Genomic DNA, 107,310 nt, shown 5'->3' with positions numbered 1-107,310 from the left:
GCTGGGCAAACAGGAAATGAAATTCAAAAGTTTGCGAGGCTTTTCCTGTCTACCTGGCCAGTGCATCCGAGTTCAGATCGCTTTCCAGAGTGGTCACAATGGTTCACTGTGGGATATAGCCCAGAGGCCAATACCTTCGATTTGCGGCCACACTAACCCTAATCTGATATGGTAATACCAATTTCAGTGCTACTCCTCTCGTTGGGGAGGAGTACAGAAACCGGTTTAAAGAGCCCTTTATATCGCTATAAAGGGCCTCGTTGTGTGGACGGGTGCAGCGTTAAATCGGTTTAACGCTGCTAAAATCGGTTTAAACGCATAGTGTAGACCAGGCCTTAATTGTACATGGTAGAGACTGTATGTCAGAATTATGGCTGGGACATTTACACTGCTTAGAGGCTTCTGCACTTTATAGGCTGAGTGCTGCAAGGTGGTGAATGCTCCAGCCCCCATACAGTGAACCATTTAACCACTTGAAGCATCTGCCCCAAAAACAGGTATAACCCATTGTGGAATGTGTCAGTCCACAGAGGATGTGAATTGTTGCGCTTACCAGCTCTGGAACCCGGGCTCTTTAGCTCAATCTGTAGCCCTGGTTCAATCCCCAGTGTCAGACAAGATGTTGGACATCACACAGGTGCAAAAAAATTGAATGCAAAATTGTGTCTGCAAAATTGGAGGCTGTGTTTCAAAATCAGGCCCATGGAATGCAGAATTTTCGGAATCTGTATTTTGGCTAGCGAGAGCATAAGGCTAGACCTTCTTTGAAGAGTATCTCTTCCAGCACCATGAATAGGGTGACCAGATGTCCCAATTTTATAGGGACAATCCCAATATTCAGGGCTTCGTCTTTTATAGGCACCTATTGCCTCCCCCACCCCGTCCTGATTTTTCACATTTGCTAGCTGGTCACCCTAACCATGAATAATCTGACTGGGATGCATGCAAACCTCATAAATGGATGAATTCTGTCTCCTGATTTGTATGTTCCTTGTCAGAGAGTGTCCTCTGTGTGAATTTCAATTGATGGAGGAGCTGGGATGGGGACAGACCACTTCTGCTCCAGGTACAGATTATCTGGTGGATGCTGTACATAAAACCTGCTTGAATGTGATCCTCAGCTTTCTCACTGTGTAAATGGCTGGGACAGCTACAGAGCGCTTCTGTCCCACTTTAAGCCCTATTTTGAGGTCTAATGTAGAATTTAGATAGAGTAGAAGTCTTGGGCTTGCCCTCTGCCCAGGGATCGATTTCACCCTATATTTGATCTCTCCCGGCCTGCCTGTGAGAGATGCTGAACACCTGCAGCTCTCATCGACTTCAGCTGGAGTTGTGGGTGCTTAGCATCTCTCAAGGTCAGGCCATGAGTGTTCAGACACACAACCTATTGGCTACCCTTCCCTGTTCACCCCATCAGGTTCTTCTAGTTGATCCTACAGTGCAGTCACTGGGTGAAATCCATCGTTGTCAATGGCAAAGGGTTTTGGAAAAGATTGAAATCTTCATGCTTTCGAGCTTAAACCAGCATCTAACTTTTGGGGGTCAGAGCAAACTTTCTATAGGGTAGGTAATCCCATAATTCCCCACTACAGGGTTTCTTGCACTTTCCTGAGGCAGTAGTGGTCACTCTGAGCCAGGATATTGCTTTAGATGAAGGACTGATCTGCTCTATTATGTCTCTGTACTCTTTATGCCCCCTCAACTGTTAGCCCAACTGAGTTAACTGGTTCCCATCAGTTTGGTTTGCAAATGTTGATTTAGGTCAAAGAGAATTTTTTCTTGGCTCCCTTTAAGGGAGTGCTTGCCAAGTGTGTGGTTTATTGAATGCAAATGTTAGTCAACAGTTACATTATCCAATGGCAGCTCTTTTTTCGCCGTGTTAAATGGTTAGGCAGAAACAAGTGTAAATATTATGTCAGCATTAGACACTATTTAATCCTGATAGATATGTTGGCAGTGGAGCCTTACTCTAATTGACAGATGTTAAATGATGTCTTCTGTTTCTAGTAGTACCACAAACAGGAGTTCTGCATTGTTAAGGCTGATTATAAGTCCATGTCTCCAAGTTTGGGTGGGATTTTCTTTTATGTATTATTCAAGAGGAAATTTATCACAGCAAGAGTTTGCTTTGTCATTCCTACTGTTGTCATTAATGCTTTAACACTGGATTATGTGGATATCAAAACATTACAGCCCTTTTTTCTGTGTGTCCTTGTGCTTTGTGTTAAAGTATCAGCCGGCAGCCTTACTGTCCCCTGTAGAAAAGCACGTGAGGGATTCAAGAGAAAAGAGTTGCAGAGGAGGAAAAATTATAAAGAACTCGAACATTCATTGTCTAGGCAGGAGTCAACAAACTCTTAATGGTAGGAATTGCAAAATAATCTGTGGGTTCCCTGCCTAATTAAATTGGGATGTTAGTACTGCAAGTTGCCTCTCTGGATGTGAACGTGATCACAGTGGGTGAGATGTTACCTCGGTTCCCAGAAACAGCTTTTGGAGAAAGTACTGCTGCCAGGTGTGTGCGTACGTGCTCCTTGGAAAGCTTGCAAAAATCCAGCACCCGGGACAGGTAATACTGATACTACTTGACAAGTACAATCCTTTTATCTCAGAATCCCAAAGCTCTTGTGTGCCCATTTTACAGATGAGGAAACTTGAGGCATAGGGAGGCAAAGCCACCAAATGAGTCAATGGCAAAGTAAGGAATAGATCCAGGTATTTTTAAAGGTACTTAGATGTCTACCAATGCAGACAGGTATCTAGTGAAACTTAGGAAAGTGCCTACACCCACTTAGCATCTGTCCGCATCATTAGCAGAGGTGGCTCCAGGCACCAGCACGCCAAGCGCATACCTGGGGCGGCAAGCCGGGGGGGCGCTCTGCCGGTTGCCACGAGGGCAGAAGGCAGGTTGCCTTCGGTGGCATGCCTACAGAGGGTCCGCTGGTCCCGCGGCTTCGGCGGATCTCCCCCAGGCATGCTGCCAAATCCGAAGGACCGGTGACCTCCCGCAGGCAAGCCGTCGAAGGCAGCCTGCCTGCCGTGCTTGGGGCAGCAAAATACCTAGAGCCGCCCCTGATCATTAGGTGCTTAAATACCTTTAAAAATCTAGCTCCCTGGACCCCTAATCTTATGCTCAAATCACTAGATAACCCCACCTCTCTTGTCAACTGCACATACGCAAAGCAAGTCCATCTAATACGTGTGGTGGATTTGAGGTTTGCAAAAGAAATTTCTCAGACAAGAGGGGCAGATAGGATAGATCTTGTGTAAGGGATTAATAATAGGCTGAGGAGCCTTTCACCTGTAGGCCACTGGTTTTAATGCATCCCAGGGCAATGGAGACCAGAAGGTGTTACCAGCTGGTGTCAAGTGGTAGCTTGTGTGAAATGAATTGTGGTCTCCATCTGTTCAATTGCAAGATCAACATTGCAATGGTGCCTGGTCTCTTTGGTGCTTTCAGCACTGGGGCTGAAGACTGAAATGAGCGTTGAGAAAAAGCGGCCCTCTCAGCCCTAGAGGGTGGTCCCCTTTGATCAAATTCTGCCATCTTGGTGGCTGGTTTGATAGCTTAGGTGAAAATGAGAGTGGTGATTTCGGTCCAGTTCTATTACCTGGTCAGAAAAACCATTGCCACAAGAAGCCACAGAGGGATGTCTCACTTAAACTTGGTGCATAACACCTGATCATAAAGTAATTTAAAGATTTTTTTTTTTTTTAGGGGGCCCTATAAGGCCAAATTCTATAAGGGGGCCCTATAAGGCCTTCAGCTGCACCCCTCCATAAATCCATTGAAGGCAAGGACAATAGTCTCTCAACTTACCCCAGTGCAACTGAGAGCAGAATTTGCCCCATTGTACCTGTTCCATGGATACAGGATTTCAGTCTCCAAGGCTATACTTTGTGCGCCTTTCACAACCAATTAAAATCACCGCTTTGAAAAGTATCAGAGGGGTACCCGTGTTAGTCTGGATCTGTAAAAGCAGCAAAGAGTCCTGTGGCACCTTATAGACAAACAGACGTATTAGAGCATGAGCTTTCGTGGGCGAATACCTACTTTGTCGGATGCATGCACAGGACTCTTTGCTGCTTTGAAAAAGTACCTCCCAGGTAACCTAGCAGGGCCATGGATGGCTTCTAAGGAGCAGGTGTGTGTGCTACCCTCCTGGCTTTATGGTTATTTTTCCTTACAGAGATTTAAATCCACTAAGTTAACAAATAAACAATAAGAAATAATGAATTTAAAAAATAACATTTTGAGGGAAGATTCATACCTCAGTTCAGCTTTGTCTGCACAAACTCCGACAAGTTATTCTAGAGATGCTTCTGCTCTTGGTTACGCTGGTGTAAATCACGACTGTGTTCCAGAGAAATCAGCTGAGTTACACCAGTGTAAAATTGACATCTGCTCAGAGCCAAATCCCATAAGCCTGATTCTTTGCTGTCTGGCACCTTTTGCTGCTGTTTACACTTGCACTACAAAATCAGAATGGTAGCAGTTTATACGTACTTTGCACTGGTGTAAATGAGGATGTGAAGTGCAGGTCCATGGAGAAACACTACCATGTGGTGTGAACAGACTATTCTTTTTTTTTTTTTTTTTAAATCCAAATGTTGAAACAAATTGTCCCAAATTCACTTTAGGTGTCCAATTACTCCATTGACTTTAATGCATGAAAGTGGCCTGTTTTTGCTTTCTTGTCAGCTTGGAAATAGTGGAAGATGGATGGAGAAAGCGACTCATCTGAAAGAAACACTTTCTGCCTAGTTATGGGATTTATGATAGAGGTTCCTGTGTGCTTTTGCTATTTTTTTTTGTATTTTTTTTTTTCTGTTTTGACGCACTGCTGATTGGTGTGTGCAAAATACCCGACTAAAAAAGCTGAAAAGCACAGGACTTGTATCTGAGCTTCAAGGGTGAAATTCACTCCTGTACAGAGAGCCAGCACAAAGCCTCTCTTAAGCCTTCAAAGTAAGGCCTATGTGGGACATCAGTGGTGAGTAGCCGTGGCTCTGGCCCCCTAGTTGGATGAATTTCATCCAAAGGCCCAAACCTTCAAACACGCACATACTTTAACTTTTAAACATTTAAGTGGACCCTTTGAGTTCGTGCAACTACTCTCCTGCACAAAGGTGAACACGTCCATAAATGTTTGTCAGATGGGGGCCTACGAGTGTAAAAAATAAAGAGCTGTGTCTCCATCTGGGAAGCAGGATGAGTGGGTTGGGAATAGTTTACAGGGTTAAGCCAAATTGAAAATATTTGGAGGCCTCTGCACATACTCAATTGATGGGATTATGGAAAAATGTGAAACCATAATAAGTTTTAGCTTGAATAAGCACCTTACTGTATAAACTGTTGGTTGCTAGAGAGGCATCCATTTGCTGCTATCAGGTGAATGACATCAGCTTTCATGTAAGTCTGGAGTAGTAAATGTGCGGGGGGGGGATTGTTCTCCTTCCTGCAAGGTGCGGTGGCTCCTGAGTAAATGAGAATTGAGGCTGTTCAGCACATGTCAGGATGTGCCATTCCTGGCTGGATTGGACCTGGTGCCCTTTTAACAGTAGGGTGGTAAGAAATGTTGGTAGCATTCAGTGTTAGCCTACTCTTAATAGTGATGGGGGGGAGATCTGATACCTGCAAAACTGCTGCACCAGCTGCTTCTGACCATTGATTGTGTGCCGCTCACATTAGGCCTGATCCTGCACTAGTGACACATGCGAGTAATCTATAGTTCTGGCGGCAGCCCTGTTGACTGCAGTGGGACTTCTCACATATGAAAGTACTACTCATAGGAGTAAGGTACTGGAGGAATAAGGGCTAAATTATGGCTTTGCGAGCTGGAGTCATGTTTCTGGAAATAGGACACAGACGCACCATGCGAGTGAAGGTATTATACCTATGAAAGGCAGAATGAAGGATGCTTAGGTGGAGCTGTGCCTCTGTGGCATCTTAAAATGCAGCATGAGCTCTCTTGCAGCCTGATCCAAATCCCGCTGGGCTCTGAGGATAGACTGTGGAGCCTTTAAACGCTATTAGTAGTGCATAAGGGGCTGGCCCCCAGCCATGACCCTTAACCCATTAGATCCACTCCTGGTTCAGAGTGTTGAGTCATGCTGGCCAGTTGCCTTCCTCCCTTGCATTCCTGGCATGTGAGCGAGCCCCATTGCTACTCCCTATAATAGTGCACTAGGGGAGGGAGTAAGGGATCCCAAGTTTGCACTCATGCCCTGGCCTGGTGCGTTTTGCCTGGCTGTAGCCAGATTCTGACCCCAAATACATGAACCTGAAACACACACAAAGGAGATTTTAAAAAACAACCCCCCAAACCAGAAACCCCACAAAGGTCCATTTCTAATACAGGCCTTTAACTTTTTATTCCAAAGTACAATGCACACACATTGGAAAAATAGTATCAAAATATATATACAAAAATAACAACTGTTTGCACTGGACTGATTTCATAAAAATACAAAGAGTGGGCAGTTCAGAGAGAGTTTTGTTATAGGTTACAACTGAAGAGCTGGGACACGTGAAATATCCAAGTGGATATTCAGTTACCATGACGACTAAAGAACAGTGGATAAAATCCATTGTTGCCCTGCAGATGGGGCCCAATTCCCTACTGCCCTATGATTTACACCTGGGGAAAATGGGTGAGCCACTCTCTATGGTGCATAGTCTTATACTTTATCCCCTTTGAGGGCCAGGGTGTCTGGGGCTGGCCAGCCCTGTTCAGTTATCAGACCCAGCTGGGAAGGGGGAAGGTGATCCTTATGAAAAGGCTGAGAAAACTGCTGAGGAGAGCTGTTGTGGGCCCTGAAGGGAAGGGTGAGTCCTTCTTTCCCCCTAGAGAGGGAAGGGGAAAGTCTATGGGAGTTACAGCACAGGATGGGCAGAGGAACTGCTTTTGGTTTTGATATTTTGCCTATATTTTACCTGCAGGGGAGAGACTTGAGTGTGGCAGTGGGTCCTTCCTGAGGAGGTCAGGAAATCAAAACTAAGTGAAGGGAAACTGAGGCAGCAGAGAGCTTGAAGCCAGAGCAGGTAGGTGACACTACTACATTTACACTGGTGTGACTCAGAAGTAAGTTCATGGAGATCAGTGGAGTTAGACCAATATAAATGAGATAAGAATCTGACCGTATCATTCTGATTAGGCAACATTTTATACCCACTTCGCACTGATTTAAATGACCACACAAGATGCAGGGCAACAGAGAATGAGGAGCTTTGCACCAGTGAAAAATAGGCATGTAAAGCTACCAGATCAGCATGGTAAGTGTTTTGCACCCATTTTGCACTGGTGTCAATGATGGCACAGGTGCAAGTCATGCCCACTTGGGCCCAAATGTGCCTGTGGATTTCTGCATTCGGTGCTTGCTCCCGCAGTTATTTCTCCTTTGAGTAATCCTATCCCATTGATGTTAGTGGGGCTCCTCAAGTGAGTCAGGACCCCAGGATAGGGCCTTAAGGAATCTTTTGTTCAAAGTACTGTATGATCACTTCTTTTGGAAAGTGGATAAGCAGCGTGCTTGAGTTTGAAACATATTGTAACAGCGCAGAGATGACCTTCTACTCTTAATGCTGACTGAGAGAAAGGACTGAATCCTTTCAGAATGAATAGGTTCTAAATAAAGAACAAGCTGGAAGAAAAAGGTTATCTGGAGATACTAGAAGTTACATTCCGACTAGTTAGAAAACAGGCAGTTATCCTTTCATGTATTTCCAGTAATTTACACAGTGGCAGTGACCATAAATTTGTGGCATTGGTGAATTGTTCACCTTAATGGGTTTGATTCTGTAAACTATTCCTCCCGTAAGTAATCCTGGCTTACAATAGGAGTCTCCTGGCCTTCTGCAGGTCTCCTGGCTTGAGTAAGGATACTTGTGAGTGTGCTGTTTGCAGATCTATTGTGTTGGGGGGAGGAGGGAGACAAAGATCAATTTTCAAAGATATTTTCATGAAAAATAAGATTTCTAAAAATTTCCCAAACCTGAAGACGAGCTCTGTGTAATTTTGAAAGCTTGTCTCTTTCCCCAGTAGAAGCTGGTCTAATAAAGTATATTACTTCATTTCCCCGCACCCTTTGTCTCTGAAAAGAAATGTTTACAATTCCCAGGCCAGTAGCAATCACTCCAAGGATATGCAGCCCTAACTGCCTTGAGGAGAAGGGAGGGAAATTAGGCCTTTGGCTTTTTGTGGTTTGGGGGGGGGGGGGTTAATTCTCTTTAGGAGGTGCTCAGATACTGCACTGAGGGGCATCATTATAAAGAACTGGATAGATTTAAAAAAACCCACATATGCTCAGAGGGCATAAATTGCCATAGCTCTAATAACATCAATAGAACTATGGTTATTTGTACTAGCTGAGAAATTGGTCCACTGAAATGATAAATGGTCTAACATAATTCCCTGAAATGATAAATGATCTAACATAATCTCCCCCCCCCCATTTTTATTTCATTTCTATTTTAAAACATTTCTTTTCTCCACAGTAGATGTTGCCTCAAACTTTATGTACAGGCAGGCATTTCTTTTGCTCCTAAAAACCATCACTGCTACTTTGAACAGACTGAGGTGAAAATATTGCTATTCACTAACCACCAGGCATAAAAGCTTTATCCCATGTTTCCCTTGTGTACTGCAAAGTGCTGAATTTTCTCACTTCCCACTATAGAAGATAGGATCAGCAGGTGCTCTACACCATGCAGCATCAAGTTAGTACAGTATGTATCAAATGGAAGCAGGAATCACCTCTGTTAGTCTGTTCAAATGGTGAGTGTGATTAACAACAATAACATCATTTAACTCTGTGATCATAAGAACATTTTACAGCAATACTGAGCCAGTGAGCCTCTTCTAAAGCACTAGGCTGCTTTGTCTCATCTAATTTTACAAACAGAATTGCTTCCCTTTAAACTGTTAGGAAGGTTGAAAACTTAAAATTATTCTATTAAATAGCCTATGTGTTAATGTTCAAACAGCATCAGTGCAGTGCTATGCAAGACAGATCTGTTGTGATACTGACTTTCTTGCTATCATCTGGTTTGTTATGTGCTGCTAAGTTAGTGGTGGTATGCATTGGTATGTAGGCTGTAGAACTTGACTAGCTGTAAATTGGCACAGTTCCTTCAGAATCAGATAATTGATTTTATACCCGCCGAGGATCCTGCCCACAGTATTTATTGCATATGGTAACAACTCTGTTGTTGCCTAGTATTTCATGTTTGTTACTATGCAGCGCATCATGGCTACACATCACTTCATGACACAGCAAAGAGAGAACTGCACACTTTCTACTTCAAACCAAAGGTCTTTACCACTTAAGCTAAAGGAGACTCTCCTTTAATGAGCAGCATAGGTGCTATGACACAGTTATGCAGTTCTGATTCTAGCCGTAAAGAGCAGTGGTGCACATATTTAAATGGGGTTTGTCATGTTGGCTGACATTCTAATATATCAGTCTTTTCACCCTAGGACCACATAGCTCTTAGTTTCCATTTAATGAAAAAAAAAAAATGCAGACTCCATGTTTTTTCCATTCAGTACTCCACCTATGTTCTGTTTTGAGAAGACCAGGTATTTAAATATTAAATCTACTATGCAGTGTCACAGTTAGTGGCCTAGATGAACACGCTGAGATAATTGCTGTGCAAAACCATCATCATTACTAAGTTTTTACACACTGATCATGTGTAGGGCTAAAGTTTTTTCCGAAGCACCAAAGTCCCACTTTGAAAAGAGACTTAAACACATGGGTGCCTAAAGCCTTGGCTAGACTGGCGCTCTACAGCGCTGCAACTTTCTCGCTCAGGAATGCGAAAAAACACCCCCCTGGGCACAGCAAGTTACAGTGCTGTAAAGCGCCAGTGTAAACAGTGCTCCCAGCACTGTAAGCTAATTCCTTTGGGGAGGTGGAGTACCTGCAGTGCTGGGAGAGAGCTGGCACCACAACCACACTCACTTCAAAGCGCTGCCGCAGGAGCGCTCCTACAGCAGCGCTTTGGAGTTTTGAGTGTAGCCAAGCCCTAAGTCACATTGACTTTCAGTGAGAAAGAGGCATCCACTATAGCGCATAGAGCACTGGACTGTAACTCAGGGACCTGGGTTCTGTTCCTGGCTCTGCCGCTGGGTGGCCTTGGACAAGTCACTTCATTGCTCTGTACCTCAGTTTCCCCATCGGCAGAATGGAGATTGTAATCTTTTCTAAAGCACTGTAAGATCTACCAGTGGAAAGTGCTATACAAAAAGAACATGGCATTTATTATCCCAGACTTGTAGCAGCGTCGAGAACCTTGCAAGTCCCCTGGAAGGGAAAAGGACATGCAGGGTGCTCAGCCCCACTGAAAATATGGTCAGAAGTGCTTCCCCCCCCCCCCCATTATTAGAAAAAGCAAAAAAACAGTAAAAATAAAAAGAGCTGCTCTTTGGAAAAGCTGAAGTCTTTAGCTGTAGTTACCACAAAGAGGGACTCCAGCCATTCAAGTAGTACAGGTATGGGTAGTATTGGTAGCTGTTATACACAGAAATCAGAGAGGCCCGGGAGACATCATCTTCTTTAAGGACTGGGAAAACTGAGTTCTGATCAAGTCCACTGAGTTCTGAGGCTAATTGCTTCCTTTTGGTTTTGTACCTTCTGTTCTGGAACCAGATTTTCACCTGGGTTTCAGTGAGCTTCAGGTTCTTCGCCAGGTGGGCTCGCTCCGGGGCAGACAGATACTTCTGATGACTGAACTTCCTTTCTAACTCGATGACCTGAGTATGGGAGAAGGCTGCCCGTGAGCGCTTTTGCTGCTTCGGGGTCCTTTGGTTGCTCGGTGAGGATTTCAGAGGGTTTTCACAGTCTGATAGGTTGGTCTCCGTATATGCTTCTGGGGGAAGGAAGAGGGGAGTTAGACACCAGAAAGGAAACAGAACAGCTTGTTCTCAGGCGTTTGCCTTGCCGAGAGCACACAATTCCATTGTCATCCTGGAGACATTTTTACATGTTCACGTGAGCTTAAAAATTCAAAAAGCTTTTGTATATAATTCTCCCCTGCCCCTGAATTTTGATAGTGTTCACGCTGGGCCAGATTTTTAAAGGTATTTAGGCACCTCACTCCCATTGATTTAAGTGGAAGTTAGACACCCAAATACTCTTAAAAATGTTCCTCTGTTGTGAAAAGGCCTTTTTCTTCTGTACTCACAACGAGTGTCACCATTATGGGGTCCTGACTGGGGCTCCTAGGCATTACTGTAATACAAATAAAGTGTTGCTAACTTTTGGGGTTTTATTGTGAGTCTTTCAATGGTTGGTGTTTTTCTTAAAGCCCTAGATTCTGGAGTCCTGTGATTTATGCGAGACTCTCAGCTTTCACTTTATGAAAGTCAGTTTCTACCCTCATGTTGCAGAGAAAAGTTTGGAAATGCAAAGTCAGTGCACCCCAAAGGCTCAGATGGCAACTATATAGCAAATTAAAAAACAAAACAAGTCCTCACCATCCTCATAATATAGGGTTTGGTTTGTTTTTAAGGCACATCTCCTGAGTTTTGAATGCTTAGGGATGGCAGTCCTAGTAATTTGTAATGATTGGCCAACATTTTCAAAGATGGATGCCCAGGTGTATGTCAGGGCACCCATAAAAGTGGGTCTGGTTTTCACAGATGCTGAGCACCTGCTACTGTCATTGAAATCAGGCCAGGAGACGGACAGATATAGCCTTTAAAAAAAAAAAAAAAAAAACCTTATTCAAGTGGATCAGTATAAAATCAGGGGCTCAGTTCTCTTCCCACACACATTCCACTTCCTTCCATAGAGGTACTGCTACTTTCCACTGCTTTAATTGGCAGCAGGATCAGTCCCTTAGCACCTAAGGCACTCAAGTCTGAGAATTTGGGCTCTTGACTCAGTCCTACCCCATCCCTGTGAATGGCAAAGCTTCCAGTTCACGTCAATGGGAACAGGATCTGGATCCCTACACAAGTTACCAGTCAAGTGGAAGTTTTACTGCTAGAAGGCTGAACTTCTGATATATCCAAGGTAACAAGATCAGAAGTGTCTCCTTGATGCTGCTCTTTTCTGCTGTGGCATTGCTGAGCAAGTTTAGCAAGATAAAGAGGATATCTGCCACGTGAAAGACACACTAGTACATGCTGGTTTTAATGTGACAGGAGAGCAGAGTGAAGGAATTAGGGCACTGTTGATGGCCATCACAGCTCAGAGGTAGCAACCAGACATATCGCCTTCATCTTATTTTCAGAAGAATCATTCTGTCACTTCAGCCCTGATGATCCAGACAGGTGCTGAGCACCCACAGATCTGATCAAAGACAGTGGGAGCTGGGAGTGCTCTGCAGTTTTCAGGATCAAGCTCTCCATAACTAAAACCCCCAGTCTGAAAGATTTCTTAAAGAGACAGAGTTGGGTTAAAAATAAGAACAGTGTCCTCCTTTTGTGGTGCTAAATGACCCCTACGCTTACTAAAACTGAAAGAACCTTAAAAACAAATGAACTTGTCACTCTCTATGCAGTTTGTTGCTTTTATTTTTTTTAATTATTATTTCATTCAGCATGGACAATGGAAATAGGCCAGTTTCCCATGTTGAAATGCTTGGGATGGAAACAATAGGCCATTCCTCATCAGCAGAGCTAAACTGATTTGTACCAGAAGTCAGTGGAGTTGTGCAGATTTACACCAGCTGAGGATCTGGCTCAATTTAAGGGATTTTTTTAAAGTAAATTTCCAAGGGAATCTCACCCCCACATCCCCCCACTTGAAAAAAAAAACATTGAAACATTTCTCTTGATCTTTGGTTTTGTGAAAACTTCTTTGAACGTCAGGGTCAATTTCACCTGGAAAGATCCCTTTTAACATGAAAGTGATTGATTAAAGTCTTTTATTAATATTATAGTAGTTCCTGACTATCCCAATCAAGATTGGGACCGGACTGTGGTAGGTGCTGTACAGACATAAAATAGATCAATCCCTTCCCCAAAGAGCTTACATGTGTTTGATCCCCCTTCTTGTATATAAAAAACAGGATGGAGAGAGACTTGAGCATTCCCTGGAGCGTGAAGTGGTTTCCACTGCTTCCTCAACACCAACAATTTTCAAAAATTTGTAGCAGCTTCTCTTTCTTACCCCCTCCCACAATCATGCAGGTGCATGATAGAGAAACTTGTTGATATTTAAATGTCACCATTCTTTAAAGGAAGCCCCAAGTGATTTGCAACATATTGTATTTTGCTGCCCCAACCTAGAAATACACGGGTCCCAGAAACTCACCACCTTAAAAATGACTCAGCAGCAGGTGCATTAACAATAAGATGCCCTTTAAAGCACACATTTTTTTAATTCTGTGGAGCCCCCAACCATGGGCCAGGACCCCCTTGTGGTAGGTGCTGGACAGACACAGAACCAAAAGCCAGTCCCTGTCACAAAGAGCTTCTACTCAACAAATGGGATTTTAAAACCCTGTGTTAGATTAAAGTAATCAGTGATAGTGAATGCAGCAAATTTACCAGGCCAGAGTAAAAAGAAAGGAAGCTTCCAGGAGCTCTTTAAACATGCAGCTGTGGCACTAAGGGGGGGCGGGGGATCTTGTTTCTGGCTGCTTGATTAGAGGAGGGTCTTTCTGGGCTCTCCTACGGACTCATACGGGGTCATATGCCTTTCAAAAAATGCTCAGGGACAAATTTGCAACCCCCACTTCTTGAGGTGCCTAAATAGGACCTGAGCTCCGCGGGGCGGGGCGAGGAAATAAGTCTGTGCAGACAGTGGCTATTTCTATTGCTTTTCCCTTGCAGAGATCTCACTTATGCGCCGCTTCCGCCTGATTTGGAGGTGCCCCCGACCCCGGTACCCTAGGAACAGAGCGCTTGGGTTTCAGTTGAGTGCTCAAAGGCAGAGGAGCTGCTCCTGGTTGAGGCTGCAGGGTCTCTGCTGACTGGGAAGGGGACCCATGATTTATAGCAGTGCAAGAGGGGCGCCACGTGCGTGGGGAAAGTCTTGCAGAGCCAGGCGCGCGTGGGGACAGGGGCTGAGCAGCTGCTTACCTGCGGCTGGCTCTCCGGGCTGCTCCGGGGGCGGCAGGGGGACCCCTTTAGGGAGAGGTTTCCCAGCTGACTCCCGGGGAGCGGAGCTTGCACCGTCCAGCGCAGGCTCCGGGCTAGAGGCACCGCAGCATCCCCGGCTCTTCCTCCCTTTCCCCGCAGCCCCGCGGTCGGCACCGTCCCGCAGAATGTCTTGGATGAGGAAGGACGTGAGCGGCTTGGAGGAGTGGGGCAGCGAGCCCTGGGGAAGGCTTCTCCCCGCTGGGTGCTGCTGCGGGGCCCAGGGGTGGCTCTTGCCTTCGGGGGGCTCTGTGCTGCCCTCTCCCTCCTGCCTTCCTGGAAGGGGTGCCCGGGAGCTCATCTCCCTCCCCGCAAGTCCACCAGGGAGAAGCCCACAGGCACTTTCACTTTGCAACACTCCCTGCTTTGCATTTATAAGCCAGCCAGCCAAGCCTCCTGGGTCTGATTGGAGCCCGGGGCAGCAGTGAACGCCCTTGGAGAGCTTCCTAGGCTCCCACAGCTCCTGAGCAGTGAGATTCCTCCTTGGTATGTTCTCCGTGCCAAGGGAAGCTGCTATGCTTTGCTGCTCCTGGCATGCTGTGTCCATGGGGACTTGCAAAGTCTGTCTGTCTCTGTGTGTGTGTGTCTCTCTCTCTCGAAATCATAAGGATATATTTCCTGCCCATCACCTTGGTATAGAAGAGCCTTCCACCTTCCAGTCAATAGCAAATATCAGCAGAGTAGCCCGTCTTAGTTTGTATCCACAAAAACAACCAGAAGTCCACTAGCACCATAAAGATGAACAGATTTATTTCGACATAAGCTTTTGTGGGTAAAAAACCTGCATTTGAAGAAGTGGGGTTTTTTACCCACAAAAGCTTATGCCCAAATAAATCTGTTCATCTTTAAGGGGCCACTGTACTCCTCGTTGTTTTAATCAATAGCAAAGTCCCTAGTGGACTCTGTGTAATCTCTGGCATCTCTCCCTCTGCTTGGGAGGAGGGTTTTTAGGGCAGGCCTGCATGTCAGTGTTAGGGGTAGAAGGTGGTGTTTGGTTGTATGGTGAAAAGTAATTCACATTGTTTATAATACTTATTTATAGTAGTTTTGATATTAAAGATATTTAGGCCTTTTTTTTATAGATGTTTTAATAATGATGCTATTTTTCTGTGGGCCGTGTTAACATGATAGAATCTTTTGGATCAGAAATAAAACTGAGATCCTGATTCACTGTGGTTATTAAACAGCTCCTGGCCCTGTTTTTTAAGGAGCGGGTCTGAGCTCAGGTGCTCAGGTTATGAAGATGGTGGCAGAACTGGGGTAGGATCCATGAGCGTTTGCACATAGTCACATACTTGTGGTGCGGGGATGGTAGGGACTCTTACATCAAGTCATAGCCCCTTAACTCTGACAGTAACCATTTTTTATGCTTGCAGGAATACCTGGAGATAGACATGTAAGGCAGCCAGTAGTGGTCAGAATGGGGAAAAGAGCTGTATCTTCCTTTTCTCAGTGAGAAGCCGCTCCTGCTGTTCTCCTGGGATACTGTATCCCTTTGTGTACTTGCAAGCCCTCATTAGAGCTTCTGTTATTTTAAGATGCAAATATGCGACCCCTTCTCTCTCTTTTCAGTTTGGTGTTTGCTCGCAATTAGTTTTTGGCCATCACATGGTTTGACCCCAAATACAGGGAGGAGTTGAGTATTGTGGGGAGCTAATCTGTAGTTAAATTAACAGAATCAAATTAATCCCCCCTGTAACATCCTTAACTTCACTGGAGTTAGCCCAGTGTTCAGGCCCATTCAGTCCTGGTAAGTAGCAAAAGTTACAGGAATATTTATGTAAAACCATCATAGATGATGGAGTAAAATTCTGTTTTGGTTTCTGTTGACTTCCATGGGAAGCACTTCTTTGAGAACAAAATTTGCCCTAAGGTCTAGATAGGTCTAGATCCTCAGCTGGCAGGAGTGGATTTATCATTAAACAAACCATGCGGTGGCACGGGGTCCCCAGCAACCCCTTCCGCCCCCCCCAAAAAAATGCAGGACAAATATCTGACAACCTGCCCCCGAGTCCCAGCCAGCAGTGCAGTAGACTCAGGCAGGCTGCTTGCATGCCGTGGCCGGTGGCCCCACACTGCTCCCAGTAGTGACTGGCTGCTGGCACGTCTCTGTGCCCCCCTAGTGGGGAGGTGCGAGCCGGCTCCTCATGCTGCCCCTGCCCCTGGCAGCACATGAAGACCCACTGCCCCTCTCCCCCCAAGGAGTGCACAGACAAGTGCCAGCAGCAGGGCTAAGGCGGCTCCCTGTTCGCTCTGCCTCCTTCCATGCTGCTTTGCTCCTGGAAATGGCTGGCATGTGTCTGCAGTCCCTGGGAGGGAGGTGTGTCTCCATGTGCTGCCCTCACCCCAACTGCCAACTCTGCAGCTCCCATTGGCTGGGAACTGTGGCCAATGGGAGGTGTAGGGGCAGAGCCTGTGGGCAGTGGTGCACAGAACCCCTGCCCCATAGTTCCCCCTGCCTAGAAGCCACTGCCAGAGGGGTGTGTGTGCCGGTCACTTTGGGAAAGTAAGTGCTGCAAAGTAAGTGCTGCTCCCATCCTGCACCCCAACCTCCTGCCCTACTCCAAGCCTGCACCCAGTACCCAAACTTCCTCCCGGAGCCTGCCCCTAACACCCCGCCCCACAGCCCAATCAAGGTGCCTCCCTTTATTTTCATTTGCTTCCCGTTACTTATAATTATAGGAGGAGGATGAAGAGGGAAAAAAAAAAAAAAGAAAAATGGTGGTGAGGGTGGGGGGGGAGAAGAGAGAGTGTGTGTTTGTTTGTTCTTGGGTGGGTCCTGGGGTGGGGGGAATGAAGCTACACACAAGGGTTCCGCTAACTCTAAATCTGCCACTGTCAGTTGGTGTAAATCAGTATTGTTCCATTGGCTTCAGTGGAATGATGCTGATTTACATAAGCTGAGGAAATGGCACTGAATGTTTAGTCTGATATATTAGGGACCACCTGCAAATACCACTGTTCCCTTTCCCCACCGTAAGCATGACATTCACACTGACTTCTCCTTCCAGCCCTCTACCCTTATCCACCCCCAAATCCAAAAACAAAGCCCCTACCCCAGGGAAAGCATATACTCTAAAAAGTAAAAGGTACCCTGAAATCCTCAAGGGACTTCACTTGCTATTGACTTTTACATGGAAGGCACTCAGATACTGCACCGATGGGAGGCAGTATAAAGCCCTTATAGACAGATAATGATCCGGCTTTTAACTTTTATTCTGTTCAACTTCTCTAAACTGTTTACACTGGGGTTTTTTTTAACTGCAGTCTGTTTTGTAACAGGAATTGTGTCCTTGGAGAGCTTCAGTAGCTCCAATAATAACTCAGTCTCATTATCCTCTTATTGCCCAAGAAAAGCAATTTGGAAAGATTTATGAAGCAATTGGAGCCGAACAGTATTATTCCAACAGTGCCCCTGCGCCAGGCTCTCTAACCCCTGGTCTCTTGCTTCTGGAGAGCAGATTAGGATCTGTTGCTTGCTGCCCAAAAGTTTAGAATGCATTCAAACTGGGTGGCCTGCAAGTGACTTCCTACCCAATCTGTTCAACAGCTTAGCCAGAAGTCCTCACCTGTAACACACATTGGGAATGTTTGCTTATAGCCGAGGGAGGTGACCTTCTCACACTCTGCCAGTGAGAGGGGGGAGCGAACGCTGTGGCTGGCCCGGGCACCTTGAGATTTCCCACCTCTTCCCCTGCAAATATTGCAAATTTAGTTTAGTATTTTGTGGGTGAAGCAAGGTGGGGTTACTCGTCGTTACTATGGGTCTGATTTTCCTTACTCAGACATCTGTAGGTCAGGCATAGCTGCATGGAAGTCAGGGGAGTCGCAAGATCAAATTGTTGTAAGAGGAGATTAAGGCATCATATAAATATAAACCCAGGGCCTGGCAAAGCATTTCCCTGGAATTCTCAGACCTGATTCTGATCTGTGAGTTTGCAACCATGTGAGTGCACCATCCTTGTAATTACATCCCTTTAAATGTATATTGAAGCAGCTTTTGTGGATAGACAAGTCCTACACAATGTAAATCAGGAGTGCTGAAGTCAGTGGAGATACATGGAGTAAAAAAAACCAAACCGTGCAAATGCAAACAAAATCGGGCTTATTGGGTAAAATTTTCTAAATTGCCTACATGAAAGTCAACAGGAATTAGGCTCCTAACTCACTTGGAAGCTTTTAAGAATTAGACCCAGAGTGTTTTTAAGACTAAGCTGTGTGACAGTGTAACTGATCGCTTATGCCTTTGATCTGAAGTAATAGCTTTACTGTTACTGCTATGTCACAGTACACCACTTCCATAGTGCTTGATCTGCCAGGTCCTTGGATAAGTCTGTTGGGCTGTTGCCCGTGTGTGTGTGGTGGGTACTTGTGAGTGAATGGAAAGCAAAGTGTTAGGTGTGGTCTTCTGCACTGAGCAGCAGTGAGCCTCAGTTCCCTCTGTTTTTAATGCATGAGAGACTGGTGCTCAGTTACTACAGTGGCGAAGGCCATACAAGTGCCTAGGGATGTTGGAGTACAGGGTTACAATGGAGCAGGCTGTGGCGGAAGAATGGGATTGTCTGACAAACAGGGGCATGACCCTATTTGTCATCTTACTATTTCTCTCCCTCTTCAGCCTCCTGCTGTTGGGCAGCAGTGACTTAGTGGGTGTGGGCACAGTGCTCTTGTTGTAGAAATGGGTGTCCTGCTCACCTTAAGCTTGTATATGCAGCGCTCCTCACCTGTGCTGCACAGGACTAATCTTGTAGGGCTTACACCCGCCCCCTCCAGTGTAATGCAAATAATAACCAATCGACTAATTAGTCATAAGTGAACCCTGAATAATAGAACAGCCATTGTCAGCTGTGTCTGCTTCTGCCAAGGCTGAATCAGCCCCAAGTATATATGCACACAGACCAAATTCTGCTCACTGCAGGCTTATTGATTTTAATGGGACTGTTTGGTCCCTATGCCTATCATTTTAATAGAACCAAACATTAAAAACATAGTGCAAGGTTCATCCTTGCTGTAAATCCACTAACGTCCATGGTAGCCAGGTTTCCAGATTCCCAATCCAGTTCCTAATCACTGGACTACACTGCTCCCCAACTCACTCCTTGTAGTTGCAGGGCTATAATAATTCAACTCTATCCAAGCATAGGCATGATTATAATATGGTGCTTTGCTAGGTTTCACCCCAGGACCAACCTTTACCAGCCCTCAGTGGTTACAAGTGTAAAAGAAAACTTTGAATGCCAGGGAGTTCAGCACAAACTACAGAGGAGCAACAGAAACAGCAGGATTTCATGAGATTCTCTCTTCTCATTTTGGCTGTGGGAGTGCCCCTGTGTGGACACTTGGTGTATTGTGCTACATTCTAGCACTGGTGGAAATCTTCACGTGTGTGTGTGTGTGTGTGTGATGTCTGGCTGGCTTTTCAGATGTCTTAATACATGATTTGTGGTTTAGACCAGGTTTTTGAAGGGGAATGGAAAACAAGATAGATTTAAAGGGAAGGGAAATGTAATGCTCTCCCAAATTGCAAGTCATTCTACAGAACAGTGCAGCATTTGGCTGTGGGCTGAGTATATTTTAAATAAGCCAAGAATTCTAAAAGGGGGGTGGGGTGCTTTTGAATGAATTGTTGCCAGCAGACACCAATATTGTAAAGAGGCTGACCCTGCAGGCATCAAGCTCACAAAACTCTCCTGGCTTGTGTATGTGTCTGTCCATCATAAGGGATTTGCATTGTGCAGAGAGTGTGATCCTGCAGAGGCTTTGTCAAGGTTCCTTCCCCACTCTGAACTTTAAGGTACAAATGTGGAGACCTGCATGGACACTTCTAAGCTTAATTACTAGCTTAGATCTGGTAACTCTGCCACCATCCAGAAATTTCAGTGTCTGGAGCACTTCCTGTCCCCTCAAAACTCTCCCCTCCCTGGGTGGCCTTGAGGGACTTCACCAATTCCCTGGTGAACACAGATCGAAACCCCTTGGATCTTAAAACAAGGAGAAATTAACCATCCCGCCTCCTTTCCCCCCTCAATCCCTGGTGAGTCCAGAGCCAATCCCCTTGGATCTTAAAACAAGGAAAAATCAATCAGGTTCTTAAAAAGAAAGCTTTTAATTAAAGAAGAAAGGTAAAAATCATCTCTGTAAAATCAGGATGGAAAATACTTTACAGGGTAATCAAATTCGTATAGCCCAGAGGAACCCCCTCTAGCCTTAGATTCAAAGTTACAGCAAACAGAGGTAAAATCCTCTCAGCAAAAAAGGACATTTACAAGTTGAGAAAACAAAACTAATCCGCCTTGCCTGGCTGTTACTTACAATTTTGAAACATGAAAGACTGATTCAGAAAGGTTTGGAGAGCCTGGATGTACGTTTGGTCCCTCTTAGTCCCAAGAGCGAACAACAACAAAAACAAAGAGCACAAACAAAGACTTCCCTCCACCAAGATTTGAAAGTATCTTGTCTCCTTATTGGTCCTTTGGTCAGGTGTCAGCCAGGTTCACTGAGCTTCTTAACCCTTTACAGGTAAAAGAGGCATTAACCCTTAACTACCTGTTTATGACAGCTTTATATAGTTGATTCTATTTTGCATTGCTCCTGTGAGTAAGGCTCGCATGGTAATACCTGTAGTTTTGCTACAGGCTCTAAAATAAGCTCAGCCTGGCATTGTTTGTGATTGATTGACAGTTGACAGCAGATGATGTCTGCCTTCCCTAGGCATTGCCAAAAGCCTTCAAAATGCCTGTCTGTCTCTCTTCCCCCCAACACACACCTATGTGTTCTCCCTCCTCCCCCCACCCCAAGAGAGACTAGGTGGATGTTGCATTGGGATTTCAGTAAAGTTAATGGAGTGGCCCCACCTCCTTCAAGCTGCGCATGCCTGTCAATGCATTTTACTCTACTAAAGCACTTTCAGCCATCTGGGATGGATGCATCACAGAAGAAGCGTTGAGTGCCCAATCCTGCAACCTTGACTCATCCAGGTAGCCCTACTTACTCCATGCCCCTAGCCCACTGCTCAGGTGAAACTCTTATCATGTCTCAAGTTCCATTATTTCCCATAAGGGTTTGCCCAGTGCATCTTCCTGCAGGTCATTTGTGAATATCCCTATATATTATTTATTCTCTGGGTATTTTGCCACTTGGTTAGTTTTACTTCCTCCTCCACAGCTAAAAACCTGTTTAGCAGTCTTCAAGGTGGGGCAAGGAATTATAGGTGGAATTCATAAAGGTATTCAGGCACTTAATTCCGATTAAAATAATACCTTTTGAAATCAATGGGAGTTAGGTGCCTAAATACCTTGGTGAATCCCACCTTAACAGTTAGCGGAGCCTAGGGCAGCTGGCCTGTCTCTCAGCTCAGGAAGGAGTGACAACAAACCCAATGTATTTTAAGCCCCTTCCTTCGGGGCACAGTTTTATTCTTCGCACGAATTTCCACAAACAAAGCAGGCTGCCAGGACCCAGAGGCCTTTCCCCTTGCATCTCTTCCCACTGGTCCAAGGCTTGCCAGACAGGAGCTAACTTTCTTGCAGCTCTTTCCAACTCTACTTTCTCAGCCTTTTGTAGAGAACACCTGACCCTTTCCCTGGAGGGTATCCTAATCAAACAGAGCTGGCTGGTCTCCGACTGCCTGGGAGACAGGCAGACCATCCTGTTACTCCTCCTTACTGCAGTTTCTGTTGCACAGATCCAATAAAGTATTTCCTCTCCTAACTTCCACTGGAGTTAGGAGCCTACATACCTTTGAGGATCTGGGGCTCAGTGTCTTGAGAGAGCATTTTGGCGAGAGAGTGACCCCTAGAGATTGAATGCAAGAACCTGGAATTGGTACTTATGTCTCAGCTCTCGCTGTGTTGGTCCCAGTCACACGAACCTGGGTGACAAAGGTCAACACCGCACCACATGACAGAGGTCAACATCCGCTGATTCCAGTGGCTACTGTTACAGTTGTTAGCATGTCATGGCTGTTTGGTGGTCTCTGTGAAATAAGTTTGGTAGGTTTCAGTTTTGTTTTGTAGATCAACAGAGGGCTTCTTTCATTCCCCAGGGCTGCTAATCAATCACCTATCACCAGTGCTAAATTCACAGCACATTAAAAAAGTAAATAAACTGTTGTAGCTTAGTGGCCTAAGAAGCAGAGTGACCAGACAGCAAGTGTGAAAAATCAGGACGAGGGTGGGGGTAATAGGAGCCTGCATAAGACAAAGCCCAGAATATCAGGACTGTCCTTATAAAATTGGGACATCTGTCACCCTACCTAAGAAGAGGCACAACAGTCAAAGCCCAAAGAACCAATCACACTTGAATGACAGGGTGGAAAAATCATATTTTTAATTGTAAGAAGAATCCAAAATAGCAAACGCAAACAAGCATCAGCAAGCAATGGTACTGTCAGAGATGCACTTGATGCCTGGGTAGAATGCTGGTAGGGGTACCAGAAATGTAGAGCCAGTTCGGATTAGAGAATGCAATTCAAGAGCTTGCAGTTTTTTCTAGAGATGCAGGAAGACTTTAAAGGAAAAAGGAGCAATTGCTCTTTCATACTGTTTCATTCAGTTGAAACAACAACAGAGGAGCATCAGTGAAGCTGTATGAAAAGGGCTACATCCCCAGCTGGTATAAATTGGTGTAGTGCCGTTGACTGGAATCAGTGCTGATTTACACCAGCTGAGGATCTGGCCCAGTATCACGAATCCATGGCACAGCAGCAGTGACCAAACACAACACAGAATGTAAATGTGGGCTGTGACCCACTATTGATTTTTCTTCAAACCTACCCATTGAGATATTTCTCTGAGGGCTTCTCCACAAAAACAGGTAGTTCCCAGGAAACTGGGGTGTTAATCTACTCCGCACTAGCAGTCACACACTAAGTGCCTGTGTGGACCATGGTGCCACACACTAACCCTTCCCTAGCGTGCTTTCATCTACCCAGCTTTGAAATTAGCAGTTCCCTAGTGCGCTTTGAACGACCCTAATGTGCAGCAGCAGGGTCCATGCTGGTGCAGGGTAGAATTCACCTCAGCTTGTCATTAGCTTTATTTGTGTAGACAAGCCCTTAAGTACTTATACGAGCCTGTCCTATCCAAGTGACTCTAAATCTTTAATGTCTTTATCCTCACTACACTGCTGGGAGATAGCAAAGTGTTATCATCCTCTCAGTTTATGGATGGCGAAATGGTGGCACACGTAGGTTAAGTGTCTTGCCCAAAGTCACCTAGGACATCTTTGGCAGAGCATAGGACTCCCAAGTCCTAGGCTATAGCTCGAACCACCGAACTGTTCTCCCCTTTAAAAATCAGAACAAAAGATTATTTATGTTGACTCTATTTATTATATTAATATGAATAATAAGATAGCTAGAGTGACAGTAGCAAGGATAAAACCATAGAAGGGTTAACTCTTCTGCTTCTGGGTATACTAAATATCTGAGATTAAGAAGAAACTTCCCCTGTAGAATTAATAACTGCCCATTATAGGAGTTTTACACCTTAGCTATGAAGTACCTTGTACTGTTTGCTATAAGACACAGAACACAGGACTGCATGGAACAGTGGTTTGATCTGGCATGGTAATTCCTGTGTGTGTGTGTGTGTGTGTGTGTGTGTGTGTAAAATACTCTTGCATATTATCTATGGATATCAGGAAAAGAAATCGATATAATATATGACTAGTTCAGTATCGCCAACCCTGAGCACTCAAAAATCATGGTATTTTTAAAAGAATACATTCTGGATGATGTTTTACTTGCCTTTTGGTTTTTGAGCTTTTGGGATTCATGTTTTCAGACTTTTCTCTGCATTAGCAATTTATATTTTTAAATGAAAGCTAAGCCTCTCCTGCAGTGATCTGACTCTTGGAGCTGAGACATTAAGAAAAACCCCAAGTATTGCAAAACATGTGATTAAAACTATAAGAGTTGGCAATGCTGTTGGTTGCATTGATCATGTTTTGCCTAGCGTTCCTAAATGCCAGGAGCCTGTCACTTCTCCGGATTTTGCTAGGGCTGGAGCGGAGACCCAACGCAGATGTGATCTCAAAGGTCCCAGAATGAGCTTGGATTGAATGGGGGAAGAGTCAGCATGTCTGCAGCTTTACTGATTTATCTACCTGGCCTACATGGCACCTCAAGCCCTGGGACAGGCAGGAAAGTGAACCGCACTATCTCTTGGGGGGGATTATTTTGTTTGGATGTCAATTACATCCCATTTGGGAAGTGAACAAACACTAAAGAGTGATGGGGTTGAGCAGGAGTGGAGATAAAAGCCTAATTGCCTCCTGAAAGAGTCTCTCCAGCAAATACTTCAAGGATAAGTTGTCAAGAAGGGGGCTGAAAGGGAGGTAGCAGCGTCGGGTGGAGAGAGAGTTCTCACTGAGGGAGATGAACCAGCAGGGGGTGAGCTTGAGGGGACCTGTTGTCTACCCTTATAGGGATGTGGCATGAGGAGTTGCAAGGGGGTTGTGAGGATAATTTAGGGGGTTCTTCATAACCTGAGTGAGAGTTCTGGGGGCAGATGGTTCCCTTGGATAGACATTTTCAGTCTAATTTTTCATAGGATGCTGAGCACCAGCAACTCCAATTGAGTTAATTAGGACCGTGGGTACAAAGGTCCTCTGAAAACCCACCCACTTAGGGCCAGATTCTCAAGACGCATCTGCACTAGAGCTGGTGGGAAACTGTTTTCCCATCCTGGGAAAATATTTGAGATTTTTGAAAAATGTTCCTGTTCCAGCTTGGGGGACGCAGTCGAAATCTTGAATTTGTTTTTACAAACTGACAAATGAGACATTTTTAGTCAATGGAAGCATTTTGTTTCCATCATTTCTAAACATTTCATTTCACATTTGACCATTTTAAACTTCTTTTTTTTACACTGTAATTAGCTCAAAGTTCAAAATAAAAAGTCATTTTGATCTGGAAAACTGGAATTTTTTTATATGAAAATGTCAGAATGGGATTTGTTGACAATTTCAAATATTTTTTTCCCCAAAAAAAGTTTTTGAATTGAGACATTTATCAAAACTGACCCTTTCTTGTGAACAATTTCAGTGAATCAACATGTTTTGATGAGAAAACAGTTTGCCAAAGAAATCCCAACCAGCTCTACTCAGCACTTGGAGTGCTGACCCTTTTGAAAATCAGTCCCTCAGTGGAGTGCTGAGCAGTTGAAAAACTGGCCTGAAGTAAATGAACTGTGATATTGCTTTCTGTCTGTCTTTGGAAAAATAAAATAAAATAAAATAAAGAGGTTTCCAATCAATAAAGAGAGAGTTCACAAACTGCAAATCCAGGACTCTATACAAAATAAGATTTTTTGTTTCTTTTTTTTTTTTTTCTCTTTCCGTTTCCTTGGTCAGTTTAATAATCCCCTCTACTCACAATCACACACAATCATCTTGTAAACACAAGTAAAACTGCACAACCACACATTATCTCACTCATCCAGTTACAACTGTACAATCAAGTATGCTTTTGTTTTTATGCTTTTGTTTTTCTACAGTTAAATTTGTACTGCAGGTAGATCTTTTTAAGCCAGAAACTTATACAGATAGCATTTAAATTAGGAAGTATACTATTAGTTAACTTTCCTTTAACAGCTTTGCTTTGAAAACACAGAGGCTAGTCGTAACAAAAATCCTTAATTGTGTTTTTGTCTTAATATCCTCTGCTTTTCATTAGAAAATTACAAAAAAAATTTTGAAAATATTCATTCAAATAAAAAATATATATTTTGTATTCACTATCCAATAATCCCACTATTTTAGGGTAACAGATTTTACTAGCAATAATATTTTTGGAAACAGTAAATGTTAAATAAGCATTAGAAAATGTTCATGGAATGTAAATTTTAAACTCACAAAAGGGGAGCACTGGAAATCTGAATCCAAGTAACTCATCCAGTTAGGGAAGAGAAACAATACCAAGCAACCTAGTGTCCAATGAAAACTAATCGACAGAGCTCAAATTCCAAATGCTCCTAATTATCTGTTCATGAAGGATCTCTAGATCTAAAATTATTTAGAAAAACATATAGCAAATAATTTCAAATAACAAATATATCTGAGGAAGTTGGAAACTGAGTGTGAACAGCCTGTGAACAGGAAAAGAAGGGACCGTTTGTCTAATAAATATTTGCTATTTAATTATATTCACTCAACACTGAACTGAAACATTGTGTCCTTTCAATTAAGACTTTAATTGGGCTTTAGAACCAGGCAAGAGCTTAATTTGTAATGAGAAGTGCTGGGGCTCAAGCATTTTTATTTTATTTTTTACTTCATAACTGGTGCAGCAAGCCCAGGGGTGCTGGGTCAATGAACTGCCAGGTCTAGAGTTGCCCGGGCTCAGCCCTGGCAAGCCCTGGCATATATTAAGCACTGGATCAGGCACTAAGGATGGAGTTCTCTCCTGCCTTTGTGAATCTGAGTAAAGGGGCAGGAGTTCTCCATGGGTGAGTTGGAACAGCATCCAGGCTGTGAAATCCATTAATTTATTATTTTAATTATTTATGATCTTAGCATCTCCATCGCTCTGGGTGCTGTATGCACACATAGGAAGTCTCTGAACTGCTGCAGCGTTCTAGATTTCTGTCTGACCTCAGGTGGGAGGGATTTGCATGAGGGTTACATAGTCCAGCATTCGCTGGCCATGCACCATCCAGCTTCCTCTCCCTCCGACCGCCGACTGCCCTACTACTTCCAATGACTCCCCCGTGCAGCACACTTCCAGTGCGTACTGGGATTTCACAGCCCCTTTGTGGTGTGGGCTCTCCCCTTCTGTGCAGCAGAAATAGGCTCCAAATGGGTTTGGATGATTTAGATTTCATGATAAAATCTATTTGGACAGCTATGGCCCTGCTGCTACATAACATTACCATCAATTATCTGTATTACAGCAACACCTATGGTCCCGCTTGTGGTTGGGATCTCTATTGTAATAGGCACTACAATTTAATGATATTCTAAGGAAAATAGCACCGATTTGTTTCAAAGCAAGATTATATCAGCTCCATGGTGCTGTTCAGAAGCTGTTTTCAGGATGAAGAGATTGAGGCAGACCCAAAAATAATTTGGTATCACGTTTTGAAATCTCAGATTTTGAGGGAAAATAAAATGAGCCCAATTCTCTCATGTACACCAGTTTTACTATAGAATGACACTATTGTAAATGAAACCAGAGTTTAGCCCAGAGGGTAGAGTTTCTCATACACCTGTTTCTCACCATCCCTGGTAAGGGAACCCAGCAAGAATAAAACAGCTCACCCAAGTTATGGTGGTTGAGTCAGAGGATCTGGGTTTCTTTCATGGCATGTTGGTGACGTGCAGTGAAAGGTATATCTCACACCTGGTTTTCAAGTGCTGTCTTGTGCCCTAGGCTATGTCAGGCCACAACATGCAATGCTTTCCTTGGAAACTAACCTCTCAGTGATAGCAAATATGCTGTGCCAGAGGGCCTGGCAGAGAAGTTGCATGGTGTTACCTGACATATTTGGGATATATGCTATTCTTGGTAGCTACTGTCTATATCTAGGTAGTTATGTGGTCCCATCACTGTAATAGCTCAGTGTAATGTCTGGGATAATACATTGTGGGATAATCTTGTCTGTTTAGGACCATGTCTCTCAACACACACATGCTTCAGATAATTAATTTTCCAGTTAAAAGATGATCTTTGATTCTGCATTTGAAAGCTAGAAGGCATCTCTGAACGGCCTAGCTCTTGGATGAAGATTGGCTATGGGTCAGATCTCAGTGGGGCTACTCACATAAGTAAGGTGAGCAGAATTGGCCTCAAATTCATATTGAACACAGGCTGTATTGGCCATCTCTCGCTCTCGCTCTCTGTCTACTGGGGAACTCCCATTGATGTTAATGGCACCTGTGTGTAGACTAACACACCTTGCTTGTGATAGAAAAATGAATGGGTAAAATTATGCTCTGCAAAAAAAAAAAAAATTAGAAGTATGACAACTTCCTGTGTGAAATATTTTTTCCTTTATGAGAGTATCACCTTCCTCTGGACTTTAATTCCTCCTATTGCCACTCCAGTGTAGAGAAATACTAATCCTTTTACACAGTGTTTCTTTAATAATATAATAAATTTCAGTAAAACCATGTCGTTATTTAGTCATTGAAAAACATTTCTACAATAACAACCCAAATGATCAGTGTAGTTATTCACAACATATGTAATGCCCCTGAAAATGCCAGCACAGAAGTGATTCTTGGAAACAGTGTTCAGCTCTTCCAGATTTAATACTTAGGTAGTTCTTGTAACCTGCAAAGCACTTTATATATATATTGAGCCACATCCTTAGCTGTGTAAATCACCATCTCTCCATTGAAATCAATATAATTAAGCTGTTGGACACCAGCAGAAGATCTGACCCAGCAACTAATTAATTAACCCTCACAACTTTCCTGTGAAATAAAATAAACTTATTTTAGGTATGGGGAAGGGCAGCAGAGAGGTTAAAGAATGTGCCCAGGGTTGAAGAGAGAGTCAGTGTCTGAGATCAGAGCTCAGGAATTCCTGGCTTACAGAACTATGCTCAGGCCATTACTATGACCTTTCTCTCTCTTTCTGATAACTTGAGCATTTATTTCCAATTGCTGTGCTGAATCAGATTTCGTAGTAACTGCACATGTTTGGGTGGAGCAAGGGACAGGACAGTTTTTTTTAAGTGTGAACAATGTAATTGAAAAAAATGTGGTGGTTTTAATTTTTTTAATTGAAAAACATACACAAATGAAAAATGTGCACTAGGCAGGAATGAAGATAGGTATATCCGAACTTCATCGCAAAGGATAAACATTTTTTTAAAGGAATTAAATAACATGGTCAGTTGAAAACAAATGTGCAGAAATGTGTACAACCAGCACTTTCAAATTTGTCTTTAGGAAGGACACTAGGTTGGTTGGACTCGGATGATCACTACTGTTCTTGCATTCTGGAGAAGCAAATACCTTGGGGGTAGGGGTAGGAGGTAAAAGACAGAGGAGGGGCTGTATTTAAAAACACCCATGTTAAATAAATAAAGTGATCCATATCTTAGTCCCCAGGGATCAGCGCCTGAAAGCGCCAGAGCCCCCTTTTTTCTAACACAGCGTCTTTTAAAAGACAGTCTCCATGGGGCTGGACCGGGGCTTCTGATCCCCCTCCTGCCCTTGAGATGTTCAGCATCATCCAGGTGGTCAGTTTCAAGGGAGACATTTACCAAGCCCTGATCCCTGCTTGCAGAGTGGCTTGCAAGTGACCCTGCTGGGTCTGAGCAGCGCTGGAGACACTGAAGCTCATGTTCATGATGTGACTGGCTGGGGTGGTACTCGCGGGCCCCCCCGAGTAACTACCGCTGTAGTTTGCTCTGTATGGGCTATTGCTGTAACCGCTGTAGTAGGTGTTATAGGAGTAAGGGCTGAGCGTGACATTATAAGGGGCAGTGTAACCCTGTGAGCCCCCAAGGCACGGCTTGCCATCTCTGACTAGCACAGGGACCGCTACCCTCCTGGGAGGAAGGGGATGGGCCGAGAACTCCAGCGATTTATCTTGTCTTTGTCTCTTGCACTTGTATCTCCTGTTCTGGAACCAGATCTTGACTTGCGTGGGAGTGAGTTTCAGCAGGCTGGCGAGATGCTCCCGTTCCGGAGCCGAGAGGTACTTCTGCTGTTTAAACCGCCTTTCCAGCTCGAAAACTTGAGCTTGGGAAAACAAAACCCTGGGTTTCCGCCTCTGCCTTTGCTTGGGACGTTCGCACGGGTCGTCTTTCTTCTCCCGGGGCTCGAAACAGTCCGCGGCCAGAGATTTTCCTGCGAAACCCAAAGCAAAGGGAGACATTTTCAGCTCTGCCCCCAGAAGGGTTAGACATGTTTGGAGTGTTTTCCGGCCCTGGGTCAAAGAACTAATGCCGGGCTCCTGTGAAATTAGATTCATGATCGTTAAGCCTTTCGAAAAACGGGCTGAATTTCAAGTGAACGTCTTTGGGGGAAAAAAATCATCCCATGTTTCTGCCAAACAATGAAATTTCGATTCTCTTCATTGAATAAACAAAATTAGTTCGTCTTTCATCTACCAGCGCTGATCATTTCTGTCTGCCCTAACGTGATTATAATCAATAGGCCCGATCCAAAACTCATTAAATCAATGGGTTCCTTTCCATTGACTTAACAGACTTTGCATCAGATCTATGAAGGCTGGTGAGCTGTCATTAATTATTACTGTATCATTTATGTACATTCATTGGACCAAACCTCTCTCCAATTGAATTGCATAAATACTCCCGTCTATTCCACTGAGATTGATGGGTGAGGAAAGCAAAACAGGACCTGAACCACTGAAAATATCCCATGTGAACGATTCAGAGCAAATAAGCGTAGCCCAGTGTATACCTTGGTGTCTTTTATTACCTGAATATTTGTGCGTGTGTGTGTAGGCTATTTTTGTTTTAAATTTGACGCAAGAAACATGAAGCAATCTTCCAGTGAAGGAGGAAACACTATCAACTCCAGGAGACAATGCACATCAAAGCTTTGTTTTAATACGAAGATAGATCCTCTTCGCTTTAGAATCCTACTCACTGGGCGGCACCTGTTCCATTCCAGTTTGGTGTATTCACAGATCTCCCATGGACCCTGTGAGTACTCCCGGTGCTCCATTCCACATACCCACCCCGCCTCTCTTCCTAGTCATTTCCATATCTAGACGTCCGATCTTGCAAGCTCCTACTCACAGGCGTCACCTTTCTCCAGGGAGCAGACCTCTTGGCTTGAACGGGGACCATATGATTGATATGCACCAGTGTGGCAGAATCAGCCGCCACTTTACCTCATGTTTCCCACCAATGGGTTCTAATTTTCAGTGCAGTGTGCTGGTGGTTTCTGTCGCGAGATGTGCGCATGAAGCAGCGTAGGACACCAGACGTTTCGCAAGGAATAGGGATCCCATATAAATAACCCCTATGTGTATTCTTTTTCCTTTGCTCGTCCATACTTTGGTTCAGAGCGTCCCATGTTGTCTGAACTTCCCGCTTCTCCCTCCACCCCATTACACTTTAAAAGAAAACCGTTGTAGGTGATTCGAAAAAGAAAAACACGAGATGAACCTTATTGATTTGCTTGCTTAGATACTAATGCCGTTTGGGTGTTAGGAAAACGACCGGCGTTCCTATTCATTTGCGCTATAAAGTAGGAAGTTTTGGACTATGTTATGCAGAACAAAGATCTGATCAATGTGTATTGAAAATGCTGGCAGTTCGACTACGGCTTCCTAAACCTGCGTATAAAATACACTTGTTTGTTAACGAAGCACTGAGAATGATTCAGTAACAACAACAAAAAGATCAGTTTAGACTAAAATTTCGACCACGTCAAATCAATATTTAGCAGGTTACAACTATTCTCGCTATTCTAGTGTGATTTATGCTGCTAATGCGATCCTGCATGAAGGGGATTTATTTTAGGTTTCATTATTTAAAAATCATCTCATGGCATTGAAAATAACCACGTAGTGGGCTGTAATATTTTGAATTATTGTTTTTAATTACAATTGTGCACGTGTTAAATGACCGTCCAGTCATTTTTCATGTAATTGAGAATGTTGGAATGTTTCTGTTTTTAAAAGAATATTGTGTGTGTACATATTCAAACGCTTTGTATATGTGGTATACACCCATTCAAACGCTTTATATTTTATATATTAAAATAGTGTTAATGCATGTACACAATATATTATAGTGTTTGAATATATGAACACACGTACAGATTTTTTTCTCTATGTATTTAGTGAAATAATAAAACTGCTTCATATTTTAAATTATTTTCAGCTTATAACAATATTTTCCTTAGACGCTTAATAGGGCTAACTAGGAGTTGGAAGCTTGAACTATTAAATGCAAAGTTATATTATTTTTATTTCCATAAGAAGTATTTTTTTTTCAAATCAAAATACAGGTCATCCCCCCCCCCTCCCCAGTTTGACACTTCAGTGGTTACATTTGCCATTTTATAAAATTCCCCGTGCTGATGATTTAACTTTATGGACTTGTTACTTTGTGGCTGGTTTTATTTTTGAAACTTTTGGAGTAAAAAGTCATCAAAGAAAAAGCCACCTTCACAAAACATCAGTTGGAGGAAAAAATAAATGTTGAATGTTGGCCATTATTGTTTTAAAATTTTAAAACCCTTATATATTACTTAAATACCAGCTTTGTTCGTGCAGTCAAACGGGATCTAATTTGAAACGCAGTGTTTTTTGTTTTGTTTTTCACAAAAGAGACAATATTTTTACAACTTTCACGGTAGTAATTTTGTAACTGTATTCCCTGCCGGTGCGAAGTACCCGATTTCTTTTCTATTTATATGTATCCAAATGCTTTCCTATATTATGTGTGAAGTATACTTTGTGAAAGTATACGGTTGTGAAAATACCTTTACTGTATACATACCAGTGGCTTTTTCTTTCATTGTTTTACTTGTATCTCTTGTTTACTATAAGAACTTTTAAAACAATATAAGTGAATCTGAAGAGACTAGAATCCAGTTACATTTTGTTGATAAGTGATACAGAAGAATTTGAACAATTAAATTTGCATAAGGTTCTGTTAATATTTATCAACACCTGCATCACGTTATATATGTCTCACAAAGATATTTAATATGTATATTACAAATTCAAAATTGCAACCTCTCTGGCTACTCAAAAGTTTCATCCTGCCATTATATAAAATCCCAAATGAAATCACGTGGTATCTTAAGGTAAACAAATTATTGCATTGCAAGGGTCTTGTAGCCCAGATTTTTTCTCGCTCAGCGTTCCTTAACGATTTTTAATACAGATTTCTTGCGATGCACTAATATATGGCTTGATGATAATGAACCTGTGCAATCCCCTTGCCCCAGATTCTGTTATTAACCAATACTAAAATCCTATAGATAGCCTCATTTCGCTGGGAGAATATCTTGGAGAGGTAATTTTACTATGAAGTTCAATTCCAAACCTATGCACCTCTTTATGGGCTTAAGAATGGCCATACTAGGTCAGACCAGTGGTCCATCTAGCCTCATATCCTGCCTTCTGACAGTGGCCAATGCCTTCAGAGGGAATGAACAGAACAGGTGAATTATCCAGTGATCAACTCCTAGCTTATGGCAGTCAGAGGTTTGGGGACACCTAGATGGGGCTGCCTCCCCAATCATCTAGGCTAATAGCCGTGCACGGACCTATCCTCCATGAACTTCATCATTGATCCAAAGCCACTGAAGCCAATAGAAAGATTCCCATTGACGTCCATTGGTTTTGGATTAGTCCCCAAGTTTACAAGCTGGTGGTATCGCCCTCCCCTCCCATTGTTAACTTACTTAGGTCCATCTCTTCTTCTTCACCGGAGCTCCTCATGAGCTCATACTCCTCCTCACGCCTCCTGCAATTTCTGCCTTGATCGACTTCCATCTGGAAGGGAAGGGCCTCAGAATTGTAGGCAGCCTCTTGTTTCTTGTGCAGACAAGCAGGGGGTGGCTGCAGGGCCGGAGGCTCTTGCAGATCCTGGGGGAGGAATCCCCGAGGGTCCCCTCTCTGAGCGCTCTGCTGCTCCAGCTTTAAGATGTCTTTGACCGAGAAAGGGGTGGAAGTGATAGGACAGGGCAGCATCCTGCTCGGACTCCTGGGGGAAATGGAGAGGGAAAAATGTTGGAGCCCCTCCACGGTGTCCAATTCTGGGCCCCCTGAGATGGTGCGGGGGGGGAACGAATCCCCTGAGAGGAGCAAAATCAGGGCTCCCCGGACTGGAGGGTTGTGTGTCCTAGGACCCTAGTTCTTTAGCTCGCTGGGCTGCTTCTGACGTGCTCCCACGGGCTTAGGGTTACCTTGGAATTGTGAATGGGAAGGCTTCCTCCTAAAGGCCCATTGGTTCCTCCGGAGCCACGTGACTACCCTCTGCCTCTTATTTACCTCTTGACTGATACTGCAGAGTAAGGTATCACCCAGAGATCAATAAATATACATCGATATGGGGAGGAGGGAACGGGACATCCTGGCAGAGATAAACTGGAATGATTTCAGCCTTTCGTTTTCTGAACTCTTCCTTTGGGTGAATAGTTGATGGTGAGAGTGGGAACAGCAGTTGTTTTAGTTTTAGGAGATTAAAAAAAACCCACTGCAGGTGATATTCCTCGCTTTGTAGAGCACTGGTGGCCCAGGTTATATATTTCTAATAGACGCAGAGAGGGCACATTAAAAAACCATCCCCCTGCATACAGATGAAGACTATAAAATGTAATCTAACTGTTTAGCAGCAGGATTACTGATGAGTATATATTGTAATTAGTACAGCATGATGGTTAGGATTCATGATACGACCATGTGCTTCTGCCTAAAACAGCTGTGAAGCGAGCAATTGCATTATGCGTCCTACCTGCTACTTTACTAATTACAATATTACAAAGCATCGGTAATACTAGGCACTTACATAGACTTCCGTATTCTCAGTAGAGTTCTCCAATTATATGCAAGGCTGCATGGGTGAATATGTACATGCATTTATATCCATGTATACATGTAAGGGTGCACATAGGGATAGAATACATTAAAAAGTATGTAAAGATCGATGGAAGCAAGTGGCAAATATATTTGGAGAAAATATACTTACTGGGGAAAGGGGGAAAATGTTGGATTAGGGAAGTTAGTTAAATTTTTAGAGCAAATTTCTGATACCCTTGCGTGTGCAAGACTATGGAATCAATGTCAGTTACACATAGCCAGAGATTGATACGTTTCCAAACAGAACTGATTACATTGTAATGTGTTACCTACTTGTGATCTGATATTTAATACAATAGCTTCTGTTACCCAAATTTCCCGTGTTCAGCAGTAGCCATAACAATTAAAACAACAACTTGAAAAAGAAATTATTTCAGTATTTTAAAAAGAAAATGCCATAATCAGTACCTCCAAGGGGGGAGAAGAACAAAACCTACCAGAGTTTCGTGGCATTCTTTGCTTTGGTTGGTTGTATGTCAGTTTCAGACGTTTCTGCTATTGATAGTTTTCAGGGTGGATATTATTGTAGATCTCTGCTTAGAGATGCAAGAATGGAGTTTCTGGGAAATAAACAACCCGAAGCTTCATTACTTCTGAGAAAAGCCCATAAAATCACGGTATAAAAACGAGCTTCTTTTCTATATTTGACCCAGTTTGATCTGAATCTGCGGTCATTGACCAGAGGTCTGGGGGGAGACACTTTTTGAGCCTGGGGCAAAAATGTCAGAATTGAAATTTTAATTTTTCCTTTAAAAAAAATCTTCCAAAATGATTTATAAGTTAACTATTAAATTTACACTCGGAACAGTACACGTTGCTTAAATTGCCTTTTAAGTAATTCCTTGTTCAGAAAACAGGTAACATGTAGACGACCAAAGAAGGAGAGAGTAATAAACCTAAGATCTATAGGTAGATTATATAATACAGAAGTAGATCATAGAATATATTACAGAGATAGATGACGTGGGTAGATATGAACAAAATCTCTGAGATTTTTTATTTTTAATCATTATAATAGAGGACGTTTGCAAACTAGTGGCCTAACCTTGTATTCCTTGCGCAGACTAAACCGTCATTAATTTTAATGAGCGTTTGGGGTCCTTCCTTTAGGATGCAGAATCTTGCCCAATTCTGGGTTTTCAAAGGCAATAGTCTAAACCCTTTCTGGACAGCATTCCCTTCAATCATTTAGCAGCACGATTAGAGAGGCAGGATTCTAACTTCCGTCCCCTCCTCTCTGGGGTTTTGTTAGCTTTCCTGACTCGCTTGTATGTTTCAGCTTCCCTGGGTGTTTGTTTTGCTTATCAAACAGCTCTTGAGCACTGACAAGTTTGGACTAAAGAGCAAAGGAGCCAAAGCATCCCCGCCCCACTTTGTATTTCCAAAACAGGGGAAGAAATAGAAAAGATTTGCTTAAGCTGCAATAAAATAAATCTAATCGATTTTAGCCTCCATTAAGATCACATTAGCGAGTGGATTTGGGAGATAAGGGCTGATAAGGTGCAGGATTGGGGTATGGAGACCACCCTAGCTCTTGGAGAAAGCTCTGTGCCTCTGGCCTGGGAAGAGGTTTGGCTGGAGAAAGAAAAACATCTTCCATCAAGGCTCGAACTCCCCGATGAGAATGCAGTATCCTAACTCCTGTACTCTGTGCAAACTGTGGTTTAATTACTATCGGGAGCCCTGGGACGTTCTCTAGATCATGGATGTGCCGCGAGCACAACTATGGCAGAGTAGACTGAGCAGAGAGTCAGGTTTCTACTCCCAACTGCCTGTGTTCCTCAGTGTCCCCATCTGTAAAATGGGCATACTGATTCTTGCTCTCTTTTATAAATGACCGTTGGGATCTTGGACAGTGGTGTTACTCTGTTGCAAAATTCCAAGTGACACATTTCCTGCCATCATTCTTCCGACGAGTGTTAATTTGCTGATATTCTCTTTCCCACCATATTTCCGGCTAGTGTTATGGTCAATTTGTGTACATATATGTATATATTTTTAATATCAGCTATCTAGACTCTTTATGGTTTTGCCTGTATCTGACATTTTCTGCTATGCTGTTAGAATGGAGAGCATCTTACTAGCTGTTTCTCTTGTTGCCTTAAATAAAAACCTGTAAAAAAATCCCTTATCCTTAGAGGAATAATTAATAGAAATAGAATATCTGTCTCTCTAGATTTATTATAAGATTGCCCATCACCATGGTATTTGAGTACTGACCATGAAAATTACATGCAAAATCTCTTACTTCCAGCCAGGCTGACAAGAACAAGCTTAAAATTCTTGGGCCTGATTCTGCACTGCATTATGGTAGTGTAAATCAGGAGTAACTCTAATGAAACCAAAAGACTCATCTAGTGAAAAAGTGACGTGAGAAGGAATCAGACCTATTGTTTATTTGCTTCCTTCTAGGGTTTGCAAAGATTAACTTTGCAAAATTCTGTGAAGAGGAATTGTTATGTAAGCGCTAAAGGTGTCTATATTCCGGCAGGTGTACACACATACTTTCTCTCTGTCTGACAGTCATATCGTGTAACTCTGACATGAATATCCTTTTGCACAAGTCATCTCATTCACTTCAGTTGCATGAGGACACATTACTCATTTTGGTAAAGGCTGCAGGATTGGTCCCTCATACACACTGAGGCACAGGATCAGATTTTCAAAAGCACCTTGGATGCTGAGCTGATTTGAAAATCTGGCCAAAGGTATTGCAGTGGGAGCTGGAGGATGCTGAGATGTTTTTCTAAAACTGGCTCTTGATTAAGTGTCTAAATGAGAGCCGAGCTCTGCGGAAAATGTGGCCACTTCTCTGAGCATTTGAAAATCTGGCTCCCAGAGCCCAACCACCCCTCCTTTCTCCTACCAGCAATGCCACTGAAGTCCATGGCGCTACTCCACTGAATAAGGCAAGCAAGTAGAGCTCTGTGCTGCTCAATTCACTCAGGCAAAACTCTCAGGGACTGCATCCTAGGTCCAGAGATTCAAGTGCTAGCGTCATTCAGGCAGCTATTAAACCCTTATCTCTGACCCCTCCTCCCCAGCCCAATTTCCCTCCTGTTTTTTCACAAATCTATTTCAGAAAAGAGTAAAATGGCACGTTCTTTTCGTAGCTAGGAATCTTGCCTGCCCAGGTGAAATTACGCAAATTATTTCAGCCTGTTCTTAAATGTAGTTAGGAAGATTAAGGTCCCCGGTTGATATTTGCAACGTAAACTGCCTTATTCAGATTCTGTAGGCTTTTTACAACAAGAAGTTATAGATCAAATTAAGTTAACTGCTGAGCTGTGAGGGTAATATTCAGATAAACTCTCATCTTAAAGTCTGATACCAGACTTCTTATCTGTGTTGTACTTTGCCATTGCTACACTGAAGCTGAACATCCATTTCAATTAAAATTCCAGGCTAGCTTCAGAAGGCTGGTGTCTGCTGATAGCACTGACAGAACAGAGCTAGTTTTGGCCTTGGTTGGGCGGATATCTCTCCACACCACAAAAATAGCCAAATTGGACTATTAGAGAAGGCTAAATAAATAAACCACCCAAATACAGGCAAGGAAGTGAGGGCCTGAAACAGGAGAGAAAATAAATACAGTGGAAAAAGGAGAGAGCTTATAAATCCACAGATAGGTGCTTGTGGCTGTTTTTTAATACATTAATTTCTTTGTGACAGCAAATATATTTTGTAGTAGTGTATATATTAAAATATATTTATGCCCACATTGTTATGGGACATACCTGGCATGGATCAGCATTATATTATGGCATTATTTTTCAGGGATACATATAACAATGGTGACTGAAGGATGTGTGTAAATAGAATAACATTGTTTGAAATTGATTCAATGGCTTTGATCAGAAGATCTCAAAGTGCATCACAAAGGCACTTCCTCCAACACACTGTGAGTTAAATAAATGTTATATCCACTTCAGTAAATTAAGAGAGTAAGTCTAGGGAAGATTAAGAGCCTGATCCAAAGCCTAATGAAGTCAATAGAACTGAGTGACTTGCACAAGAAAATACTGTGATTCATAAGCAAAGGTGGGAATAGGACCCAAGCCTCTTGTCTATCAGGTTCCTCTCTCTCTAATTAGGGGAATCCAGAGTTTTACCCACCTTCCTAATACATGTGATTTCTCTATCATAGACTTCATACATGTATATCCGGGGACATGAAATCCAAACAGCAATAATAATCCCTCTGGGTTAGTTCTTTTCCAGAAGATGATACCCAAGATCAAAAGAACATATTGTATTAGTTAGTGCCCAACCTGTCAGTTTTCTAGTTTCTCTTCCCATTGTCATGAATTAAGTGCATACATATTGTATCTGTATATTATAATAATTTTTCGTACATTTTGGGCCTGATCTTGCTCCCACTGCAACCAATAAGAGTAGGATGTCAATTTTAAGGTCTCATCAAACATGCTGGACACTTCCTGTGTGTGTGTTGGAAATCACAGCAGAGACAAGGAGAGTTCATGAATTCTTCCTCAGCATTTTTGCATGTGAAAGGCAAATCAATTTTAATCCTTTAATTCAGTCACTTACCAGATCCCAAGATATTTTTTCTCTCTTGGGGAAAAATATTGTTTACCATGTTTATGTAGCTCACTTAAATTGTATGTTTTCAGAGAATATTGTAACTCACTTGAAAATGCTGGAAAATCCTGGATCTTGTTCCCTATTTCTGTACTCTGCAGTACTGGATCTCCACCATTCCAGGTTACTGTGCCCATTTCAGGAGTGTGATTTGTCTTGGGTACCCCCCAAGCTTCATCTCACTTAAAAACTACTTCCTTACAAAATCAGACATAAAAACACAAAAACATAAAAACACAGATACCGTATAATTATAAAAGAAATCAATTCAAATATAAATATTGTACTTTCATTTCATTGTATGGTATATAGAACAGTATAAACAAGTCATTGTATGAATTTTTAGTTTGTATCGACTTTGCTAGTGCTTTTTATGTAGCCTGTGGTAAAACTAAGCAAATATCTAGATGAGTTGATGTAACCCTTGGAAGATCGCTGAGTACCCCCAGGGGTACGTATACCCCTGGTTGAGAACCACTGCACTACAGAATGTGTATTTACATGTACATTGTAAAGCAAGGCTATCAACAATGCTTGATATATGTACCTATTTTCCATCGGGCTATATTCTATTCACAAAACTGTGGTCTCTATACAGCACAGTGTTGAAGCATGTCCCATTGGCTTGCATGGGACTACTCACCTGCTTAACTGCATTGTGCTAAATTGGGACCTGTCCATCCTGTGAGAATCCTCAGTTCCCACTGAATGAAAAACCAAAACCAACCAGAGCAACTCCAAATCCGTATGAATTCTTTTGCGGGGTGTTCATCACATCTCTCCTGCTGAGACTAACTAGAAATTCAGGCCTGTGTTTCCAGGTAGGATGGAGGCATACAGACCAATCTCACCTCCTAGGCAACTGGGGCCTGACCCTAAAGCCCACTGAAATCTTACTACTTACCACTACAAATTGGAAACTGGGGGGAATAGTGGTGGATGGGGGTGGAAGAAGAAATTACTCTCCCAGGTTCTCCTAACAGAGTACTGTGGTCTACATACATAAAGAGTGTAGAAACACCTGCCTGGTGGGCAGAATAAGCTGGGGACTCTTCCAGTCACTTAAGCAGTGCAATATACTATCTGCAAGAGATTAAAATTCCTGTGCCCTGCTAATTGATTACAATGTTAAAAGGCTGAAAAAAAAAAACTTGTTTGATTCACCTGCACACACGACTGGACTCTGACACCACTATGATTCCACTTACATTATGTTCTTGAATTTGCGACCCGGCATAAGACAATATTTTGCACTTTTGAAATCTCAGTATTTTGATGCGTTAAACCGCTCCACACCCATTTTCAGCCAGAGGAAATAGACAAGACTTTAGACACATATCAGAGGTCAAAAAAGCAGTTTGATTTCTATCCCAAGACTTATTCTGCATCCTCTTTCAGAGGCGCAGCAGACTTAAAATATTGTCCAATTAATACCAGAAAACGCAGCAATTTCAGGAACCATGTGACTCAATTTAAATAAGCTTTTCAGACACCAGCTGCAAAATTCTTCTTGAATATTTATTGGGGCCCGATCCTGTATTCTCCATGTCTGCAAGTTTCTTATCGAAGGCAGTTTTTGGTGGAGAAGGAATGCAGGATCGGGCCTTTATGATGTTTAATCAAAGGAATAAGGTTTTGACAACATTTGTTTCTGCTCCGATTGAAATCACTCGGTGCTTCGTTCACATTTGCAAAGGGTTGCTACTTTATTTCACTTCGTGTTTTTGTTCTAACGTGCCTGAGTTAAAATCCACGGGGTTTGCATGTAACCATGTTTTGGGATTCGTGTGACACCCGAATAGGACAGGAATGAGAATTTATTCTAAACTGGTATCTGACAGTTAACGCCCTAAAGACAAAGCCTTCTGAATACTCCTTAGATCGTACATTTTTCCTGAGTCTGGAAATAACTTACCACCGATCTATTAAATTTTGGCTCAGGAACAGAAAGGAGATTTCTACGTTTCGGTGTCAATTAAGGGCTGTTTAGCCGTTTGCTATTGGGGTATTTCCTTTAAATACTCAGTATTTTATTTTGATCTTTAACTATATGCGTCTGGGGAGAGAAGAAATCGAAAAGTTGCAAAATCAACAACTCTAGTTCAAAGTATCAGAGGGGTAGCCCTGTTAGTATCCACAGAAACAAGGAGTCCGGTGGCACCTTAAAGACTAACAGGTTTATTTGGGCATAAGCTTTCCTGGGTAAAAAATAAAAACCGCTTCTTCAGATGCATGGAGACTCTAGTTGAAAATCTCTTTTCAAGGTTGTTTTTTTTTAAACATTGGTTCTCTAACAGGAGACGGACTTTTTGATTGGAATGCAGAAATGATATTGACAATATCGTGAGGATAAAATCACCGTACTGGTGATCATAAGAGACGTGAACAGAAAAGTTGGCACAACACTTTCTGCTTGGCAAGGAGGCAAACGTGAAATCATTCGGGTGAAATGCACTTGTAGAAAAGATAAAGAGTATACCAATGTTAATGGATGATCACTATGTTTTTCTTAACGGCTGAATTAGAAAGGCTTGTGAGGGTTAGAGAGTCTTCAGAAATGTTTGTATTCTTTTTCAAATACTCTGGGGAATACCGATCTTCCTTCATTATTGTTAACATTTCAACTTTCCAGGCAAGTACAGCAAATGAGTGTAGACAAATCCAAACAGTGTTTAAAACCGTGGTTTGGAACCAGTAAAGGTGAGGGGAAGTCTCCAGTGGTTTAAAACACAACCCATCTACTTCTGGTCTGAAAAGATCTGCTCTGTTTCGTGCCAAATAGTTACACCTGACTCTGTAGCAATGACTACTAATACTGATGATACCACCTGCGTGCATTGCCGTAGTTAATCTATAATCTGCAAATTACGGGCCAAAACGTTGGATTGTTCTTGCCGGATTTGCTCCTCCTTTCTGGGAGTTGGCGTTGTGAATCAGTTTGGAGGGGGAAGTGTTTTCAGAAGCGACGTGATTTAGTGAACAAACACACACACAAAATCACCCCGAAGTTCAATGTGCTGGGGTTGAAAGAGGATTAGAAACAGCGCATTGGGGGATACATATTCTAAAGGATTATTTTAAGGCTTTCTTAGCCAGGTAGGAAGGGAGGTAACGTTTTAAGAAAGGAAATAATAGACAATTAAGACGTCATCCAAAACAATGGAGTGCTAAGAAAGTGTCACAAAATTAATAACTGTGGTAACTTGTTCTTTCTTTAAAATAGTGCTAGGCATGAAATACCTTATCTCCTGTTAGATACCCCCCTGTGTGTATCTATGAACTTCTATTGCCCTCTTGCGAAAAATTTTTTTTTTTGCTACTTCTCTGTGCAATTCAGGAATCCTCCTACCTCCCTATTATAAGGTAGATTTTTAAAGCAGAGCTTCCCCTCCCTTGCCCACTTGAGGCTGGTTTATGCCCCTCGCTTCCCCATTGAGCGCCGGCGCAGCCAATCCCCGGACTAATTAAGTGGGAGTGCAGGCGAGAGGCGATGCCTCTCCGCGATAGATTCATTGTCATGTCTAAATGGCCTGTTTGTGACTCCGGCACCAAAACGCCAACAGCAAACAGACAGTAACATTACACCTTGGCTTGTTGATGGCAGGAGGCAGCCGGCGCCAAGGTAAAATGCTTGGCTGAGATTGAGACGAGCAGGAAGGAATTGGGGGTAAGTAGCTTTATCCGCCCCCGTAATGACGCCTGCTCGGGAGATTAATGTGGAGACGCTGATTTGACTCAATGGGCTTTCAGTCGCAAAGGGTCCTGGGCAGAGAGGAGTTGGAGGGGGGAAATACATGGAGTGCCCCAGCACTCAGGATTTTGTTATTAAAATGGAGGAGGAGAAAGAGTGGATTAGGGGATCTAGGAGATCCCCTTCTCCTGTTTATCCAATCAGATTCCTCCTCTTGGTGGAGCAAACCTTACCCATCGGTTTCCATCTATTATCCTGTCATCTTCTCACTCCCTTGACTGATCTGTTTATGCCTGGAGTTAATAATTAGCCTTTAGACTGGTAGCCTTTTGGGGCAGGGACTGGCTCTGTTCTCTATAAGTGCTTATACTGCTCTGTTGTCACCATAGTATCTGTGAATTCAGCCAAAAGGGGCTCAGTCTATTGAAGCCTCTTCCTGCACCCACAATAGACATAATATCAATAAGTTCTCTTTAGCCAAAGCACCACAGATTTTTGAATGCCCAACTCCGACACGCCTGGGGGTTGGTATTCCAAAGAGGTTCTGCAAGCTCACAACTCCCACCAATCTCCTGGGGGTGTTCGTCACCCATTGAAAAATCCTTTCACCAGAATTTTCATAAAAGGCTCAGAACTCACAACTGGAGTCAACCCAGGCATCTAAATAAACTGCCAGAATTAGACATCTAAATAAACTGCCAGAATTTCAAAGCGCTCATGGCATTGCATTCTCGCTGGGCACTAAGCTCCTCTGAAAATCTGACCAAAAGAACCATGGTGGGAGCTGCTCTGTGTGCGCTGAGATTTCTGAAAATTGGCTCCTTATTTTGTGCCTAAAGCTGGAAGAATTTCAATGAGATTGGCTCCTCTGAAAGTTCCTGCCTACATCAGAGCTGCTTTCAGACAACCTGGCTCAAATTGGGTGCCTGAAATTTGGGGCAACTAGATCCAGTGGCCACTTTTGAAAATTTGTCCCTGGTTCATTGCTACTAACCCATCACTGGGGCATCTGAACGCCTGCAGTGTCCCAACAATCCCTTTCTGGATTTACAGCTTGGTGAGTGACAGAAACTCATTGGGGGCCCTAAACCGGAATATCCCCCCCCAACCACTTAATAAAAAGCGAGTAGAGCGTGAGGTCCTTGGGGCCCTAAGCAATTGCTTAATCTGCTTATGCTTAATGCCAGTTTAGGGGTGATATAGACACACGTGACCATGCTTAGGACCTCTTCTTATTGGAGTCCATGGTAAAACTCCTATGGACTTCTCTGCCACCTTGCCCTGACATTTTTCTAGCTTCGTCAAATACATTACCTCCCATTAAGCATATTTATTTATTTAATAAATGCCCTTATTCAGGACATGAAAAATCATGGAAGAATTTGTTAAAAGCACCCGCCAAATGAGTTCTGTAATGGCACTTGCATGCCAATAGTGATAGAGGAGGTAATACAGGAGATCAGGGTAGATGATCTAATGGCTGCTCTGGCATTAAAGTCCATGGAGCTATGAATATGCAATTTCAATTGCACTGAATATTCTAATCAGCTCTAATTTTGAGTCTATGGTGCATGCTCTCTTGTATTGACATACTTCCAGGCAGGGCCGGTGCAACCATTTAGGCGAACTAGGCGGTTGCCTAGGGCGCCAAGATTTGGGGGTGCCAAAAAGCGGCGCCCCCCCCCAAATTTTTTAAATGGTTGCAGCGGCCACTGCGTAGTCTGAGCTGCCGGCGGCAGCAGCTGTCTGCAGTCAGCGCGGCAGCCACGACAGCTCACGGCGCCCCGGGTCAGGAAGCCACCACAGCGCCTGGCAACCCAGGGCGTCCCCCGGGTCAGGAGCCGCCACGTCGGTCCGCAGCCCGGGTGCGCCGGTTCCCGGGGTCAGGGAGCCGCGGCTCCGGTGGACCTGCCACGGCAGCTCCGCCGGAGCCACGAGACCCGCGCAGGGGGCGGCGAAATGTCCCAGTGCCTAGAGCGTCAGAAATCCTAGCACCGGCCCTGCTTCCAGGACCATTATATATTAGCATGCAGTATTGTAACGGTATTGGTCCCAGGATATTAGAGACACAAGGTGGGTCCTGTTTTTATAGGACCAGATTCCGCTGGTGAACGAGAGAAACTTTTGAGTCTCTGCAGAGCTGCTCTACTTCAGTTCCTTGTCTCTCTCATCAACTGAAGTTGGTCCAATAAAATATATTGCCTCACCAACCTTCTATCTCTATTATATATTAATGTTGACACTGTACTTGGCCCTATGTACAATTGGGATGTTCTACTTACCATGTTTCAGAATACAAGCCAATGGGACAATCCATGAAATTGAAAGGTGGCAAATTTAAATCTGGTAAAAGGAAATACCTTTTGGCAATGGGTTCCACAGGCCAAATGTGCATTGTGCAGAAAAACTATCATTCTGTCCAAGAACTTAGTGGGGCATACTGCCCCTGTCCCCACCAGTGATCCTCCAGCCCTCATTCCCCTTTCAATCCCTGCCACTTATCACCCTTTACTCTGCAAAAGTACTCCCCCGTACCATGCATTTGTTATGCCTTGACTCTGGTCCCACAATTATTTGTAACCACAGAAAATTCAATTTCATGGCAAGAAACCACAGAGGATTTAATGGTCTAGGGAAGGAGAAGCCTGAGAACCACTTGCCTCAGTTTATATTAGTAATGATCACAAATCATTCATCTCTTTCTGACCAGCAAGTTAATTCTGTTATAATTATCTAGGGATATTACCTTCATTCTTAACTAGATTAGATGAAGTCAGGAAAAAGCCACTACTGAACCCTGGAGCCTATTTAAATCAGGGTGTCTCTCTGACAATATTGTACCCAGATCTCTATAAAAGTATCCAGTTTCTCACAGCTAGAGCTATAACTGCATCATGCTGATGAGCAATCAGAGCAGGGGCCTGCTCCCTTTGGAAATATGACTCTCCTTGCCAGGGAATGCGTGATGTGACTGAGCCAACTAAGTCAGCTGTGTTCTTCCCAAAGGGATTCTGGGTTTATTTCTAAAAGGTTCACAGATCAGATCATGAAGGGAAATAAAATGTAAAGTGAGTGGGTGATGGTTGTGCACACGGTGTAGGATTTTCAAAGCCAGCATGCGCAGTCCAGGCCAGATGTTCAGAAGAGTTCTCTCCTGCTCAGGCACCAGGATAAGTGAGTGGCCAGGCACAACATGTTGGGTGCACGATTGACGCTGAGCTCTTTTGAATTGTTAGCCCTTTTTTTGTTGCCTAAATGGGAATTCAAATCAGAGAGGAAACATGGTCCAGTTGTAAGTGCGCCAACATAGGACTGGGATTCAAGTTCCTTCTTTTCTGTGTGACCTTGGGCAAGGTCTGTCTTGTGCCTCAGTTCCCCACCTGTGCAATGGGGATAATGCAGGGGTGTTGTGAGGATAGCTGATGAGAGGTGCTCAGATACTACAGTACTGGTGGCCAGATAAGTACATAAATCCACTGTAAATCTGGCCTGTCATGTGTAGTTTTCAGATGTGGCTCATTTCAAACAAGCTTTTAAGGCTCAGTCCCATGATGAGTTGTGTATGCCCTCAACCCTAATGGCTTTTGAAACCTAAGCAAGTGTTTCAGGATTGGGCCCTAATGCTGCATACAACATATCCCCCATTATTAAAGAATCTGCCTTCACCTTTACCCAGAATCAAGCAATGGGCAATCGGGGAGTTGTCCTGGTCACCCGAAAAGCACAGGCCCTCGGGCAAATCTCTGACCTTGACCAGGAAATGTGCAACTTTGAAAGAGAGAAGCTCAGTAATCATTATAGGGGAAATCAAGATGATCCAAAGCAACCACATGACCTGTTTAATTTTGCGTTGATACCAAACAGCCTGGTAGTGACAGTATTGGAACTATGGAGCTGTATATATCTTTCAAGGCATGGGAGAAGGTTATCAAGCCTCAAATAAAATGTCAGAAAATGGTTTGTCAACAGAGAAATAAATGAAGAAGATAAATGTAACAGGCAGAGAGGATTTACTAACTGAGAACTCCTCAACTCTGCTTGAAGTCACCCCTGGGATGACTATCGCCAGAAGTGTCACTTGCTAGTTGTAGTAAGATGCCAACTCTTTTTGGTGCTAAAATTGGACCATAGAATACACCAGGGGCTGTCTCCCAGTCGGGCAAATGGTGAGCTGAGGTTTCTGCTTGTATGCTAATCTGTCTCTTTGATTGTTACCTCATCGTCCCAGCCCCATTGGCCTGACTTGTCCATCTGTTGCCGCTGTTTGTCTTTAATTGTATTATCCTGGGCTGGGACTCCACTGTGCTCGGTATGCTACAAACAAAAAATGATGGTCCCTGCGCTCAAGCATAAGACAAGAGACAACATGCAGAAACAAATGAGGGAGCACAAGGAAATGATGTTGGTCATCTTGTCTGACTCGACCTGTAGAACAGCTCTGTGAAGCTTGATTGCTTGTCTCTTTCACCAGCAGAGGCTGGTTCAATAAAAGCTATTCCCTCCTCGATCTTGTCTCTCCTATACTGTAAGGTCTATAGGGGAGGGGCTTCATTACTTGTCTGTACAGTGCAGTGGTGGCCAAACTGACTGACCCTCTGAAGTTTGAGAGTTAGACGTGCCTGCCAAGGCTCGTAGCTTCAGCCCCGCTCCTGCTGAAGCCACAAGTCCCGGCAGGCGTCTCCTGTGGAGCAGAAGCCCCTAGCCCCAGCAACCTGCTGCAAGGTAGAAGCCCCGAGCTCCCCCCGCCCCAGTCTGGTAGGTGGAGAATGGTGGGGGCGGGGAGTGCGGGGGACTCTGCGAGCAGCACTTTAACTGTAAAAGGGCCACAGGTGGATCACGAGTTGCGGTTGGCCACCCCCAGGCCAGTGCCTAACAGAGTAGAGAGAGCCCTGATGCTTAATTGAGATTCTTAGGAGTCCCTGTCATACTATCCTACTCTCCTAAATGCTTCAGTGGCTCTATTCCTTACTGTTGTGTGAGTAAAGCAAGTGAGATTTGTACATAGTCAATATTTAAAGACTATTAAAGTATCGAGATACATGTGAATGGTGCTATTGAAAAGCTCAGATCCCATAATTCGGGAGTCAGGGGTGCTCACTAGCTTACAAGGTCAGGCTCTCCACCAATCAATCAATAATAGGTCTTTTAAAGAAGAGCTGGTTGACATTTTTCAAATGAAAAATGTTCACATTGGAAAAAATCCTTTTGTTCATAATTGGACATTTTTTGCAATTTTTTCTCAAACATTTCTGGTTTTTGGTTGTAACTGGAAAATGAAAATGAGCATTTTTAATTTTTTCTCTCCCTCTTCTACTTCCCCCCCTCCCTTTTCTCTGACAAAACAGACAAAAGAAAAATGAAGTGGGTGGAGGGGAAGAAGAAAAAAGGAAAAGTGGGAAAAAAAAGCACCTTTTTAAATAAAATATTTTTAGGAAAAATTGAGACTAAATGGAAAATCCTTCCCTTTCAACCAGCTCTGAGTTGAAGGATAATTCTATTTCAATACTGAATTTGCTTAATAGAGACACATCATGGGTCAGCTTAGTAAAGCGCATGCAGATAATTTTCAGTGCACCGATAAAGACTAATTTGGCATACCAACAACAGCATGCACATAGTTATGCTCAGATTAGTGAAAGCTCCGGAGCAGAAAGGCAGCACTCGTAAAGCTTTTTGTCTCAAACCCTGGGATTACAGAAGAGGGATGGCAGATTGCTGACAAAGGATGGCTGCAGGGCCTATCTAACCTGTTTAAATCTTAGGTCACAGTGCATCATTTTTTGTCAGTGCAGAAGAACATCTTTACATGACAAAACCCAGATGCCCAGTGCTTAAAAGCTGCAGTGCTTAGACCATGGAGCCATGACACACACAGCCCGACACTGTCATCTTTTGTTCCCAATTAATCTTGTTTTCTACAGTGTCCGAGCTTCTATTAATCTTTTAAAACACAACAATATTTTCTCAGCGCTATCCTATTCTCAACAGAGTTACAGCATTAGCACTTGCTGACATTGGGCATCTTTATCAGGCTGTCATTTAGGCTTAAGTTGTTCTAGGCTCTGTACAGACTTCGAGTTTTTCATTCAGACTGTTTCCAGTGTAGGACCAAATACTTTGCTGGTGTAAATTGGCACAGTTCAGTTGACGCCAGTGGAGTTTCACTCACTTATGCCTGCATTTGAACTGTGAAATCACTGGGTCTAAATCTCCACCCAGTCCCTTTTGATTTGAGCAGCTTGCTTATTTCACAAATTCCATGAAATGCTACAGGAGGAGAATCGTGGCAGTCTGGCACAGGAACCTACTTATTACAGGACACTTCTAACATGCAGCTTGTTTCTGTTTAAAATTCAGAGCAAAGCATTGAAAAGAAAAGAAACCTCATTTGAAATGAAAGCTGCAAAAGCACCTATCAGTGGATGCTTGAGAAATGCCATTGGGACATCTCCCTTCTTTACTGTATTAAGGGCTGATGCATTTGATGAGCAGGGAGCCATTCCTGTGAAAGAATATTGACCTCATCTTGGCAGAGATTTTACTACCTCTACCCCTCTGGCTGGTAGAGGATAGAATGTCATCTGGGACCACAGTTTCCTCCTTTCTCCCCTCACTGTAAGCATCTATGTGGACTTGACTAAATGGGAACAATCTGACATATTATGGCCCAAATTCTTACATACGAGGGTCCAGATTTTCAGTAGTGCTCAGTATCAAACCCAGCATTCAGGAAGTGTGATTTATTATTATTTTTTTTAAAGTAATTTGAACAGAGGATTGGGATCCAGGGGTAAATGGGTTCTAAACTTGTAGCTTTGGGTGTGTCCGTTCACCTCTCTGCCTTAGCGTCCCCATCTCTAACACTTACCTGCCTCCTGGGAGCTGTGAGGATTAATTAGTTAACACTCATAGTTTTCTTTGAAGTTAAAAAGTGCTAAGTATTTTTTATTCATGAATGTGGTAAATAGCATGTGGTTAGTCAGGAGTAGCTCTTCTGCTGTTGATATGCCCTCATAACTCCCAGCAACTCCTAGCCACTGACTAGGCTCCTTAAATCCAGACACTGCAAACTTCTTGTGATCAGCCACACAGCTCTTTGTCAATGCATTTTCGGCCCTACCGGGAGTAGTCCTATTCTTGTATTGGACTATACATTAGTGTTCTAAAGTGTAATGTCAAACCTTTCCCAGAGGAATTAGGACAAGACGCTCCCACTCATTGGCATTCATTACCCAGTGGTTCCACTTGAGCACCGGTCTCTGAAAATATGGGAGTCTAGGTTCTGGTCCAAAACTCATTGAAAGATTCCCCCATTGACTTCAATGGGCTTTGAATCAGGCCTCTAGCATTAATAATTCACTGTTGGTGGAGTTGGTGGAAGTTTGAATTCATTAGGTTATATTTCAAATACTTGTCTGTCATGGTATTTACTGCTTCTGCATCTGAGATTTATGACAACTGAAGAGAGTTATACAATGGGCATTTTCTCACTAAAAATGTCTGATTTATTGAGCCTTGAATGCATTGACTTATGTGGACATTTTCATAATTGGTAGATATTGGATTCCAGTATTCTTGGGGTAATGATTCTTCTTTACCGGAAAGATGTTATATTCATGACATTATTCATCAAGGTTAGCTACTTTTCTCTTTCATTTTATGTAATCCTGAGCGGCACCATTTTACCTGTAACCAGCATGTTGATTTCACCTCTTGTTTTGAGGGGTTTGGTTTGTCCCCTGAAAGTAAGGGAAGGTGGGCAGCTCAAGACTCGCATGTAAATATGTTTTTCCCTCTCTGTATCAGTTGCAGCATAGCTCTGTATCAGAGACTCTGCATATCTTCATCTTGGTGAAAGTTCAGTAAAATCAGAGGGATGAATCTGTCCCAATGTTAGTAACAATTTTATCCCAATGCATTCATTTTTCCTCTGAGAAAGTCTATGGAATTTAATAGTGATGAAATAAATAAAGTTCTTTAGAAGTTGAATAGGGTTCAATGGGATAGTCTTCTGGTTAAGGCACTGGACTGGGACCCAGGAGATCTGAGGCTCTGCCACAGACTTCCTGTGTGACCTTGGGTAAGTCACTAAATCTCTGTGCCTTATTATTCCATCTACAAAATGTAGATAATACTTTATTTATCTCACCTTTTTAGTCTTTCTTGCATACCGGGATTGTATGTGAGGCAAAGACTGTCTCTCTTACTATGGGTATATACAGCGCCGAGCATAATGGGGTTCAAATCTTGATTGGCACTTGTAAGTTCTACTGTAATACTAGAAAATTTTTATAATAATGACTAAAACCCAATAAAATGCAAAGAGAATGCTCTCCTTTTTTCCAAGTTTTATTTTAAACAAATATTTTATAGAATTCTATACATAAAATTTCCATTTCAGAATTGTATAGCATGGTTAAAAAAACCTCCAAAACAACCACGTAGAAAGGCCAACATTCTCCATTAAGGGTTAATTAATGTGGGATGAAAATTGGCACAACTGTATCTTTAAATGCTTTTCATTAGCTTAAAAAATGATTTTCTCCTTTTTTCTACAGTGATCAAAAATAGCTTCAGGGGTTATAAAAACCACTTTAACTAAAACAATGACTTAATCATTTTGAAAAATTGCCAGCACTTTATTCCTCAGAAACCCTGATGAGATTTTTTCTGCTTAATTTTAAATTACCATATTAGTTAACTTTGAAAAATGACAGTTGTGCACATGTTATTTCTTCAATTATTTTTCTCTTCTCTTTACCAGGCACACCAGAAGTTTGATAAAATAGGAGGCCACAAAATTTGCGAAATTCAAGCTATTTGGGTGAAATTGTATGCAGCCTTCCCTTTTAAATTTTTCAGAAATGAAACAAGTCCTCAGAATCTTGGTCTCCAGAATTATCAACTAGTGCCTTAGTCATTGGACCATGTTGCCTCTATTCTCAGGTCCCCTGTCTGGGAGGTATGCAGGAAGTCTGCCTTACCGTGCTCTGTGCTAGAGATAAATGGAAGATTTCAGACTCCGCAGCTGTCCATCTTGACACCTTTCATCAGTGCTCAGCCCACCCCACAAAACTGTAGTTTAAAACATATATTTTTAAATTCATAAAACAAACTCTGTGCTAGGACTGTGCTCAATGGTGCGACTCTCAAGGGCTTTTTGTCTCAGTTGTCAGCCATGCACTTGTGTTGGAAGTTGTGCAGAGCTCCACCGGCCCAGCGGAAGCACCAGAGGGCGTCCTTGCTCCTGGAACTCCTGGGGACACCACCGCAGTGCTCCTGCCTCCTGTTTCTGCCCCGCTCTCAGAGCCCAGAAGCTGATTGCAATAATTGACTTACTGTAGCTGCAATCGGTGCAACACAATGATAGCCCGAAGGCTCCCTCTTGAGCCCTTTACTCAAGCAGAACTCCTGATGAGGGACCAGATTGTGGTCGCAGTTACAGCAGTGTAAATCCGGAGCGTCTCTCTAGGAGCTAAGAGAGTGACTCTGAACTGTCATTGAAGTAAAACTGAAAGGCCCAAGGCGTTGTATGCAAAATCATAAAGAACAAGAAGTCAAAATTATGATCTCCCTACTTATGTTTTACTCAGTTCTTTCTCATGCATGCTCCCGTGGGCCTGTTAAGAACGAAGTAAAACTATGAAAGGATGCTAGGGTTTGGCCCATTATTGTTTGATTGGATATAGTGGACGCAGTCTCTCTTCTTTTTCTCCCCCTCTCTCAGGGTGTTTTATTATGTGAGCACCTGCCATTTACAACAGATTGACAATACTGAAGTCCCTAGCAGATTTCATGGGGTTTCTGACTCTAGTGGCTTTTAGGGGTTATAGTAGCTCTGTTTTGGGTACTTTCTTGGGAGAGGAAGGGAGAAGACAGATGGGGAAAAAAAGGGTGCATGTCGTTCTGGTGGCAGAGCTTTTATCATTCGTAGTTTCATATTCTGGAGGTCCCCAAATGGTACGTGATCAGGCGCTTCATTGAAATGTCCGAGGAAATCCTCATTTGGTCAGCAGGTGGCACAAGAGGGATAAACAGCAGTGAGCAGACTGAAGCATGACATTTCAGCTTTAAAAGACAAGTGCTGACTATTGTTTTGAGCTTTGTTCATGTTTAATTGGGACTTTCACACTGGAGCAAACTTGGGAAAAAAAACAAAACACAACCACAGTTTGAGAATATTTGACACACAGAGCAGTTTGCTTGGCTAGTCATTTCCTGTTTTTCCCCAGGCTATTTTCTCCAATATTTGTGTCTCCTTCAGAGTTTTCTCTCATGCCTCCCACCCTACTCCTTCCCTTTGATTCCGAGTCTGTAATCTTGTATTTGTGACATTGCAGGAAGTTGCTCTGGAAATTTAATATGATGCCACAGATTCGGCGTTTCTGTTGCAGGATCAAGTAGGAGAAGAGTGGTATGGGAACCAGGAAGCCTTTGAACAATAAATGTAAAGCAGGAAGTACAACATGTCGGAGGCACTCTGTAGATAAATACTAATCTAAGATAGCCATCTAATTCTAATCTAGTTTCCTCTAAATCCATCTCATCTCAGAAACCCAATCTGTGCATCCGTCTAATCATCCAGTGCATCCATTTCATTCTATTGTAATCCCCCATTTACCTAACGATCAAGTCTTAACCTAATCAGATCCTTCCATCTAACTCTAATATAATCTCTGGTCACCTAATTTAATCCATACCATTTATTCATTTTTCTAGCCATCCGATCTAATCTAAATCTAATTTAATCTGTCAACACTTCTAAACAGCCTGTCACTGTAATTTCCAGACACTGATGCATCCCTTAATATATCCCCTCCAATACTAGGAATAGAGTTGCTTCCTTGTACTGCAGTTTCCATCAGAACTGGTGTTCTCGTGGGAATGCAGTGAAGGTATTTTCATCCTCTACCTCCATTCCTGGGAGACGTCTAGATTGTAAAATCTTTGGGACAGGGGCTGTTTCTCACTGTTTATCCAGCCCCAAGCACAATAGGGCCTGGGTGTAGGTTGGGATCTTTCACTGCTATCATAATACACATAATACATAATAATGATCAGTGGTTCTTGTGAGAACAAAGGTGGGTGGGGGAGGTGTCTTGAATGTTTCAAGGACTTCCCAGTGAGGAGGGGCTGTCAGCTCATTTTAAAGGAGCAGAGCAGCAGGACTAAGCAGAAACATTACCTGGCCTGGTTGCTCCAGGGCAGGTCCAGAAGGAGATCTGTTGCCCCAGCAGATGGTGGATAAGTGGATTGGAAGGGAGTGGGGTGACCAGTTATCCACCTAAAGGCCTCATTGGCTGGAGAGGGGAGTGTGCCACTTGGTTGTCCCATAAGAGGAAATCATAGTGCTTGGAAGGTGGGTAGCAGGTAGGGTGACCAGACAGCAAGTGTGAAAAATCGGCACGGGAGGTGGGGGGTAATAGGATCCTATATAAGAAAAAGACCAAAAAATCAGGATTGTCCCTATAAAATTGGGACATCTGATCACCCTAAGTAATAGGCTGCAAGGTATCCTCCCATGAAAGGCCAGGTCAGAAGGGGATAGAATGTTGTGCAACATTGTAAGTGCTCCAGTGAGACATTCAGAGGGAGACTTTGGGTTCATGTAGGAACGAAAGAGCAGACCAATGGTTCATCTAGCCCAATATCCTGTCTCTGACAGTGGCCAGTGCCAGATGCGTTTTAGCAGAAATCAACAGGGCAATTGTCAAGTGATCCCTTCCCTCTCGTTGCGTCCCAGTTGTCAGTTTAGGGATGCCCACAGCATGGAGTAGGTGGAAAGTTAGAGTAGGGGTGATAGTGCTCCATATTTTTACCAAACGAGTTTGTCCCTCTCAAAGGCAACACATGGGCCAGTGGGCTGGCTGCGGCAAACAGGAAAAGCCCTAGTCCTAATCCCAGCCCCGCCATTCACCTCCCCTTATGCCTCTGGGCAAGTCATTTAACTTGGTGTGTGGTATTCTCCATCGTGGAGTCTTTAAAACTCCAGATTGGATGTCTCTTTCTAAAAGATAAGACCCACAGATTGTTGGGTTTGATGCAGAAATCATTGCGGGAAATTCTCTGGGCTGTTCTCTGCAGGAAGCCAGACATTAGATGATCATAATGGTTCGTTCTGATCTTAACCTCTGTGCCTCAATTTTCCATAATAGTTTTTATCTGTAAATTGGGGATATTAACACTTTTCTATCTCATGTGTGGCTTAATGTCTGTACAGTGGTTTGAAAATATTAAGCATTATGCAAATACTATTTATTGTTAAGTTTGACAGACTTGGTGAAGTGCGTGGATTGGGTCTGTCAAATTTGTTGGTTTTGTTTTCCGCTTTGGGGTGGCAGAGTTTTACCGTATGTTTGTTCTATTTTTTTGTTTTTTAATCTGAGACCTTTCTTTAAATTGGGGGAAAAAAAAAAAAAGGACTTTTGGAAACAAGAGAGGAAAGTCAATTAAAAAATCTGAGCTCAAAAATAAAGTAAAATTAGGGAAATTGCTTAATTTCTCTCTGAGGTCACCTGTGGACTCCGTGCACTGAAATTCTGGGCATGATAATATCGAAACAAAATGCAGCCTCATAGAATTAATGGAGCAGGGAGAAATGCATCATGCATTAGGAACTATTGCATTCCACAGAGTAGTTCTTTGTCTCCTGCCCCCAAAATACACATGCTGGCTATGAGCAATTTCCAAACTCTCTACGCAGTACTTTGAGGGGAGGGTGTGTACTGCATGGAAAAGTGATTAGAAGTCAACTTGGAGACACATTTTGGTGTAAGTGATTGTGGAATTCTTTTTGGAATTAAGAATTGCAAAGAATTCAGTATGATTAATGTTATGACAACCAGTGCCAAAGGCAGGCAGTACATTTTGTCACTTTCATCTAATCTTCTGCCAAAGGGAACAGATTCCCTAAAATATAAATTAAAAATAATATATGCATCAGGGATAGAAAATTCATCTAATGAAACTATCAAGGCCACATTTGGCAGCTCACAATATCCACTTCTGTAGAGTGCTTTCGATCTAGGGATCTCAGTCCTTTAATTAAGCCTCACAGCTGACCTACTCGATTTGAATATCCATATGTTACAAATGAGTCAAATGAGGCCCAGAGACTTAAGTGACTTGGCCAAGGTCACATAGCAAGGCTGTGGCAGAGACTAGGCTAGATTTAGGAATCCTGACTCCTAGTCCTGTGCTTTAACCACATTTGTACCTTTGAGGTCAACCCTCCTGAAATCATTCTCATGAACTCAATGGGAATTGCAGGTGGTCAGCACTTCTTGGAATCTGGCCCTGACTTACTGAGCAGGTTCCTACCTTGCCTTTTACTTAGGCTGCTATTGGTCTGGGCTCAATCCTTTAATGCTTTCCACGAAGAAAGGGCTGCAGGGTCAGGACCGTGTAAATTGCCTTCATAAGGGCGAGGTGGTGGGAACGGTCACATCCTTAGAGTGGTGCTAAGATGACTTAATCTTGGATCAAATTCTGCTCCCGCTCCCACCATGATCACAATGGTGGGAACACTAATACAGACAAGGCACCAGCATTCTAACAGCTTGCAGGGTCTAGAATGTCTCTGCGCTATGATGAGAATGTCTGCAGCTGATCTCTATGCTATTGCTATCTCTGCCACGGATGGAGCTGCATCAGGGGAGATGTTAATCAAGAAGGATTTAATGCTCCATTCCCTTGCACCCTGTGGCAGTGTTTACACTTGTGCTCTTTTATACCCACTGCACACTCATTCTGCGTAAGCGTAAATGCTGCTGCTAGGTGCAACAAATTGGAGAGGCAGGCCCGCTATCTCTCCTCTTGTAATTGCTTTCCTCCATTGTATTTCTGCCTCTGTACTGAGGCCATCTGGAGCTTCCTCCTAGCCCAGTTTTGCAGACTTGGGGTTTGGATGAATTACAGAGAAGCAACGAATCTTCCGCTAGTTTTTCAAAACTCGGAATTTTTTTTAGATTAATCCACCACTAACAGGGACATCTCCATTAATTTCCTCTGTTTTTCACATTCCCCTCATCCCTTCCAACTCGAATAGGCATCAGGGTCCCTGTGTTATCATTCACACCACTACAAAAGAGGGTGCAAAATGCACAGTTGCAAAATACACAGTGCTGTTGATAAGGCACTAGACTGGGACTCAGAATATTTGGGTTATAATCTTGGCTCTGCTACTGACTTGCTGTGACCCTTCCACTCTCTGTCCTCGGTTTCCTCTCCTTCCCTTTGTCTAGTTTGTTTAGTTTATAAACTCCTCAGGTTAGAGACAGTCTCTCACTGTGTTTGTACAGCTTCTAGCATGGTCAGGCCCAGAGTTTGGTGAGAGCCTCTTGGGGCTATGGTAATATAAAGATGATCAAATCGCTTTGCGCTGGTGCAGATAACTACATGAGGTGCATGAAAGTGGAGAGTCACTGGGTTTAAGTGAAGACAGCATTTGGCTTAATGTTGATTCCCTGCTCAGTGCACCACAGCAGAGAGTCTGAGCTGGTGTGAGTCTTGTACAGTTTGACAGCATTTTGTTTTCGGTATAGCACAGAGCAGCTAAGATTTCAATGTATTATTCAGTTAATGTTCAGAGAAGGTTATTCAGGAAACATGGCATTGTAAGACTGCTGGGAGCTGGACAGGATTATACAGCAGCTCCAAGAGAGCAGAGTGAAGTGTTCATCACCTGGAGTAAAGGGTTGAGGGGCAGGAGAGTGCTGGGAAAGTGGACAAATAGCAATCACTGCGTTGCCATTTTCTGTGGATTAGTTCCATTAAACCCAGCAGCTTCCCACCTCCCAGTAGGTAACTGTATCGTGTCCAGACCTCCTGATTAGCACTATGCAGATAGGTCCACAGATGTGAGTAAGTCTGAATGTCACAAGATTTATATTTGCATTTTGTGGTTTTATTGCACTAGGGAGCCATTTATTCAGCCAAAATAGTTGAAGGTCTGGTCTTTCCACCATAAAAGAAAAGACCCAGATTTCATGTTGCTTTGGCCCTCTCTGTGTGGTGTTAAAATAACTATTGAAAATCCAACAGAAATATGAAGCAGAGATGGTCCCAAGTTGCAAAATGTGAATTGAATCTGGCCCCAAACTTTTCCAAAGTTCAGGGCTTGCTCCCTATATTATTATCTGTGTATTGTACAGTTTCGCCTGGAGCCTCAAATGTGAACAATGCCTCCCATGTACCAGGTGCTGTCCAGGCATGTAATAGGAGAGTCTCTGCCCTGAAGATCTTACAATGGCAGATGAGTTAAAGGGTGGGAGAAAGGTGGTCGTAGTAGTATCTCCATTTTACAGTTAGGAAGCTGAGACAAGGAGACGTTAAGTGACTTGCCCAAGGTCACACAAGAGCTGGAAATTGAACACAGATCTCCTGAGCCTCAGTCCAGGGCTTTAACTACAAGACCATCCTTCCCCAAAGCTGGGATTTTGGTTTGGTTCGCCTGTGTAGTATGGACTTCACCTATTGGGTTTTCTCATCTCTAACTCTGTGCTTCTGCCAGAGGGTTTTACACAAGGGGTTTTGTCTGTGATTCTCTGAAATCAGAAGTCCTTGACTGAGTCTGACTGAGTGTGTCGGGACTTTGTTTCTCTTGGTCCCACAAAGAGTTTTGGATCCTTCTGAGGACTGTCTTAGTAATCCCCAAATTCTTTATCACAAGGCTTCTGTGGCAGTCTGCCATTTCTAATTATTAAATAATCCATCATTGTGGTCTGCTCAGTTCTCTTTCGGAAGTAGCAGTTGGTCCCCTGACTAATGTCTCTCTTGGCCAGGGAGGAATTTGCTCTACTCACTGTGACAAAGAACATACCCTACTTTATAGGGTGTTGTCTTCATAAATCTGATGCATTCTTTCTAAGAATGGGCTGGGTGCACTTTACAGACATTAGAAAGGCAAAGGTCCCTGCCTCAAATAGCTTCCAGTGTAAATAGAGTCTGCTCCTATATCTGGGAAGATCTGGGCATGCCATGCTTTGGCAGCGAAGTAGTTAAAGTGCATACTGCCAGCTTCCCCAAGTACAAAGCTCCCATTTCAATCATAAGACTCCAGTTCCTTTGGGCCTAAGTCTGACATCAGCAATGCAACTGATGTTATCCAGCCAATCAGGGGCTGATGCATCACTTGTTTGAGCAAGCAGCAAGAAGTAACCCAAACGTGGCCTTAGCAGCCAACAGAGAACAGAAGTGTGTGTGCAGGAGAGGGGGTAGCCTGGTTAATTTAGAATTCTCTTAAAAATATGACTAAGTTTCTTTACATTATTAAAAGTCTCTTTAAAGAGCAGCTGCCTCCTATTAATACTGCTTGGGATGCTAATCTTCCCTCTGATCTATCTTTAGAGAGCTGCCAGCACAAATGGGGATGTAGTGCAAATGGGTGATGTCAGTCACTATGCAGGCTTCAGATCTGGGCCCAAACAGCTGAAAACACAATGGTGCCTCCCTGAAGGAGGAAGGGGGTGGGGGGGGGAAAGGGAAAGAAAATAATAGATCCAACTTGCTTTTCAGATGGATTTGGAGAAATCAAGATTTTTGTTGTCCATTCTCCCCTCAGCTTTAAAGGTCTGTGTGTGCAAGAGTGAGAAGGATGTCTTTGTGGCCTGGGAGATCTGAGTTCAGTTCCTAGCTCTGACACAGACTCCCTGGGTGACCTTCGGCAAGTCACTCGCTGTCAGATTTGTTAAAGTTTGGGGCTAATCTCCCAAGTCCTCAGCATCCACAACTGGGGGCCAAGTTTTCAAAAGAGCTCAGCTCCCATACAGGTGCCTAAACAAGGCTCTGATTTTCAGTTGTGTCCAGCAGCTCGTGTTGTGACTCTCATGGCCAGATTTTCAAAAACTCACAGCATGCTGAGGGCCTTTGAAACTCTGGCTCCATATCCTTGTTGCCTTATTCCCACCTGTAAAATGATGTTTCCTTTCTCCCACTTTTTGTCTTTTCTGTTTGGATCAGAAGCCCTTTGAGAGTAATGCTTAGCACAACGGGGCCTCAATCTAGATTAATGCAAATTAGAATAATACAGTGCTGGAAACTGATGGTCACTGAGTGCTCTCTGCACCTCACAGGATAGGGCTGTAGGAGAAAGGGCTTAGAGCAGTGGGCAAACCTCCGGGTGGTTCATGTTTGACTGCTTTTTTGTCTAGAAAACAAACGCAAGTGGAGTCTTTCCTCATATCCGCCCAATTCTGCCCAGGTACTGCAAATAACAGCCTTACATGTGGTATAACGTCACTACCACGTCTTGCTGAAAACCCCACGTTTGGGAGCCGGCAAAACAAAAATAGAAAAGCTGGCAGGAGTAGAACTCAAGCAAGAAAAGCAACAAACAAAGATTAACCACCCTTTTCTCAGCTCAGACAAGACTCAGCTACCTGTCCCTGGCCCCTAGGAGCTTACAGGTTAGGGAAGTCGCACAAGGCTCAGCAGAGGAGAAGAGTTCACAAGAGGGATGGGAATCGCTTAGGAAGAGGGAAGGAGGGGACAGATCAGTGAGAGTGATGACTTTTGAAGAAGGGATTTTGGAAGGAGGAGAAAGAGGTGCTTGGTGACTGAGATGAGAGTGTGTATTCCAGGCAGCCGGTATCAGGCTGAGGTCTGGTCTAAATGAGAGACTATATCGGTATAACTATGTCACTCAGGGGTGTGAAAAGTCCACACTCCTGAATGATGTCTTTATACCGACTTAACCCCTCATGCAGACAACGCTACGTCGGCAAGAGAGCTTCTTCCGCCAACACAGCTCCCACAGCGCTACACCTTAAGGGTGGGGAAAGAGCCAAAGGGGATGGGAGGAGAGATGCAGGAAAGGGGACATCTTACGGGCTTGGGTTTGCTGCTGTAAGACATGGAAAGCCGGTGGAGGGGTTCAAAGTGGGAGGCAGGCAGACATGATACGAAGGATGATTTCAGTGACTGCATTTAGGACAGAGCTGGGCCAAAGAGGAGAAATTTGCATTGATCAAGGTCTGAGATATGCGTAGGGGCATTTGCAGTGGGTCCAATGAGGGGTTACCGTGGCTATCTCCTCATCTCAGGAATGGAGTCTGAAGAGAATTGCTCATTCAGGCTTGCTAGTTGCTGCTATACTGTAGCGTGGGCTCATGGAGGGGCGCTGGGCTAGGATTTGACAGACCTTCTGGTCTCAGCTCTGCTGCTGACTTAAGTGCCTTCAAGCAAAACCTCTAATCGCGCTGTGCCTTGATTTCCTCACCCGTAAAATGAAGACAACAGTATTTTGTATGTCTTGTCTATTTAGATTGTGAGCTCAGAGAGGCAATGATATTTGCCTGCCTTTGTAAAGTGCTTTGAGATTGACAGTGAAAAGTGCTGTATGAGAGCTATAGATCCTTCTATTAAATAAATAATAATAATAATAAAAGTTGTAAAACATACAGTCTGTATCTCAAACAGAAAGCCAAGGAAAAATTTCTCAGGTTTATTATTATTTATACTCCAATCATACCTAGAGGCTCCACTGTGCTCGGTCTGGCCAACTCTTAAAAATTAGATCAACCTAGTTACGGTGCTCAGGGCTGTGAAAAATGTCATGTCCTGAGCGCTGTAGTTAGTTCGACCCAATCCCTGGTGTAGATGTGGCTAGGTCAACGGAATAATTCTCTCGGAGAGGTGAATTAACTACATTGATGGAAAACCCCCTTCCCTCGATGTAGGAAGTGCCTATACCGTGGCACTGCAGTGGCACAGCTGCAGTGGCTGTAGTGTAGACATGGACATACCCTTACTTTGCACACCGTCTAAAGGTTTGTCTACACTGTAGTCTGACTGCAGCACGTGGAGCCAGACCTGAGCTAGCTTTGATCTAGTTCAGATAGCAGCAGCACAGAAGCCCTGGTGGCATGGGCTAGCCTCTGTGTAAGTACTTAAAGTCCAGAGTGGGCTTGTACAGCCTGTGTGGCTGCAGCTTTGCTACTGCTGCTGTTTGAGCTAACTAGATCAAAGATAGCTTGGGTGTGTCTGTCGGTGCTGCACTCACACCTCTAATTGGTGTAGACATACCCCGAGACCCTTCTGTAAACAAACAAGGTGTGAAGGGAGACAGAGGTGAAGTGATCACACAGTAGGTCACTGGGAATAGAACCCGAGTCTCCTGACCCCCAGTGAGAGCGCTATCCACTAGGTACGACTGCTTCTCCGAGATATAATTCAGGCACACCACCCCCACCCACCCACCGGATTTTGGTTTGGTTGTGACTTCAATAGGACTTTGAGCAACTGCAGGATTTGGCCTTTAAATGATTAGACAAAATCCTGTATGAGGATACATTGGTTTCCTGATGTTATTAAAGTATGAAAATATCAGGGTGCTGCATCCGTATTCGTTAGGCGTTGACAGCTGGCTGCTGATAACAAGGTGATGGCTCCTATCTTGAGATACTTAACAATGTAAGCAAACGAGAAGCTTGGTTTGGAAGATGGGCTAGGCTTCCATTTGGCATCCAGTATATTTCTTGCTCTAAGGTGTTGCTCTTTGACATTAAGCTGGGCTCTGAGCAATTCTCTTCTCCCACGTCAAAGGGGGTGGGGCTGGATGGGGGGGGGGGAGAAATGTGATTCGGATCAAAACTCTTTCTGACTTACTTTAATTTCCTCTGCTTTCTTAATCATTTCCTGACAGTCTGTGAGATGCCAGGAGAAATCTTTGCACTGATGCAGTGTAATGAATTCCCAGGCTCCCTCCATCTCCATGGAGTGAGCGATAAGGGTTTTCAATAAAAAAGCTAGCACCTCTTCTTCATCTTCAGTTATATCGTTTCTTCACTGGGATGGTTTAATAAACCATTGATTTGGCTGGCTCAGACCACATCTGACCATTGGTAGTAAGGGCTCGTCTACACAGGGATGCTTTGGAAAGTTAATCTGAATTAAATGAAGATGCAAATTTAAAGTGGGTTAGTTAAACCACATTAAATCCCTGTTTGGTTGCTCTTTTCAAAATTAAAGTGGCCTTAATGTGATTTAGTTTAATTCACTTTGGAAGGGAATTAAACAAAATCAGATTAAAGCCACTTCAATTCTGAACAAGTATGTCTATGTAGAGGGTTAATGCAGTTTAAATAACATACATTAAAATTCACATCTTTATTTAATTCAGATTAATTTTCTTGTGTGTCCCCATGTCAACAAGCTCTAAGTAAGATCCAGATCCTTAAAGTATTTAGGCTCCTAGCTTCCACTGATTAGGAGCCCAAATATTTTTTGAGGATCTGGGCCTAAGTTAGTTAAAAGTTGTGCTGTTTCTTTTCATAGTGGTACCACCAAAAAAACTCCAGTGACACTTACCCTTTCTGCCATGCCATCTAGCTGTGGATCTCAAAACACTTCCCATTCATTCTGCTAAGCTTTGCAATCTCCACTGTGAGGTATGGAAATAATACCCCTGTTTTTCAGAGAGGCAAACTGAGGCCCAGTAGGACTGAGTAGTTTGTTTAAGGTCGCACATTGAGTCACTGGCAGAGAATGGAGTCCTGACTCTCAGCCTCCCTTAGACTACACTGTACTTTCAAGAGCACATGAAACACTTTACAGCCTCAATTTATTTTATAGACTGTAACCAATTAAAGCAAAAGGTGCAAGGAAGGCTTGGGTTTTTTACAAGCTCATTATTTAATTTCTCTGGTCTCTCTCCCCGTTGGGGCATTTATTGGGCACATTTGAATATATTATTTGGAAGTTCCCAAAAGTTGAATATGCTCAGAGCATCTGTTGTTGGAGGTCTGGATGTTGGGAGGGGGAAGAAGACACGAGAGCAGAACCAAAAGTTACAGGCATCAGCTCACTAACTATAATAAACAAAGTAGAGATGAGCTGCCCAGAAAAGGAAGATGTTGGTGAAGGGCAGTTTCTCAGCCAGTGTAAATGAAGGTAGCTCCATGGAACCCACTGAAGCAATGCTGATTTACACCAGGAGAGGATTTGGCCTTATGGTGGCTGTTTCTGTTTCAAATGGGCCTTCCTCAACACTAAGGCCAGATTCCAGCTGCATAAAATGCCTGGAATGCCACAGCAAGAGTAGCGGTGGAAGTGTGCTATGCAAAGTTTGCCTCTCATAAATTCCTTGGACCAAATCCATTGTTGGTGTAAATTCAAGGGATTCTTACCAGAGGTGAGACTGACTTCTTGTGGGCTGGAATATCTCCCAGGATTTCAGCTGGGGAGGAAGGCAATAGGATACTGCTGTTATCTTGTTGCAATGAGAAATGTGTACATGATTAAAGGCAGTTCAGGGCTATGAGAACAGCTCATTATTTACTCAGCATGAGAAATGTATCACTGCTTGAGAAATAAATCACTGCATGAGAACAATATCTACTGTCTCCATAAGGAACCACAGTATGCATCAGAGGTATCCAGGACAAAGTATCGCAACAGGCCACCATGTAAGTGTATGCATGTCATTTGGAAAGGCATCAGGGTTATTTATACATTCATATCATGACCATTGTATCAATATCTGGGGGTGTTTACAAAGAATAACAAATCTATTGCTAACAGCTGCTTACAAAATGCAATTCTCTGCTATCACTGTCCTGTCTGAACACCTGCTCAGTTACTAAACCTAATCAGCAGAAATACTGAATAAATATGTGCTCCTTGCTCCATAACCACGGTTCAGCTTGATAACCATGGTTATGGAGCAAAAGATTGGATTCCAGAGCACAGAGACTTTACTGAGGATTCTGAGTTTTCTGCAGCCTGTTTCTTGTGTTTTTTTTTAAACTCAGGTGACCGGTAACAAGACAGAGGGCTTGGCTACACTGGAGAGTTGCAGCACTGGTGGTGGGTTTACAGCGCAGCAACTTACGCACCGTCCACGCTTGCAAGGCACATACAGCGCTGCATCTCCCTGGCTGCAGTGCTAGCTGTACTCCTGCTCTGCCTGGGGTATAACGATTGCAGCCCTGGTGATGCAGCGCTGCTCCGCCAGTGTGGCCACCAAAAGCGCTGTAATTGGCCTCCAGAGGTATTCGGAGGTATCCAGAATGCCTGTTGAGCCACTCCCAACAGCGCTGCAAATGCTGCAAACGTGGCCACACTGCAGAGCTGGTAGCTGTTAGTGTGGCCACACTGCAGCGCTTTCCCTACACAGCTGTACGAAGACAGCTGTAACTCTCAGCGCTGTACAGCTGCAAGTGTAGCCATACCCATAGTTGTTGACATCTCAAAGATTAGCCAGGTTCCAAGCTGTGCAAGGCTTTATTGATTCTAATCAAGGCCTTGCTTTGGACTTGGGAGTGTATGGAGTGTCAGTTGAAGGCAATTGCATCAACAGTTGCAAAGAAGTGATAGTTCCCATGTAATTAAGAGGGGCTGTGATATTTGGTGTGGCTTGTGTTGACAACGGTAGACATAGGATTGGTGCTAAGATTTTCCCAAATGACTAGTGATTTTGTGCGCCTCATGCCTTTGGATTTCCAAAAAGAGAAAGCACTGAGCATCCACCCTCTGAAAGTCTGTCTCCTTTAATTATTTCAGGTTGGGCACTCCAGAATGGAGGCAATCGGTATCACTAGTCACTTGAGAAAATCTTAACCTAGATCTGTACTTGCCCAAAGTTCAGGAACACTTAGGATCCAGAGGTCCCATCTCATGTAGGTTTTGAGTTAAAAGTTTGCGTCTCTTCTCTAATCCATCCTGTAATAAATCTTATAACAAGAGCGCTAAAATTCAGGCTTGGTCTCCCCTAAAAAAACTCAATGTGTCTCTGGTCCTCAATATAATTGAGTAATATTATGTTACTATATTATTAAAAAGCTTCACAATGCTGGGAGCTGTGCAAAAGTCCTTGCTAAAGCAAAGAGAGAGAACCAATATTGTCCTTCTGTTAATCTCATTCGTTTTACAGAATTTACCACTCCCCGTCATTAAGGGAAGTTTGCTCCTTGACCTAAGAATACAGCTCAGAAGCAAGTGTCTTCCCCTGAGGTCTCATGGGTGGATCTGCCTGAAGTACCTTCCTGTGATACAGCGATAAGACATCTGTCTTATTGAATAACATCAATCAAACCTTAACCATGCCATGTCAGAAAGTGTGGATTGTGACTGACTCATCAACACATCTTGCGCAGAGTTTGCTTCTCCAGTCCCAAGGTAGTGACGGGGAGGAAGCTGCTCTTGCGTCTTTGTGACTCTTTGTACTCATTGCTCCACCTATGTTGTCATTGTGTTTTTCTGCGTTACTTGGGGGACTTTCTGATTGTCATAAGGCAACCTATTTGGCTCTGGCAGTCTGTTTATAAAGTAATTGTTGGCCTTGTCTTTTCCTGAGATGGTGGCTTTACCCAGAGGAAGGAAAGATTTACCCCTGGCAGGAATGTATCCTTCATGGTCTGGATATAAAACATGGTGTTCCTCTACCTTGCCTGATAATTGAACAAAATTCAGTAAGATTAAAATTCACACAGGAGTAATTGAAACTGTTTTCTAACTGAGTAGTTTTGGGAGGTGGTGGGGAAACACCTCAACACAACAACAACAACCACCCAGCTAGTCAGTCATCCTCTTGCTTGTATATTTTCATGTCTATTAAGTATATAAGCATTTTGGTGCAGGGATTGTGTAATGCCCTGTTTGTATGGCATACAATGGGACCCTGATCCTGGATTGGCGTCTCTAGGCATTAAATGATACAAAAGATTAGTAATAACAACATATAGAAGGCAGTTCAGCTCAATACATATTTGTAGCTGAAGAACAGAAGTAATCTGGAAAAACAGGTATGAAACAGTTAACCATACCAGCACTTAGAAAAATATTTTAAATCCTCTTGAAATAACTATAAGGATTAATTATCAGTGCAGTAAAAAAAACCTTTAAATAATTGGAATAAAACCCCTTTTCTGCTTGTTTGCACTGTATAAATTCCCCAGCTGAGAGTACAATTGTGCTAGGATTTCAGTGTGATTGGCAGCAAATCTTTGATGATTTTATGGAGGTTGGTTGATTACTCCAATTAAAACAATGTATAGAGAAAATAATAATGATTTGTTTTCATAGCAAAATGCTCCAACCCCTTAGACACAAAAATAACCCTGAGCAAAATTCAAAGGACACACCTGGAATTTTCACCCCAGGAAATGGTGGAGAGAAAATACTGTGGATATACTTTTCTCCAGACAGTTTGCCCTATAAACAGAGGTTCAGTATAATCAGGTTGTTTTTTTTCTGATTATAGAAGTGCCTAGATCTGGGATCTACGTCAGGACCCTTTGGTGCAAGGTGCTGTACATACAAACAGTAAATAGTTCTTGCTCTGAAGCGTAGACAGGCAAAGGGTGGGAGAAAGAAAGTAGAAGTCAGATTGTACACTGCAAGGCATTGAAACAATTTCTGGTTTTCATTATAAAAGCAGAAGAGGGAGCATCGTCTAGCAGTTAAAATACAGGATTGTGCATGGGGAGAACTGGGTTCTGGTTCTGGTCCTGCAACAGGCTTTTGGGCAAGTTGCTTAATCTCCCCATGCCTCAGTTTCCCCAGATATATCATGAGTGTAACAGTTACCTACATCACTGGTGGGGGTGGGCTTGGCTGTATAACTTACTAATGTATGTTCACAGTTTTGGGACATACACAGCGGTATAGAAAGGCAAAGTTAACAGTGCTTTGGTATGGGGCAAATCCTGACTCTCCTTGGCTGTAGAGGGTCTTCTTGCTTCAGAATGAGGCCAGTTTTGGGGAGCTCATGCAGCCCAGTTTTATGAGGTCTCCTTGCATACTGCCGCAGAGAGGGAATTTGGGGGTAGAGCAGGTGTATCTGCCATGCTGGCCACTACCCCTCTGCAGAGAGCATTCCCCTGAGATTGGCGTATCAGCTACAAAGTAGCTCAATAGCTTTGTTCTATAACCCCAGAAGAACTCCCCATCCAACTCCTGGGCACGTGCTCAGGGGCCAGGATTGGAATGAAAAGTAGGTCTGCTTGTATTGAGTCAGCCAACTACCACAGAACTGCCCTCCTCTGACCCTCAAGTCTTTCTTGCTGTTATCACTTCTGTTGTAGATGTTCTCTCCTGCACCAAATTCCTCTGTCCCCTCCTTACTTTTGAAACTACCATGGCATTTCATCCTCAAATAAAGAAATAAGAGAAAAATCCCATGTGTACATATGAACAATTATATCCTCCTGTGTATTTGTATAGGTTTCATTAACTTTTCCAGCTATGGGTAGGAATGAAAATGCCGCATGTTTCTGCTGTGCTTTTCATCTGAGCATCTTAAAGTGCCTGGCAAGCATCAATTACTCTGAGCCTCTGATCGACGTAAGGAAGTATTATAACCAAGGACTAAAACTGTGGGAGCTTCTTTATAGCTTCTGGCTGAGATTTTCAAAAGAGATGCCCAATTCCCATAGCTTCTTTTCAAAACTTCAGACCCTCTGTTGTGAGCATTGATGTCGAAAGGGTGAAACTGCTCCACTGCTAACTTATATTGGCTTCTGGTGATAATGACGGCATTGCTTATTTTTGTAAAATTTGTACTTTAAAAGGGACGACGTTTGACCACATTTGCAATGGCCTGAGTGAAATTGAACCATTGCCATCACATGTCCCACCTTGCTAAAAATGTTGAGCCCAATCTGAAGTCCTTGCTCATCCAATGCTTCCACTGATTTCAGGAGAAACAGCTTTAGGGTGGCCTACGGCTCAACAGATTACTTGCAATCTTAACTTGTCCTTCCATAGGACCCAAATATCTGAGTGAGCATGACCCTTCCAGATGTTGTTCTGTTTGGGACTAAGGTGCACTGCAGGTTTCTACAGCTCATGTAAAGTATCAGAGGGGTAGCTGTGTTAGGCCTGGTCTACACTGCGCGTTTAAATCGATTTAAACAGCGTTAAATCGATTTAACGCTGCACCGTCCACACTACACTGCTCTTTATATCGATTTAAAGGGCTCTTTAAATCGATTTCTGTACTCCTACAAAACGAGAGGAGTAATGCTAAAATCGATATTACTATATCGGATTAGGGTTAGTGTGGACGCAAATCGACATTATTGGCCTCATTATTTTACAGTAGCTACCCACAGTGCCACCGCTCCAGAAATCGATGCTAGCCTCAGACCATGGATGCACACCACCGAATTAATGTGCCTAGTGTGGACGCGCACAATCGACTTTATAATATCCGTTTTATAAATCGGTTTAAGCTAATTCGAATTTATCCTGTAGTGTAGACGTGGCCTCAGTCTGGATCTATATGTAAGCAGAGTCAGGATGAGCTGTACCCTGACATCTGGTGGTGAATTATGGGAAGTGTGGAAAGAATGTCCGGAATGTGAAATCTCAAATATTGCGCATAGGCACGCCTACCCCATCCCAGAATGCCGAGCTGTGGGACTGCTGTAACAGAAATGACTTCAACTTCAGTTGGGTGATACTTGCTAGTAAAGGACTTGGGTTCAAAACCCAGTGAATGGAGAGAGTGGGGACAGGTATTTGTGCCTGGTGGTGCAGGCTCCTTGTGGAGCCAAAAGCACCAGTTGCACCCCCTCTCTCCCCACTGTAGAATGTCAGAGTTGATTTTTTGATTCCCTTAAGACTCTAGATACAGGTTACTGAACTGAACTCACTTTGGGCTAATGGTGCACTAGCACTGTGGCTCCCCTACTATGTGCTGAAATCACAAAAGAGCTGAAATTACTGAGCTGGGAGCACTGAGTGCTGTGCTAACTAGTGGGAGCCTGAAGCTAATACTGTGAAACAGAGCAGACTGGCCGAGTGGAGCAGTTTGTGGGGATGGCTGGAGCGGACACGGGACAGCTGGTGGAGCAGAGCGAGCGGCTGGCAGAGTGGAGTAGCTGTGGAACGGGTGGAGGAGCCCACAGAGCGAGCGGAGCCGAGCAGTTTGCAGGGACAACTGGAGCGCTCATGAGGCAGCTGGTGGAGCAGAGCAGTTTATGGGGACGGCCGGAGGAGCAGAGTGGAGCGGCTGGTAAGGCGGAGCAGTTCGTGGAGAGGCGGAAGCAGACCACGGAGAGGCAGGGCAATTGGCCCTGACCCCGTAGGTTGCCCCTTTCACCAGGCTGGGGGGAGGACCTCTACAGATGACTCTTGAATTCTGGGTGGCATTGACCAGAGACTTTTGGGTTGTTGGACTTTGGAGTGATTGGACTTAAGACCCTAAGGGGAAAAGGACATTGCCAATGTACTTGGGGGTGTTATGGTTTGTGTTTATAACTCTGTTTGTTGGTGTTTCTCCAATGGATGCCGCATTGATTCCTTTCCTTTATTAAAAGGATTTTGCTACACTCAGACTCCGTGCTTGCGAGTGGGGAAGTATTGCCTCCTTAGAGGCGCCCAGGAGGGGCTGGTATGTAAGTGTCCCAGGTCACTGGGTGGGGGCTCGAGCCGGTTATGCCTTGTGTTATTGAAACGGAACCCCTGGATACTGAACCCGGCTCTTGTTGCTGCCAACTCAGAGGGGCAGAAAGGTTACATATAAAAGCAGCAGAGAGTCCTATGGCACCTTATAGACTAACATACGTATTGGAGCATGAGCTTTCGTGGGTGAATACCCACTTCGTCAGATGCTTTTCACCCACGAAAGCTCATGCTCAAATACGTCTGTTAGCCCATAAGGTGCCAGAGGACTCTTTGCTGCTTTTACAGCTCATGTAATATCTGCAGTAGGGTACCCATCATTTTAGTGCATGGTGATTTGAATCCGGTTTGCGTTCGTTATTTTGACTTCACCGTTGGCATTTTTAGGAACATAGACTGGGACAGACCAGGCTTCCCTCTCTTCTTGTTAGCAGAAGTGGCCAGATGTTCCAACAGAGGTGAATCTTGCCCTCCCATAATTGTGAAATTGGGGTATTGCTTCAGGATCCTAGCAGGTGATTTTCTTATGCCCTGAAAGATGTGGATTTCTAGCCCTTGTCATATCCTCACTGACGTAGCTGCACTTGCGACTCTTACTTGCATGTAAGTCCAAGATTTGAATAAATAACTAGTGCTTTTGGGTGCCAGACATACACCACCTTAAGAGGTCTGATTTTCAGGAAGTGCTGAACATCCACCCACTGGATATCAGGCCCCTTTAAGTCATTTCAAGCTGAGCCCCCACAATCATTTGTCATAAATCTTGGGCATATATTCTACACTCACATTGAAACATTCTTCTCTTTATCCATTTAATTCTTTTCTGCCTTTTCATTTATGCAAGTTGCTTGTGTCATGGGAAGGGGCACTAGAGATTAAATTACAGTTTGAACCTTGCATTATATTTCATCATCCTACTTGAGTTTTTTTGAATTTTTTTTATTCTAAGTCACACTTGCTGAAAGATGGTGACAGAGACAACATACATTAACATAGAAAGCAGCCTCTTAAGAAAGGCAGAAAAGTCCCAGAGTTAGGAAGTGAAGTGAGTTCCCAAACTTCACACCCAGACATTTTTATACAAAGTCATTTTACGTGCCAAAGGTTTCTTTTTTTTCCCTCTCCTCATAACTATAAAGAAAGCCGGAAGGGTGAGGGCCAGGAAAAATTGAGATGATTTCCCCCTGGTTATATAATGAAGCTTAAAAAAAAAGTAAAGACAATATCAGTCAGTCAATCATGTCCTTTGGTCCCAAGCCAAATCAAATTATCCTTTGTTTTATTTGTTCCATTTTAAGATGATAATGGTGATTTGACTGCAACCCACATTCATCATTTAGAGGTGATTTACTCTTCTAAAACCTAATTTGTGCATAGTTTTGTACTGATATCACTACTGCAGTTAGAGCTGTGATTTTTTTTTTTTTTTACTGTAATACTTATAACTAGACCTGGTTAAAACTGAGTTTCCATTTCACAAGAAATTCTGACATTTCAAAATTTCCAGCTAAAAGAAATTTCCAGAACAATTCATAATTCATCTGGGAAATATTGAAGTGACTGTATTGAAACTCTTGGTTTCAATAGGGTTGAAATGTTTCATTTTGACTATTATAGAGTGTGTAACAATGGAAATGATAAAGTTGAATGAATGTTCTGATAGTTTTTTAATAAAAAATTTGGATGAAATTGGTACATTCCCACCAAATGTTTTGATTTTGTCAAATCAGCATTTTCTGATGATTGAAAATTTTTCAGTGGCTCAGTTTTCCCCAGCTCTAGTTATGACAGCACAAATCCCTAGTGAGGACACAGTTAAATGTCCCTTTATACTGGTATAGATTATTCTCCTGCCCTTGTAGGTGTATCTGTCACTTTGGGATCCTCAAGGATGAAAAATTTGATGTAAATGTTAGATGGTGTTGTTGTTTTCTATCTGAAGATCTACTGCATGTCAGATGACTATATACATGCTCTCTTTAAGCTAACATCTTCAATATCTAAACATCTCAGGTAATGTTAATAGCATTTTGAATCAATTGTCCCCATGATGGACTTTACATTTTGATCCCAGGAATGATATATAAAAACTTATCACATTAGCTTCAGAGGTGACTCTGTATTCAGATAGTGTGAACAATTGTACACTTGGCTAACAATAACATATATTAGCCCAATCCGTATCAATGGCACTGTGGTGTTACTCCTGGTAGTAAGAATGCATTGATTCTTGTAAAGGGAAGCAGAAGAAGAATGAGCTGAAGTACTAACCTCCTGCCTAGTGGAAGCATTGCTTAGATGCTTGCAGCCTTGAGAGCAAAGAGACAATGGAAACTGCTTAAAGGGAAAAACCCCAAACAGACTTTAAAAAAAAGTTATTTTTTTTAAGTTACACATGGTACAGTGAAAACTCCTGCTCCTAATATTTATTACTTTTCAAAGTGCATATTTATTTATTTTAGATTTTTATTTCTGTACGATACAAGAGGGCTCCTCCGAGGACCTGGGTCACCAACTCAGGATTTGGATAGCTTGCATAAAAGCCTTCAAATGAGTGCCTCGTTTTCCTCACAGTGGCATGACAGCAGGCATAGCTGAGGTAAGATCACTAGCAGTGGAAACAGCCTATGAATCAGTCATCAGTAGAAAGCAGACCAATAGCGCACTGATTTTCTTAGTGTCATTGATTCAACTTGTATTGCAACAGGCAACAAAAGTTAATAATAGTCATAACTAGAGCTGTGAGAATAACAGGGTTTTTTTTTTCTGGGCGTGCTGAAAAAAATTCATTGAACGTCAAATGAAATGGTTCATTTTGTTTTGAGCCTGCTTTTATTTAAAAACGTGATTTTTCGGTCAGTTAAAAATTGAAAATGCTTCCATTTTTCAGGGTTCAAAATAGACCCAACTTCAAAATTGCTCATGAAATCATTTTCCCCCTTTCTCAATCAACTCAAATACATTTTCTTCTTTGACTGAATCACCTCTTGTTCTGATATTATAGGGCAGTAAAGAAGAGATTATTGGAAAGAGGTTAGTCAATCTTTTGTAATGGTGAATGTGAACAAAGTCTCCTTTAATCCCTTCTCCTTTCCCCATAAAGACTATGTCATTTTTGTGATCTTTCATGGAAAGTTAGAGCGAGATCCTGGACTATATGTAGATAAGAGTTCTGTGTTTGGAGCTACATGAGATGGAGGAAGCCTGTAAATTAAAATAAAAATTCTTCTCCCTGCAGAGCTATTTATTATAAAGATGGTCTCTTAAAAAGTGCTTTTACCTTCATTTTACTAATGATTCTGCTCTGTCACCCGCTCCCTTTATTAAAGCTTCAAGAGTCTCCTGTGAACAGCGGAATTTGAACCTGTGACTTTCAGCATCCAGCGCACAGGCTTCTACCTTATGAGGTAAGCGTTACTGTAATGGGCAGTACAGTAGGTGCTTATTCTCTGTGGACTACTCTCTAGAGGTGATATCAAACACTTGGCCACTAGATCATCCTTTAAAATGTACTGAATCCCTTGGCTATGGCATTGGATTGCAACCCAGGGGACCTGGGTCAAATTTCTAGCTCGTCCATAGAGTGACTTGGGCAAGGCCCAGAGGTATGTCTACACTGTAGTTGCAGCACCTGTATCCATGCCCCTGCCAGCTGTAGTCCAGGTTGGCTCCTATAGCAATGGCAGTGAAGTCACAGCAGCATGGGCTGTAGACGCTCACCTGTACCTTGTCCCTCAGCTCCTGATCTGTAAAAACAGGGCTGAGAGCACTGCTCTACCTCAGAGGTGTTGTGAAGATAAAATCTGTTAGTGACCTGAGGTTGCCTAGCTACTAGAGGGAGGAGGACCCTATGAATGCTGAAAGTAACTAGCAGGAACTAAAGCCTAAACTAAGGCTAAAACTAAGGAGTGATTTTTCTTCACATGGCTAGGTCCACCTGAGAGATGTAGTTAAGCCAATTTAAGCTCCACTGTAGCCACCATTAGGTTGATTGATGGAAGAATTTTTCAGTCCATCTAGCTACTGCCTCTTGAAGCGGTGGATTTACCACACTGCTGGAAAAAGCCCTTCTGTTGCTGTGGTATGTATGTGTCTGTGCTACAGGGGCACGGTGGTGCTTCTGTAGCACTTGCAGTGCTAAGAAAAGATTAAAATAAATAGGCCTTAAAATTGGGCAGTATGTTCTATATATCTTCTTTGTTCGTAGGTCTCATGTTTGTTGGAGAAAGGAACCCTGGGTGTCAAATCCACACAGCAGCTGGGGGTTTCCAGCCCATGGATAAGTACGTGAGCTTTGAGCGAGCGTGGTGGCAGGTTAGACACCAGTGATGTAGCTGGGGTTATATTCAGGTAGCTTGTCTCTACTGCTATACTAACAGTTTTAGTGAGCTAGCTTAATCAGAGCTCGTGTGTAAGTCTACCTCCAGATGCAGTGTAGACAGACCCCTCTCTGTGTTCCTACAGCCAATGCTATCCCAGCCCCTCAGCTAAATAATACTAGTGTGAAGTCATGGGATATTCTCCCCTAACACTTTCAGGGTTTACAACTCGAACCCCCTGACTTTAGGTGCAGCTATATTTTATAGCAGGAACAAGCTAGTGGAGCAACCAAGGCAAGAAGCCTGCTTTTCTCCTAGGGGTCTCAGACTTAAGGTCTGATTCAAATGCCACTGTGCCATTAGTACCTCTGAGTAGCTGGGCATGGTAAGGTGTCACCAGGATGACAGGAAGACAAAAGGACACAAAACCATTTTGTTGCATTGCTCAGGCCCAGATCTTAAACGGGTTGAAGCAAAATGGGGGACTTGCCATCCACAGCAGTAGCAGACAGGCTGTAAAGTCCTCAGTGGTGGAAGCCTGTGTACCCAGTATTTCAGAAAGCTTTGTCTTTCTGAACAGTGAAGGTTTAGTGAAAAATCAGACACTAGAAAAAGACTAAATTTAACATTTTATTTTGTCTCAGAAGGAATCCACCATAGGCCTCATATTAAGTTATGCATCTTTAATTATAAAAATAAGCAAAGAAAATAACTTGCATCTCTCATTACCATGATATGTTTCAAATAACCTTATATGAACACATGGAGCTTTAAAAATGTAATTTAACAATAAATAATGACATATACCAGATATGCTCACTGTTTATTCCAGTAATCGGCCAAAAAAAACCAAACCAAAACCCCCTTAAGTATCATTAAATTATAAATACATAATGCAAATTTATAATGGCACAAACATGTCTAAAGTGCAAACAAATCACAATGAGAATCATGCAAATGCATCTAGATAAGCCCCTCGACCCCAAGAAAATCACTTTGCAGTGAGCATGAGACAAAAAAAAGCACTAGAGATTAAATAGGTGTGAAACAGTCAAACTCTACACTGAGAATCATTTTTCCCTATAAAAGTTGTGTCTGTATTGCAGCGCTAGTATTACTATAGGCCAAGGGGGGCGGCGGGGAGTGAAACATTAGGCAGAAACTAAGCAGCTCAGATATGTTCGTGAAATAGATTTTTTTCTACACTGAGTAGTTGTGTGGTGGGGAGGAGGTTAGCTATCAGTGTAGATAGGTAAAGCCACTAGATGAGATTTATCCCTGCTTGAAACCACAGTAATAGGGTTGCTCAGGAAAGGACACCCCCCCTGTCCTCCCCAGGTGAAAAAACTGATAAAATAATTGATTGGAAATGTTTTATACTTTTGGGGATCTGACTGAAAAACCAAAAACTTTTTTTTGACAGCCAAAAAGAATTTCCACTTAACATTCAAAATGTTGGGCATTTAAAATAGACTTTGGAAAAAAAACATGAAAGCCTAAGCAATGTTTATACAAATAGTTGGGAAAAGTTGTCAAGCCATTTTACAACAAAATGTTCTGAGGGAAAGTGTTCTACCTGCTTCACAAAGGGAGTTTTACTGGTTGAAATAGCTGCTTTGCACTATGTATGTAAAGGGCAGCTACACTAGTAGCTTTAATTGGAGCAAATCCCCAGTGTAGACAGGCCACTGTGTAGTGTACTTGATACCCAAACTCCACTGAACTTCCTGTTCTAATGTCCCTTTCCTAATGGTGCATCTCAAAAAGTACCTCTCACAAAGTGCTGAGCACCTGCACCTGGTAAAAATCAAGCCCTTGCTACTTGAGCACCCGTAATTCCCACTGGAAAGCATGCAGCACCTTGCAGGATTGGATTCCAGTATACCTGATAGTGTTAAGAATGAACTACAATGTTGCACCTAGCTTGAATGGGACTGCATAATTCAGTGTGTGTGTGTGTATATATATAAAAAAAATCACTGTCAGCAACCTTTTTTGCTGCTTACAATTTTACGACAGCACTTTCGGGCTACATTTAATGAAGAAAGCAATTCTGGAAATGCTGCCACTGCATCTGGTTTTAATATATTAGCAGCAAGTCATTGTTTAAAGGCTTTGTGGTTAAAAAAGTTCTATTGCTTTATATTTTGCAAAAAGATATCCCTCCCGTTAGCCTTTTACAGAACTTGATTAGCTTCTTAACTAGATGAACCAGAGTCAGCCACCCACCAGAAGTAGTTTCTAACTGGGTAGATTTTGGAATGTGCGTGTGGAATCAGCCCCGCTGCTCACATGACACAACACAAGGTTGCTTTTTTTGGCGTACAGAACCCAAGACAGACTACTGTTCAGAAAAGCTGCTCTAGGCTTCAGCTATGAGTGCAAAAAAAAAAAAAAAAAAATCAGCTTGTAAGCCTCAGTTCAGAGCCTCTTTTACAGAAGAGCATAGTAGAAAATGCAGGCCATGCATTTCAAGTGCCTTGCAACAAGCACAGTGATGCATGTGTTTAGATTTGAGGAGTTTCATTTTTTGGATTGCCGGCTACCTTTAGGCATACCAAACATGGCTCTATTTTCCATGTCGTGTCTCAGAAGTGACCCTTCTGAAGTCTGCAGCCGTGATATTTAAGAGTTGTTCTGTCAGCCATTTTGACAATTCCCAGATTAGCAGTACTCCTGCCTTGGATGCAAGCTAAGTACCATGGTAACCCCTGAAGGTAGCTTGGGCAGTCAGAATCCAGCCGATCGGTGAGTATGAATAGCTCCTCACCAGTTCTTTTACCTGCTCCAATTCTAATACCTGATGAAACAATTTCTCTTTCTACCATTATAAAAAGCCCACCGTGAGGAATGTGTACTTTTGAACATGATAGAGACATGTTTCCGGGGGAAAAATAAAGCTAAGGTACAAAACTAAATTTATATGCAATAAAATTATTATATTTTGCTTCTTTTAAGCAGACTCTTCTGGAATTTTTGTACAGTACATGACAGATTTTTAAACTCTGTATACCACAGTTAGAGCAAAACCTTTAATACTCTAGTTTTAAGACAGTTTTGTTAAGGATTCTTTTAAAGCTTTTAACAGTTAGATACAGTACATAAAGAAAGATGCTGGGGTTTTCAAACCAATGCAAAGACTGACCATCTTAAAATCTGCTTTCACCACATGGTCTTGCACCTCATGCTGACCACAGTGCAACTAGTCTGGTTTGCTAGTAGTTTTTGCACTGAGATGCAGGACAATACTAAACAAACAGTCCTCCACGTTTTGTGAGTGCTAGACCTGATTGTGGTAGATTAACTGGGCAAGGGAGTTTAATGACAAAGGATTAAGACTGTATGTCACTGAGACCAAGAATCCAAACACGACATTCATATTCTTCCATGGCCAGCACAGATTCATAACACAAATTCCATTGATATCTTTAGGATAGATCCATCAAAAGCTATCACCACCTACCAGCCTCATAGTATTAATAAGGTTAAACTATCTGAGTTGGTTTCAAACAGCAAGGGTGTTTGAGCTACAGTTCATTGATAATTTGGTGTCTGCTGAAGAACTGACTGTTGTAAAAGCCTAGGTCTATGATTTTCCTTTTGTTTTTGTGGGGAAGAGAAGAGAGATGGAGAAATTTCAAAGGCAGAAAGCTGGGACATTGAACACCGAAGCCTAGTTCCATGCAAATTGGTTTGAGAGGGACAGAAAATATGAACTAAATCTAAAACCAGTTTCTAATTGTTATTAAAATCAGCCTACAGTACATTTGGATGGGTGTATTAACTCTTCTAGAAAAAGAGGCTTCTATATTGGTAGTGCTTAGATCCCTTACACACCCATTCTCTCTCCCCTAAAGAATTATGCACTTTCTGAAGAAGTACGTTTCACATGGGATGGAATAGATCCCTCACCTCGGAGGTTCCTGAAATAGATTTTTAGCTTTTGAGGCTCAATGATACGTCGCCTGTTGAAGTCTGCCCTGGGGTGCGTTTGAGAGCAGTGATCTGTTTGCAGCAGATGGAAGAGGCTGGCCATGTTGGGTCCTATCTTCTCCATCAAGCTATCTTTGATGGTGCTAACAGTCTCTTCATCACATTCCAATAAACTTCTCACGAGCTTGTTGTAATACCTGGATAAATGAACCAAGACAGTTACTGAGGTGGTAGCACAGGAGAAAGTGTTGATCCCAAGCTAGAGCAAATCAGTTTGAAAGAGACTACTCCAGAAAAGTTGTGCTGTTGCGAGAGAACTGGAATTGTCAGGGTTGGTTTTTGTGTGTATCGAGGACCATGCTGAAATTGTAAGCTATTACTGCAAGGGGGGGAGGGGGTGGCCCAAGGTCCTGCTCTGTAAGAGTTTCACAGCAAATGCACAAGTTATAATATAGCATCAACTTACATAGATTGCTCTCTATCCCAGAGATATGCATCTCCATCTTTGATTCATGGAGTTACAGTACATACTCTTCTGGGACAAACTTCTAGTTTTTGTTAACAGGAGCACAGCAAGGACTAGTTAAATACACAAATTTCAGTTCTAATTAGTAAATGATACTCTGATTTTTTTGGCAAGTCGGTGTTAGACTAGGAGCAAAGGTATCAAGAAGGTCTCATCTTTATCAGGATTTAATTCACTAGTGAAGAACCATCCAAATGGTAAACTGCCTTATTTCATCCCCACACGCAAGTGTAATATCAAGACCATCAGCTCAAAATAGATTTGAGCACAGCGCGGCCGTTATGATAATAGTTTTGGAAGCTATAGACCTTTATGCGCCCCAGAGTAGAAATTCCCCTAAGCAAAAGTTATTCCCTAACTGTTTGCCTTATGGCTTTTTTTTGCAGCTTCCTCTGAAAAACTTGGGACTGAGCACTGTTGCACAGGATATTGGACTAGATGGACCATTGGTCTGATGTGCTATGTACACTCCTATAAAGGCATCTGAATTTCTATATGCTGCTTAGGACTTTTCTATGGAGATTGGACACCAACCCTTTCCCCCCTTCTGTGTAGTCTTTAGAAAGAGTTGAAGAAGAAAACTAGGTCAATGGAGGTCTAATAGCTGACAAATGCAGGCATTCCTAACAGGATGAATTCTTTTTAGGATTTACAACCAGCACTAACATGCTGAAGATGAGAAAGTTGGTTAATTTAATCAGGGCCTGTGACTGCAGTTTCTACCGTCTTCAGTGGAATTTCATTTTAGCACAAGGCCCTGAGTGTATGCTTTCCTTGCTCTCCTGTTTATGGGAGAGAGCCAGGAATTTGTGCTGATCTGTTTCCCCATCTCTGTTTGAGTCAAGCAGAGAAAGAACAGTGCTCAAAAGAATTCTCCTCCATGGGACTCAGGAAGAATCAACACAGCTCTCTCTCTATCACTTGTTCCGGTTTGCCCTGTCTACTTAAGGGGACTTAATATGATTGGCACTTTAAAAAGTTTTTTAAAAAGTCTTATGATGATGCAAAGATTTTGAAAAATTTCATTTTCAGGTTGAACCAAAATAATTTTTTGAGGGGTGGATTGTCAGAGAACCAAAAATATCCAGTAGTTGCACAGCTCTAGTTACAAGTGGTTACAAGTACAGCAGGAGAGGTTATAGAAAAACCCTAATGTTAGCTAAGTTAGTTAGACTTTTTTTGGATTCAGACAACTCAGTGGCCATTTATGAACACCTCTATTGATCCTTTACCCTTCATATAAAGGGTGACAGAATGTTGTCTATTTTATTCTGTGTTGCTGCAGATGCATCACAGAAGCTAGTGACTGGGAACTGCCTAGTGAAACCTCTCTTCTTCCTGGTGTCAGGTTTTGCTCAGGTTAGTATCCTTTGTAGAAGAGGTTCTATTGGATGATGATGATCTTGTGTTTATCATCAAATGAACTTTCAGATTCTATTCCCTTACCTACACCCTATTCCATGCCTTAACTATCTCTCCAGCACTCAAAATTAGTGGATAGAAATAAAAATTTTTTTAAAAGAATTATTAAATAAATGGATTTTAATTTCAGTAGCTACAGCATGTCCAGAGGCAGAAGGGCCTTCCTCCTTCACGGCTACTGACTTAAGATTAAATCACAGGAAGCTGCATGACCCTTTAACTACTTCCTGTTGGAATTCCTTGCCAACTGGCACATTCTTATTTTGGGACTTGGGCTGGGAAAGCAGGATGCTTTAGGCGAACTTAGTGTAAACTATTAGCTGGGAAATCCTGCTTCTTTTGTTACTCAACATGTTACAATATCCTTTTGCTTCACCACTTGTCCAAGGCTGTGTGCGGAGTCGTTTCCTTTACCACATTTTATCCCAAGACGTGTGTCTTAAGGAACAGCAACCCTGTTGGAGGGCTTGATTCTCCATGGCTTTGCACCTTGACTTAACCTGTTTTACCATTTCAGAGTGCTAGTGTGTCTACACACACACACTCACTCTCAGTGTAAGAGTCCACACAAGATGTAGAGAGTGTCAACTCACCTGAACCCTTCATGGGTGCAAGTCAAACATCTATACCCAAGAGATTATAAAATGAAGGACTTGTCTACATATGCCTGTAGCAGTATAGTTATGTGGTAGAACACCCCCACCTGGGGATAGATGCAGTTACACAGGTGTTTATAGCTTACTCCTATATAGGAAAGGGAATGAGTTATCCCCAATATAAGGCACCCTTATATTGGGGATAACTGTATCCACACTAGGGCTTGTACTATAACTATACTAGTAAACCCCCCACTCCCAGCCAAAATAATTATAACATTGCAAAAGCCTAAAGAGTACGTCTACACTGCAGACATGCTCACACTAGCTTTACCCTGCCTGGTTCTAGAGATGGCAGTAACTTTCTGTTTTATCAGGCGGCTGATAATGGGTCATGACAACAAAGTCATAGAAGAGCCAATTAGCTAGTGCCCCCTTTAAATTTAACAGATTTAAAAGTTTATTAGAAAATATTTAAATAAAGATGATACAAAGAGTTTGATGTGTCAGTCATTAGTCATCGGGGGCAACATACAGAGTATGGGGGGACGCTGGTATTTAGTTATGGGTTAGCATATAGTACATACAGTCTGTAATGTCCCCAATGCGGGGTGTACGGTGGGTGGGGTCAAAATATAGTAGGGGAGCAGTGAGGGTACATCGCTCATCATACACATAGCCATGATTAGAGTAAGCGGGCCGGGTAATGGGGACAGGGTGACCCTCACGAGGTGGAATCCAGTTCGGTGGGTTCAGGACTCAGGGGATATAAAATGAGACTGTTTCAGTGGAGTTGCCTTGGGAGGAAATTAAGCTGCAATATTCACTAAGACGTTCAACCTAAGAATTAAAGAGACACTCAACTACATGTCTGAAAATGTTGCATCTGCCATCTGTCACTAGAAGTAACATGTCTGCTAAGTATAACAAAAGTTAGCAAAGAATTCTCAGCTTTAAGTTTACTTTGTGCCTTTCAGAGCTCTTTGTCTAGCTAGTTTCACTGTTTCCCCTGCTCATATTTATAAAGTTCTGTACATCAGGGGGAAATCAGAAAAAAAAAATCTGATTCACAGTATTTTAAAACTCCAAGAAGTACTATTTAAAGTGAGCTGTATCTAGAAAATTAAAAAAATAGACTCAGATTGAGAACATCCCTTTTAAATGTGCTTCATTTTGTGTTCTTGTATGTTTCACATAAGGAAACATCCACATACCTGTTTGAGAAGTGATTTGGAAACTGGACAACTTCAGTGATTGCTTCAGGATTACGCTTTGCAATGCTACACATGTCCAGTTTGCTGTAACATTCCTCCTGCACCTCCGAGATCATTCTTTGGAAAGTGGAGCACCTCCGAATGGCAAGGAAAACTTTGGACGTAACTCCGTTTGCAATGCATTTCAGGCTCTCTTTCACAAAGGCTTTTCCCTGCAAATTTAGCAGCAGCATCATCTTAATGTGCAACTGCATAAGTTGTTCATAAAATGTTAACACATACCCTGCTTTTGCTAATTGCTGCTATTTATCCTTGCTGTGTCAAAAGCTTACTCAGCAATAAAGAAACTCATTTACAGTCTAGGAATACAAGCCAGTGGAACACAATGCCTTAATATTGATTAATGCCTAATGGTCCCCCTCAGGATTAAGGTCCCAATTGTCCTGGGCAAACACAATACTTACTCCCTGTTCCAAAGAGCTTCCCAGTCTAAGCAACAGCATCAAAATGGCCTCAAATGCTAGTGGCACAGCTGTCTGATAGCAATATTGCATATACAGGGGCCAATCCTGTAAGGTGCTGAGTGCCCCCAACCATTAAGCAGGTTTTGAGGCTCACATCCTGATGTGGTGTGTTTCAGTTTAAGGCACCTTGAGATCTTCCAAACAGTGTCACCCGCCCCTGTTGGAAGAGATGGTTATTATGCCCACTTCATAGATGATGGTAAATATTCCTAGCAGAGCCAAGACTACGATTCTTTCTCTAGCTATTCCGTGTGAAAAGAAAAAAAAAAAAATAAAGCTGCAGCTCCAGAGAGTCAGGCTGATCTGGTTTTGCAATCCCGGGGCTGCAGACTTCCAATTCAAATCACACATCCGTGCCAGGTTACACAGTCAGGAGTGACTTTGTTAGAAGAACGTTTATATTTCCTCTTGAAGAGGAAATTTAGCTCTCTGCCCCACAAGACGGCCTCTGTCAAGTCCTCACACACAGCACACACTATGTGGAAAACGTACTGTAGAAAATCTCCCTGAAGAATAGATTTGTGGCCAAAAAAGCAAAGTTCTGGTTCCCACAAGTGCATCTAAGTAGTAGCAAGGCCTATTAGTAACTATGGGTGGCCTGTACAGAACCCATTGCAGGATCAGGGCCTGTTAAAATCTCCATTCCAAGCATTTGAGTGCCACAGGGATTAAGCAAGCACTTTGCTGAATCAGGGTGTAAAGGAAAAAGAGGTTAGCCTTGTTCTGTACCTGAGTGTCAAATTTAGCAGCGCTGTAGAGGAAGGACTTGCAGATGTCGTACATTCCATCCGTGTCACAAGTAGAGTTCTCCAGGCAGGCAAATGCACCGCAGCCCACCTGGAGGGCACTATTTAAACAGCGAACCACTTCAGCTGGAAGACAGGCATAGGACATTACACAATGCTTCCCGCTTCCCACTTCCATAGCCCCCTTCATCTGAGACCACAAAGCACATTACCAATGATTAAGTTGCAGAAGACTCTTGTAGACATAGCCCTGTGTCACAGGATTTTTTTTTTGGGATGGTGGGGGGAAGGAATTAATAACATGCCTGATATGTACCTCTTGCTTTTAACTGAAGTCATGAAATAAGCCACCAGCAAAACTTGGAACAGAACACAGTTCTTCTGACTGATAGTCGCATGTCCTAGACTCGTACAAATTAAAAATGTTTCCTATTGGTCCATTTCACTAATACTGACCTGAGGCATTACTACTTCCACTTTTTGAGTTTACACCTTTTTTATTTAAAGGTTGTGCAGAGCCCACTTAATGTAAAGTTAGTCCATCTGAGGCACAGATGAAGGAGAAACACTAGTGGAGATTATGCATGTTTGGGATACTGCTAAAAGCCCTGGAGCTCCAATAGTTTATTAGTCTGAAAGGCAGTCTTGATGAATTGACAATATCTAGATCATATATAATGGTTGAAAGAGAAAAATGGAATCAATAGTGCACAGGGACACTAGCCTACAATAAAATAAACCAATGTGATAACTTCATTTTCATTCCTGTGGTCATTTTGAAGGGAGAAAAGCTTTGGCTAGTGTTGAGAGTACTTTATCATGCTAGGACGGAGAAAGTTTTAGTCCAACTGCAGCACAGTCCCTGGTTACTTGCTACGTATTAATAAATATGGGACCCAGCTCTGATAAAGGTTTTCATGAAGACAGAATAAACATTTGATCCGGAGAGTTAATTAAAATAATTCACACAGACACCAACAGAACATAAAATTTCTCCATATTAAAAAATGATATAGGGTGTATTGAAACTACGAGCCAACTGTATTACCAGATTACTGCCCTAAAGTTAACGAGTATTAACCTTTTCCAGTAAGCTGAATGCCTGTCCAATTATGTCCCTGTGCAGGTCATAGTCATTACTTTTTGTCAGATCTTGTTACTGACATTCTTCAGGGAAGAGAGTGAACCTGGAGTCTCAAGTCAAGATATTAGATGTCTGTGATGGGAGGATATAATATGCAGAGTAGTAGAGGAAAACCTGTACCAAAAACTAGCTCCTAATCTAAAGAGGGGTCTGTTATAACTGCTGTCTTTCGAGGGAAAAAGAAATGCAGCCCTTGTGCTCCAATAGCACTTACACACCTGGAGAGAAAGATGTGATATTGTCCTATTCCTAATTCACCCCTGGCCATCTCAAATTGTTTTCATAATTATGTTTTGATAGGTTCTGATTATAACCTTGCTTTCAGCAGGTTTAATATGCATTAGGGTTTTATTGTTTTAGGCACAGTGGACTAGAGAGAGATCTTATGTTTCTATAGCAACCAAATACAAAAGGAAATTGAGCAAACACCCTCATATAGTACTGCAAAGCCCTGCAGATCTAAAATAAAACAGCTCTTAATGAGCTCCAAATTAGAGGATCCCTCCCCACTGTCTTTACCTTATATTTTTAAGACATTTTTATTTTTCCATGGCTCAAGAGAACATAAAATGTGCTCAGTTCATCTGGACACCTACAGCACACGAACTGGAACCGTTCAGTGATGACTTGCTAGTTATTCCTCATCTATTGTAAAGGCTTGTTAGGTAAGTGTGTTTATCATATTGGCATTCTGACCAATATAGGCAATTAAGACTACATATTAACAGTGGACACGTTTAGATTACATTCTCTGAAGTGGTATTAGAAAAAAATCTTGTTCCTCCCCCCTTTGAACACACCGAGATATTGAGCAGAAGGAGCTTTAACTTGCTAATAAGCAAGGAATTTAACATTAAAGTGTATTTATGACAAGAGGAAAAAAATTCAGTCACCATGAAAAAAGTGCATGTAACTTGTTTAATATCTGCAATATATATACACACGTTGCAGATTACATGCTGATTTATAAACCATCTCTGAAATGAGATTATTTCCTTTAGCTATGCATCAATATTACCCAGAATCAGTTTCCTAGGATTTTTGCTTATATAATTTATTACTAACAGCCATGAAGGGACAGCCTATAGCAAAGATTAGCAGCAGAGACATTTGCAACAGTTTAAATACATCAGGGCTCTCGGCTCTAAAGCCCTCTTTGAGGGGTGTTACCTGAATTCTGTGCTGCAACCCTGGTTTTCCTGGGGCTCACAGAGTCATTCTGTTCAGCTTCATAAGATGCAGAAGCATTGATCACCAGCAGCAGGAGAATAACTGACTTTTGGAGCATTCTCTGACAAGTTTCCGCTAAGTTTTTCTGAATGTCTCCTCTTTCTTCGGCTTCAGCAAAGATGCGGATCTGGATACACTCACAGAGAAAGGAGTCTGTCAAGGACTTAGTACTGCTGCAGCCTTGCTCCGCTTATACCCCTAGCTCCTGCTCACTGGGGGACCAAGAGCAAAGCTTAGGGCTTTTATAGCCGGCCTTATCTATCCCCCTCCAGGATCTGGAGCCAATCAGGAGGTGGTATAGGCAGCCAATGGGATGCTGTGCTCATTCAAGCACCAGAGCACTGGAACTTCACAGGAAGAATATTTTCCAGCCAATTAAAAGAACCTGCCAAACAATAATAAAAAAAAAAAAAAGTTAATCTTCACAGAAGCCAGGGGAAAAAAACAAAAACACAAAAAACTTCCTGTGATTAATTTTGCTCAAGGAAATTGCATGACAACCCTAAATCTTTCCCAAGATCACCTGCTTTTTAAAAAGTAACTTAGTAGCTACTGCAGGAAAATACTGATATTATAGCACCTTATAGACTAACAAATGTATTGGAGCACGAGCTTTTGTGGGTGAATACCTGCATCTGACAAAGTGGGTATTCACCTACGAACGCTCATGCTCCAATACATCTGTTAGTCTATAAGGTGTCACAGGACTCTTTGCTGCTTTTACAGATCCAGACTAAGTACAGGCTACCCCTCTGATACTGATATTATAGTCTATCATCTACAAATAAGTAGATCCGCTAATTAAAACAGAGGCATTTTCATGTATTACACACAATGATTATTTTCCACATAGATTGCATACAGTCAATACTGCCAGTCAGCCATGCACACAAATAATGGCCCTGATCTATGCATACATGGATTATATACATGGTGCATATATACTCCCCCCCCCAAATATGCAGTACACACAGAGTTCATGCACAACCACATCACACACACCCCGCAACATTATACAAACAGACCATACATACAGTCCCTAAACCAGGGGTAGGCAATCTGCGGCACGCGAGCTGATTTTCAGTGGCACTCACGCTGCCCAGGTCCTGGCCACTGGACCGGGGAGGCTCTGCATTTTAATTTAATTTTAAATGAAGCCTCTTAAACATTTTTAAAACCTTGTTTACTTTACATACAACAATAGTTTACTTATATATTATAGACTTATAGAAAGAGATCCTCTAAAAAGGTTAAAATGTATTACTGGCACGCAAAACCTTCAATTAGAGTGAATAAAAGAAGACTCAGCACAACACTTCTGAAAGGTTGCCGACCCCTGCCCTAAATCCTCCAACACGCAAATACGCATATTGATACACACCCGTGCATAACTACAGTACATGCTTCGACCTATGCTCACAACAGCATGTCCTCTCTCCCCCACCCCCCCGCCCCTGTTCCCATAAACAAACATTTGCTGACTTTGTTTTAATAAACTGGGTATTCATGCCTGACACTTCATCATAAACTTTTTTTGGATGATAGAACAGGAACAAGCTTGAGAAACAACTGTTGATCATTTTGCTTTTTTTTGTTGTTGTTGTAGCTGGTTTTAAACCTGATAAATTCATGACCTGAGGAGGAAAAGTTTTGTTTTTAAAAAGCAAATGATGTTTAAGACACTGGAGGCCTGGTTCTTATTTGCACCAGGGCCCCTTTACAGCACTCTGACAGTGTAAAGGGTCTTAAGGGGCCTACAAGCAAACAATGCTGGCCCTAGATCTTGAACCTCAGGGTAGGAAGGGGTGTGGGGAAGAAAGATTTATGGGTTTCTAAAAAAAATCTAATTTCTGCATTGCAGGAAAAAAATAGAAATAGAGGGATGGGAACACAGCTATTCTGTGGATCTCAGAAACCTCACAAACATTAATAGATTTATCCTTACAATGCTTCTTTGGGGAAGGAAAGTACTGTCTCCATTTTACAAGATGTAGAACTGTAGCAAGAGAGAGATTAGGAGTTTGCCAACATGAAAAGATTGCACCCGTTTACTTGAAAAATTGGTTTAAAAGCTGATTTAGTTAAAACAGCCCCAAAGCCCATAAAGACAGACTAATTTTGCTTAGTAGTGACTTACTTTAGTTTATATTTAATTAAGTAAGAAACAAAACTGAAGCAAACCCTTCATGAAACAGAAATAAAAGTGGGGTTTGTACCAATGTAACTAAATCAGTTTTAAAAACACCTCTTTCATTAAACCACTAAGTTTATGCATAGAAAGGGACTGAGTTGACATGGAGTCTGTGGCAGACCAGAAAGTAAGCCCCAGATGTCCTGAATCCCAGTCCAGTGCCATGATCTCAATCCTTCCTCTCATACCAAGGATAGGGAATGATGCAGCAGTGAAGAAGATGGGACTGTTTTGGTTCTACAAGTGTCTCTTCAAAGGCATATTGCTGCATCCCACTGAGTTTAATGGAGCCTCTCCATAGAGAGGTACAGGAGATATCTACACCACAAATTCAGATGTAATTATTGCATGGTAGACATAGCCACAATAGCTTTAATTTAGCTAGCACAGATAGCAATAGCAGGACCCAACTCATAGACTAGCAACCTGAATATGTACTCAGAGTTCCCAGTAGGGTCAAACTGGGGGACCTAAGCCTGTGCCATCCTGTCTTCGGCTAATGCAGGTAACAATAGCAGTGGACTGAAGTTAGCGTGAGTCTGTCTAACCATGCTACAATTACACCTTAATTTGCAGTGTTGATGTACCCACAGAGGCAGCTGAAAGATAAGGGCCTTGCAGCAAAATCCTTTTCTCATTGGTAAACTTGCTATCAACTTCCATTGGAATAGGATCAGGCCCTGGGCTGCACTCCTGCCTTGTGGGGGTTAGAATTACAGCTGTACCAGATGTTCAGAAAAAACATTCAGAAACGTTGAAACAGAGGGGTTTTGTGTTTCATCTCAGTTTTGTGAGACTGCGCCAATTTCATTAAAAAAACCAACAACCCTGAAAAAACACTGTGGGTTTCTCCACCTAGAAAATATAGGACCAGTCCAGTCTGCAAGTGAAAATCATCCATGGGGCTTGATTCTGATCAAATCAAAGGGAACATTGGCATTTACTTCAAAGGGAGTTGAATCACCACTCTGTCTAGTTCCTATTTGATGGGCAAGTTTTCCTAAACATTGAATTTCAAACTCCAAATCTGAATTTGTGTCCCCCCCCACAACTACGGTCAGTTTTCATGCCAAGTTTTGAATGCTTCAATTTACTGCAAGAAGTTTGCAAAACCAAAATCAACCTCCACCTCTGCCCCCCCCCACACAAATATTTAGAGCCCTTTCTATGAATGACTATGGGGAAATGGTAAACTGGTCAGATTGGTAAGATTCTGTACATTTTTAAAAAATGAATGATTACTTCTGTTACAGTTACTAGAGGTCTGACTTCAGTGGGCTTTGGTAAAGGCCCTGTGTGCAGTGATGCTGGCAGGTATTAACAGCAACACTAGTCAGATATTTCTAAAGGAAGCGCGGTAATAGCCAGCTATTACTACAACTATTTACAAAAGGTGATTGAAAGGAGGCGGCTGAATATTGTAATAGGAATAGATGTGGTTACAATTTCATCTCTCTGGCTATCATGGGGCATTGGATCAACTCACATGCATACGTTAAGAGCTCAGAGTATTTTACAAACATTTAATTAAACCTCAAGAGAAACAGATATTATCACCCCAGTTTTAAAGATGAGGAAACTGAGGCAAGGAGAGATTCAGTGAGTTCCTTGAGGCCACACAATGAGTCAGTGTCAAATCTGAGACTAGTCTTGGGGAGTCACGTGCAAGGTGCTCCTTTGGAGGTATGCTTCAGGAATACTCCATAGTTCGCTGAGAGACATATCAGATAGCAAATGGCCACCATGCATATTATACCAACACAGGACAGGAGGGTGTTCTCATCATTTCTCCTGAAATCATCATACTACTTATGGCTCTGGAACACAGACATGGGTTATATTCTGTATAAAAGTTCTAAATAAGAAAGAAAAAAAAAGATGACATTAGGAATTGCTAGACTAGGAATACACAAGTGGTCCTTTTAGTGCAGTGTCCTGTCTCTGACAAACACTGGTTGCAGAGGTTCTGGAGCAATTTTTATAGAGGGGGTACTGGCAACCATTGACCCAAACTGCAAACCCTGTATATAACGGAAACCACTTTAAAGCCAGGAGGTGTGGAAGCACCCCTAGTTCCAGCACCTATGGCTGGTTGTGGATGATTCAGGACAAGTGCAACAACTAGAAAGTGGTCTTTGTGGAATAACCTTCCCACAGGGGAAGTTTTTTCCTAATTCCCTCATCTTTTGCCCTAAAGCATGAAGATTTATATTCCCCTCACCCCCACCACCATGATCAGAACAAGGGTCCCTCTAGTCCAGTAATGGACACTTCAAAGAAAGGCGCAAGAAACCCTGCAGCTGGCAAATATGGTACAATCTGCCCATAGGGAAAATTTCTTCCTGACCTTTTCAATTAGAAGTTAGTTTATACCCTGAAGCATGAAGGCTTGTATCCTATTCAAAACATTGGTTTTATTTTTCCCAGCCAGGACATAATGCATATATATATATAAAAGAAAAAATCATGATTAACTTTGCATGCATCAGCCCTTCACCCCATCTCCAACAATAGATCCTGTTAAACTAACTAACATTTGCTATTATGTAGTTATTTGTTCCCAAAGATCGTGTTGATTGTCAAGTAGAAACCTGGAGGAAAGGAAAAAAGCAAAGGGAGGAAATCTAGGGGGATAAATGAACAATCAGCTCCCTTTTTCCTCAGATGCTTTCGTGTTGGACGAGTGGAAGCTGCTCTCTTTTCTCTTCCATTGTGTAATAAGATCCTGGTCCACCTTCCCCCGCCCACCTCCCCAAGAACACCAGCTCCCTCCATCAGCTCCACTGCGGAGGGACGTGAGCAACTGCATCGCCTCAAGAGTTAGCAACGCTCCGCTGATTTGTTCCCCACATAATCCTTGCACGTCAGCGTCTTTCAAACAAATGGAACTTCTTAAAAAGACCTTCAGGAGCTGTGACACTTTTGCCTCCTTCCCCCCTTCACCCTTTCCTTAAACTCTGCCGTTTGACACAACTTGAAAGAGCCACACAGCTCATTCAACAAGCTGGAACTGCAAAGAGGATGGTTGTAAACCAGGCACAATGAATGGCTTTTTGCCTGTAAGGGATAGATTTACATAGAAGCAGGAGATTAGGGTCCAATTCCTGCCAGGTGCAGAGCCTTCTCCACTCCACTGAGCCCTAAGGATGTTCAGAACCTTGTACAAGGGGCTCAGGACTTTGCAGGATCAGGCCATGGGTTTGCACTGTCCAAAAACCTTGATACACAGCTAAGAAACCACATATTGGGCCATATCTTGAGCTGGTAAAACTCAGCATAGCTTGATTGTCTTCAGTGGAATGACACCAATTTATGCCAGCTGTGGTGCCTGCCTGTTAGTTTTATGTACTTTGGGGGCCAGATGCTAGACCTGATTCACCATGCTCAGTGGTGTAAATCAGGAGTAGCTCCTCTGAAGCCAGTGCAGTGACATACTGGTGTAAAATTGTACTAAGAGAGAAGATACACAGAATTAAAAGGGCCTGATTAATAGGCATTGACATTTGGCCTAAAGAGTATGAAGGTGGCTATAGAAATCACTTCAACTTCCAGTGAGGTTTTTGGAACCTTACCATAGTGTCTAGAGTCTGGATTTTGGCCCCTAAAACTGGCAACAAAACCCAAAATAGTGATTATACAAAACAACCCCAAGGAAAATAAAGAAAACCATTAATTCAATCTCTGCTTTAAGTGCAAAATCCAAAGCAATTTTACATACAGAGTAGCTATGTCACCATCAGTAGATATTTGGTTCAGACACAGTTGTTTTATGTCTAACACAGGGTAGCACTGTTATATGGGGAGCATGTACTACACACAAACAAATTAAACCACTCGAAAGAGAGATCTCCTTATGTTCCTTTTCCTTGCGATTAACTGATTTTACACTGTTTGGAAATGGAAAAAAAAACATATCTACTTTAGAATATTTCTGTTGAGCTTGATTTTTTTCCTATCAATACAACACAATGTTAGGCGTGACCATTCAAAATAACACTGCATTACTTTTAATCCTATGTTGTAAATCCCAGTGACATCTTTTAACAGGATTTTCATTAAGACCAAATGTATTTCACATACTGGAGGCTGCCTAAAAGCCATCAGACGTTTACATCTTTCATAACTCGATCTTGCAAGGCGCTCTGGCTTGATCCAGTCAATGGGAATACTCGTGTGCTTAAGTGCTCTGCTGTATCAGGACCAGGCTGCTGTCAGCATCAAGCCCTCAAACATGACTAGCTTGGACTGGATTGGAACTGGGAACATAGGACCAGGTATTGATATCCTTACGCACATTAAGCGGCATCTTTCTCCAGAAGTAGAACAGTTAATTTCAATGGGCCCATTCAAGGAGTCAGATATTACTCAACATGAATAAGGACAGAAGAATCTGTTCCATAGAAGGAAAAAGGCTCTGTCTGATTAGCAATTCCATGCAGTGGCATCTGCAGCCATATGTACAGTGTGGGAGGGGCAGAGCTAGTGAACAGTGGTTACAGCTGCTCCTAGGTATGCTCAGGGATAGAGAGTGACACTGCACCTTGGTGGACAGCCTGGAAGACGCAGGCTGAGTGTGGTGTGGACTCAGTGGGCAAGGCGCAGGGTCACTTGCTGCAGCAAGGATGGGTCCACAGGGATTGCCAATGGCGTCTGCAATCTCCCCATCTCCCCCTGTGCTGGGCTCAGTGACTGCTGTGCTTGGGAACTGCTTCACTCTCGGTGGGTGTCTCAGTTTTGTTTCCTTGCTCGAGGCTGGAGTTTTGTTGGAGAAGAAACTTTGGGCTTCTATGAGCAAGCCCATCCCATTTGACGGAATAATAATATTTAAGCAGTGGATGAAGAACAAGGACCGGATTTTGTCCATAGTGACACAGCTGTAAATCAGGAGTAACTGACTGCAGTGGAGTTACTTTCGATTTACACCATTGTGAACAGGGGTAGAATATGAGGTAGGGAGATTTGGTTAGAAAAATTAGGAAGTTTTGAAATTTTGACATAAAATGGAGGGGGGAAGAGAGGAGCTTTTAAAATGTTCAGACATTCCTCTTCCCTCCCCCTCCCCTTATTTTTCCAGCCAGCTCTAGATATTCACTGACAGGTCTGAACAAAAGTCCACTGAAATCAATCGTTCTCTTGACCTCAATCAGATTCCCATTGACTTCAAAAGGCTTTGGATCAGGCCCTTGATCAATGGCTATTCTACTTATGAATATGCAGCAATTTGCCTTGTTCCAGGCCAGCAAAATCTCACTTGACTTGTAACAAACATTTTGTTTTTTTAAGTCTCAGCTGATGATACTGACCAATCTTTTAAAACAAAAATTATTTAGATAACTGCCTTAATCAGATGGGGAAATCTGACTAAAGCATAAAATTAAACACTTCAGAGCAAAGATATTAGCACATTAATATGGAGATTCTTCTCTTCCCTCCAGACCCAACTCCTCTGAATGCTTTAGCCCTGGATGTGCAATTTGCATTGGAAAGTGTAGGAGTCACATAGCATTAACAGCTGTGAAATTGGTGTCATTCTTAAAGGTTAAAATAAACCCAGCTATTTCCCCAAGCTGCCAAACATTTCTTTGCAAGATCTATGGATGGGGGGCCCCATGAATCATAAATCTGCTTTATTCACTGCAGACACGATCCTGCAGAGAGCTCATCTACCTTCAACTCCAGTTTATTGGGAGACAAGGGCATTTGCGGCTCAGCACCTCACATGAATAAGGCAAGCAGGACTCAGACCCAGGGGTACATTTTAGTTTCATGGCAACTTTTTGAATAGGAAGTCGCTTGACAGCTTCGCTGCTCCATGCGTGAGAAAGTCGCTCAAAACCATTCTAGCTGGTAGTTACTGCAATGCATTTTGCAAGTTTCATTTTTGATTTTTGCTGTAAAAAGTTACCGCCCCTAAAGCTGGACCTCAATATTCATGCTGGTAGGATAACCAACATATTTAACATGAGAACTGTGCTTTCCCCTTGATTCTTCAGTAGCCAGAGAACGTCACCCTGAACAAGCACATCAACTTCCAAGCCTTAAGTAATGTACTGTCTTGTTAAAGAAGGTAGGCTAGGCCAGGCCAGTGATTCTCGACAGGGGTACACATACCCCTGGGGGTACGCAAAGCCTTCCAGGCGATACATCAAATCTAGATATTTGCCTACATTTACAACAGGCTACAGAAAAAGCACTAGCGAAGTTGGTACAAACTAAAATGCCATACAGATAATGACTTGCTTATACTGCTGTGTATACTATACAGTGAAATGGGAGAACAATATTTATATTCCAATGGATTGTATAATTATACAGTAAAAATGAGAAAGTCAGCAATTTGTCAGTAATAGTGTGGCTGAGACACTTTTGTATTTTTATGTCTGATTTTTTAAGCAAGTAGTTTTTAAGTGAGGTGAAACTTGGAGGTACCAAGACAAATCAGACTCTTGAAAGGGAAAGGCTGAGAGCCACTGGGTTAGGTGACAGGAGCTGCAGCCAAAGCCCACTGAAGTCAATGGGAACGCTACTCCCATTGGGGCAGATTCTGTGTAGCTCCTCACAGCACAGGAGGTGCAACCTAGAGGACGTAGGGGCAAAAGTGACTTTAATCCACCTGCATCTCGGGCTGGCTGAGAGCTAATGAGGCCCCTGGCATAAACTGAAGCAGCCCTGGAGGTTGCTTTAATTTACAGAAGCTGTACTCAGCCAGACTATGAATTGCTCTGCAGGCCAGAATCTCTGTAGCTATGGGCCTTCACTCCCTTCTGCCCACCCTGGAACACACCTATGCTGGTGCCTAAGAGTGGGGCGGTCTCCCTCTGCAACACTTGCACTGAGGAAATCTCCCCCAGGGCCTTGTGGCTGTTTCACACCTCCTGAATGCTACTGGAGTCGTACTTGGGGGTGAAGCTTAGGGAGGCAGAATAGGGTCCATTGACTTCAGTGAGCTGTGAGTCTGAACCTTGATGCTGAAATGGAATCTCCCGCATCAGGGAAGAGCAATTCCATGGACTAATTTTAGAAGGGGAAAAAAAATGGGGAAATTTGTCATGAAAAAATGCATCCCCTTTCTCTCCATTAAAACAAAAATCTATTTTTTTCTATGACTAGTTGAAAACTGGGATGAATAAGGTTGTGTGAAAAATCTGACCCTGTTCTTTTTCAAAATTTGAGCTAGTGGGGAAATTGGTTCCATTCTCCTCTCCCGTCCCAGAAAAATCTTGATGAAAAACAGAAAAACTAAATATTTTGTTTCAAAGTGGCACTACAATGCCTCAGGGGAGCTGTAGTTTGCATGCTTTATACCCCTGGCGGGGAGCTCTCTGGCTGGACTATGCCTCCCTTGATGCATCACTTTCTCCCCTTTTGATGAGCAGGTGCTCTAAAAGACGCCCCTGATTCTTTAAGTCAAAAAAGGAGAGACAAACACCTACAAGATCTCTATCAAGCCTTCTTAAAACTACAATACCCACCTGCTGAAATGAAGAAACAGAATGACAGAGCCAGAAGAATACCCAGAAGTCACCTACTCCAGGACAGGCCCAACAAAGAAAGTAACAGAATGCTACTAGCCGTCCCCAACTAAAACCTCTCCAGCACATCATGAAAGATCTACAATCTGTCTTGAAGGATGATCCCTCACTCTCACAGATCTTGGGAGACAGGCCTGTCCTTGCTTACAGACAGCTCCCCAACCTGAAGCAAATACTCACCAGCAACCCCACAGCACACAACAAAAACACTAACCCGGGAAGCTATCCTTGCAACAAAGCCTATTACCAACTCTATCCGCATAGCTGTTCAAGGAACACCATCGTAGGACCTAATTACATCAGCCACACCATCAGGGGCTCATTCACCTGCACATCTACCAATGTGATATATGCCATCATGTGCCAGCAATGCCCCTCTTCCATGTACATTGGTCAAACTGGACAGTCTCTACACAAAAGAATAAATGGACACAAATCAGACGTCAAGAATTATAACATTCAAAAACCAGTCAGAGAACACTTTAACCTCCCTGGTTACTCAATTACAGACCTAAAAGTCACAATTCTCCAACAAAAAAACTTCAAAACCCAGACTCTAATGAGAAACTGCAGAACTGGAGCTCTTTTTTCATTCTTGGACCGCATGGTCACCTGTACTGATCAGCACTCTACGTTGGGCAAACAGAAAATGAAATTCAAAAGTTCGCGAGGCTTTTCCTGTCTACCTGGTCAGTGCATCTGAGTTCAGATTGCTGTCCAGAGCGGTCACAATGGTGCACCGTGGGATAGGTCCCGGAGGCCAATACCATCGAATTGCGGCCACACTAACCCTAATTCGAAATGGCAATACCGATTTCAGCGCTACTCCCCTTGTCGGGGAGGAGTACAGATAACAATATTACAAGCCCTTTATATCGAAATAAAGGGCTTCGTTGTGTGGACGGGTGCAGCGTTAATTCGGTGTAATGTTGCTAAATTCGAAATAAACTTATATAGTGTAGACCAGGCCTAAGATGCCACAAGTACTCCTGTTCTTTAAACCTAAACCAGTTTCCCCCCACAAAAGGCAAGATTTCAACCAGCCCTAGTCAAAACATTGTACAATTCTGTGACCAGCTGTGGTTAATTTTAATAACTTATCATTCAGAGACGTGTCCCAAAGCCTGTGAAAAAGTTATTTAATGGAGCAGAGAATCAGGCCCAGAGAATGTAGCCCATGGTAAGTAATGTTCCTGATCTTTTTTTTGGTGAGGGGCAGCATTAATAATTCAGGGCTTTGTTATTTTAAAGGAAGGTGGATAAAAAATGACCTGTTGGCTCAGTAAACACTATGTTAAAAAGAAAAGGCACCTAATCCACCACAGTGTTCACTATAACCTACGAATTAGTTTGTCTGGGAAGTTTTAACTTTTAAAAGCTGTCAGGATAATTTGATGGAAAGCCATCATCACATGGTATTTTAGAAATCCTGTAGGAAACTAGCATGAAAAATAGAACATACAATTACGTGTTGATGAGAGGATCAGAAACAAAGAATACAGATTCAGTGGAATGGTGTCAGTTTAAATGTTACATACACGTTTTTTGGGTTTATTTTAAAGGAACAATGGGAACACAGTGAATTACTGGGGGCGAGTGGAAGGGGAGAGGAAGATTTTTCTTTTTCAAAGGATGGGTCAATAATAGTAAAGAAAAACACTGATTTTTAAATGGCTGTGATGCATATTTAGTTAAGGACAAAACTCATATGTAAGGAAGACACCATGCTTCCTTCAGAAATCAACATTTGGGAGACTCACTGATGCTGGAAAGTTTTGACATTACTGTATTATAAGATCTAGTATGGAAGCATCATTTTGTGGCAGAAGTACTTCCCTGTAACTCAATTTCTGATTTGGTCACAGACTTGCTGCGCAACCTTGAACGAGCCACTTAGGGTAGGTCTACACTAGAAACAGTTGCCAACAGATCAGTTTTTGTTAGGCGAGTGATTTTGTTGGCATAAACCCTTGTGTAGCTGCAGTTATATTAGCAAAGCACCTTTTTGTCTGTATCATTTATTTTGTTCACTGAATTGGTATAAGCTATACTGGCAAAAGCACATTTTTGCCAGTATGAGTCTACATTACATCAGTTTTTAGTACAGCTACACCAGCAAAACTTTTCTAGTGTAAACTAGGTCTTAATTGCTCTGTGCCTTAGTCCCCCATCTGTAAAAATGGAGAGGATAATAAATAAACCACCACCACCACCAAAGAAAGGAAGTATTACAATTATTTTTTACATTACAGTATTTAGGAGTCACAAGTTATGAATCATCATGGTAGGTGCTGTTTGAACACAGGACGAAGACAGTCTGGTTTGTCAGATCTAGTGCCTCTTCCACAGCTCCAGGGAATCTTAGATTGTAAGCCCTTCGGCGCACAGACCGTCTTATTTATATGTTTGTACAGCACCTTGCACAATGAAGTCCCAATTTCCATTGGAGCCTGTACTGTAATACAAAGAACAATTCTGCAAAAAAATTATGCACTTTATTTATGCTGTTCCCTAAGTTATCACTCATCAATCCAGGATGCTATTTATCAAATAATAAATAAAAATGAATATACCAAACCACAGAAGTGTGGGGCACTTGTATTGAATGCAAGAGTGTTGGTCCAGATTTATACCACCATAAAGAAAGAGATTCGAATCAGGCACTAGAGCTTTTTGTTCCATGTCCTCACCCAGCCTGCATCCTTGAATACACATGAAACTCCATAGGGACAGACGGGAATGCCAGTTGTGAACATTGCTAAATAAATGGGACAGCAAGGAGTTGTGTGTGTTATCTGGGTTATAGTCACTGGGGTTACGGTCCAATAAGAGGATGCTTACCTAGACAGCCCAGCCAGAAGAATGAGAAAGGACTGATTTTGTCAAAAAGGCAAGCCAGCATCTTTCCCCCTGCATTAGCCTAGTGGGTAGTTCTGTATTTGTCTATTGTCTTTTACGGGGCTGATTTGCATGGTGAATGTCAGCACCTGCTTATGCAAACTGGCAAGAAAAAGGACCATGGGGCACTTTGAATAATTTAACATGGTTTCTAAGCTTAGAAAAACAGAACTGAACGCAAACAGGTGGAAGCAGATTCATCCCTGTGCCGATGCAGAGACCGAGGGCAGGGGGCCAGCACCTCTCCTTAGCAGCAGCTATCGGAGCCAGTTTGGCTGCTGGTGCAGCCCAGAGCTGCCCTAAATTGTGCCTCTGCTATAATGGCTTCTTTGGGCCACCGAAAGGGAGCAGAACACAAGGATGCAGGAGTGATCTGACCATGCTTCTCACAAGCCTGATCCACCCCCTCTCTCCTCCAACTCAGCCCTGCTCTGCCCAAAATGCCTCTTACCCCCACGGCTGCTCTGGAGACAGTTCAGGTTGGTTCCTGTACCAGGTGTATTCCCAGAAGTGGGAAATTCTGCCAGTGCTAAGGTCCCTTTGCAGCAGCCTAGCTAGTGTAAAAGGAGTGTATAACAAGGATGAACCTGGCCCATTGACTATATAGGTATATGATCAGGAGAGGCCATGGTCCAGATGAGAGACAAGAATGTGTGTCACCAGCAGGAGGAGGGCCATTGAGGAAATGGGCAGGTGAGAGTAGATATTTTAAAATAAGAAATGCTGTGCTAAGGGTACTTCAAACAGAGACAAAGCTCAAACCACAATCCTCAGATCTGGATTCTCAGCATGCCCCCAATCAGGCACTAGAGCTGGTGGTTTTGTTTGGATATGTGTTCGAACTCTGCAATCTGCTGCATCTAACTGGGGAATTTCCCAAGTACAGCACTTTCACCAACTCTCCATTTTATTTGACATTTTCCTTAAGGCCCCAGTTCCTGGATTCATGCGATTACAAGAACATTGCAACTTTTGTTTCAAGGTTAGCTTCTAGCCCTCCAGGTTTATTCATAGATTCTACCCCTCAAGGAATGGAAATGCCCTAGGATGCCAAGGGAGATTGCTCTTATGACATGTCCAGTTTCATGTTGTTCCAGTGGGTCTGGAGATGGCACTTGCAACATATTCCATTAGCACAGTCACACACTTCCACTCCAGTCTGGAACAAGATAGCTTCAGAAGAAGGGAAGATGAATACACAGCAAGAAGTTAACCAAACCTTTTCAAATGTCCAGTGTGGATAAAATGAGATCTACATCCAAGCTTTTCAGGTTCACCTGTCTCTCATATGAATGCTATCTGCACCTACTAAAGACATTTGTTTCCACTGTGCATACTTCTGTGTTTAGTAAGATATGTTTCTTTGTTCGTAAAATGAAGCAAAACAGAAGCATTATGGAGCACAAAATGGCTCATGGACTAGTATTGGATTTAAGAACCTTCTACCCTCTATGTTGCCGATTCAAATCCAACCTAGGTCAGTAGAGACCAGAAGGTACATTACCATCTCTGATAGTTATTCAGTGGCCCGCATGAAAGGGATTTGTTGAATCTCAGACAAGTGCCTCGTGGACTGGGATCCACATCACAGAAACTACAACTGCTGCTAACAGTTGGCATCTTGTCAGGCGTCTAAGCTGGACAGAATGGGGCTTAGAGACTAAACTATGGGGTAGTTTGGGGCTGGAGAGCAGACTCTAAAAGTGCCGCATTTGAGACCAGAACTCAAAAAGCTCCTGCAGCTAAACAGCCTAAATGACCCCCTCCTCCTAACACAGCCTGCACCCCTGGGCTGTTTGAACAAGGGGCAAATTCTCCACCCTATCAATGGGGAGTGGAAGAAAGCTAGGAGGGAGGAGAAGCAGGAGGAAAGGGAAACAGAAGTCCAAGGAGGTGAGAGGGAGACCAGGTGAGGGGATAGGGAAATAAATCGGAGTAGGGTGACCACTAAGTTGACTCTAAAAGAGGCACCAAAACTGCATTTGCCTAGGAAGCTGCTACACTTATGTACAACCCTGGGACGAACTTCCTAAGGGGATCTCTTCAGATCAGGTGCGGGGCAACGTGGGAAAACTCCCAACACCCGTGTCCATGCTTGTGGTTTATAAGTAGAGTTCTTCATTCTCTTGAGCTGATACCTTATTTTATTTTTAAATGTAAACAAACATAGGAGTCAAACAGGTTTTACAGGGTATGGTTTTCATATATCCATGTTTCCCGCAGGCAACAAACACACTGGCATGGCCTGTGGGTGAATATTAAATGAGCCGAGGGGTGTGTGAGAGGAGAAGCCGTTAGAGGTGAAATTAATGATTCAGATTAGCTGGAAGTCTAATTTACTCTCTAGTGGCTCTTTCTGAGCTAACCCTGGGAGAATAGAGGCATTGCTGAATGCAGAAATCAGTTTGCACAGCAGACGACACACCACCAACCAAGCTGTTATTTTTTGAAAGAACAGCTCCCTTTCTAGTCCTAAATTAAGATCTGCCTCCAGATTGCAGTTACATCAGATGGGACCTAAAAATGGTGTGGCCACAAATTAACTGGTCGTTTACAATTGTTGCTGCTCTAGTACTTGACTGTAACAAACTTTCTAAGATCTTGTTGGAACTGGGAATTCGCCCTGATTCTGATTCCTGCTCCAGTACAAGGTTGGTGTACTCAAAGAAAGCTGTGATTTGCTCCAATGGAACTTATCTCAATTTCAAACAGGGGTAAGCTGCACCAGTGTTAATAGCAGCCTGACCTGTCTGTACCAGGAGTTTTCACTATCTGTCTAGATATCTATTTATAGTAAGTACTATTACTCCCATTTTACAGAGATAACGGAGGCCTCGATCCTCAAAGATACTTAGGTGTGGTTCTAGTGAGCACTGCAATGCCTAACCCCTACACCGTGAACAGCAGTAAGTCTCAGAGCTCGGGTGGACAGATCCGGGCTCACAGGGCTTGCATCACAGTGCTAACAATAGGCGGGTAGATGCTGTGGCTCAGGCGGCAGCATGGGCTCTGAAACCCATCTGGAGCCGCGATGTTTGTGCAGTGCTGCCATGAGAGCCTGAGCCTGTCGACCTGAGCTCTGAGACTCGCTGCCATGGGCTGTCGCTTGCTAGATGGATGTCCCCTAGGATGGTGACCTGCTGCCTGATGGAAGCCTCAGCCTCAAGCGAGGCACCTGGGCGCCACATACATGGGGAGAGTTAGGTGCTTGAGAAAGGGATCCTCAGAAGCCAGCCAGCTGAGAAGGGAGTCTCCTGAATTAGCCAAGAAAGAAATGCCAGGAGGGGGCAGGGACAGGAGAAAGACTTGGGCATGTAAGAGGCTGACAGACCAGACAGGTGACTCCCTCCATGCAGAATCCTCAGCCACAAAGCTTTCCCTGAAGTCAGGCACCTTAGCCAGGTCAGCCATTGAGGTATCCCAGGCCCGAGCAGCCAAATCCATCGGTCACTCTCTTCTGGTCATGCTCATGACCTCTCTCACACACTCACCCTACACTTCCCTGTGCCCCCAGCTGTCCCTTGGTCTGGTGCTGTGCTCCCACCTATTGGTAGCCTGCAACCAGCCCTCTTGCTGATGGGTCTGATTGGTATGAGGCCTTAGGCATTCTCAGAGCATGCCCACGGGATTGGGCCCCGCTGGCAAAACAGACATTTCCACACACCCCCACTCCCTAGTTTGAGAACCCCACTTTGTGGCACCTGGTGCTTAAGCTCGGTCTCTGAGCTGCTCGGTAGCTGTGGGGTTCATAGATTCATAGACTCTAGGACTAGAAGGGATCTCGAGAGGTCATCGAGTCCAGTCCCCTGCCCTCATGGCAGGACCAAATACTGTCTAGACCATCCCTGATAGACATTTATCTAACCTACTCTTAAATATCTCCAGAGATGGAGATTCCACAACCTCCCTAGGCAATTTATTCCAGCGTTTAACTACCCTGACAGTTAGGAACTTTTTCCTAATGTCTAACCTAAATCTCCCTTGCTGCAGTTTAAGCCCATTGCTTCTTGTTCTATCCTTAGAGGCTAAGGTGAACAAGTTTTCTCCCTCCTCCTGATGACACCCTTTTAGATACCTGAAAACTGCTATCATGTCCCCTCTCAGTCTTCTCTTTTCCAAACTAAATAAACCCAATTCTTTCAGCCTTCCTTCAGACACCTTTGCACAAGGGGATTTGGGCATCTTTGGAGTTAGGCAGTTTTGAAAGGGTCAGTGGCATCTCAGTACCGCTGAGAATCTGGCCTAAGTGATTTATTCCAGGTCACAGTAGCGGGGTGGCCATTTTTGAAGCCCCCTTCATGGCCTGAGGCACTTTGCAGGCACCCTCCTGGGGGCCTCTTACAAACTCACTAAATTAAAACCAGCCCCTTCTGGGGGTCCAATTTATTGAGTCCTTAGATGCACACTGGCCCTTTAGGCCCCAATCCAAGTTCCATGTTCCCTCTAGCTTGAAACAACAAACAGAACACAGACTCACATGGTCTTCATCCCAGTGCCAGCTGGGCACAGCCCCTTGTCCCTGAGGGACTCTCTTTCTGCTTCCTAGTGCCTGGAGTTTGCCCTTTTCCTCAGCTGGTGCGTTCCCCCTGCTGAATCAGGGCCCTGCAGGAGCCTCTCACTCCCTGCAGCAGCTACAGACATAGCTGCAGTTTCCTGGGCTTTCTGTGTTGGAAGCACCTGATTCCTCTCAAGTGCGGCTCATTCTGTAATTAGGGTAGGCTAAGCCCCAGGCTTCCAGCCCCTGGGACAAGCCACCCTGTTACACTCACACAGGAAATCTGTAGAAGAACAAGGAATTAAGCCCAAGTTCAAGGCTAGGCCCCCTCATCTAGACCTCCTTCTTCTTACTAGTGTGCTGATTGGTGAAATAAGTACAAATTCTCAATGTGGAGAACAATTACTTATCAAGGCAAAGCAGATAGGGGCACAGGATTTTTTCCCCCCTTTCCTTTCCCCCTATTGTTATAAAAAAAAATTTCACATGCAGAACTGGTGCTGATCTAAAAATGCAGAAAATATCTCACAAAAAAATTTGCATTTTGGAAAAAATTTCAACCCCTTACGAGCTGGTAGAGGAACAGCAATAAAGGAAAAAAAGAAAAAGAAAAAGACATTTTAAAAAAAATTGGATTCAAAAATTTTCATTGACTTTTCAACTGCTCCTATTACCTCTTCTCTCCTCCCTCTGATCAATCTAGAAACATCTCAAAGCAGCCTTTTCGTGTTCGGTCCCCGATTCAGCAGGAGTCAGTTTTAAGCCCGTGAAGAGACACAGGGAAGTCAATGGGATGCTGGAGATGTTTAAAGTTAGGCACGTGTAAAGTTAACAACCTTGCAGTTCTGGGGCCCTCCACATTTGTAATTCAGGCAGTGGCATTGTGCCACAATCTCAAATTAATGAGGCAGATGATGGACTAGAAGTATAATCTCTAGCGAAGCAACAGAGAGACTGACGGATTGGTATGAGCGTTTTCATCGTAGAATTACATGAGAGCAAGGAGCAAGCCGCCATCACGTCACTGGGAAAACGTAGGCTTGATCCATTAAGTCAGTGGTCCCTAACCTTGTTACCTCACGCCCCCTTACTCCTGTCTATGCCATGGCCCACAGCTCCGGGAGTGAGGGATGCAGATATGGGTAAGGGGACCAAGGCTGGGGCCACAGCCGGGGGCTTGGGGACAGGGGCCATGCGCAGAGCTGGGTGGTGCTCCTACCCTGCTTCCCATAGGGGCTGGCCTGGGCCCCAACCACACCCCCCTCCGAACGTTCCTCCGGGCTCCCCTAAGGGAGCATGCCCCACAGTTTGGAGGCCTCTGCATTAAATTGACCAACACAGATGAATCTATGCACGCATGCAGAGTCCTATGGGCTTTAATGGATCTCCATGAGGGTGAAATGATCTCACTGAGATCAGCTTGCAGATCAGCTCCTTATTATGTATTTCAACAGCCATCCAGATGGGGCCCGTATTTTGCTACTGTATGTCTGTACCATGCAAGAAACACAAGCACTCTGTATCTGTTAAATTGTCCGATAAGTACATGTCTCATGCCCTCCCCTTTCATGATTAGCAAAAATTATATTTCATGCTGTTTCCAGCTGTGTCAGTATGGCTCTCCCATGTTCTTCATGTTGGGTAGACTGCAAACACACAATACCCACCCACGTCAGTTAACGAAAAATTCAACATAAGGGATTAAGGTTGATTGCAATAAAATATCTTTCTAATATGACCCTCTTTTCCCCCCATAATCATTGCTAGCCTATATCTACTTCTCTGTGTAAAAAAATGCTAAGATTCTATCAAAAGCGACTAGGGATTTTGGGTAGCCAACTTGACAGACCTTAAAGAAGCCTGATTTAGAAGGCAGGTGCTCAGCACTGTCTGAAGATCAGGCCCCTTTGAGGCACATCAAACTGGGCACTCCTTAAAAAAAAAAGAAAATTAAAAAAAAAAGCAAGATCTCCAAGAGGAAGGACAGTCCATTGGTTAGAGCACTAGCCTGAGACTTGGGAGAGCTGGGTTTAATTTCCCGCTCTGCCACAGACTGTCTGTGTGTCTTTGGGTGAGTCACTTAGCCTCTCTGTGCCTCGGTTCCACGTCTGTAAAATGGGGATAATAGCATTGTCCTACCTCACAGGGATGTTATGAGGGTAAATACAACAAAGATGGTGAGGCGCTCAGACACTATGGTGAAGGGGGCCATATAAATACTGGAGACAGATAAAACACACAAAATCACTTCTGAAAATCTTGGCCATATCATTTATTTTTAAAAATTTGATGTTTATTACTTCCATTTTTACTCCTCTGAGGAAGGGGCAAATCTTGTTTGCCCTATTCACTAAAGTAACCCTCCCATTGCCATGCCAGTTTAAAACTAGATAATACACAAAAGATCTGACAAGACAAGATGCAGCATCCATTTTAAGCTTTATTCCATTCATTCATTTAAAACTAGACTGAACCAAGCCTCAGGAAACATACTACAGGGAATAATCCTGCATTGTTCCAAGGAAATGGACTAAGTGACTCAATAGATTTTTTCTGTCTCGAGCTTCTAAGATTCCAAATCTTGCTGGCCAATTTGTTCGACAAATAAAATAAAATAAAAACAAAAACTTTCACTTGCTATGTGCTTTCAATTTGATGACAATGCCTTTGGAATCTCAGATTTCTCTAACTTTCTCCAGTCAGCAAATTTATCAATGGGGCTGCTACCAACTCTCCTTAAAACAAGACAATTGCTCCACAGTGATCGTTGTAATAAGAGGCTCTGCTAGCAACCAAGCAGCTAATCCCAAAGAAATTAGCAAAGCTTTGAAAAGCTTTTACCAACATTATATCAGGAAGCTACTTATTTCTCGGATGAGAAATCTTCCCTTAATCCCTCCAGCCTAACTGAAGACAAGACAATTTAGACGGAGACACCTTTCTAGGAGAAGGTGGCATCTTTATGGTGCATGGGAGTTTGTCTCAACAAGGCTACCAGTCCCAGTGGCTTCAGAGCTCACCTCTATCCTAAAGTCTTTTGCTGGTTAGACTTTTCCTCAAGAAGTCAAGACACTTCACCACTAAAGAACCAAGTTGTGATATCCTTATTTACCCTGAATAGTATCTTGCTCCATGAGGAGTCATGAGGGGTCATATCAGGGACCACTCAGAGGAGTTGCTTTTCACTATGAGTAAGGGCATTAGAACCTAGCTGTAAATCACTAGTGGTTGGATTTATAAAAGAGCTCAGCATGTTCGGTACAGATCTTTTTTTGAAAGCTTGGCTACTGCTTAAACAGGAGATGAAAACAGAGTCAGGGAGATCTCAGGGACCAGTGCCGAACCACAGACCAGTCGTGAAACATTGGACTAGGGGACTCCATCCCATCTTAGCAGACAGTGATCTGGCCTCAGTGGTTCATGCCTTCATCACCTCTCAGCTGGACTACTACAATGCAATATACCTGGGCATAAAGCCTGCAGTGCTTAGGAACTCCAACAGGTACAAAGCACTGCAGCAGGTCCATTTAGCAACAATGGCTACCGCAAGTACATCAATCCTGTCCTCTGCTCTCTACATGGGCTTCGCATAAAATCAAGTTCAAGGTTTTGGTCCTTATCTTCAAGAAGCTCCATGGTGGGGCTTAAGCTATCTGAAAAAGCAAGTAAAGCTCTGAGTTGAAGACCATAGTCAATAACGTCATTCCTTTGGCAGAATGGTGCTCTCTACAATCAGATGAAACAGAGATCAGTGGAGGATAGAACTTTCTTGGGGGCTGATTCAAGATTGTGGAATGAACTCATCCAGGAACTAAGGACAATCAGAAACCTCACCACTTCCTGCACCAAATCCAAGGCATTTCTTTCTTACCTTTTCTACATAGCAATATATACATAAAAAGAAAAAAAATTACCTAAACAAGACCCTGCACTGCACACACTTCTCCCTCACAAGACAGGATGAGAGAACAAACAACATGGGACTAGAATTTACAGAAAAATTTAATATTTGTTTCTGGAATGATGGGTGATGTCGTGCTAGGAGTCTATTACAGGCCACCTAACCAGGTGGAAGAGGTGGATGAGGCTTTTTTTAAACAACTGACAAAACCATCCAAAGCCCCATCATTTGGTGGTGATGGGGGACTTCAACTATCCAGACATATGTTGGGAAAATAACACCATGGGGCACAGACTATCCAATAAGTTCCTGGACTGCATTGCAGAAAACTTTTTATTTCAGAAGGTTGAAAAAGCTACTAGGGGGGAAGCTGTTCTAGAC

General features: G+C 43.0%; 3 protein-coding genes and 2 long non-coding RNA genes across 5 annotated transcripts; 2 read left to right on the top strand and 3 right to left on the bottom strand.

The window, feature by feature from the left end:
• Nucleotides 1-6,349: 6,349 nt before the first annotated feature.
• On the bottom strand, nt 6,350-14,433 carry NKX3-1 (NK3 homeobox 1). The gene is made up of 2 exons (XM_032782500.2): nt 14,037-14,433; nt 6,350-10,873 (listed from the first exon to the last, which is right to left on the bottom strand). Exons 1-2 carry the CDS (start codon nt 14,392-14,394, stop codon nt 10,458-10,460), a joined length of 774 nt encoding a protein of 257 aa, XP_032638391.1. The 5' UTR covers nt 14,395-14,433; the 3' UTR covers nt 6,350-10,457.
• LOC116826022 (uncharacterized) lies at nt 6,370-67,176 on the top strand. Its single transcript, XR_004373977.2, has 3 exons — nt 6,370-7,045; nt 65,784-66,028; nt 67,113-67,176. It is a non-coding gene; the product is annotated as an uncharacterized LOC116826022 (long non-coding RNA).
• On the bottom strand, nt 29,305-33,732 carry NKX2-6 (NK2 homeobox 6). The gene is made up of 2 exons (XM_032782499.1): nt 33,444-33,732; nt 29,305-29,897 (listed from the first exon to the last, which is right to left on the bottom strand). Exons 1-2 carry the CDS (start codon nt 33,730-33,732, stop codon nt 29,305-29,307), a joined length of 882 nt encoding a protein of 293 aa, XP_032638390.1.
• Nucleotides 67,177-68,080: 904 nt separating the features above from the next.
• On the top strand, nt 68,081-73,665 carry LOC116826021 (uncharacterized). The gene is made up of 3 exons (XR_004373976.2): nt 68,081-68,194; nt 72,721-72,857; nt 73,588-73,665. It is a non-coding gene; the product is annotated as an uncharacterized LOC116826021 (long non-coding RNA).
• A 4,398-nt stretch (nt 73,666-78,063) lies between these two features.
• STC1 (stanniocalcin 1) lies at nt 78,064-86,143 on the bottom strand. The gene is made up of 4 exons (XM_032782501.2): nt 85,853-86,143; nt 83,522-83,664; nt 82,269-82,480; nt 78,064-78,707 (listed from the first exon to the last, which is right to left on the bottom strand). Exons 1-4 carry the CDS (start codon nt 85,968-85,970, stop codon nt 78,437-78,439), a joined length of 744 nt encoding a protein of 247 aa, XP_032638392.1. The 5' UTR covers nt 85,971-86,143; the 3' UTR covers nt 78,064-78,436.
• Between the last annotated feature and the right edge of the window lie 21,167 nt (nt 86,144-107,310).

This window comes from Chelonoidis abingdonii, chromosome 2 (genome assembly GCF_003597395.2).
Source record: "Chelonoidis abingdonii isolate Lonesome George chromosome 2, CheloAbing_2.0, whole genome shotgun sequence".
NCBI classification, from domain to species: domain Eukaryota; kingdom Metazoa; phylum Chordata; order Testudines; family Testudinidae; genus Chelonoidis; species Chelonoidis abingdonii.
This window is presented reverse-complemented; position numbering and strand designations above follow the sequence as displayed.

Bases quoted from the DNA above. Each gene is read 5' to 3' on its own strand.
- NKX3-1 (XM_032782500.2), bottom strand. From the start codon at position 14,394: ATGAGCTCCCGGGCACCCCTTCCAGGAAGGCAGGAGGGAGAGGGCAGC. The intron at 10,874-14,036 runs GTAAGCAGCTGC...TCCTTCCCCCAG, and splicing joins GCCCGGAGAGCCAGCCGCAG to AAGCATATACGGAGACCAAC.
- NKX2-6 (XM_032782499.1), bottom strand. From the start codon at position 33,732: ATGCTGCCCTGTCCTATCACTTCCACCCCTTTCTCGGTCAAAGACATC. The intron at 29,898-33,443 runs GTAAGTTAACAA...TGGGTTTCGCAG, and splicing joins AGAAGAAGAGATGGACCTAA to GAAAATCTCTGGCCGCGGAC.
- STC1 (XM_032782501.2), bottom strand. From the start codon at position 85,970: ATGCTCCAAAAGTCAGTTATTCTCCTGCTGCTGGTGATCAATGCTTCT. The intron at 82,481-83,521 runs GTACAGAACAAG...CTAAATTTGCAG, and splicing joins CTGCTAAATTTGACACTCAG to GGAAAAGCCTTTGTGAAAGA. The intron at 78,708-82,268 runs GTATGTGGATGT...TCATTTATCCAG, and splicing joins CCAAATCACTTCTCAAACAG to GTATTACAACAAGCTCGTGA.